The 144,179-nt window shown below is 40.6% G+C and overlaps 3 protein-coding genes and 2 long non-coding RNA genes across 13 annotated transcripts in view; 2 read left to right on the top strand and 3 right to left on the bottom strand.

Moving 5' to 3' along the window:
• LOC124137567 overlaps window positions 1-4,124 on the bottom strand; it is a 13,332-nt gene extending 9,208 nt beyond the window's left edge. Inside the window, exons 1-3 of the mRNA XM_046503918.2 lie at window positions 3,992-4,124; window positions 2,932-3,144; window positions 915-1,052 (exon numbers count right to left, since the gene is read on the bottom strand). Coding sequence (XP_046359874.2) covers window positions 915-1,052; window positions 2,932-3,144; window positions 3,992-4,088 — 448 coding nt within the window. The 5' untranslated portion in view covers window positions 4,089-4,124. The remainder of the gene's footprint in view (window positions 1-914; window positions 1,053-2,931; window positions 3,145-3,991) is intronic.
• A 43,081-nt stretch (window positions 4,125-47,205) lies between these two features.
• LOC124137569 (protein unc-93 homolog A-like) lies at window positions 47,206-74,011 on the top strand. Of its 4 annotated transcripts, none has more exons than XM_046503922.2 (5): window positions 47,206-47,337; window positions 65,499-67,377; window positions 68,041-68,176; window positions 71,687-71,818; window positions 72,536-74,011. In XM_046503922.2, exons 2-5 carry the CDS (start codon window positions 65,509-65,511, stop codon window positions 72,775-72,777), a joined length of 2,379 nt encoding a protein of 792 aa, XP_046359878.2. In that variant the 5' UTR covers window positions 47,206-47,337; window positions 65,499-65,508; the 3' UTR covers window positions 72,778-74,011. The 4 variants fall into 4 exon arrangements, 3 of the variants coding, with proteins under 3 accessions (XP_046359878.2, XP_046359879.2, XP_046359876.2); XR_006861541.2 differs by lacking the exons at window positions 47,206-47,337; window positions 72,536-74,011 and adding exons at window positions 57,123-57,423; window positions 69,015-69,251; XM_046503920.2 differs by lacking the exon at window positions 47,206-47,337 and adding an exon at window positions 57,128-57,423.
• A 9,089-nt stretch (window positions 74,012-83,100) lies between these two features.
• Window positions 83,101-102,456, bottom strand: LOC124137570 (protein unc-93 homolog A-like). Of its 2 annotated transcripts, XM_046503924.2 has the most exons (5): window positions 102,151-102,455; window positions 90,633-92,337; window positions 89,954-90,089; window positions 85,801-85,932; window positions 83,101-84,890 (listed from the first exon to the last, which is right to left on the bottom strand). In XM_046503924.2, the coding sequence occupies exons 2-5, from the start codon at window positions 92,325-92,327 to the stop codon at window positions 84,652-84,654; spliced, it is 2,202 nt and encodes a 733-aa protein (XP_046359880.2). In that variant the 5' UTR covers window positions 92,328-92,337; window positions 102,151-102,455; the 3' UTR covers window positions 83,101-84,651. The 2 variants fall into 2 exon arrangements, with proteins under 2 accessions (XP_046359880.2, XP_046359881.2); XM_046503925.2 differs by lacking the exons at window positions 83,101-84,890; window positions 85,801-85,932 and adding an exon at window positions 88,456-89,338 and having other exon boundaries at window positions 102,151-102,456.
• A 19,264-nt stretch (window positions 102,457-121,720) lies between these two features.
• On the top strand, window positions 121,721-139,266 carry LOC125381660. Of its 4 annotated transcripts, none has more exons than XR_007221954.1 (6): window positions 121,721-121,779; window positions 121,900-121,950; window positions 122,359-122,425; window positions 128,377-128,443; window positions 129,732-129,825; window positions 132,218-132,700. It is a non-coding gene; the product is annotated as an uncharacterized LOC125381660 (long non-coding RNA). The 4 variants fall into 4 exon arrangements; XR_007221952.1 differs by having other exon boundaries at window positions 129,388-129,825; XR_007221955.1 differs by lacking the exons at window positions 129,732-129,825; window positions 132,218-132,700 and adding an exon at window positions 138,894-139,266.
• Window positions 137,134-144,179, bottom strand: part of LOC124134474 — an 8,287-nt gene continuing 1,241 nt past the window's right edge. For both annotated transcript variants that reach the window (XR_006861106.2, XR_006861105.2), the window contains 3 exons: window positions 141,543-141,579; window positions 139,278-139,412; window positions 137,134-137,363 (listed from right to left, as the gene is read on the bottom strand). This is a non-coding gene — a long non-coding RNA (uncharacterized LOC124134474). The remainder of the gene's footprint in view (window positions 137,364-139,277; window positions 139,413-141,542; window positions 141,580-144,179) is intronic.

The following is a 144,179-nucleotide window of genomic DNA, read 5'->3' as shown; positions in this document are numbered from 1 at the left end:
TGCACAATACAAAGTGTTAACACACTACCCACCATTATTGTATGCACAATACAAAGTGTTAACACACTACCAACCATTATTGTATGCACAATACAAAGTGTTAACACACTACCCACCATTATTGTATGCACAATACAAAGTGTTAACACACTACCTACCATTATTGTATGCACAATACAAAGTGTTAACACACTACCAACCATTATTGTATGCACAATACAAAGTGTTAACACACTACCAACCATTATTGTATGCACAATACAAAGTGTTAACACACTACCAACCACCACTGAATGCACAATACAAAGTGTTAACACACTACCAACCACCACTGAATGCACAATACAAAGTGTTAACACACTACCAACCATTATTGTATGCACAATACAAAGTGTTAACACACTACCTACCATTATTGTATGCACAATACAAAGTGTTAACACACTACCAACCACCACTGAATGCACAATACAAAGTGTTAACACACTACCAACCATTATTGTATGCACAATACAAAGTGTTAACACACTACCTACCATTATTGTATGCACAATACAAAGTGTTAACACACTACCAACCACCACTGAATGCACAATACAAAGTGTTAACACACTACCAACCATTATTGTATGCACAATACAAAGTGTTAACACACTACCTACCATTATTGTATGCACAATACAAAGTGTTAACACACTACCCACCATTATTGTATGCACAATACAAAGTGTTAACACACTACCAACCATTATTGTATGCACAATACAAAGTGTTAACACACTACCCACCATTATTGTATGCACAATACAAAGTGTTAACACACTACCAACCATTATTGTATGCACAATACAAAGTGTTAACACACTACCCACCATTATTGTATGCACAATACAAAGAGTTAACACACTACCCACCATTACTGAATGCAGTCAGGAGGAGATTAAAACGAGGCCCATCCCTGCTTCCTCCAGGCCTGAAAGAGATGGAGAGGTCGACTCGGCGGAAGAAGCGGGGGACGTTTGTAACAGGAAACCGGGTCCTGCATCTCTCACCTGGAAGATGGAGACGACGATTTGAAGGCTTCCTTTCGCCAACAATGTACCTTCAGGGCGTGACGAACTACATAAGAAGGGATTTGACAAGACTGTAGGCGAGAGGGTCAATGATAAACTTGTTCATGATGGTCGTGTGCAGGTCGGAGGATTACATCTATAATAGATGGTTGAAAGGTATAGAGGGAAGGATATATTGAGTCATTCTGGTTGCGAGTTCACTGTATGACAGTGAGACAATGATATATTGATTCATTCTAACCACACATTCACTGGACGAGACAATAAATACTGTGTCATATGGAGACAATTATGAACTTGTTCATTCTGGTTGTGAGTTCACTATATGACAGTGAGCAATGATATATTGTTTCATCTGACTGCATGTGCACTGTATGTAAGCGAGACAATGGTGTACTTGTTCATTCTGGTTGTGGGTTCACTATATGACAGTGAGCAATGATATATTGTTTCATCTGACTGCACGTGCACTGTATGTAAGCGAGACAATGGTGTACTTGTTCATTCTGGTTGTGAGTTCACTATATGACAGTGAGCAATGATATATTGTTTCATCTGACTGCACGTGTACTGTATGTAAGCGAGACAATGGTGTACTTGTTCATTCTGGTTGTGAGTTCACTATATGACAGTGAGCAATGATATATTGTTTCATTCTAACCACACATTCACTGGACGAGACAATAAATACTGTGTCATATGGAGACAATTATGAACTTGTTCATTCTGGTTGTGAGTTCACTATATGACAGTGAGACAATGATATACTGTTTCATCTGACTGCACGTGTACTGTATGTAAGCGAGACAATGGTGTACTTGTTCATTCTGGTTGTGGGTTCACTATATGACAGTGAGCAATGATATATTGTTTCATCTGACTGCACGTGCACTGTATGTAAGCGAGACAATGGTGTACTTGTTCATTCTGGCTGTGAGTTCACTATATGACAGTGAGCAATGATATATTGTTTCATCTGACTGCACGTGCACTGTATGTAAGCGAGACAATGACAATGGTTCTCATTCTGAGTGCAAGTGAACTGTCGGGTAGAGGGACAATCATATACTGGTTCATTCTGGCTACCAATACACAATGGAAAAGAGAGTCAGTGATACACTTATAGGAGATTGGTCTTTGGACGGATTCATATTTGGCTGACACACACACTCATTTGTGTAACATTCTTTTCACACACACACACACACACACACACGCACACGCACGCACACGCACGCACGCACGCACGCACGCACACACACACACACACAAACGCACGCACGCACGCACGCACACACGCACACACACTCACCCCTTCCCAACCTTCACATACAGTTTTCCATAGCCCTCCCCCTCTCCCCACCACCCATATAATAGATTACCAGTCCCTAAATAGTGTTAAAAAATATATTTTTGTATTTGAAAAAAAAATTGCTTGCCGTAAAGGGCGAATATGCCTGTCGTAAGAGGCGACTAACGGGATCGGGTGGTCAGACTCGCTCATTTGGTTGATGCATGTCATCGTGTCCCAATTGCCTGGATCGATGTTTATGATATCAACCACTGGATTGTCTGGTCCAGACTCGGTTATTTACAGACGTCCGTCATATAGCTGGAATATTGCTGATTGTGGCGTTAAACAAGAAAACAAAACAACAACAAAACAACAAGAAAGCATGACGTTGATACCGTTCAACGCCATGTTGCCGACATTGTGTCCCGAAAGACGTTGTGTTCGTGGGTGTAGATATTGGGTTTGGCGTGTACTGCCTGTGGGACTTCCATAAAACTGCACGTGAGTGTGTTCACGGTTTGATATAGGAGGTGATATTAACTTCTGGGTAATAAATTATATTACCATTTAGCGTCACGTGACCAACAGCCTCACAGAAAGGGCCCGGAGTGAATTCGATGGAGGTGAAGGTCGCCATCAGCATCTTGCCTGAAGGTGCCAAGACGGTCAGGTCACAGTCACGTCGGAGGTCAACGGCGACGTTGTTGGTGATCTCCACGTTCTCGAGTCCCGGTACCTCCAGGTCTAGTCTGTCTCCACACATCGTTCCCATGTCATCTGAAACAAACATCCTACGTTTGATGGCGTGAGTGGATTTGTCGGAACGTAAGTTGCTTGAGGGCGTGATTTGGGTGTTTGCGGAATGGGTGTGTGAGTGGGTGGGTGGTTGGGTACTTGAGTGAGTGAGTGGTTGCTATATTCAGCAATAGTACAACCATTTCATGATGGCTAGCAGTGTGTGCTCGACAACAAGCAATCCGGTCGTCTGCTGTTGTTGTGTTGCTTTTTGTGTGTTTTATCGCCTTACTTAGCAATATTCCGGCTATATGACGGAGGTCTGTAAATAATCGAGTCTGGAACAGACAATCCAGTGATTGGCATCTTCACCATCGATCCGCGCAATTGGAATACGATGACATGCATCAACCAAGTCAGCCAGCATAACCACCCGATCCCATTAGTGTTTGATTCGGCGTGCGGGGATGGAGGTGTAATTAAATGCAACACAGTACGATCACATCGGGCAGAGTGTCGTAGGACCCGTGAAGATCCGGGGTAGAAGAGGTCTTTAGCAACCAATGCTTGCTGTAAAAGGCGACTTACGGGATCGGATGGTCAAGCTCACTGACTTGGTTGATGCATGTCATCGATCCCAATTGCGTGGATTGATGCTCATGATATCAATCACTGGATTGTCTGGTCCAGAATCGATTATTTACAGACCGTCGTAATATAGCTGGGATATTGCTGAGTGCGGCGTTAAACAACAAACAAACAAGTGAGTCGTTGTATATCATTAAGCCTGGTCCAGACCAGATTATATATGAGCCGACGTAAGATAGCTTGAACATTGTTAAGTGCAAAAAACAAGCAAACAAACAATAAATATGTGAAGATGACTTACATTTCTTCACAGTGGAGACAGCATGTACGACAACAGACAGAAAACAAATTCTGCAGAAAGCCCTGGAAGAACACACACTCGGCACATACCAACTCATTTTAAGACAGTGATCGCAGTGTTGACAAATATTTGTCTGCCCACACCGGAAGTAGTGTAGAGGACAACGGAAACATTACTCATAACACGTCACGAATTTCCGCTGTATGGAGTCGAGATGAACGCTGTTGTCGTGTTTCGAGATAGACGTTCCAGAATGTTTATATTAAGTATTTGATCTATCGGTGTATTGAACTAACAGTATTTAGGTACATGTACATTTATGTGCTAGGCTAGTGATGAGAGTGACGGAGCAGGTGACGTCACTTCCGAAACGAAACTTCGGTGGCCAAATGATCCAGGGTTTAAGCCTTATAAAATGGAGACATGATACACTGGATAAGCGAGGATGGGGTCGTAATCCCGGGATCGTTCAGCAGAAGGAGGAGAATTGAGTATGGTCCTACGTCGCTGTAGGCAATATTCTAGTAATATCACGGCACCTGGACCCCCGACATAGGCTGGATACCGAACCAGGGTCCCGAGAGAGAGAGAGAGAGGTGTGTGTGTATGTGTGTGTGTGTGTGTGTGTGCGTGTTGGGGGGGGTGGGGGGGGGGGGGGGGGGGGGGGATAGGGAGTGAGAGAGAGAGGGGATAGAGAGGGGATAGGGAGTGAGAGACAGAGGGGAGGGAGGGAGGGAGAGAGAGATAGAGAGAGAGAGGGAGAAAGAGGGGGAGAGAGAGAGAGGGAGATAGAGAGAGGGGAGAGACAGAGGGGAGGGAGGGAGGGGGGAGAGAGAGAGAGAGAGAGAGAGAGAGGGAGAGAGAGGGGGGAGATAGAGAGAGAGGGGGAGTGAGAGAGAGGGGATAGATAGAGGGAGAGAGAGAGACAGAAATATAGAGAGGGGACACACAGAGAGGGAGGAGGGAGAGAGGGGGACACAGAGAGAGGGAGGAGAGAGAGAGGGGGGGTCGTATGGTAAGTCACATGATGCCACCTGGTACGCGAAGTTAATAACCGCGAGAGAGAGAGAGAGAGAGTTAGCATGAATAGGTATCAAATTATTAAAATATTAACCCCGTTAATAAAACTTGACATATGGCATTGGAAAAGTAGCCACCATAGCGCATTATTTAATATATTGACTAAAAACCTGTAGCAAAAGCTCCGTAGTGGCAGAACCGTACGCAACCAGTTAAGGGAGCTGGCCCCGACGTATAGCGATACGCACAATTTTGCTTCCACGTCACCGTGAGGCACGCCCAACTTGGTGTAGACAGCATTAAAGGTTACTAGACAAGACTGGGACATTATACTGTTTACAAATGAGTCCAGGTTTCATCTGGACAACTCTGATGGTCGTGCAAGGTTCTACGGGCGTCCAGGAGCACGTTTAGCGTCAAATGCGTTACTCAAGGTCGTCAGTTCGAGGTCAGGTTCTGTCCTTTGTGCAAATGCCCGCCTACACGTGTTAAACAGATCTTTTGAGGCAGCATAACATTGCTGTACTGACAAGGTTGGCTGTTTCTCTAGACCTCACGCTCATAGAGTGAGTGAGTGAGTGAGTATTGTTTTACGCCGCTTTTAGCAATATTCCAGCAATATCACGGCGGGGGACACCAGAAATGGGCTTCACACATTGTACCCATGTCGGGAATCGAACCCGGGTCTTCGACGTGACGAGCGAACGCTTTAACCACTAGGCTACCCGACCGCCTCTCACGCTCATAGAACATATCTAGAATGAGATAGAACAACGCCTACGACAGGACCAGAACCAGACGATAACACGTCAGTAAGTCAAATCTTTGGTTTACGTTTGGAAAAAAAACATCCCTCAGGCTCTTTTTGGTCTTCAATACGCTGCTGCTGACTCGTCTATATCAACGCAAATGGAGGTCACACCTATTTATTGAGTTGTTACACCAACCCTCTTTTAAAGGGCAAGTTCACACGGAAATGAACCAATTTTTCTTGTACTTTTTCCACATTAAAAGTGTTAACATAGAAGTGTCATAGACAAAAATATAAAAATATCACAATTAATTAACATATTTTTCGCATTAAACGATTTATATTTTTCACATTTACCAAGTGTTCTATTTCCACAACAAAAACACCATGGCTTATGCCCCTTGCAATATGACGTCATTGGTGCCAATTGATAAACATTATGACGTCATCATGCTTTGTTAGAGCCGCTTCACGTGGTGTAGGTCCAGGTGTGTGATTCTAGCGTCTCAGATGCCAGCCAGCATAGTGTTATGCTGAGTCACCACTGCGCCGGAGTGTGTCGTAGGCCATGTTGTTTTACCGCAAACTGGTACTTGATATCTTTTGCGTTGAGAATAGACAGGGACCCAGTTGAATTGGCACCAATTACGTCATAATCTAAGGGGGATAACTCAGGCCTGTTTAGCTCGAAAAACGAAGGCCTCATAACGGCATATCATTTTCACACTATTGTGAGCTTCCTACGTTCACTGTGAAAAAATTGAGTGTATATTTTCAAACACAGATACTAATTAATTCTAAAATTGCGTTTTGTTTAGAAAAAGAAAGAAAGTGATTTTTGCGTGTACACTTCCCCTTTAAGTTGTGGCGTTCTGTCTCCTGTTTATGAATTTGTTATGTTTTGAGCAGACGAATGACCGAGTGTTATGCTGTTATTTTCAATAACATAACATTTACACAACTTTATATGTAGAAGAATTACTTTCCGTTAGTAAAAAACACATTGAACCTGTTTCAGTGATCACTGACTCAAGGAACTCGCCCTATTATGTTAAGGTTAAGAATATGTCTTGTTATCCAGCAATTGCAAGTTACGGGGTAACATATTCATCATAATGAGATCTATTCACACACATATCAGTCTGTAGATTGTGTTCTATTCACACACACACACACACACACACACACACACACACACACACACACACACACACACACACACACACTCACTCACTCACTCACTCACTCACTCACACTCACTCACTCACTCACTCACTCACTCATTCACTCACTCACACTCACTCACTCACACTCACTCACTCACTCACTCACTCACTCACTCACTCACACACTCACTCACTCACTCACTCACACACTCACTCACTCACTCACTCACTCACACACTCACTCACTCACTCACACACTCACTCACTCACACACTCACTCACTCACTCACTCACTCACACACTCACACACGCACACTCACGTTAAAAACACAAATATATAATTACATATTAAAACTATTACTGTGACAACACTAAAATTCACACAACTCATATAAATATTTTCGGACTACTCGTCAATTATTATTCAACTTATGTGGGCATCACTTGGTCAAACGTCCAAGGAAGCCTTAACCCTTATACTCAGCGCACGAACTCAAATTTTCTCATCAAGCTGATAATTGAACATGCAGTAAATGCGTGACCATTCAAGGTGTCTAGACTATATATACTGGCTAGCCCCGGGGGTACCTCACTGTCGAGAAATCCCCAATAAAGGAGCTGGCCATAGACACTTTGGTTTCTTTGAAGGTAAGTCATGCTCACCTTACTATTTCTCTAAATTTATAAGTTAAATTGTTTTATAATTTGTATTATAAGCTGTAAAGGTATTTAATCTTATGTTACTGACCATGTATAAGGGGAAATATTAAGTGGGTTATCTGTCAAATGTATGTGCGTTAGCTTTAGACAAAACTATCGTTTAAGTATTAACTCCACGGTATAGCATATTTTGAATATCAAACATGTTCTGAGTCGGAAATAAGGTTGTTAACAATCGGGTGTCATGGTAGCAAGCTGTGTCTTTTATCTGCGTGATGATAATTTAGTGTGATTCAGTTATTTTGTTCATGTGAAAACGTTGTGTAAATGCAGACGAACCACCTCACTTTGATCAGACTTTTTATATCACACGAGGTATGTACATTATCTTTTAATGTAAGGATTCTATGATGAACCATACATTGCATGTATTACTTCTTCATCAACAGACTGCTTTAAATAGTTGTTTACAAGAGTTATTTGATGGAACTAGCCTGGCAGAAAACGTTAATTTCTATAGCTAATATATGATGTATTTATGCTAATAGCAAAACTACATTTGTAAGCCAGAGCTAAAAGCAGTAATAATATTCATGTAATCATGATAGCGACGTACAAATAAGATAGGTAACTCTCTTGTACTTACATAGGTCTGAGCATAATGCATTTGTAACACAGCTTCAGCAAAACATGTCTACATTCCGAGCAATGCCTAAAATGTACATATATCCATATATACTCTTCAAAAAAAGAAACTTGACATAGATTTAAAACCACTTTTTGCCAAATATCTAAAATAATTACATTAAATGAGAACCAAATAAGTCAAACAGAAAGATGATGTGTCTATAATTCGCGAAAACACATGCAAAGCACATAAACGTAGCGTTTGGGATCAATTTTACAGCTTCATCCAAACGCAACCGCCTGTAAAAAACGTGCAGCACAGGATCCTGCATTTAGGCATGCAGGCCCCCCTGCTGAATGGGTATAAAAATCCACATCAACGGCTGTTCATACAGTCCTTATAACGGCAGTAGAGGCGGTGACAGAATGCCAAGAATGAATGCAGCTCAACGGAACAACGCCATTGGGAGATTACAAGCTGGAGCAACTCAGCAAGAAGTGGCCAGGCACTTTGGCGTATCCAGACAGACAACCTCCGCACTGTGGACCCGATACAACAACACCAACAGAGTTGACGACAGACCAAGGTCAGGAAGACCAAGGGTGACAACCCAAGCACAAGATCGATACATCCGACTGCGACACCTCCGAGACCGTACTGCCACAGCCACGTCTACAACCACACAGATCCCTGGGGTACGCAGAATATCAGATCAAACGGTACGCAACAGACTGAGGGAGGCTGGACTTTTTGCACGAAGACCTGTTCGACGTCATGTATTGACCCACGTCATCTGGCGGACCGTCTGCTTTGGTGCCAACAGAGTGTTAGATGGGCACGTGCAAGGTGGAGAAATGTACTGTTTACTGAAGAGTCCCGTTTTCTACTCACACGTGCTGATGGGCGGGCACGTGTCTACAGACGTCGGGGTGAACGTTACGCCCCCAACAGTGTGCAGCAGGTTGTCCCATTTGGCGGCGGGAGTGTCATGGTATGGGCCGGAATTCATCACGGTCTAGGACGCCTCTCGTGCATGTGGCAGGTGCATTGACAGGTGTGCGTTACAGAGACTTGATCCTACAGCCTTACGTTCTTCCTCACGTCAAAGTTCATGGCGGACAGTTCCAGCAGGACAACGCTCGACCGCATATTGCACGTGTTTGTCAGGACTTCTTACAGCACAACAACATCCAGACATTACCTTGGCCAGCCCGGTCACTAGATTTGTCCCCGTTTGAGCATCTGTGGGACGAGTTGGATCGACGCGTTCGCAGAAGGAATCCACCGCCCCAAACACTTCCGGCGCTTCTTGATGCACTTCAGCATGAATGGCAGCACATCCAACAGCGTGTTGTTGACAACTTGATTGCATCTATGGGTCGTCGGTGTCAAGCAGTGATTGATGCACGTGGTGGGCACAACCGATACTGACATTTTCTGTACCCCTGTGACATTAACTGTATCGTGTATGTGTGTCTGTCTAGGTGACACGATTAATGTTTTGAACATTGTGTACATTGATCTTCAAACAGTGTTTCAATTATGGTTTCTGTGTCCTATTTTGAAACAATCGCATTATATTAATTTGAAAGTCAAGTTTCTTTTTTTGAAGAGTATATTATACCATTCAGTAATGTGAATGGACATATTGTTAATGGGCCCGTTAACTCACTGTATGTAGATGCTAACAGATATAGTTTGTTTGCTACGGTAGCTTAGATAAGTTATAGATATGGCCCTCTGATCCAGAGCTCTCGATGTATAAGATATTCCAGCATCAAAAATGAATGATATATGCTCAGACGTTACAGCCAACGCATGTTGTTATTTATATTAAAATCTGCGTACATTTGATACCGACGTAAATAAGATTTACCGTATGGCATTGCAATTCAGAAAGGCCTAATCATAGCTAGAAGTGGCTGAAAATTAATTTTACATACGATTATGTAAGCTTTGTTCAAAGGTATCTATGTAGACTGACTTTAATAGTTTTATTCGTAGTTGGTTCTTTTATCACTCAGCTCATGATACATTTGTATATATCATAAAACGTACAATTTTATATATAATCATTGTTTAATATCACACACTATTGTGATCACTGCTTCCTTGATGAGAACTGTAAATGTTCTATATGACTTTGTACTTTATATGTAAAAATATTTCTTATTTTAAATGTGAATTAACTGTCGAGAAATCCCAATAAAGGAGCTGGTCATAGGTACTTTGTTTAGTTTCTTTGAAGATGGTGCCCGATCTCGAGCTTATTCCCCAAGGCTAATTCTAGATATTGTGACGGTTTGAATACCAAAGCGTCAAGCAATCATACAAATATGAAATTTTGGAGCTCGATAGTCACATGTTGTCGTTGTACAAAGGTATTGAAAACTGTTCATTGCCATGTCACATAAAGCTACAAGGTTGCGCTGAACTCAGTATCTCGTTTGACCGCATTCACGGCTCTGCATCTCCTCGGCACTGACGGGATAAGTGTACGATTTTTTTCCTGCAGAATTCTGTGCCATTCTGCTTTACACGCGTTGGCCATTTGTGGGAATGTCTGCGGCGCGTTCTGATGTTGACGTACATGTCGATCGAGTACATCCCAGAGGTGTTCGATTGGGTTGAGATCTGGAGCTCTCGGCGGTCAGGGCAAGACGTTGATGTTGGCATTATGAAGTTAGTCTACCGTGACACGGGCTTTGTGAGGTGGAGCGTTGCCCTGTTGAAACAGCTCCTTCTGGTGGTCAATGATTGGAAGAAGGTGAGATTGAAGAATTTGTAGCGATTTGCTGTCAAATTTCCCTGAACCACAACCAAGTTAAATCTCCTGGTGTAGGATATGGCCCCTCAAACCACGACGCTACCCCTACCGAAATTGTCGAATTCACGTACACAATGTGGGGCAAAACGCTCATTTCGACCACGATAAACACGTTGTCTTCCATCTCGCCGGTGAAGAAGAAATCGTGATTCATCGCTAAACCACACTCGTCTCCAGTTTCTCCAAGGCTGTCATTTATGGCACCAGCGCAAGCGTCGCTGTCGATGAATCTGTTGCAAAACAGGGACGATAAATGGTCTTCTGGGTGGGATTCCAGCCTCGCGAAGATGGTTCCTGACAGTCTGGTCCGACATCCTCCTCAAACCAGGGGTGCGTCCTGCAGTCTCCGTAGCTGTGGCATTACGATGAAGAAGTTGGAACAGTCGAATGTTGCGATCCTGTGCAGGTGCAGGTCGGCCGGTTCTCGGACGGTCTACAGTGGAAATGAACTGTGTGTATCGGTCACAAAGGCGGCAAATGGTGCTGTTGTGGACGTTGAAGTGGCGTGCAACAGAAGACTGCGATTCCCCTCTTTGGATACGTCCTATGGCGATGTTCCGATCGGCAGCGCCGAGTCTCGGCATTTTTTAACTTTAAAAATGTCGACAATTGAATGACAAATTATGCTTGCCTTTTAATAGCTACTACCACGAGTTACAAATGCCATAACTTGCACGTGCATTTTGCTTTATTGTTTTCCTCCATGACATTTTTGAACAAGTGTGACAACAATGCCGTTTAAGACATTGCAAATCGACAATGGCTGTGTTTTGACGCACTGTTTAACGAATATCAGGCCTCCAACATTTTCCAATAACATATATCCAATTTATATACCGTATTTTTTATGTAGTCAGGTTCAATGAACTACATACCACCTGTGCATTTCCTTTTTTGAAGAGTATTATCATAAGAGGGCACACCTTCGATGTTGAGAGCAATGGTGTATTCATAAATACAGTATTCTAATTTGAATGTCAGATGCTGAGGTTGACGTACATTTATCTGTTTTGAGATTGAGTGCACAATATCATCTGTTTGTGAGAGTAAGCATTTATTTTTTCGTTGTGCAATTTTTTATACCAGTTATGGTAGTTGTATGTGTATTTGTAGCCTATTTTATACTGTTTATGTATTAATTAAGAACTTGACCTTCAAAGAGACATTGACCTTCAAATTGACCTCTACGGTGGTTTAAGAAATCATTGATTTTAGGTAAACCTTTAATAACATCCTATATAGAATTGGTATTTGCAAAAAGTGATATGTATGTGTTCTATAAAGCTATTTTGATGGAATTAACAATTGGAATAAAAAATGGCACATTTTGACAAAATAGGGGGGGATAACATACCACCCCATTTATTTTTTTAAATACATGTAATACATTGCAATTCGTTTTTCAATAACAGGAAAATGAAAATAAAGCGAAAATGTACCATTATTTGTCTTGCTTTTACTGATAACTAAATTTCTCCGATGTTATAATTTATAAAGATATTAATAATTCTAGTCTACAATGTGTTAACTATCACATAAATGATAAAAGAGATGGCTCCATGCACACACACTTTTGAGGGGACTTTATTTGATTTTTTTTCTATTTTTACAACAGAAAAAACAGTATCTGTCAACAAAATATTTGACCACAACCATCATTTTCTAATCTTCTGGATACAAAAACATACAGAAATTCTAAGTTTGCTTTGTTCTACTATGGGGAGGGTATGTCAGTAGTTTGGGGGTTTTGTCTTCTGCGGCCGTTCATCTTCCTGAGGCAAGGGCGTCTAAACTTTGATGTCGGCTTGTTGACACTCTTACCTTTGGAAGATTGTGGTCGTTTGGCCTTTCCCTTTGAGGCCATTTTGACATCCTCCTAACATGGACGTAAATGCGTTATGGCCAAAGATAAACACACAGACTGATGGAGTGAATATGTCTTTACGCCGCTTTTAGCAATATTCTAGCAATATCACGGCGGGGGACACCAGAAATGGGCTTCACACAATGTACTCATGTCGGGAATCGAACCCGGATCTTCGGCGTGACGAGTGAACGCTTTAGGCTACCCCACCGCCCCTACACACAGCCTGACTTGTTTACAAAGACCAAAGACGTATATCGATATCTTTGCAAAGACGTATTAGTAACCCGAGCTTGTAGATTCGTTAAAGTGTTGGTTTGTTTGTTGTTTTAACAAATAAACAAAAAAACAAAAAAAACTATATTTGGACCCGGAAATGTGGTCACGGGAGCAAGGGAGATAACTCCAACACTGAGCTCATTCCTGACGAGAGAAAACAGGGAGGCTACGTGTTTCTGAGTGGAACGACACTGACATATGTAAGTATTTATTCAGTCATTTTTTAAAGTTGGCTACAGTAACGCGAGTAAGTGTTTGTCAACAGTGTGGGGGGATTTCTTCTGGACATTGTGGGAGCGTGAGACAAGAGACCATATGATAGATCTCTAGTGAGACGTAGTGCAGGCGTCCCACTCCCAGCCGTGAATTGCACATTGCCGGGGCGGGTGTATGTAATTTCGTACACAAAACAATCTTGTACACGATAAAAAATACTTTTCGTATACAATAAAAAAAATGATACTCAAGCACAATGCAAGATGTGACTTTCAATGACATTATTTCATTGATTAAAGGGGCACTAATCTTTGGCTTCTCGGCAACAATGCAGTTTACCGGGCGCAGCCCGGACTCTACCATCCGCTCAATTACCGCGCTTTAGCGCGGCCGGTGTCTCGCTATACCGTGACCGTGGCTCACGCTCCAGTGACTACTCCCGGCTTCTCGGCTGTCTGGCAGTGGCCTCTGGGGCTCACAAGCTGACCTGAGTCGATTTGCTCGCTAACGCAACTGAGCGTGACAAGAGACTGGTCTACCGTCTGTAAAGAAAGCGTAAATTAACTTGGAGGCAATATTTGTTTTACGCATTTTTCAACACTGATTGCTTTCCCGTGATCTGTGAAAAATTCAAAAAACGGCGCATGTTAATCAATTTCTTTAGCCTAAACAAACAGACAAAAAGAATGGCGGAAGCTCATCCGATGTCATCATTTGGAATAACCCTGATGGTTATAGCTTATAATAAAAATAGTATCCCTGCAGTGAAAGTCGATAATAAAATTACTACATATACTCCCTTGTTGTCATCCACGTTTTCTGGTATAACCTTACACTCAACCCAAAAAGTACGAGAATCTGTACTTTACTGAGTAAGCGTTATCCAGAACATAACATTTGTAACAAATATATAAATAACAACAAAATGGTAAATGAAATGAGTGTTCTTAAAATACTTATAAATTTTCAATTAATACATTATCAGTTAATTAACTGTTTTTTTTCTATTTCTCAGTAATTTCTCAGTTTCACTTGATAGTTCACAGTTTCACTCGATAGTTCACAGTTTCACTCAACAGTTAAGTTTTACTCGATGTCTGGTAGAGTCATGGGTTGACGTTTACGTTGGAGACACCTGAAACAACCAGCTCACTAACATCAGCGCAAAACTTCCATTGAAGCATAAAGCAACTGCTTACACCTTAAAAAAAAAGCATAATGTTTTGTACACCTAAAAAGCCAATGAGTCAACCGCAATTTATCATCTGTGCACTAAATTATTAATTCAAACTCTACACAGTCGAACGTGATGTATATTGTCTAACTTGTCTTATCTTTAGGCACATGAATGAACATATAAAAACACACAAAAGTAATATCGATTCGTTTTAGTGTTCAAATTTCTTTTGTCATAGATATTTCTTGAATGAAAGTAGAAATATTGGTTGGGGGGAGAACACATACATATATAACTAATGGAACTTTATAATAAATAAATCACCAATATTTGTTACAAATAAAATCTAACTTAAATGGTCCCAAAACGCAGAAAATAGCGTTTAAGAGCATCTAATTTAGTTTTGCTTCCATTTAAACTTAGCCAAGTTGCACCCCTCAAGATGGTGCAACGTCCGCGTGAACATGTGTTAACATGTTGAAAGTCAAATATTTTTTATTCCAGATGATCAAAGTATGTATTTCCAGTAAATAAAATTATGTACATAATTTTTTAAGGTACAATATTACATACTAAACTGTGTACAAGGTTACCAAACTTTCCGTGTACAAGGTTGTTTTGTGGACAATATTACCGCAACCTGCCTTGAACAGGATGCATGTACATCTAATAGTTACCCTTGTCGAGATAAATATGCCGACGTGCAGGTTGAACAAACAGTGATATGAACCCACGAAACAAGGACACGGTCTTACATATAAAGCCACATAAAAAATATTGTTTCTCACGACCTTTTTATCATTAGTTTATGATATATCCTGTTTACTTAGATCTAGGTCAAAGTCTTATCTGGGCAAAGTCTTATTTATTTATTTTTTCAATATCCCAAATCCAAACACCATATACTAAGGGACATGTTATTTGTTAGTTGGGGACTGTGGTGAGATTGGTCTTAGGACTGTGTCATATTTTGCTCTCTCTCTCTCTCTCTCTCTCTCTCACACACACACACACACACACCAGATGTTAATCTGGAATTCGTTATGGTCATGATTGATGGATGAAATGACAGACACCCATAACTAATCTTGATGCGCAGCAGGTACAATGAATATGATTATGTATCCCTTCGGACGCAGTATGTACGTTTTCTGCATCCAATCTCAACATTTGCGTATTCTGGACACACAATTGTGTGTCATGTAAAACCCTGACTAGTTGTTGAATGAGATGGCTTGGTCAAGTGGCATTTAGACAGACAGACAGACAGACAGACAGATTTATTCAGTAATCAGGCCCCCAGCCCATAATACATTTTGACATAATGTAGATACATGCTTATATACTATGGTGATATGTTAAGACAAATAGTTTTAGAATACGTTAGAACAGTGATGAGATACGTATATTCATAACTTTAGATAGAAATAGTCCAATGTGTTTTAAAGGTCCTGTGGAGTTTGTTGACATAAGGTTTAAAAACTGTTGAAATGTGGTAAAGTTATTTCACTTTCAGCAAAGCATTCTCTTCTTGCAGTTCGATATCTGTCACAGATTGACAATACGTGATACTCATCCTCAATTAGAGTTAAACCTTTGGAGTGGCAATACACGCACACACGTTCTTCATATGGGATTTTAGAATGTCTTCCAGTTTCAACTGCAAGTTTAAAGTTGTTACACCTGAACATACATATTAATCTTTTATAATAAGCAGAAGTAGTATAGGTAATAGGGGTTCTGGACCACTTCCACTGGAGCCAGATTTATATACCTATACTGCTACTATGATTATGCGATTCAACGATAGTCATAAGATTCAGCTAAATTGACTCCAGCTCACCACCACCTGGAGCCAATGATATAAATTTTTATAGGTAATAGGGGTTCTGGACCACTTCCACTGGAGCCAGATTTATTACCTATACTGCTACTACAGGGGGGATTTTTTATGCCAAAATGATTATGCGATTTAACGATAGTCATGAGATTAAGTTAAATTTACTCTAGCTCACCAATACCTGGGGCCAATCATTGCTTTAGATGAGTCTAAATGGTAATAAAAATATTCTTTATTATTTTTATCGATAAAGCGATATTCAGCATTTTTATTAAGTTCTTCGTTCATTTTACTAGGAGACCAGACTATATAACTACACTCTTTTTGTAAATTGATAAGAAACAATTGATAACCGTATTTGGTACATCACTGATATAATAAAAACCTTGTGGTAATTCTTTCCATTTAATAGTTTTTTCCATTATTATATATATTTATGTAAGCATTTGTCTAAATGTGATCAAACGATAGTAAGCAATCTATTTTTAATCTCCAACCAGTTCTTTGGTTTTGGCACGGAATAATTGACGCGCTTGTTGCCTCCCCTGTTCTATGAACTTTTTTTTCTCGTCTTCGCTAATACCACTGGTCTTACGAGAATTTGATCGAATCTCCTGCTTCATTTCCTTGTATTTGGTGAGTTCGGACAGCACTAAACGAAACTCATCCTCGGATATCTTACAATCGGCCATTGCTGTCGAAATATGATCCTCAATGCTGTTCAACTTTGCTTCGGCGAGTATCCGAATACTATCGTGTTTTAATGCTTTCTTTTGCAACCTACGAGAAATGAATTTTATCGCTATTCCTGCCAGTCCCGAGACTCCAGCTGTTATTTCCATGCCTAGCACGATAGGCGCGGCGATTATAGTTGATAGTAAACCGATACCCGCTACACCGAGTCCCATGCCAGATACTACAAGAGCGGTGTCAACTCCGTCCAGAGCATTCACGGCTCTGCGATACTTTTTATACAATCCAAGTCTCAACTCCCTATCCTTCTCTATTCGATGTTTTATGTCGCTTATTTGATGTAATCGAAATCCATCAACAGTTTCCATCTTTTCAAATGCTTCATCGAGCGCTGGATATAAACTCATAGTGTATATTACGTTCATATAATAGTCTTTAATTGGTCTTGCTTAAATGTTTTGAGACTATACATCAATCTTATCAAATGTATATTATAAGGCAAGAATATCTTAGAAAGAGAAATGCTGTCACTTTTAATAATTTGAACCCCCTCGAGGGTTGCAACGGGCGATGCTCCGATATGAATAATACTGCAACGTTGACGCTCGTGTTTCTTGAGCCATTTAATCGATAGACCTGGTAATATTTCGAAGGCATTTTCCGGTGCATCTCCGAATAAGACTTCAATAATAAGAGTAGAAATATTAGGTATTGCACTCAAGTTAACTTTAATATCTTCGAATTCAGTAATCAAATTTAAACTAACGGTTTTTAAGGCCGGACGACTATATAACATATGACCTGGGTTTTCTGGCAGGGGGGTAACTAACACACTTTTTCGTTTTGATGGGATATAAGCCGCGAGTACGATGCCACTATTTATTATCTTAGTTAAATTATGTCCCTTACCCATCATCACATAAGGTGGGGTAATGACGATATTCATCAGTAGCCACTCGATGTTTGCTTCGATCATAGTCCATTTATTATCGTCGTTGCGAGTAATATTGTATGAAGTGTTTTTAATGAGTCTAGTAACGTCGACATCACTTAAATCTTCTAGATTACCCGTGAATGTGACTTCTTTCCGCTTGTATACATTATCGTGTAAGTGTAAAGCGTATAACTTACCATTGTAACCGGGTTTATCAAATCCTTCTGTGTCTCCGAGATCGGAAAGCGCAATTGTATTACATTGTCTGAGCGTTCCAGGGCCTGATGCATCAACCATTATTTATAATATGGAGTGTTACACTTAAGTATCCTATATGTACAGGTTGGTGTTTTACATCAAATACAGAAATTTTGAGGTCTGAAATAATACCACGCTTCAATTTTTTATATTGTAATGACGAGAAAGATTCCGTTCTACCGCTATTATATTTTTCATTTTTCACTGGAACACATCTGAGTAGAGTTGAAGGACTTTCTTGTTGAATATTATTTGTCGTACTGATTTGATCAAGATGGATACACAACTCTTTATAGGGAACTAAATCGGACAATGTCTCTCCATCAAATGTTGCCTTGAATATTGATAAAATTCCGCGTGTAAATCCAAGTGTAGCTGATAAGTTCCCTTCAATCCGTACACCTTTTTCTCCAGTGTCGAATTTCAACATTCCATTCGACTCATTTTGTGTTAGACTAATTCCATTAGGCTTAAAGATACCAATGAAAAAGATAAGGCCTTTGCCGACGCATTAGGTAACAGATTCTATATTCCCCTAGACTTTGAATTACTAGATTCCCACATGCCCTTTTATCAAGCATCCCTAGGCGATAGGTTAGAATACGAACTCACTTTTAACGACTACGACAGAGTAATCAGAACCGGTGGTGAAGGTGCTAGCTATTCCATTGACAATATCTCGCTGGAGTACGATATGATAACGGATCCCGAATTAGCCAGACAAATTCGTAACCATTATTCGGGAAGTTTAGCCATTTTGTACGATCGCGTGCTGCGATACCAAAAGATCACGAGGGACAAAAAAGAAACGATGTGGAATATCAATCTAAACGTCCCCACGAGGTCGCTGAAGGGTATTTTAATGTTGTTCGAGGACCCCTCCGATGCGTTTAAAAGAAATACCGAGAAGTTTTACAATCCCAAGATTACAAAAGTAGAATTGACTATCGAGGGCGTTCCTAATCAACTATATAGCCAAGGAATGCTAGCGTATCACCAGTGGGATGAGATTAAAAAACTTCCTTCTATAAAACGTTCTCTGGAAGTTAACGCGGTCGTGAAAGATCTGTCTCTAGGGAGTGTATCGATGGGTGAATACCTCACCACGAAGTACGCGCTATGGCTCGACATGCGAACAACGGACGATGACCAATTACACGGCAGTGGGAGGAGAATAGAAAATGCTAGCGAGGGTGTCACCATACAGATAAGCTCCAGGAAACGGCTGGTAAATTAAACATATATTTGTACGTGATTATGGATGCACAACTTAATATACAGAATGGGAGATTCGTGCAAGCAATCTATTAATAATCTTTTACCTAAAGATCCGCACTGCGCTATCATATGCGGGCAAACGGGCTGTGGAAAAACAGCTTTTATTCTAGATATTTTAGAAAGTCATTATCGGGACGTTTTCGATCATATTATTATTCTGTGTCCGACTATAAGCGTTAATAAAACATACCTATCGAGAGATTGGGTAATGAAAGACGACGGGGTACACAGAGTCGATCCGGGCGATCGCTTACAAGACTGCCTCCGAGTATGTCACGAAAAATACAAAGGAGAATCAACCCTTTTCGTAATAGACGATTGCAGCGCGAGTAAAGAACTAACAAAAAAGAAAGATATGCTTTCCTATTTAGCATTCTCCGGTCGGCATACTCAGCATAGCGTTTGGGTACTTACTCAAAAATACAACTCTGTCCTGAAAGATCTCAGAGAGCAGACCAAATGGGTAGCGCTCTTTCATTGCAAAGACCGAGATTCATTCGAGGAATGTTTATGCATAAATGATGTCATTTATACCAAGGGCGAACGAGATAAAGTCAGAAAACTGTTAGCTTCCACTAAGCACTGTAAACTCGTATTAAAAACCGATCAACCAGCTGCTTATGCAATTGCTTAGCAAATTATAGCAAAAAATGTAGCAAATTGTAGAAAAATGTGGCAAAATTATAGCAAAATGTAGCAAATATAGCAAAATGTAGCAAATATAGCAAAAAAATATGATAAATTGAACATTAGCGGTTAATATGACATAAAATGTGGTTCGAAATCCTCATTCTTTCGCAACAGTTCATTATTACGGGTTGTATTGGTTATGTCATATTATATTATGTTAGACTTAAATATCTCCTTAGGTATTACATTATGGAATGCAACGAACTCATCGAACAAATGCTCAAAGAATCTGATGTTGATAAATCTTTAGATAAATCTTTCGATAAACATAGAGAAAGACTCGCCGCTTTGGTAGCCGGTGGAAAATGTTCCCAATATTTGGGGGAAAATTATACCATCGAAAAAATTGATAACATGACAGACGAAGAAATTTAAAGACTGTACGCACGTTACGAGTCTAGACTGGGAGCTACCATGACTAAAACGATAGGGTCGTCTATATTACAACTATACACAGCCGTAGCTAGTACGTTTCTCCCCATCCCGGCAGAACATCGCATGTATTTATGCGAATCTCTCGAGAAAGACCCATTCATCGAACACGCTATAAGCTCAGTGAGCTGTGAGTTTTATCATAGATTCGGAATGTTCTTAGCTCCGTTCAGCTTTAATAACGGCTAGGTATTGTCAATTTAAACATACGTGCCCACTTAATAATAATGGAGACACAATCACAACAGGTGACACCACAACAGATTCTGAACACACAACCACAAGTGAACGAGGAACAACAGATTGCGGAACAACGAGTGAATGAGGAACCACCACCAGCGATTGCACCACATGTGAATGAGAAAATACTAAAAGCTAGAGTGACAAAGAATCCTTTGAAAATAGCTTCAGGAAGAAAGGGTGGGCTGGCGCGCAAAGCGAAATTAATAAATAATTCAAATATTAATCTGATTAAAACATGGGCACTAGTAGGAGTTGCTGGTATAGTGGCTGTACGGTTCTTTTATAAGACCGGAGAAGAGAAAACGTCACCCCCGCCGCAACAACAAGTTCAATTAGAGGTTAGCCCGCATATAATCCTATAATAAGCATGACTACTCCAGCTACAGACGGTAAAATGTTGGTAAACGCGACGTATCATTCAGCGGTGGTCACCGGCTTGGCCATTATGGCTAAAATGATTACTAAAGCCACACCTCCCAAGCTAGATTTTAATGGATTTGATATTGGTATGGCCATTCTTGATATTGGATTAGCAATGGCAACGAAGGATATGCTCATCAAACAAGGACTTATCCCGGAAGACATAATGAAGTAATTAAACATTTGAATATTTTATATTATTAAACATTTGAATATTTTATATTATTAAACATGGCAACAATTGCGATGATGGTCGGTAGAGCTGTTGTTAATGCTCTAGCTTTTTCGGGGAGTAATTATTTATTTTCCAGTATGAGGGAATCAAACGCTAAAGAAGTTGAAGAGGAGCGTAAACGACATAACCAAGCTTTAGAACAATACCAAGCAGCCCAGTTACAATATACACAGCAGAGAATGAAGAGATTAGACTTTATTCATGAAAAACTGCTTAAGGAAGGACATTCAATTCAAACGTTTAAGGATGTTGAATCTGCCATGCACGAATACTACCTCGTTTTTGGGAAAAAACTCGACCTAATACCGATGCCAACAATGAGTCAGTTTTATACACCGTCAGAGGCTCAGAAAGACCGAGAGGTCACATTTATTATTATTGGGTTATCTGCTCTATTGATTTTCAGCTATACCATGAATACGCAGTGACAGCTGTGGCTATGCATAAACCATGATCTATAAATAGCCTAATCAATATCTCGCCTAGTGTAGATGTGATTTGCATTTAGACAAATGATATGATAGATGTATATACCATGAATAACTGCAAGTTTACACTCATGGGTAAGACTACTCTATGTAATAGACGCTGTGTTGAAATTTACTGCGGTATACACAATTATTACATCAGGCGCGGACACATAAACTATAAGTGTTCTGAATGCGGGATAGGGGTCAAAGGTCGTTATTGTTTATGCAAGAAACACGGTGCTGATAGGGTCAGGAACCAGATTATTTATGCTAGGAAGAGAGATTACATCAATGAGAGGAATAGGTTGGGGAGAATACGTATTTAGATATATGAAAACAACCAATTATTTTGCATATACCATTCAACCACAATGGTTTTTGTCAGAGAATTAAAAGCTATGGCAAAGCAAAGTGGACTGCGTGGATATTCTCGTATGAGAAAAGCTGAATTGATTACCTTACTCGGTTTGGAATACAACAAACCCCAGACTGTTAGAGAACTCAAAGTTCGAGCGAGAAACAGTGGGCTGAGAGGTTATTCTCGAATGAGAAGAGCTGAATTGATCGCTTTACTAGATAATAATCAACATAATGATAATGATGATGATAAACAACAAGAATTAATATTTGTACCCACATTCGCCGGCGTTGGTAAATATCTAAGAGGTTGGAAGATGGATATTAATTCCAACATGGATGTTAACGATATTAAGCCCATCATATCGAGTAAAATTAACGAGGAATTAGATGATTTACATAGTATAAAATACCAGCTGACGATTAAAATGACATTGAGTAAAAGTAACACAGACGATAGCACCGAATATACCGAACCATATTTCCGAAGCAATCAAGAAGTTATAACCGAATCTGATACTATAAACTCATCATTAGATACATCAATTCAGAGAATACAGGAAACTTTAGAACGCTGGACTAATAGAGGTTCGGGTTGGGGTGTGGATAAAATCGATAGTTTATATTTAGATATAGCAAATTATATGCCCTTCAAAGGTGGATCTTATATAGATTTACCCCCGTATTATAAGAAGAAAAAAGCCATAATTAATGTAAAAAATAAATCCGATGACTGTTTAAGAATGATGATAAGATCTGCATTGTTCCCCGTAGACAAGCATCCGGATAGACCTTCTAGCTATCCCAAAAAACGATGGACTCAACTTCGATGGTATAGACGAACCTACACCAATATCACAAATTGATAAGGTGGAAAAGCAAAATAATTTAGCTATAAATGTTTTCAGGCATTTTAAAGGAATTGTTGTACACAGGATAAGCTCCGCTCCGGAACATATTCCCAGAATCAATTCATTTCTGATCGAAAAAGACGGTAAATATCATTATACGTGGATAAAGAGTTTAAACAGACTATTATACGATCAAACTAAATATAAGGGAGAGAAATATTTCTGTGAAAGATGCCTACATGGGTACAGCAGACAAGATCTATTAGAAGCGCATAAAGAAGACTGTAGAGGTGTTGGACAGAATGCTATCAGGATCGATATGCCAAAAGAGGGAAAAAATATATTAAAATTTGAACATTATTGTAATCAAATGCCAGTACCGTACGTAATTTACGCCGACTTCAAAGCGCTTATCAAACCCATAGAAAATACCAACCATAATAATACTGATAGTAGTTTTACCTACAAAACTCAAGAACATATTCCTTGTGGGTTTGGATATATAGTTGTAAGGTATGATGGGAAAACAAACCCGCCCGTGATTTACAGAGGTCCCGATGCAGCAGGAAAGTTCCTAGAATATCTACAAAATGAAGAGAGAATAATCAGGGAAAAATTATCGTGTAAGAAACCCATGCGTATGACGAGGGATGATTGGAGGGCCCATAAGAAGTCAACGAGTTGTCATGTTTTAATAAACCCCTGGATGGGGATTCCGTAAGAGATCATTGTCACGTCACGGGTAATTATCGGGGAGCGGTTTAACGTGCATTCCTAACAATATGGAAAAATACATATCGTTCTCGTTGACTAAACCTATACATTAAAGGGACAAGGATGGGAAATCTAGAATAAAGCAAAGTAATGGGCTTAGATTCATAGACTCCGTATAGTTTCTGTTATCTTCCCCAGACAATTTAGCTAATGCGAACAATCCCGATGACTTCGCGATAAATAAATATACCGATAAGATAACTCGTCATTTGTTGCTGAGAAAAGGTGTATATCCTTACGAATATATGGATGATTGGTCTAGATTCGAAGAAACTGAATTACCACCCCTCGAACCATTCTATAGTAACTTAACGGAATCTAGAATAACAGATGCCGATTATGAACACGCTCTGACGGTCTGGGATAAATTAGGTTGTAAGAATTTAGGCGATTATCACAATCTGTACTTAAAAACCGATGTACTGTTACTCGCCGATATATTCGAGATATTTAGAAAGACATGTTTAAAACAATACGGCTTGGACCCGGCATGGTACTATTCCAGTCCCGGACTATCGTGGGATGCATTGTTGAAGAAGACCGGCGTAGAACTAAAACTACTCACAGATTACGATATGCACTTGTTTATTGAGAAAGGATTAAGAGGTGGTATATCGATGGCAGCGAAAAGGTATTCTAAGGCTAATAATAAATTGGTGGAAGGATACGATCCGAGTAAACCCGACACGCACATATTATATCTCGATGCTAACAATTTGTACGGATGGGCTATGAGTCAACCTTTACCCACGGGTGGTTTTGAATGGGTCGATGATATCCATAATAATGATGCGAATAAAGGGTACATACTAGAAGTTGACTTGGAATATCCAAGTTCGTTACATAAAGATCATAACAGTTATCCGCTAGCTCCCGAAAGATTAATGGTTAATAAAGATTGGATGTCGGAATATCAACGCTCCTTGATGGGTAATAGTAGGTTAGCTAACGTAGAAAAACTCGTACCAAATTTGATGGATAAGACAAAATATATAGTTCACTACAGAAATCTCCAGTTGTATCTATCGTTAGGTATGAAACTTAAGAAAATACACAGAGTTCTAAAGTTTGATCAAAGCCCTTGGATGGAGCCCTATATAAGGTTGAACACAGATTTAAGAAAGATAGCTACCAGCGATTTCAAAAAGAATCTGTATAAGCTCATGAATAACTCAGTATTTGGTAAAACTATGGAGAATCTAAGGAAGCGTGTTGATGTTAAATTAGTCAGATCTAATGAGGAAGAAAGACTCAGGAAACTTATAGCCAGTCCGGCTTTTAACAGAAGCAAGATATTCGATAACGACTTAGCCGCGTTGCATATGCAGAAGAGTAATATAAAATTCAACAGACCAGTGTACGTCGGTATGAGTAGTCTCGACTTGTCAAAACACTTAATGTATGACTTTTATTACAACGAACTTAAGAAGCAATACGGCGATAGATGCGAGGTGTTATATACCAACACAGATTCTTTGTTGATGGAAATACAAACCGAGGATGTGTATAAAGATATGGCAGAAAAAAATAGATATGTACGACACGAGCGATTACCCAAAAGATAATCCACTGCACAGCGTTGTAAATAAAAAGGTGTTAGGTAAGATGAAGGATGAATGTGCTGGGACCCCTATAGCGGAGTATGTGGGATTAAGACCTAAGATGTATTCTATAAAAAAGTCCGATAATGGAGAGATAAGAAAAGCTAAGGGTGTTAAGAAGTATGTTGTAAAAAAGCATATCAAACACGAACAGTATAAAGAATCATTATTTAACGGTAGAACGTTCAAACACGAGATGAACTCTTTAAGAAGTTACAATCATAGGATATATGGATTAAGAATGAACAAGACATCATTATCCCCCTTAGATACAAAGAGATGGATTGATAATGATGGTGTAACTACTTATGCTTATGGTTATGGTGGTAATACCGTACCGTCGGGAACTATGACCAACTCTTCTCGTACAAATGCCCTACCCGGTCCATCTTGAAGATAATAAAGAATAGGCTCTCCTTCTTTCGTAACCAATCGACTAATGTTATACGTCTTAAGGGACCATATGGGATCGGTTGCGCGACGTAGGCCTCCTTCGAGTTCACCTGCCTGGTATAAATATCTTACCCTTACTCTATCCGGAAGTTTTCGTTCTTTGCCTCTCCTCGGTGCTGAAGATTCGGAAGTCACTGATTTCATTTTAATAGCATCGGATGGTTTCTTCCCTATTAATTTCGTTACTTCATTATTCAGCGCTGATACAACGGCTGATAATCGTGTCACCCATTCGGTTGATCTCAATCGCTCGGATTTCATTTCGATCCCATACTGATAGCCAAACAAACGTTCCGCTAATGTCCGGTTAAATCTTTCGACGATAGCTTGACTGCGGTGGGCCTCTCTTTCACCACGGACGATTTCGACATCGTTCTTTGTTAACAGTTTAGTTACCGATCCCATAAACTCGCGACCGGGATCTACTTGAAATAGCTTAGGCCATTTTAGCGGTCCACATTTATATATGCGGCTCAGTGCATTAGCTACCTCTGTTGATTCTTTCGATGTTAATGGCTCAGCCTCTTTGTATCGACTAGCCACATCCACTACTGTTAAAGGGTATTTATACGTTTTGCGTTTTACCTTATCGTGGGGAAGAAACAAGAGGTCAGCCTGATGAACTTCATTCGTCGTAAAAATATCAAATTTCTTCCTCGGTATATAACGCGGTGCCGGTAAGTATATTTGCCACATCGCTTGTTTCTTTAACCAATCCTTGGCCACATCTTTAGATACCTTAGCCGTGGTGGCTAATTTTTTTATTGCTCCTACACCTTTCCAATATCCTCGTGGGCTATAGTAAATTTTATCCATTATTAATTAATATTGATGTTTCGTTTAATACATCTCATGACTATCGTTGAATCGCATAATCATTTTGGCATAAAAAATTCCATCTGTAGTAGCAGTATAGGTATATAAATCTGGCTCCAGTGGAAGTGGTCCAGAACCCCTATTACCTATACTACTGCAGAGATTTCAAATGATAATAAGTATTTTTCTACATTAAGGAGATATTTGTACTGAGTAATATTTGCATTTAGATGAGAGCTCTATGGAGAGATGCCAGTTTTGAGAAAGACAGTCATACAGCCTCTGTTTAAATTTCATCATCAATAATTTTCTATCACCGCATTCCTGATTTATCCAAATAAAACCAAATCCATGTTGAAACAGGATATCCCTGATGTGTGATGCCCATGTGGTTTTACCAGAGTCATCAAGTGACTTGAGCATACAATAGGACTGATATGGTAATCTTTGAGGCTCCATACGGATCACTCTGCACCAGTAACTCACTGCTCTGGACATACATGTATAATGATATTGAAGGGGCACTCTCCCACATTCTCCTAGAGCCATGTTGTTATTACTATATTTATTAAGTTTCAAATATCTTTTGCAAAATCTGTGATGCACCTGCTCAATAGTGTTACAGTAGTTAATTCCCCATACTTCAGATCCATAGCATAAAATGGGAGTTATCTCATTGAGGCAAAAAATTTAAAACTTCTCCAACAGGAATATATCCAAACTTTTGTTGAAATTGTTGCAGTGAGAATAAAGCTTCAGTGGCTTGAGCAGCTAGACATATCTGTGTTTTAGTCCATGAAAGTTTCGTTGTGAAGAGAGTTCCCAGATATTTATAACAACTCACTGTTTCTATTTGTTCACCTTTAAAATACCATTTCTCATATTTTCTCAGTGGGCCACCATTCCTAAACACCATAATTTTAGTCTTATTGAGATTTATCTTCATGCCTGTTGAATTACAAAATTCTTCTAGTACATTAATTTTCTGTTGAAGTTGATTTGTTGAGTCTGAAACAGCTGACACATCATCTGCATACATCAATGCGAATATATCTTGAATATCACTAGTTATAAAAATTCCTCTTCCACTCTTTTCCTCCAATTTTATCACAAGTTGGTTAATGAAAATCACAAAGATTTGAGGATTCATTATACAGCCTAGACGGGTACCAGTGCTGCATTTGAAATAATCCGACAAACCAGAATCTGTCCCCACACAAGCAGAAAGTTTGATGTAATCAAATTTAAGAAGTTTCCTCTGAGCCCTACATCATGAAGACTTTGAAAAAGAACATCATGATTTATACAGTCAAACGCTTTACTAAAATCTATGAAGATGCAGCAAAATCTCCCCCCTTTCTTCAAAAGATATTTTGTCATCATTGCTTGCAGAGTGAAAATATGGTCTGCTGTTGAATATGTAGATCTAAAGCCGGCTTGCGTTTCTGATAGTATGTTGTGACAGTCACACCAGTCTTTGAGTCTATTGTTTAAGGATGCTATTAATACCTTACAAAAGGAGTCAATGAGAGATCTGCCTCTATAGTTTCCAGGCTCCAGCACCGATCCACTTTTATGAAGCAGACATATAATGCTCTGACCCCAAAGATCTGGGAATGTGTTAGTAAAAAACATCTGATTAAAGAGTTTTGTAAGTAGTGGAGTGATATAGTCTCTGGTTGACTTCACAAATTCATTTGCAATCCCATCTGGTCCAGGAGTTTTATTATTTTTCAGACTTCTAATGCAGTGATAAACTTCTTCTTCTGAAATAGGTTTGTGGCATTTATTTCACAGATAACAGGGACACTAAAGAGGGAGAAGCTTCATGTTTAGTTTTGCATTATTGATTTGAATGCAGTGTTACATTACCACTTTAGCTTCAAGAATATCCAATTTTGAACAAAATAATGATTTTATTTTCCCAACTTGCCACCAAAAGTAGTTAGTTTAAATCCGAGATAATCCCTGGTAGACGCTCGTCAAAACTGACATCACTTGGGACTAGTGTTATAACGATAAATCAGCGTGTTCCACCAATTCTGTGTCACCTAAACATGTGACTAGAAAAAGGGTATGATGGCTAAAGCAAAAAACTGTGCCATTCTCAGGTACAGTGACACACAGACTGTCCCAACTCTGATGGACCCGTGAAGATTCCGGGTTAGAACAGGTCTTCAGCAACCCATGCTTGCCGTAAAAGGCGACTTTGCTTGTCGTAAAAGGCGACGAACGGGATCGGGTGGTCAGGCTCACTGACTTGGTTGATGCATGTCATCGATTCCAATTGCGTGGATCACTGGATTGTCTGGTCCAGACTCGATTATTGACAGACTGCCGTCATATAGCTGGAATATTGCTGAGTGCGGGGTTAAACAACAAACCAACCAACTGACCAACCCAACTCTGATGTATTAAGATATGTTTAATATGGACAGTGCTGAGTCATCTCAATATCACTATATCTACTCAGTGTCATTATTGAAGTGTCACGCAGACTATAAGAGAGAAAATATTACAACATCATAAGCATTTTCAGCTTCCAAGAGTGCAGTTTCTCAGGAAAGAACCATTTTATACCCACATTGACTGTTACTTGTCATGTATTGCATGTGCATGGGCTAAACCAATGGTTGCTTTCATGTGTGTGTTTTGGGTAGCTTTTTCCATCACACTTCATTGTTTTTAGTTGTCCATTTTTCCAGTTACATAAAAGCACCCAATCAGTGCAACACAGGCACAAACAACATGTTCTTCACTTGTTACTGTCAGAGTCAACATACTAAGATCTATTGACACTTGTACGTATATATTCATGTTTGACACCCTACATACTTCGGTGAACCTATAATGATGCGACTGCCTCCGTGGTCTAGTGGTAGAGCGTCTGCCTGGAGAATGGAAGGTCCAGGGTTCGATCCCCAGCCGCGTCATACCAAAAGACATTAAAAGATAGTACTTGTTTTTACCCTGTGTGGCGCTCAGCATTAAGGGGTGAAAACAAGGACTGGTCAGCTCAGAGTCAGTATACTGTAAGCTGCAGTAAACACATGTAAATGTATCAGTAAGCAGTAGTAAACAAATGTAAACAGCTGTAAATGCAGCAGTAAACATGTAAATGTATCAGTAAGCTGCAGTAAACACATGTAAATGTATCAGTAAGAAGCAGTAAACACATATAAATGTATCAGTAAGCAGTAGTAAACACATGTAAACAGCAGTAAATACAGATGTAAATGTATCAGTAAGCAGTAGTAAACAAATGTAAACAGCTGTAAATGCAGCAGTTAACATGTAAATGTATCAGTAAGCTGCAGTAAACACATGTAAATGTATCTGTAAGAAGCAGTAAACACATATAAATGTATCAGTAAGCAGTAGTAAACACATGTAAACAGCAGTAAATACAGATGTAAATGTATCAGTAAGCAGTAGTAAACAAATGTAAACAGCTGTAAATGCAGCAGTAAACATGTAAATGTATCAGTAAGCTGCAGTAAACACATGTAAATGTATCTGTAAGAAGCAGTAAACACATATAAATGTATCAGTAAGCAGTAGTAAACACATGTAAACAGCAGTAAATACAGATGTAAATGTATCAGTAAGCAGCAGTAAACACGTGTAAATGTATCCGTAAGCAGTAGTAAACAAATGTAAACAGCTGTAAATGCAGCAGTAAACATGTAAATGTATCAGTAAGCTGCAGTAAACACATATAAATGTATCAGTAAGCAGTAGTAAACACATGTAAACAGCAGTAAATACAGATGTAAATGTATCAGTAAGCTGCAGTAAACACATATAAATGTATCAGTAAGCAGTAGTAAACACATGTAAACAGCAGTAAATACAGATGTAAATGTATCAGTAAGCTGCAGTAAACACATATAAATGTATCAGTAAGCAGCAGTAAACACGTGTAAATGTATCCGTAAGCAGTAGTAAACAAATGTAAACAGCTGTAAATGCAGCAGTAAACATGTAAATGTATCAGTAAGCTGCAGTAAACACATATAAATGTATCAGTAAGCAGTAGTAAACACATGTAAACAGCAGTAAATACAGATGTAAATGTATCAGTAAGCAGCAGTAAACACGTGTAAATGTATCCGTAAGCAGCAGTAAACACGTGTAAACAGCTGTAAGTGCAGTTGTTATGAGAGACACAGTAGTTAAGGAGCAGTAAATTGTGTCTTTATTTTGTCCCAATGAGTATAACATCATTGTTTTCAGCTTGAGACATGGCAGATCCTGTCTCCCCTTTGAGCATGACCCTCCCCCTGACCCTTACTCTCCCCGACGGTGGAGACGTCGTTATTGACCAGCTGACCGATGCCCACATGACCGAGATGTATGAGATGATTGTGGATGCTGCCCAGCATGGCGAGGGCTATGGCATGGATGAATATTTAAATGAGGAAGGATTCCGATCTGAATTGGGGACCGGCCAGAAACTGGCTATCATGAGACGAGACACAGGTGAGCTGATAGCAGGGGTGGGAAACAGCATCGGACATACATGCCGGACTCAGGTGGTCGTGGAAGCCTTCCTCGTCGTAAAACGCTCTGAACGAGGTCGAAAACTTGGATACCTCATCCTCCATTTATCAATTCTACTGGCACGCGACTATGGTTATTTGGACTTTTGTTGAATATAGTCAGAAATAACACAGTCATGCAGAAACTGTCTGATTATTTTGGTTTTACGCGAGTCGGAGAGCTGCCTGTGAGCTGTCTCCTGCCCAGTGGTCAGTTCGAGGGAGGACTGTTGTACTACCTTGATGTTCGCAAGCTGGATGCTTTGAAGAACCTTATTCAGAAAAAGGATGGAAAATATGTATTTGTCATTTCATGATCATATTTTAGTGATTACTGGATCAAAGGATATAAACGATGAAGAAGTATTGGTGACTATTTTCCCGAGTGTAAATATAAATGTTAAGTTTGCAGAAATTTTTTAACAATGGTGTGTAAATTATCAAATGTGATTAATTTGTTTGAAAACACACCTTTTTCATCCGGCTGTCCACTTCTCAATGGGGACAAATACTCTCAAAAACTATTTAAGTCAGAAAATGAAATTTTACACACTGATGTTACTGTTCACGATCTCAAATGAGTTTAAAAATTGGACTTGTACATATAGTCTTTACTGAGTTATGTCCCTTGCTTCATGCTTTTTCAGAACTTCTGAAGTTAATTGAATGAAACTCAGCTTATCCAAGAGATACTTATTAAACAGATGCATATCAAGACTGAGTTTAAAAATTGGTGTTATGAATTATTTTTTTCCCAGAGTTATGTTGCTTGCTACATGCTTTCAGATTCAGTTACGGCCCTTGATCCATGTTATTTTACATTGTGCATAGTGTCTGTGATGTATACAAGTTTTCTTAACAACTACTGTAGTTACATGAATGAAACTTTGCAAGCATATGTAAAGGGCCTATACTTATCAAGACTGAATTTGAAAATTGATGCCATTAATTATTTTTTCGAGAGAAGGGGCCTTTTGGAATTTCATATTTAATCAGATTTTCTCATGACATAAAGTCACCTATGCCTATCTCTTCTTAAGGCTTTATAGGACTCTTTTTTACAGTTAACGTTAACTTCCATATTATTCTCTACCATAGGAACAAACAAACTTCTAATGTGCCCCCATGGCGGGGGAGTTGGCATTGGTAGCCCAGTTGTCTGAGTGCAGAGTTGCATCCTTGAGCTGTACAGAAACGTATGTTTGTGGGGTCGAATCCCAGTTGGCTCCGATTATATTTCTAGGTTTGTCAGCACCATACCTGTGCTCACAGGTTTCAACAAAGTGGTAAACATCTAAGACAGGCATCACTTTCAGCTTTCCTCCCTCATTAAGCTGACACACCATGATATAACTGGAATACTGTTCAAAATGGAGTTACTCACTCACTCTCTTATGGCGGGGGATAGTGATAACGCTGTTTGACCTCTGACATTTTAGTGCATAAGAATGGCTATTATGAGCAAAAAACAGGATTTTTCCATCTTCAAGAAAAAATCTAACAATGAGTCCATGAACATGGTGAATTAAGATGAATTTTGTACATGTTTTACCATATGTTTGGAAACTCCTTTGAAAATCACCTTGGGTCAAAGACTTTGTTCAAATATTTAAATATTTATAAATTGCTGCTCGAAAAGTTCTAATATCAGCTTCCTCGACACATTTTAGGTTAATGTAAACATTTAGTGTCCAAGTCCAAAACATGCATGTGTTGAAATGAACAGGTCTAATTCTCATTCATATAGGTTCGGTCTTCAGCAACCCATGCTTACCGTAAAAGGCGACAATGCTTGTCGTAAGAGGCGACTAACGGGATCAGGTGGTCAGGATCGCTGACTTGGTTAATGCATGTCATCGATCCCAATTGTGTGGATCGATGCTCATGACATCAATCACTTGATTATTTACAGACCCCCGTCATATAGCTGGAATATTGCTGTTTGCAGCTTTAAACAACAAACAAACAAAAACATTTATAAAGGTACATAATGAGGTATATAATGATTTATAAATTATTTGCTTATTTCTTACATTTTGCCTTTGTTAGTGAACCTTTAACTCAAAGTTATTATCAAAATACATAATTCATCATTACATTTTTCTGAAAAGCTGTAAATGACATCATGTTCATGAGTTTTAATGTGTGTACTATTTTGAGGTATTGATCTGATTTAGAAGGTGTTAGCATTTCTGTAGCGAAGATCCGGGTTAGAATAGGTCTTCAGCAACCCATGCTTACCGTAAAAGACGACTATGCTTGTCGTAAGAGGCGACTAACGGGATCAGGTGGTCAGGATCGCTGACTTGGTTAATGCATGTCATCGATCCCATTTGTGTGGATCAATGCTCATGATGTCAATCACTGGATTGTCTGGTCCAGACTCGATTATTTACAGACCGCCATCATATAGCTGGAATTTTGCTGAGTGCGGCGTTAAACAACAAACAAACAACCAACATATGAGCAGGGCCGTTTCGTCCTCTGTTGTACATTTTAGAGGTCATGCAATGATACTACACTGTCCAATATTGAAACCATTTTAGGTATTTTAATTCTTTTTGGAATGGAATACTAATGTATACATAACTTACATCAGTTTTACTCATTGTAAGGTGCTTCTCAAATAAATATATATACAATCTTATATTTGTTTCCATTTTATTATATAGAAGGTCGGTGGTTCTATCCCCAACTGATGGTAAAAGATGGTACTTGTTGTTACCCTGCCTGGCGCTCGGCTTTAAGGGGCTGAAACGAGGATGGTCAGCTTGAAGTCGGGATACTGTGTCTGAGTGGGGTATTCATGTTAAACTTGGCATGGTATCTCAGTGGGCTAGCACGATATATCGGCATCAGTCCGGACTTGTACAAGCAGCCATACACACATATATCACAGTCTGCACACCTGCCTGGCTAGTCAACTTAATGGCTATATCACAGTCTGCACACCTGGATGGCTAGTCAACCTTGTGGCTATATTACAGTCTGCACACCTGGATGGCTAGTCAACCTTGTGGCTATATCACTGTCTGCACACCTGGCTGACTAGTCAACCTTGTGGCTATATCACAGTCTGCACACCTGGCTGACTAGTCAACCTTGTGGCTATATCACAGTCTGCACACCTGGCTGACTAGTCAACCTTGTTGGTACATCACAGTCTGCACACCTGGCTGACTAGTCAACCTTGTGGCTATATCACGCTCTGCACACCTGGCTGGCTAGTCAACCTTGTGGCTATATCACAGTCTGCACACCTGGCTGGCTAGTCAACCTTGTGGCTATATCACAGTCTGCACACCTGGCTGACTAGTCAACCTTGTGGCTATATCACAGTCTGCACACCTGGATGGCTAGTCAACCTTGTGGCTATATCACAGTCTGCACACCTGGCTGGCTAGTCAACCTTGAGGCTTTATCACAGTCTGCACACCTGGCTTGCTACTCAACCTTGTGGCTATATCACAGTCTGCACACCTGGATGGCTAGTCAACCTTGTGGCTATACCACAGTCTGCACACCTGCCTGGCTAGTCAACCTTGTGGCTATATCACAGTCTGCACACCTGGCTGGCTACTCAACCTTGTGGCTATATCACAGTCTGCGCACCTTGATGGCTAGTCAACCTTGTGGCTATACCACAGTCTGCACACCTGCCTGGCTAGTCAACCTTGTGGCTATACATCAGTCTGCACACCTGGATGGCTAGTCAACCTTGTGGCTATATCACAGTCTGCACACCTGGCTGGCTAGTCAACCTTGTGGCTATATCACAGGCTGCACACCTGGCTGGCTAGTCAACCTTGTGGCTATATCACGCTCTGCACACCTGGCTGGCTAGTCAACCTTGTGGCTATATCACAGGCTGCACACCTGGATGGCTAGTCAACCTTGTGGCTATATCACAGTCTGCACACCTGGATGGCTAGTCAACCTTGTGGCTATACCACAGTCTGCACACCTGCCTGGCTAGTCAACCTTGTGGCTATATCACACTCTGCACACCTGGATGGCTAGTCAACCTTGTGGCTATATCACAGTCTGCACACCTGGCTGGCTAGTCAACCTTGTGGCTATATCACAGTCTGCACACCTGGCTGACTACTCAACCTTGTGGCTATATCACAGTCTGCACACCTGGCTGACTACTCAACCTTGTGGCTATATCACAGTCTGCACACCTGGATTGCTAGTCAACCTTGTGGCTATACCACAGTCTGCACACCTGCCTGGCTAGTCAACCTTGTGGCTATATCACAGGCTGCACACCTTGATGGCTAGTCAACCTTGTGGCTATACCACAGTCTGCACACCTGGCTGGCTAGTCAACCTTGTGGCTATACATCAGTCTGCACACCTGGCTGGCTAGTCACTCTTGGGGCTATATCACAGGCTGCACACCTGGATGGCTAGTCAACCTTGTGGCTATATCACAGGCTGCACACCTGGCTGGCTAGTCAACCTTGTGGCTATATCACGCTCTGCACACCTGGCTGGCTAGTCAACCTTGTGGCTATATCACAGGCTGCACACCTGGATGGCAAGTCAACCTTGTGGCTATATCACAGTCTGCACACCTGGATGGCTACTCAACCTTGTGGCTATATCACAGTCTGCACACCTGGGTGGCTAGTCAACCTTGTGGCTATATCACAGTCTGCACACCTGGCTGGCTAGTCAACCTTGTGGCTATATCACAGGCTGCACACCTGGCTGGCTAGTCAACCTTGTGGCTATATCACGCTCTGCACACCTGGCTGGCTAGTCAACCTTGTGGCTATATCACAGGCTGCACACCTGGATGGCTAGTCAACCTTGTGGCTATATCACAGTCTGCACACCTGGATGGCTAGTCAACCTTGTGGCTATACCACAGTCTGCACACCTGCCTGGCTAGTCAACCTTGTGGCTATATCACAGGCTGCACACCTGGATGGCTAGTCAACCTTGTGGCTATATCACAGTCTGCACACCTGGCTGGCTAGTCAACCTTGTGGCTATATCACAGTCTGCACACCTGGCTGACTACTCAACCTTGTGGCTATATCACAGTCTGCACACCTGGCTGACTACTCAACCTTGTGGCTATATCACAGTCTGCACACCTGGATTGCTAGTCAACCTTGTGGCTATACCACAGTCTGCACACCTGCCTGGCTAGTCAACCTTGTGGCTATATCACAGTCTGCACACCTGGCTGGCTAGTCAACCTTGTGGCTTTATCGTGGTCTGCTCAACTGGCTGACTAGTCAACCTTGTGGCTATATCACGCTCTGCACACCTGGCTGGCTAGTCAACCTTGTGGCTATATCACGCTCTGCACACCTGGCTGGCTAGTCAACCTTGTGGCTATATCACAGTCTGCACACCTCGCTGGCTAGTCAACTAAATGGCTATATCACAGCCCCCACACCTGGCTGACTAGTCAACCTTGTGGCTATATCACAGTCTGCACACCTCGCTGGCTAGTCAACTAAATGGCTATATCACAGCCCCCACACCTGGCTGGCTAGTCAACCTTGTGGCTATATCGCATTCTCCCCACCTGCCTGGCTAGTCAACCTTGTGGCTATATCACAGTCTGCACACCTGGCTGGCTACTCAACCTTTTGGCTATATCACAGTCTCCACACCTGGCTGGCTAGTCGACTTTGTGGCTATATCACAGCCTCCACACCTGGCTGGCTAGTCGACTTTGTGGCTACATCACCATCTCCACACCTGGCTGGCTAGTCGACCTTGTGGTTATATCACACTCTGCACACCTGACTGGCTAGTCAACCTTGTGGCTATATCACAGTCTGCACACCTGGCTGGCTAGTCAACCTTGTGGTTATATCACACTGCACACCTGGCTGGCTAGTCAACCTTGTGGCTATATCACAGTCTGCACACCTGGCTGGCTAGTCAACCTTGTGGCTATATCACAGCCTCCACACCTGGCTGGCTAGTCAACCTTGTGGCTATATCACAGTCTGCACACCAGACTGGCTAGTCAACCTTGTGGCTATATCACCGTCTCCACACCTGGCTGGCTAGTCGACCTTGTGGTTATATCAAACTCTGCCCACCTGACTGGCTAGTCAACCTTGTGGCTATATCATGGTCTCCACACCTGGCTGGCTAGTCGACCTTGTGGTTATATCACAGTCTGCACACCTGACTGGCTAGTCAACCTTGTGGCTATATCGCCGTCTCCACCCCTGGCTGGCTAGTCAACCTTGTGGCTATATCATGGTCTGCTTACCTCGCTGGCTAGTCAACCTTGTGGCTATATCACAGTCCCAACACCTGGCTGGCTAGTCAACCTTGTGGTTATATCACACTCTGCACACCTGGGTGGCTAGTCAACCTTCTGGCTATATCATGGTCTGCTTACCTCGCTGGCTAGTCAACCTTGTGGCTATATCATGGTCTGCTTACCTCGCTGGCTAGTCAACCTTGTGGCTATATCACAGTCCCAACACCTGGCTGGCTAGTCAACCGTGTGGTTATATCATGGTTTGCACACCTGACTCGTGTCTTATGGGTTCGGGTGGTCAGGCTCGCTGACTTGTTTGATGCATGTCATTGTATCCCAATTGCGTGGATCAATGCTCATGATATTTGGTAGTGGATAATTATCAAAGTACGACCGACCCCAGCTCCACTCACATCACAAACATTTGGGGGTGGGGGGAGGATGGGGGATGGGGGGGAGGATGGGGGATGGGGTGGGGGGGGTGGGGGGGTTTGACGGTCTGCGTCTACGTCGACAGAACATCATCACTACGGTAGCTATCCCGCAATTTGTTCCTTATCCGTCATACATTTTGTCACTAAACTGCAAATGAATATCGATGCTCATGATATCAATCACTGAATTGTCTGTTCCAGACTCGATTATTTACAGACCGCCGACATAGTGCGGCGGTAAACAACAAACAAACAAACAATCCATGTCAGACCTCGATGACAATTACGTCTGGTGGTGGTATCATGTGAAAGTGCAAACTTTACACTGATTTCCCCTAGATGGGGAAGAATGAACCAACTAAACGCAGCCTTGAACCCATTCATGCATCTTCCCAAGGCAAGAGAGTTAACTGACTATAAAAGTCCAGTTTCCACCCTTGCCGAACTAGGCTGGTATTATGGAGTTACAGTTTGGCTGGACTAACGAGTCCAATGTGCATAGTCCAATCAAAATCGCGCACCGAAATCGAAATCCGGTTCGCAAAATGTCGTGCAGATTTCTGTCGATTGCAGGATTTGCAAAGCATGTGCACCGCCAATTCGTTGTCAACGGATATTTTCCAAGTCTTTTCATGTTTTTAATCAAGGTGCTCACGTGATTTGATGCACTTGGCTATGTGAGACCCGTTTTATCACAATATAGATCTTGATTGTCGATCAGATCGTTTTGACTGGGCGCCGCCATTTGGTTTGAAGCAAATGCAAGCGATACGAGAGGTGGAATCTGATTAGTCCATATGAGAGGCTTAGAAGGGACATAACTCGTACTAACCACTGGTGGCACTACGGTCGAGCCCGGGAATTCCAACCTAGTTCGGCAAGGGTGGAAAATGGACTTTTAAAGTCAGTTAACTCCCTTGCCGCGGGAAGATGCCATTCATGTAGCTGATCAGTACACTGCTAATGTGGTCAACGTTTTTTCATGAAAAAATACATGCCGCACGACTATCATGAATGTTACAAGTCATTGGTTGGCCGAATACATTATCCTGTGTGGGGTCGGAACGGTAATGGATGGAGAGGCACGTGACATTTGAGTTGGGGAGAAAGTGGATAATTGTCCAAGTACGACCGACTTCAGTCACGGCGCAAACAGAAAGGGAGAGTTGACGGTCTGCGTGTCCATCGCCAGAACATCACTACGGTCCTACAATTTGTTCCTAATCCCTCATACATTGTGTCACTAAACTGCAAATGAACATGTCGTCTTCACAGGTATTGTGAGATCACGACTCATTCAGTGGTGTACGGTGCTGCAGTTGCGTGTCTCAGCCCTGTCACCTTCCCTGGACCTGGGACCCGTTCCACAAAGCGATCCTAGCGCTACGACTGTCGTAAGTTAGTGTTAAAGAATGGGAGTTACGACCGACTTAGCGCTAAGATCGCTTTGTGGAACGGGGCCCTGGGCCGTAGCTTCCATTTGTAGACTTGATTCGACTGTCTCTCTGGCTTGATCTATATGACGGCGGTCTGTGTAAATTACCTGACAAACCAGTGATTGACATCATGAGCATCAATCTACTTGGATTCCATGACATGCATCAACCAAGTCAAACCTGACCACCCGATCTCGGGTCGCCTCTTACGATACGTTCCTGAAGACAGATTCTAACCCGGCTCTTCACAGGGATCAACATTATGATTGAACGTTGAACTCATGTTTGTGTTGGACATCTCTGTTAGAAGATGAACATTCTCAGAAATCCACACGAACATGTTTCTACTACATAATCCAGCATGCTACTTCTCGGTAAGCTATTATTGTAAAAGCGTTGGACATCGATTCCATTGAAATTGACATTAAAGAATGCTTTATTCTTATTAGCATTTCACACCGCTTAATTGTCTTGCATGTAAACAAATCGATAGCCTACATGACTTGGTTGATGCATGTCTTCGCTACCAATTGCGTGGATCGATGCTCATGATGTCAATCACAGGATTGTCTGGTCCAGACTCGATTATTTACAGACTGACGTCATATAGCTGAAATATTGCTGAATGCGGCGTTAAACAACAAAAATACAACAAAACATATCGAACCCTAAAAAATATTTGCCGACAACAGAACTGTATAAGTTGGATTTCGAAACATTATGGGATGTTGTAGCGACGATTTTGACGTCCTTGACCTTCCTGATAATGAGGTATCAACACTAAGCGAATGCATACCGTTCACATACAAATGATAACGTTTATAAAACTTTTGAGGACATGTTCGGTTTTTTTCTCACTGAAGCAAACGATAATAAAAGTAAACATTAGAAATTTGTAAAAAGACTCTTTATTCATGACAAAGCCCTCAGGTCCATATTAAAAATTACAGGTATCGAATCAAAAGTGGGACGACCGTAAAATGAAACACTCTAGGTTTGTCTCCAAATTGGTCAGATTTTATGCTAACGGGGAAATGTAAATGTGCTTCATATAAAGTGGTGTAAATGTTATGTTACTGAAAATAACGATATGACATTTGGTCATTCGTCTTATCAATGTTCATCAGGGGGCACGGTCGGCCCAGTCGTTTAAGGCGCCGCGATTCGCTGTGCAGAGTTGCGTCCCTTGGGCACGCCAGAAACCTATGATTGTGGGTTCGAATCCCGGTTCGCCCCGATTATGTTTCTAGGTTTGTCAGCGTCATACCCGTGCTCGTGGGTTTCACCGAAGTGGTAAACGTCTAAGACCTGCATCACTTCGGGCTTCCCTCCCACATTATGCTGACACGCCGTGATATAACTGGAATACTGTTAAAAGCGGCGTTAAACCCAACTCACTCACTCAGTGTTCATCATAGCAAATTCATTGATAAAAAGCATACCTGGTAACAGAAGACTGAGCGACACGCCATAAAAGAGGGGTGGCGTAACAACTCAAATGACAATGTCAGTATCGGGTGTGACCACCATGTGCGTTGATACAGGCGAAGCAGCTGCGGCGCTACCGGCTGGTTTTGATCCTGTCGTAGGCGCAGTTCCTTCTCATCCCATAAATGTTCTATTGGGAAGAGGTCAGGAGAAACAGCACCAGACACACAGACCCAATATCTCTGTTGGAGATATAGTTCTGCTGTTAGATGAGTCTTCACCAAGAAAGATGCGGCCATTGGGTCATGTGATCACATTTCCAGGAAGAGATGGGCTTGTGAGGACTGTAGAAGTAAAATCTAGAGGATTAACGTTCATTAGACCAATTCATAAACTCTGTTTACTGGAATCAGTGTCGGACTAGTGTTAAATGTTCGTTCAAGAACAAGAACTAACATTTAGTTACATGTTAGTGACAGTTTATGGTTTTTTCCCGGATCAGATCCGAATATTAATACAGGCAGGGTTAAAAGCCGGACAAGCCGGAGTCTGCAGTTATGTCAGCTGAGGTTGACAAAATTCACAGTATTTGTGGCAATAGGGGCCAAGAAATTTTGTGAGTATGTACACAATATGTGTCATTAAATTGTCTTTCCGTTGTTAGGGATAGGTTTGTATGGTTAGGACTTTTTCTTGCTAAATTTATTGTTTATTTGATATAACTGTAGAGCTCGTGCGTTTGTGTCACTTATTTTCGTGACATGCTGGTAAATACGTTATACACAGTAGTACTTTAGTACTTTGATAACATTAATATTTAATTAAATATCAGTAAATGTGTCATTGAATAGACAGTTTGAGATATTGAGAAAACTATCTTAAGGTTGTTTTATTTTGTGGACAAGAAAAAATAAACGAGTGCAAGATAAACCCCCTTTTGTCAACCTTACAACAATAATCTTAGTACTGAGCAATATCAGGTGTGACAGGGTCTTATGATCGTGATTTTGAGTTACAGATTCCCCTTTTTATGATACCGTGCTTGGAACTTTGTGCTTTCCTCTAACATTGGGAGCTGACACATTCATTTCTATTCAATGTTTGTCGTGTCCTGTTATGTATGCATTCTAACAAGTACATTAGAGTCACGGTGAATCTAAATTCAACTCCCTCTTCAAGGAATCTCTTCAAGATGTAACTGCAACAAGAGGCACAGGAAACAAACTTGGGACATATAGGACAGTTAAAAATGAAATAAAATTAGAACCCTATCTCAGTCACTGTAAAGTAAAAAAATATCGAGTGCACTTTTCTAAACTAAGATTAAGTAACCATAAACTAAATATTGAACTTGGAAGACATACAAAGCCACCAACCCCACTACATCAGAGGCTATGCTCCACATGTTCAACCACTGATGACGAAAGACACTACTTACTTCACTGTATTAAACACACTCAAGAAAGAAATATACTCCTTAAAAAATTATCCAGACAAAATGTAAATGTAAATGTCCACAGTCATGAAGATAATTATTTCACTACATCCTGTCAAATAATGAAGCAGTCAATATCAACTGCATTTGTTTCCATATCTATAATTTCAAACAATAAATACCCCTTCATAATCAACCGTTGACATTTTATGTATAATAATATCATCAAATATGTAATATTGATTGTTTTTGTATGTGTCTACAGGAATGTAAATTATGTATGTCTGTATATATGTATATATGAATCATAATGTCTTGTCTTTTAAAATTGCATCTGTCCCGTAATGGAACGTTTCTGCAATAAATCTTATCTTATCTTATCTTATCTTATCTTATCTTATCTTATCTTATCTTATCTTATCTTATCTTATCTTATCTTATCTTATCTTATCTTATCTTATCTTATCTTATCTTATCTTATCTTATCTTTATAACACAACTTTCAAGTGATGTCTGAGTCCAATCCAACATCACCGACGATAACGTTTCCCCTTGGCGCCGGAGGCACGGGTGGCCCAGTCGTCTAAGGCGCCGCGATTCGCTGTGCAGAGTTGCGTCCCTTGGCTACGCCAGAAACATATGTTTGTGGGTTCGAATCCCGGTTCGCCCCGATTATGATTCTAGGTTTGTCAGCACCATACCCGTGCTCGTTGGTTTCACCGAAGTGGAAAACGTCTAAGACCTGTATCACTTCGGGCTTTCCTCCCACATTAAGCGGACACGCCGTGATATAACTGGAATACTGTTAAAAGCGGCGTTAAACCCAACTGACTCACTCACTCCCCTTGGCGCCATACTTCCAAATGGGAAACGGTACACCATTGACAAAATGACAGACACGGAAACAGCCGAGATGTTTCGCATGATTGAATCGGCAGCAGAGAAGGGGGGCGGGTTTGGAATGGATGAATACGGAGGGTGGGGTGAGTTCCAACGCGAAGTGAAAGATGCAGACAAATTTGTCTTCAAAGAGAAATGTACGAACAAACCTGTTGCCTACTTATGCATTATCCCTTGCGTGTATTGTAGATGTAGGAGCAAAAGGGATGTCGTTCTAGGATTAAAAGTAAAAGGATTTCTTACTTCGTCGGGACTTTTGGTATAGACTACTGCCTCAGACGAGGCTTCGATGGTATCCTTACTGATACCTTCACCATCAACACTGCCGCCATTAAAAGTTTGAAGAGACTCGGTTTCAAGAGGATCGGCCATCTTGAAATAAGTGGAAGGGTCAAAGGTCATGGTTATGTGGGGTCGTTTGGGTCTTTTTCCTTTACCTACGGGGCAAAGATAGGTTACAGCGTCTACCTTTAAGAAAGGATGGTTTATACGCTCCGTTATCTGTGAACTCAAAGTTATGACTGTATCATTTATCATTTGTTGTTTGCAATGTTTGGCTCGATAAACGCTTCTGTTCTCTTTCATTATTTTCATATTTTGAGCGGAAGTGAAGAAACTCAAACGCACGCGTACCATTCATAAAAAATATAAGCTGCGTCATTGAAAAACTTGGTTTGAAAAATGGCGGTAGTGGAGTCGTTGTAGATGAACTACCTTAATCATAAAACCGATGTTATTGTTTCTTTCACTGGTCCACATGAGTGAGTGAGTGAGTATGGTTTTACGCAGCTTTTGGCAATATTCAAGCAATATCACGGCGGGGGACACCAGAAACGGGCTTCACACATTGTACCCATGTCGGGAATCGAACCCGGGTCTTTGGCGTGACGAGCGAACGCTTTAACCACTAGACTACCCGACCGCCCCCAACATGAAATAAGTGGAAGGATCAAAGGTCATGGTTATGTGGGGTCATATTTCCTTTCCTTGACCTACGGGGCAAAGATCGCTCACAGAGTTTACCGCAAAATGGGTTTCACACATTGTACCATTGTGGGGAATCGAACCTGGTCTTCGGCTTGACAATCCAACGCTTTAATTACTCGCACTTGATTTTATTTACACTTCGCCGACATATCAAACGTCGACACAAGGAAAAGGGTAAGGGAGGTAATTCGTGTTGCCTAGAAACCAAATCCACCGCCATGTTTATTGACATGAAGGCATCCTTTCCATCAAAAAGATTTTTGATGGCTTTCTTTAGAGAGTCAGTCAGTTTTTCGATGTTGAATTTATTACAAACTCGATCATAATCAATGGGTCTGGCCACCATGTTGGTGATCTTGCCAACCCATCATTGAATCTAGTTTGTGACTCGCATTCTGATTGGTACGTTAGACCAAGTAGCGTAGCCAATCAAATTTGCAAATGGAATTCAAGGGCGGATAATTTTCGATACGTGAACAACGGGAATGGATCTAGGGGTTTGTGTAGGCTTACCAAAATGCAGCCCTTGAGATGTAGCGGATGCGCTAACACCTGTCCAGAGATCATATTGACGGGTGGCCCAGTCGTCTAAGGCGTCGCGATTCGCTGTGCAGAGTTGCGTCCCTTAGGCACGCCAGAAACCTATGATTGTGGGTTCGAATCCCGGTTCGCCCCGATTATGTTTCTAGGTTTGTCAGCACCGTGCTCGTGGGTTTCACTGAAGTGGTAAACGTCTGAGACCTGCATCACTTCGGGCTTTCCTCCCACATTAAGCTGACACGCCGTGATATAACTGGAAAACTGTTAAAAGCGGCGTTCAACCCAACTCACTCACTCACTCACTCACTCACTCATATTGACTGTTGGCCACGGTTAACTACAGTCGCCAACATGATCCCTAGATGGATAGAATTTCACAGAAGCGTATATGAACCTGTTTAGTAGCTGCCATAAATTATTGAACGATCTGGTGTGTTTCATATAGCTGCTGAGTTAAACAACAAACACACAGTCATGTTCGAAGTCAAGTCAATTTATCGATGTCAATAACATCATCCAAAATGTAGATAATTTATTTTTATAATTTTATAATTAATTATTTATGTATTGTATATTGTATATTACAAAGTGAGCATGCTGTGTTAACACGCACTGTTATGCAGATGCACTTCTGTTTCTCTTGTATCATAGGTGTACTCAGTGGTGTCTGCTTTACAGACGATGCACACGTTATGTATGCATGGTCCATAGCGACATTGCAGATTGATCGCACACATCCAGGGGAGACTACTCCGTCAGTCATAGATGCGTCAAAACATGGCGGACATCGCTCAGCTCTTTGCACTCGAGATTAAAATAAGATGAAAACACTGAACAATATGATCAGTGAATATCAGCATTTCGTAACACCTAGTTTTTTTTCCACAATATTCATTCCAGGGTCAGTTCCGTTATAGATTACTCCGATGTTTGGTTACATATCAAGGTAAAGAACACCAAAAGGTATGTTTGTTTGGTTGTTTAACGCCGAACTCAACAATATTCCAGCTGTATGGCGGCGGTCGGTAAATAATAGAGTCTGGACCGGACAATCCAGTGATTAATGTCATGAGCATCAATCCACGCACTTGGGATCGATGACATGCATCAAACAAGTCAGCGAGCCTGACCACCCAATCCCGTTAGTCGCCTTTTACGACAAGCATGGTCGCCTTTTACGGCAAGCATGGGTTGCTGAAGACCTATTCTACCCCGGAATCTTCACGGGTCGGCACCAAAAGGACAACAGCTGTCAAAATACACTCGACAACACCAAGATGTGTTTTGCCTGCCTCGCTGCCAGTCCTCAGACTCCGATTTCACACAACCAGTTTACAAGTAACAAATACGTGTACTGGCACAGGTGTAACATTTATTCTCTGAAGTGGCCGTATTTCACAGAAAATACAGATTTTGAATTATTTTTAAAATACAGTTCTTGAATAATTTTAAAAAAAACTATATTTAAAAGGAGTCCAGAGACATTCTTCGCTTTCACATGAAACTGCAGTAATATAGACTTGTAAACTAGCATAGACTTGCATGGGCTGTAGTGGATATATTTATTTGTTACAGCACCTTTATGACAGATTATGGGCATACGTACGCGGACCCGTTAAAGGCGGGGGTTGCAGGGCTGCGCACGCCACGTTTTTAGGCATACTGTTCATGTTAACGTATAAAAAATATATGAATCATTTGGTTGCATGTTTTCAAAAAAAATAAATCACCTGGACTTACGCTTAGCCTCTGAAAATATATAATTTTGATAGAAACAAGCAACTACATATAGATTGAAAAGGAGCCCCAGTGAGATGGAAGTTATCTGTGAAAAATCTAGACTTGCTTCATTTAGACCTTTAAATTACAGTTAGGGCCGTGTAGAAGAGAAAATAAAACGTTTAGGGACGTGGACGGACTGGTATATCTCCGTATATACATAAGCCACCGTGCCACGTGTACCAGACAGCCTTTTGTACACTGTAATAAATGAATATTATCCTAACCGCCTTTTTAATTCATTCTTTAATATAACAATGCACAAAACGTTACCACCAAAAATATCATAACGCGCTGGCCCAGTTATGTCAGTGAGTCACGCCATAAAACATAACAATAACTGTAATTTCTCATAATATTTTTATAATGATCAAAAGAATGTAATATGTGATGACATCACATTTCAACACTTTCACCGCTCCAGCACGAAAACATGCCAAAGAAATCTAGCTAAAACCAGCTACAACTGGATATGTGTTTTCAATTAAAACAACAATAACATCGGTCATATCTTGTTTCTACCGGTGGATGGTTATATTAGTGAAAAGATATTTCTGGAGCTGGTCCAACTGATCAAATATTTGATTGGTTTGATCTTTTGTCTCAGTCACGAAAACTTTGCTTGAAACCCTATGCATTATAGGTCGGTGGTGTGTCGGACGTTCAGGGTTGGTTCATCATAGGACTGTGTAAGTAATATTCTTCTATACAAACAAACTCACTGACGAGAACGAGCTTTCTAGTATTATATATATATAATTCTAACCGTTGTGACCTATTTTATGTATAATTTAAATTAAGTGAAACAAGTATCTTTTATAAGTAAAAATGTAGCACTATAAGTTTGTGCAATGTATAAGACTCGAGCTGTAATGCTTTAGTTCGTTTATTCGTTGAAAAACACAGAAGAACACGACACGTAGTCCTGCACCATGACCGTGGAATATATTTATTTTATGAAAAATTTCTAGAAATGCATACAAAAGCAAGTCTAGCCAGCTGAAGCTAGTTCTATTCCACAACATCACTGAAATCAGCATAGGGATTTTTTGGTTATTTTTAGAGTCAAGAAGGATATTGTGTAATTTAAGATTTCAGTGACTATATGTTAGTCTACACGACACGCAGCAGTCACAGGACCGTCTCCGTGGTCTAGTAGTCGAGCATCCGCCTAGAGAGCGGAAGGCCCGGGGTTCAATCCCCGACCGCGTCATACCAAAAGACGTTAAAAGATGGTACTTGTTGTTACCCTGTCTTGTGCTCGGCATTAAGGGGCTAAAACAAGGACTGGTCGGCTCGGAGTCAGTATACTGTGTCTGAGTGGGGTATTCATGTTAAACTGTGGCATGATATCTCAGTGAATCGGCATCAGTCCGGACTAGTACAAGCAGCCACACAGGACGCATGTACATGCACGTCACTATATTAGTTCAATAATCTTGGACGCGACGTTAAACCCCATTTCACCTCACCTCACCACATATACGAAACGTAGAACATGAAACAGCTGCATGAGGAATATCTTGTTATCACAGTGTCCTTGGCACACTTAGTAACACATGTCCTACATGATGTAGATCTTATAATAGCTGCATTGGAAATATCCGGTTTTAGCAGTAACAAATTAGGGGTAACAAATCAGGGGTATTGCAATACATGCGCCGACCCAGTATACTGTGTCTGAGTGGCGTATTCATGTTAAACTGCGGCATGGTATCTCAGTGAGCTAGCACTATAAATCGGCATTAGTCCGGGCTAGTATAAGCAGCCACACCAACACACGCACACACACACACACACACACACACACACACACACACACACAAACACACACACACACACACACGTGCATGCACGTCGCTATATAAGTGCAATAATCTTGGACGCGACGTTAAACCCCATATCACCTCACCCCACCGCAGCAGTCACACATCTTTTTCAAACCTCATGAGTCAGTTTGTTTTAGCCTAGGTGTCAATCATTTTGTGAAACAGGGTTAGTGCTGTACGTGAATGCACTGAAGCGCTTATCCATGGCGGTGTTTGAACGACTTTGGACGCAAACACACTACACCGGAAAGTGAAGAATGCTGGACTTGTACCCTGATCTACACATTACAGAGGACCAAATTATCAAAATCAGTATACCGATGCCTATATAAGGCATTCAGGTCAGTTACTCGTGTTTCCAATGCGGTCAGCCACCACTTAGGGTCAGTTTCCCATCGGTCATTTGACCTAGAAGTTTCTTTTATAAATAGGTCACAACGGTTAAAATTATATATATAATTCTACTGAGAGGACTTTACTGTGCCTCTTCTATTTATACCTATGGCCATATCACTGGATTGTCTTGTCCAGACTCGATTATTTACAGACCGCCGTCATATAGCTGGAATATTGCTGAGTGCGGCGTTAAACAAACAAACAAACAAACAAACATACACAAACCACTGGACCGTGTGTGTCCAAGCTAGGCTGACCAGAAGAGAGCAGCTAATGTCCACGTTTCACGCATGTCATTAATTGTAACGGCTGTACATGTACACTGACAGTAGTCAACAAGAACTTTCAACTCACGGCTGATGATGTTATGACAAAAGATGGAGTGAGTGAGTGAGTGTAATGCTGCTTTGAAAAGTACAGGTATTTGAGTTCTATGGTGATGACAAAACATACATAGTCATGCCGAATCAAGGATTCGAACCAACTGCCTTATTTCATCAATACACTCAATATTTTCAAGCTTTTCTATAGAATTTTGCACTCGAGTGATACCTAAACATTTAACATGCGATTCAGACATACAAAATATGAATCCTACAATAAAACGTATTTTGAAATATATCATTCTCACTTTTAATTGTTCTTGTGGTATGACGACTACATAATAAACCATAAATACATATTGGGTACCATACAGCAGTTTGTGCATAATTTTATGTCTTGTACTGTCTTATACGAGAGTAAAACTTAAGAAAAAATGTGAGTTTGTATTAATGTTTTTTTTGCTGCAGAATGTACTGCCCTTTTATTCGCTATATCCGACTAGTCATGTTGTCCTTCTATTCGTTATAGCCGACTATTCATGCTGTCCTTCTATTCGCTATATCCGACTATTCATATTGTCCTTCTATTCGCTATATCCGACTAATCATACTGTCCTCCTATTCGCTATATCCAACTATTCATATTATCCTTCTATTCGTTATAGCCGACTATTCATGCTGTCCTTCTATTCGCTATATCCGACTATTAATGCTGTCCTCCTATTCGCTATTTCCGACTATTCATATTGTCCTTCTATTCGCTATATCTAACTATTCATACTGTCCTCCTATTCGTTATAGCCGACTATTCATGCTGTCCTTCTATTCGCTACAGCCGACTATACATGCTGTCCTCCTATTCGCTATTTCCGACTATTCATATTGTCCTATTCGTTATAGCCGACTATTCATGCTTTGCTTTTTCTATTCGCTACATCCGACTGTTCATGTTGTCCTTCTATTTGCTATATCCGACTATTCATACTGTCCTTCTATTCGCTATATCCGACTTTTCATATTGTCTTTCTATTCGCTGTAGCCAACTATTGTCCTCATATTTGTTATACCCTACTGTATTCGCTATATCCGGCTATTCACGTTGTCCTATTCATTGTATTCTCATGAATTCGCAATATCTTGTCCTTCCATTCATTGTATCCTGCTACAGTCGCTACATCCGACTATGCACGCTGTCCTATTTGCTGTATTCTCCTATTCATGGTGTCCTTCTATTCCTTACATCCTACTATGTTCGCTATATCCGACTAATCGTTTTATCAGACTGGTATTCCATGCTTACCGGTATCGTGTTTAAGGTGGATGTTTGAGTTGATAGTCCATAGTCAAACTGTACCCTAAGAAGGGAAATAAGCCTTACAAGGGAAAATAAGGTATCCATTTAACATCATGAAAACAGATAAAGCATCAAAACGCAAGACTTTAATGGGAACACACCTTGGGCTATGGGCCCCGATACATAAAGCGACCTTTGGACTTTGGACTATGCCTATGTCAGATTATTGAGAGTTATGAAAGCATAGCGCCAAGTTCACTTTGTGGAACGGCGGCCTACTTCCCTATAGTAATAAGACCAAACCTTTCAAAAGACTGCAAGGTTGGGAGGAAAATGCATTGACGGAAATTAGAGATAGCAAATATTTTGTATAGAAAGGAAATCACGTGGTCTATTTTCCTGTAAACAGCGACCAGCGTTAGAGCAATGTTCGACAAGGTCAGCTGAACACCCCCGGGTTGTTGCTAGGATACCTCAAGCAATTTACCTTACTGTGAGCTCTTAATTTTAATATATAGCAATCGACAAGACCGTATGGTATTGATACTCGCGTCTCTGTCCTAATTAAAAAAGTTGAGGTGAAATGGGGTTTAACGTTGAGTTCAAGATTATTGCATTGACATAGCGACCAGCTATGTGTGTGTGTATGTGTGTGTGTGTGTATGTGCGTGCGTGCGTGCGTGCGTGTGTGTGTGTGTGTGTGCATATGTTTATGTGTGTGCTGAGGCTCAAGTGTGCGTGATGAGTGTGTGTGGCATGTGTGTGTCTATAAACGATGTGTGTGTGTTGTGTGCGTTTAGCTATGTTTGCGGTGTATGTGTTGAGTATGCATGAAATATAGCATATGTTGTGCTTGTGGTGTATATTTGTATGTGATTAAGGTTCGCATGATTTGTATGACTCGTGCAGTGGTGAATGTGTATTAGTGTGTGATGTTTGTATGCATCAGTGTAGTGTGAGGGGTGTGCGGTATATCTTACCTTTGTGTGTGTGTGTGTGTGTATGTGTGAGTGACTGTGTGTGATACGTATGTGCATAGGTGGTATGTGTGCATGTATGTTAGGTGGTTGTGTATGCGTGTACGTGCGTATGCGTATGTGTTTGTATTTACGCATCAACGTTCATATAAGAGAACAAAAGTGAACATTATGGACCACGACGCATCGCTTGTACTAGTCCGGACTAATGTCGGTTTTATCGTCCTAGCCCAGTGATATACCATGAACAGTTTAACATGAATACCCACTCATACACAGTATACTGACTATACGACCGACCAGTCCTTGTTTTATCTTCGTAATGCCGAGCGCCAAATAAGGTGAAAAAGATTATCTACGAACGGGTTTTATTAATGACACGGAGGGTACTGGTCGAACCACCGACCTTCCGCTCTCCAGACAGACGCTCTCCCATCTTGAATGTCTTGTTTGTGTACAGTGATGACACCTTGTATTTGCGACACAGATGAAGGTGACCTAGCTTTCCGATACACCCTTCTTCAGGAAAGGAGAGAGTTACCGAACATTTTGATCTCGCATACTCAAAGACAGTCCTCGTCCAGAAAATTATTTTTCTCAAGTAAGCGAGGATAGTGAGTGAGTGGGTATGGTTTTATGCGGCTTTAAGCAATATTCCAGCAATATCACGACGGGGGACACCAGAAATTGGCGTCACACATTGTACCCATGTCGGGAATGGAACCCGGGTCTTCGGCGTGACGAGCGAACGCTTTACCCACTAGGCTACCCGACCGCCCGTTAGCGAGGATAATCCCATTTGGACCATACCCCTGTGTTTCATCCTCTGGAGCAGATATACTGAACAACAAAAGTTCCTGTGACATTGAATAAGATTTAATGCAAAGTTACGGGTTTTTTACCAAATCTGAAACAATTTCGGTTTGCAACAGATAAAAGACTCCTGTGTGTGTTCAAATGGTTTAATTTGCCATACTGACTTCAGAAAATGCATGATTTAATAAAAAAAATATAAAAAAAAACATGAACATGCCAAAATGTCAATTTACAAATAAACAGCGTGTGTGTCCACCTCTGCTTGCGATGCAAGCAACACATCTTCGTCTCATGGAATGGACTAGGCGTCGCACAAAGTCCTGTAGGATATCTGTCCATATCTGCTGGAGAATGTTTAGAAGTTCCTGGAGTGTCTGTGGAACACGTGGTTGACGTCGAAGGCGCCGATCCATCTCATCCCACATGTGCTCGATTTGTGAGAGACCAGGGGAACGAGCCGGCCAGGGGATGACATTCACGTTGTTTTGTTTAAGAGACTCCTGAACAAGTCGAGCAGTCATGTTGAAAGGTTATGCCTGGGCCATGACGACGCAAAAACGGTAGAACAATAGGGCCGATGATCTCGTCGCGGTAGCGCTGTCCATTGAGATTTCCCTCTACCACTATCAAACGGGTCCTCTGTCTTGCAGTAATCCCACCCCATAACGCTGCCGCACCCGAACCGATCTTCTTCCATGACACAATGATTGATGTAACGTTCACCTCGACGTCGGTACACTCGAATCCGTCCATCGCTGTGGCTGAGGTGAAAACGAGACACGTCAGTGAATAGAACTTGACCCTACTGCATGGCCGTCCAGCGTAGACACTGTCTGCACCACTGTAGACGTGCTTGATGGTGGTTTCCTGTCAAAATGGGACGTCTGGCGGGTCTTCTGGCGACAATCCCTGCACATCTGAGGCGACGCACGGTTTGTGAAGGTATTCGTCGAAGGCCAGGGATGCTTCTTGCAGTCACTGTTGCTGGCTGGAATCGATTTCGTAGGTATGGTGTTCGAATCCAGTTGTCTTGTCGATTATTGGTTACTCGTGGATGGTCTCTGACTGCATTCGTTTGTTGCCAACGTTGCCATAAACACCAAATGGCATACCATTGGCATACCAATGGCTCGCATACACTCATTTTCGGACAGGCGTGGCATTTCGTAATATTGAATAATTGCGTTATTTTGTTGTGGTTTTTCTGACTGGTTGTTGTCAGCACGATGCCAAACAATGCATATGGAATCCCGTTAACGCACATGTTTTATACCCATTCTTGGGGAGTGAAATGCATGGGGCGTGCATAAAAGTCAATTATTGAATGGAATGCATGCTTTTCTGTAGCAGTTGCGATTTTGTGATTTGATTCCATACATGTACTACAATATTGAAAACCAAACTTTACTTGTTTGAAAAATACACTAAAATATTGGTGTCACAGGAACTTTTGTTGTTGAGTATATATTAGTCCTAGCAATTTTGACATCTTTCACATTTTCTCCAGCGATGTGAATCGTCAATATCCATAGCAAAATGACGTCTTGAGAATTGAGTTTGGCTGATTGCCATGGCAACAACAGCACGCCCTGCTTCTCAGGAAAATTCATGTAGCTACAACCAACAATATCTGGGTACCTTAGGTCAGAGCCCGTCGCCGACCAAGGAACCAGGCACGATATAGTCCTGCACCATGACCGTGGAATATATTTATTTTATGAAAAAATAATAATCTAGAAATGCATACAAAAGCAAGTCTAGCCAGCTCAAGCTAGCTCTATTCTGAAATCAGCATAGGGAATTTTTTTATTTTTAGAGTCAAGAAGGATATTGTGTAATATAAGATTTCAGAGACTAAATGTAAGTCTAGGCACGATAGCCTCACTCACACCCCCCCCCCCCCCCCCCCCCCCCCCCCCAAACCATCCCACCCCCACGACCACCACACCCACCCTTAAATGCAAAAGGAATACTGTTTGGGCATTTTCGCTTTATCAGCAGTCTCCGTGCGGTGCATATTGTCCTCAGAGTCCTACTTGAACTAAGATTTATATTTAGATTGACATATATATCAAATGCTTCTTGAGAAGCTTGTGGATCACATGACATCTTGACATTGACTCATGCTTGCACTTTGTGCCTTCACTAAATATTTTTATGGTTGGTTAAAAATAGGTACTACTAGTATGTCATGCACTGGCCAGGATGTATGTTTGATTACGTCATTTCCTTTAATTGATATGCTCACATGACTAAGAACAAAGGGCAGATGTGTTCACGGCTATGTATGATTAATAATTCTGACTCATATTCAAATTGTTTACCGCGTACTACAAAAAAATTGCCTTAATGCATCTTCTATCGGTGCGCCTGTGCCCAGCCACCCATATTATTCAGATGCATGTGTGTACCCGGCTCAATATTTGTTACTGCGACACCCAACGACTAGGACGGAATCCTCCCTCTCTCTCTCTCTCTCTCTCTCTCTCTCTCTCTCTCTCTCTCTCTCTCTCTCTCTCTCTCTCAATTAGACTGGAATTTCACATGTAATACATGACCGAGCGTGTTCATATAATCCTAGAGCTACATATGCTATTGATTTGATTTGGGAAAAATATATTTCAACATTGAAATATTGGCATCCGCGAACGAGATGGCATCCAGAGTACTGCACTATGGCATCCGGAATACAACTTAACAGGGTTAGGCTTCCGGCGTACCAAAACGGGATGGCACCCCCATAGACCGTGCAAGAAACATCTAGCTTTACAACTGCTATGGCAAACAAACAAACATGTTTTAAATCTTTGAAAGCAGGGCAGGGAAATATTATATCTAAAACATACATATATATGCTAACGTAGTAATTAAAAAAAGCCTCGTTAATAGGGGTTATGTTAGAATATGAGCGTTATGTTTGCCAGCAACAAACTAGCAGCAGATGTTGAAGCCCACCCCTGTTGCCACCAGGTGGAATACGAGCAGTGTGTAACTGCACGCGAAGTCAGTTCACTAGACTTGCACAGGTCTATTAGGCAAATATTATTAGTTAAAATCATATTTTCTAGATTATATAGATATTAAGAACAAGTTGTCCCTATAAGAGACTGGTATACTGACCGCTTATCTAGACTTGCCTGTTATAAGGATAGAATTACTGTACACCCATGTACTTATTCAGTACAGCCTTGGAGCAAGGCTATCAGTTCACCCGTGTCGCCTAGTACACACTTATCTGGCGTGTTCTCTTAAACCCGCCTTGTCGCAGGTGTCTTGTCTGTTGCGAAATATGATTACATATTAACATATCTAAAACGGCATCTTCTCTTAGAAAGAGATCAATTCAATGAAAGCATTTTTAACATCATATTTTCAAGAAGATTTGTCGGATAGAATTTTTTTGTGGCAACAGTCTAACACTATGTCAGGTTAAACATATTTCTGTAAAGCCCACGAACCTCTTGAAGATTCAAGTGATAAGCCGAGAACCAACCATACTGATCAATATTGATTACTGACACTATTGATCTATCGATAACTGGATTGTGGATTGTCTTCGTTTAGCTCGATACGGTTTTCACAGCAATATTCAAATAATAAATTAAAGTGTTTTTAAGACCTCGTTTGGGGCGGTTTTTTCCACAGAAAGCTGACAGGCGTTGATATAACTGAAATGCATTTCTAAACGGCGGTAAACGGCCAAACTCACTCTCACTCTCTCATTAGAACCTCTAACATTCCTGCACTCTAAAGGACAAAATGTCATGGCGATGCACTGCACACCCGAGTTTGCCATCAACACCGTCCGCCCCGTGGCTCCACTGCTGTCGCAATGGAGTCGTCTCATTCTCCAACATGGCTGTACAGAGCTGCGATTTAGAGGCAGACGCGAGTCGCAAAAACGAAGATATATATCGATTGACGCTCTAGGTAGGTCATGAGCTGACGTGAGTTGTACATTGAGCGATTGTATACATTATTACATTCCTCACAGTCAGACAATCGATATACGGGGGGTGGGGTGGGGGGGGGGGGGGGATATTTTTGGTATCACGAAACCTCGTTTGTCCGGACTGCACCGCAATCAGGGATCATGCTTTGAATAACAAATATCCGGATTAACGAGTATGGTGTATGGTGTGTTGTTCTCAGTATACATGTTCACGTCTCCAACAAGATCGCCCAGAAAGTGAGTTTCCGGAGCAGGGCCGTTTCACAGATGCTATAATTGTATCTCCTTGTCATCCACTATTTATTCTAACGCAACGCCCTTGTAAACTCTAGATCTAAATATATTGCATCAGTTATTATGAATGGCTAGCTTGTATACATACAGTAAACTCTGTTCACTGAAAAAATGTCATAATTTATTTCAATTGTACATCGTACCGTTAAATCTAAATGTAAAACGTAGCCGCCATTGTGATCATGTTAATTGTTGTTTTGTAATTGTTAAAAACAACTGCCCATGTACCACCGTCGGTGGCGATTTGAGAATTAAGAAATTGAAAACTTGATAACCGCATTGAACCAAACCTCTACAATGGGTCGGGATGGGCGAGAATCCTGTTTGAGAAAGAAACTCTACACCGACCGATGTTGGGTTTCAAATTCAATTTGGATTACTTTTAAAAAAATACTATTGCCGTGTTTCACACTCGAACCGGGTAAACTCTAATCGTCCTTTCCCATGGTTAATACACTGCCGTTATGAAAACACGCTCTTAGAATTTCTGAACCGCGGGAAGGGACGATGACGCGGAAGCGTATGATCATGTGACTATCGCAGGCGCAGATTAGTGGAACAGTTTATTTTCATTGAAGGGGTGTCTGGTTCTCCGACATTATGTCGGTGTGAGAACAAAGTCGCATTACGATGATGAAAATCACATTATTTGATTAAAGATCTGCACAAACAGGAAGAATTATATCCTAAAGTTCCCCGACGAGATGTTTTACTGCTGTTACGACATTTGTTGATAAATATTCCGACTTTTCCTCCACTTCGATGCGATCGGCCACAGAAGCCTTGTATAAAAGGACCATTGAATCGCCTGTCTGCGTTACCACAGACGCCGCGTCACACTGGGAGAAATATAACAGATCTCAAAGCTACTACGTTCTTTCATTCCATCACAAGGTAAGATTCATTTAAACTCAAACACAATATATATTAGGTGATATATTCAATTCATCTCCTACTGCATATTTAAAATACACATCGTTTTCTCGCATTTCGGCCATGCCGGTATGGTCGGCGTTTGAGCAGACGATCGATTGCTCGCCTCTGCAGTTCTCACAGGTTTAGGCCCGCGAGAACTGGACTGAACCAGATCCTCTTGCTTTCATTGTGTCAAAGTTCTTTGTTAATTGTTTTAATTATAATCATAAAAGATAGAATCGTATTTTTTCAAATTGTACAAATTATGACGATATTTATGTATGCTGAAAGGCTGACCAGGACACGTGGAATAAAAGAAATATTTGTCATTATTGGAGATATATATATTTATATTAAAAAGACATTCACGTCATGTCATGAGTCAATGAAACGTAAAATGAAAACCATTGGCTTCGTTCCTTGGTACCACTAGGATATGTACTGGGGTCTCGTTGCAATCTCATCGAAGGTCTTGTCTTATGTTATTGTTAACGATGTCCATGCCTTTGTGGATCTTGTACACAGACAGTATAACAAAATGGCTCCTATATACAACTATATGTCAAAATATCACTATGTCCAACCATATCCACAAATCATAATGTCTAGTTTGAGATCGTTTGGTTTACTAACTCTCTGAAGACGGTCATGAACTGATTGACATCATATATATGTTATATATTTGATTTGAAACAGCTATATGATTGAAACTTGACGAATGTATGCTTCCTTGGTGCGCTACATAACATCATTTTTCAAAACAGCTAGGTTATGATATAAATCTTGAAAAGACGTCCTATATTTCGCCGGTGTCAGCCACCTTGTTTACAAAAAGTTGGAGACGCTTGTCTGCAATTAATACAACTAAAACGGCTGTCTAAACCTAAACGTTAAATGATATGATGAGCATAATTGTAGAGAACCACAAGGGAAATATGCTGGTTAGGTTACTAACTGTCATAGACAAGGGTGTTTTTCTTGCTCATATGACCTCAAGGACAATGGAAGCAATGCTGGGAAGTCGCCATGTTGAATCGCTTCAGTGAAAACCCCCATCCAGTGAAAGTCTTCCGTGAACGTTTCACAAGCATATTAAATCTCGTGATAGAAACGGGAAATGATTCCTTGATGTGTGCTTGTCAATTTAAAATATCACTGACAAGCAATGTGCTTCTTCTCAAAATAGACTACAACAGACCCGTAGGAGCAGGGGCTTTTAACACCTTTGTTTCACAAGGAGAATCCTGCTCAACCAGCCACCTCCAGTTCTACATGCATACAGTGCTTTATTTTTCATAACATTTTATATACATTTGTTTAGAGTAAATAATGTGCTTTTTAGTTAATGTCCTTTGACTTGCCGCTCGTGAAGATTCTGAATCAGTACCATTGCTTCCCCCACGTTCCCTCTCAGAAACGCTCCTTCGGGTCGTCTGTACTAGGACCCACGTGATTGAAAGTAGAATAGTGTCTTAAATATCGAAAGCGCCTTGCTTTGCTTGTACTGTTCCAGGACTGCGGATTCTCTCCATTAAATTAAAATATTCAGCCAAGCAGTTAACAAATAGACATGTCCAGTTAATATAAACAAATTAAAACACGCCTACTTGTTCGAATACGTCTGATGCTCTCTATTTCTGATTTCATTATTTTTCGTTGAAGTATATCCAAGAATACGAAAATATTGAACAGGTTCATTAAGTAAACATCTTGCTACATATGCACATAAAATGTCGATAACCCTTGGAGCGGAATACTGGCAAGACGTTACGTAAACACCACCATGCTAAACCAATGCATCGATAAACTAAGCCGGTCAAAGATCGTCAAGGGTACATGTATAGTAGCTTAACTCTTTTTCATCCAGACGAGGAGGCGAGCATGGCAGTTTCAGAAATCGTTTCTGTTTAAGCTTTAAACTGTATGTAACAGGGTCGATAGAGTCATTACAGAACCTGGCTTCGTCTTAAGCTTAACATAGATATTACATGTTAGCTTCTTAACCTTTTGGCTGGCTGGTCAAGTACCTATTATATATTAGTAAATGTTACGACCTTGCATAATGAGATCAATAGATTTTTGCAGTCTTGCAATAATATTAAGCTTGCTTGATGGGTCAAGCGGGAAATCTCTTTGGCCACGAGTCATGGCCAAGAAGTTCGGAGTGTCAAAATAGTGATCAATCCTTTATGAATTGATCACTGAAAATCAGTGATGACACAGGTGCTCGCGAAAAGGGTAAGCATTACCTGCACTAGCAGTAACATCATAGACTTCAAAAGAGTAAGGATATGTCCATGTATAGGTCATATATAGCATGGGTTAGCACACGCATCATGGGGATAAGAGAGGTGTCATATTTAGTTTCTTCTGAACGTCTTCCATACAGCTTCTGAAACCTTTGAGTACCATGACCCGCAAGACTTGCGAGTTGTCCACCAAGAACCCTGAAACCAAACCTTTGACCTCAGAAACTACCTTATGTATAAATATTCTGGATATTAGGTTTTGTTTTCCTTTCCAAGTTGATGTCTTGTCACGATATGCCTGAAATATTGACAATATGACGTGAAATTGTATCCGACTCACCCCATGTATATGTACGCTTCAAATAGGATGGATTTGGGCTATGCCAATCAATTATATGAAAACTAAAACGTAGCTAAACGGTATTTAACCATACAGCAGTATATACCAGTTGGACAAAGGCTATAGCCCCTGGATTAACACACAGTCTATGGCATATTATTGTTACACAAGACGTTACTCACTTCTATGTTATTTATTTTCTAATGCTGATTTGTGGAATACAGCCAGCTGAGTTTTTATCAACTTAAATGCAGATAATCCACAGTCAATGTGCAGGACTACACAGCAACTGACGCGAACATGTATTGACTGTCGCCATGAGAGCGCACGGGACACCCTCTCAAGCAGCTGCCTGTTCAAAGAGCGAGCGATTCTAAAGGGAAAAGCCCTTAGACAAAGCCGACGTCTCCGTACATATATAGTCATGATTTGCAAGCAGTAGAGCGGTGAGGTGAGGTGAAATAGGCTTTGTCGCGTCCAAGATCACGGCACTTATATAGCGATAATTATGCATGTGTGTCTGCTTGTACTGGTCTGACAAATGCCGGTGTGCTGGCCTTCTGAGATACCATGCCGCAGTTTAACACGGGTACCAGTCCTAGTTTTAACCCCTTAATGTCGAGGGTAAGAACAAGTACCATCTTCTTGTTAATGTCTTTTGATATGCACGAGCGAGGATCGAACCACCGACCTTCCGCTTTCCGTGCTGACGCTGTATCCATTAGTCCACAGAGAAGGTCACTCTTTGGTTGATCAGTAGTCACTGGATTGACGGGAACCGACACGACTATATATTTACAGACCGCCATCGTGTAGCTGAAATATTGTTGCGTGTGGCGTCAAACAATAAACTAACCAAACCAAATTAAACATGTAAACTGTAGTCTATACATCATGACTTGACGACGAAACAGGCATTTAAAGTCGCCACTGTAGGATAGGTCTAATTGTAGTTTAAGCACGTGTAACCGTTTCAGAAAATAGTCCACTGGATTAAAGTTGCAGGTGCACGTCACTTCATGTGTTATTAACGGAATAAACGAGGTTGGTTTCATTTTCAATGTTTCTTGTGAATTGACGTTAAAGAAACAAACGTTTCAAAATGACAAATCTTAGGGATAATATTAGTTGTCATAAACTCTGATACAGTTTATTGCCTGCCGTGACAACTGATGCGTCACCTCGGGGGTATTGTCATGACAACGTGGTGTTGTTTTGTAGAATTTGACATTGATGGGTGAGGTGTCGACAGAAAAACATGTACAACCCTATACTAACATCTAGTCTCCGAAATGAACATATCGTACAGATAAAAAAAGTTGTTAAATTATCTTAATAAAAATATAATAAAAAGGAGCTCAGAGACTCTCTTCATTTTCAGATACTGCAGAAATCTAGACTTGCCAAACATTATAGACTTGCATGGGCTGTATTTGATCTGTTTGTATCAGGGTCTGTAAGACAGACTAGTACAACCCTATAATATTATTTTGCTTAAAGCGCCCCCTGTTATACACGCATTGCTTTAGCGTTCATGTCAACACACAAACAAGAATTGTTTTTCTTTCTGTATTCGTTGGGATCTCCGCTTCATTCCCCACCTATTATGACAAGTACATATTTCCAAGGGGTTATGGCAATATTTATATATTGATGACTGATGAGTAATTGTTCTTTAGGAAATGAAACATAACTTTTGACGAAACAAAAAGTGACGAACATATGCTCACTTTGTGGACGCCCAACCTAAGTGTCAACTAAAACAATGGGATTATTACATAATATCTAATACATTATATATTATAATAACCTGCCCTCGGTATATTTGCACAGTAATGACCTTCAAACATGGTGCCTAGTTATATCGGACGGCGATCATTGTCCTGTAAACAACGGTGTGATGTAAGCTAGTCTTGACCTGTCAGTGAATATTCTTCAAAATATCCTGAGCTTAAATCGATGTTGGTTCGTTGGTTTGTTGTTTAACGCCGCACTCAGCAATATTGCAGCTATCTGACGGCAGTCTGTAAAACATCGAGTCCAGACAATCCAGTGATTGATATCATGAGCATCGATCCACGCAATTGGGAGCGATGACATTCATCACCCAAGTCAGCGAACCTGACTACCCGATCCCGTTAGTCGCCTCTCACGACAAGCGTAGTCGCCTTTAAATCGATGTATTAATGTTACCATCGTTACTGATAACGATTCTGGGGTAAAGGATGGCGTTTTAGATGTTGTGATGCAAGGTGCTGATTTGGCAATATTTATGCCATGAAACTATAAATTAACCACGAAGCGATACAATCCCCCGTATATGTATTCTCAGATCGTGTATCCTTGGTGATGAACCTTTTCTATTTGAACATGGATCGGAACAAAACACACATGTGGCACCAATGTTTCATATCTTGTGATACCATGCCGTTCAAATGCCGACCACAAGCAGCTATACCACTGTACCACATATACATACAACATGTGAAGAGCCACCACGTTAGAATTAGTCTTCAGCCCCCATGTTTGCCAATCAAATGGAGGATCGGGTGGTCAGGCTCGGTGACTTCGTCGATGCATGTCATCGTTTCCCAGTTGCGGGGGTCGATGCTTATGATGTCAATCACTGGAATGTCTGGTCCAGACTCGTTTATTTACTGACCGTCGTCATATAGCTGGAATATTGCTTAGTGCGACGTTAAACAACAAACAAACATGGACTTACAATCATTCCTCCGTGGGACGTTCCCCAAACACATTTATTTCCATTTGATGCTGTGTTTGCCATACGCTGCAAAATTGCTGATGCTGTGAAATTGCAATTTTCTAATTCATGTGTCTGGCTGGGGCTCGCATCAGAAACCTTTAGCCTACACTGTGACTTGAGGAGTCGCATTTCGATCATTCCACCATACACGCGCTGTTTGAAGTCCTGCTCCAGACTAATTCCACCACGGCTGCTAATGGCGTTCAGGCTTTGAGTGATTATTGCCAGTACTTTGTTGACTTGCGCAGTAATCCCGCGCAAAGACTTCTGTTCTCATCAGATCTCTCCTGGCTCGAACGGTATATGTTCGTCTTCACTTTCTGGTAATCACGGATCATGCTGTACGCTGTAGTCGTCACCTTCACCGTTGTCGTAACTGAGGCTCGACTTGGTCCCGTCTATTAATGAAATCCTTCATTACAGTTGATGACCACTATTTATCGTTGGTCGACAAAACCTGAATATGCCTTTTTGGGGAAAATACAAAATGAGGCGAAGTGCGGTAAAATGGAGTTTAACATTACGTTCAAGAATATTACACGTGTAGGCAATGACGACAATACGACATGTATGCATGACAAGTTTGTTCAATTATTTCGTTCTTTACCGCAGAGATCTAATTGAATCCTGAAATTTGACGCAACTTCTATGGGATCACTGTTACATTGACACATTCCTCGTCTCGTGTAGGGCAATACAGTAATCTGGTTATGTTAATGTCAGCAACAATACCCGCACTGTGTGCTGCGGACTAGATGCGTATTGATTTCGGCAGCTGTTAACCAGCAGCTGTTTCCATGACATCAACTCGAGCTATTATCACCGAATCAATATCACCGTCATATAGCGCGCATAATTGCTTTGTCATATGTTCTCCGGTATTGGACCAGTTGTAGGGACCTGGCATGTCGACTTTGCTCTTCTCTGGTATCTATTTTCAATTATATTATAAAGGCTGATGTCTATTAAATGTCATTACCTCATGCTGCATAAATAACACATGTATACCTAGGCGTCACTGGGTTCAGTCGTGCAGTGTGCAAATAAGTTTCTTTCTGTTTCCTTATTTCACAATAACATATATTGCATCATAATATATCTAGAACTGAACATGTAAAAGTGGGACCATTTCGCTCACTGCTTTGATTCGCATATGTAAATGGCGACTTTTTATAGCCAATATTTCATGTTACATAAACCAGATCGGACAGTTGCCACGCTATTCAGTATAGCAGTTTCCTTGATTCGCAAATGACATGCATTGCATCATATTATTTCTAGAACTGACTATGTAAATATATGGGCCCTTTTCACTCAATATTTTTACGAAAAATATTTAATAGGTTATTGTTACTTAATTCATGCGTGAATATTAACCTCCAGTTGTTGATCGTTTACTTGCGACGTGCATTTCATGTCTGAACGATAGAAGTGCAGTGTGAGTTAGAGGTTGACGGCGACACGAACAAAGAAACAGTGTGGTGCAGGGCACGGCGGATCTGTTTCGACCGAGGGAAGCCATTTACTGTGTTCTGATTGGATGGTTATTTATATCAGCCTCCGCGTGACCACTAGCTTTATGTTTATACTGACTGGATGTAGGTCAGGTCGCAGCGCAGTTGATTCTGAGGTCAACGGTCGGGGAAGGTGTTGGGTGGAGAGTCACGCGACTGGCGCGGTGTAAGCTAAATGAAAATTGGGTTCAACGTCTCCTTCAAGACTATTGCACTTTTATAACCACGTATGTGTGAGTGAGTAATGCCTGTTATATCAGACTCCGAGCCGCGACCAGTCCTTGTTTCATTCCCCCTGTTTCAAACCTGATTTGCTTCTACACTGTGTATCTCTGGTAAATACCCAGGCAGGGTAACAAAAATACCATCTTTTAACATCTTTTGGTATGACACGTCCAGGGATCGAAACAACGACCTTCCGCTCTCCGGGTGGACACTCTATCAATTAGCCCACGGAGGCAGTCCAACTACGGTGAAGATATTAAACGCGACATTGATAGGTCCGACAAAATCACATAATGTATTGGGTTCGAAATAAACAATTACTTGCAAATAATATTTACATTATGTATTGCGACAACAGATGTATTAAACTATAGGTACCGAATTATCACCTTTTAATCTGTTTTTATCAACTTTCTTTCTTCCGGATTATGTACAAGTCAAGGCATATTAAATTGAAACTACCATTTTGTCATATAATGGACATGAAGGTATAAAATGGTAAGTTAACCTTCTACGCTTTATGATTGCTATCTAAATAGTTGGTTGGTTGGTTGGTTTGTTGTTTAACGCCGCTCTCAACAATATTCCAATAATCGAGTATGGGCCAGACAATCCAGTGATCGACATCATGAGCATCGATCCACGCAATTGGGATGGATGACATGTATAAACCAAGTCAGCGAGCCTGACCACCCGAATACGCAATTGGGATCGATGACATCAACTAAGTCAGCGAGCCTGACCACCCGACCCCGTTAGTCGCCTTTTACGACTAGCATAGTCACTTTTTACAGCAAGCTTGGTATACGTCTATTGCGTATATGGAGTTAAACACTTGGCCAAATCAATATCAACTTTAGTAGAGTTAATTATAACGGGAAATAGTGTGAGGATAACAACAAAGTTAGTCATATATCATGTCCATTCAACAGATTCAAAGATTGTGTCCTTTGTTTCAGACTTTACAGCATGGTTGCTGAACAGCCTTGTGAAGTTCACAGTCAGTCTTCACATCTTGGAATCGGTCTCCTTGACAACGGCAAATTACTCGGAGATCCACCTCCTGATGCGGGAAATATAAGTCAACCCGTGCTCGAAACTTGCATGGACGTGAACAACTACCCCATTACAGCTATTCCCTTTGATCAACTGGCCATGTACTCTTCCCACCAAGAAGTTCCCATCTCCACCACTGACAATGACTATCCAATTGTGTCTATAGCTTGCGTAACAGGACAGAACAACATAAGCGAAGAAGGTGATAATTCTGTGTTCAGTGGAGACATAATTTGTGAATATAATTCAGGGAACACTTTCTCAGCACCCACTAGTGAACTTCGGTCAGACTCTGTGTCGTCATGCAGCGATACCTACAGTAATAGCGACTATACGGACTCGTTGTGTAGCACGGACAGCACCAAATTCCTGCTGCCACCAAAGTATGAGGTGAACGAAACCAGTGAACACATATCCCCAAGCCATGAGCAGTCGACGTCAGATCAAACAATGTCATTGTTAGGCGTAACAGAGATTTTGGAAAGCGAAGCTGTGATAGATATGCCTGAATGTTTCGAGAACAAAAATTACACAAACACTGTATCGTCTCAAACCTCCAGTAACCAGCCACTGCTAGACAGAACTGAGAGCATGTGGAGCTTCGCAAAAGAAGTGGATGCACCAATCATTGGACGTATTGAACATCCCGGTTACTTCTCCTCTCAGCGAGACCTTTCCAGTACCAGTAATCTTAGCTTCGCGTGTCAAAAGGCTCTTCAGTACCTCCAGGACGAGCGAGTGGCGAGTTCCCTCCTTCTGCCAGGAAGTTACAAGGACGTGTCAAAGTTGCCTCCAAGTGGTAAGAAGGATCTTGATGACGTCGTCGACCACAACATCGTACCCAGCGGTCGCCACACGCGCAATCTCCTCGCTCTTAGTGTGTGCAACACTATGGTGTTTATTGCTTGCGGTTCCCTGAGGAACCTACAGAGCAGCATCAACCATGAAGGCGGCGTTGGAATCACGTCTCTCGCTGTCAACTGCTTAGGATTCATGCTTGGAAGCATTTTCAGCCCGTTCATTGTGCAGAACTTTGATCCGTACAAATCCCTCCTGGCGTCTCTCTTCCCCCACGTCTTGTATATTGCTGCTAACTTCTACCCAGTCATGTGGCTGATGTGCCCTGTCTCATTCTTGCAAGGAATCAGCACCGCCATCATGTGGAACGCGATGAGCACGTACGTTACATTCCTGGCAAAGGGCTACTCGGAGAAAAGGAAAGAGGATTATGAGGGTGTTCTCAATCGATTCTTCGGCATATTTTGTTTGTTGTTCCAAGTATACATGGTCTTCGGCAACCTCATCGCATCTCTTGTCCTCACATATGCAAACCCAGCTGATGTTTCCAATGTGACAACATCAAACGAAAGTGTTCTCACTCCTACACTGAACCTATCAGAGTACATGTACTCTATATCCAGTGACCCTTTGCTGAACTCCACAACACTCAGTGATATCAACACCCCCAACGTCTCAATATGCGGAGCCAACTACTGCCACCACTACACCATCAGCAACTCCGGAACTACAGTCAGCGACTTCGCCAAATACCTGCTTTTCGGTATCTACCTGGGATGCATGGTTTTAGCCCTCCTCATCGTGCTCTTCCTTCTGGAGCCCCTCAACAGTCGCCTCTTTTCCTCCGTCATGACATGCGGCATGATTAAAACACAGATGGTCTCCCTTGGAAAGTTCATCGTGAACCGGAAGTTTATGCTCCTCTGTCCACTCCTGCTCTTCGGCGCCATGGAACAAGGATTCGCTACTGCTGAGATTACAAAGGTACGTATTTACAAAATTAAATACCATTCGCAGTTTCATTACTATTTATTTATTAATGCCAGGCGAAAATGGTTGCAGCGTGATTCATTGGAGAGTTTTGTTCAATAACCAGCTGTAATAGACATTGTTTCACAAAGCCAAGGAGGACGTGTCTCAGACTCCCCCCCCAAAAAAAAATAACCTCAATTTATGAGTAATATAGGCCCCAATTTTCTTATTCCTGACCCACGAAATTATCACCTGGTCCCCTGATCTATCTCAAGCAGTGGGCACTATAACCCTTGTCATATTCCTGTCACAAGCGCCGTTGTATTTAATGATATCGTCGCTTAGCAACCGACCAAATATTCTCCGAGAAATGAATTTAAAAAATAATTATAATTCAAACTGTTGAAATAAAGAAATTGTTTGCCACAAGAAATACGTTGTTGCAAGATGTTTTTATTTGCCCAAAAGATATTCTGTAGCTTTAATCAAATAGTTATCTGGTCTCCATACCAAGTTATCGTCTTCCCCCATCTCGATACAAAATCATCATTTGCTTCCTAACTACCCAAATATCAAATTGTCGGTCCCTTATCTTCTATTCCTTAAAACAAGAGAGTTCTTGTCGAGCTCACGGATGGACAATATTATTAACGATATTAATTATTATTATTTCAGGCCTTCGTGACGTGTCCCATCGGCGTCCACATGGTCGGCTACATGATGATCTGCATGGGCGTGTCGGCGAGTATCAGCGCCTACCTCAGCGGATGGTTGTGCAGATACGTCGGAAGAATTGTGCTGATCGCAATAGGTGTGTTTCTTATACTGATGCTGCCTTTCTAACTTGTCATTGTATCATGTAAAAAGTAGAGTTTTAAAATAAATGCTGTACCTTTTATCTAAATATCATTCTCAATACGTAACAGTAATTAGTATGTAGATTTAACTGTTGGCTTACAGTAATCATTTTAATGAGAATGATATAGTTTATGCTAAATAGACCAATGCTACTAATTATGGCCATCTTTATACTCAGACGCATATATGTAGGGATGACAATAATTATTTGCATGGGTCTGTATAGTGTGTCAGTGTTAATGTAGATTAAACATATCTTAATTATAAGCTTTTATTCCCGTCTGTTGATGCTAGAGAGGGGGAATACTGTAGGGAACAATTGAAACCTGTCCAGATTTCGACCATGTGTAACAAAACGGACAGGCTTCAAATTCCGTTACCCAAAATAATGGATGATTATGTTATTAATTGAACCCTAACAAACATCTAAGTAGTATCACTATCTTGTCTTGAGCACCAATCAGGATTAACTGTTGAATCTATTTTTTCTAGTAAAAAAAGGCATATATAAATCGACGAACCAAGGATGTCATCTACACATAACCAAGACAATGAAATGTTGCAGCAACTATCCCGTCGGTGGAAATTCGATAGTAAACCCTTTGTTGGTTAAATTGTTCCTCCCTCTCTGCATCACAGTTATAACAGCCTTGCTGAACCTTGTCGGTGATGATTCTTAATGGCCGCCAACATGGCCGAACATCACCAGATTGAGTCCACTTGCTTGGGCTGGCGGACTCGCGATCTATATTTCCTTTTTCTGAACATCCATTTGCCTCATTCCTTTTCAGTACCATGAGTTTTAACTTTGGTTATACATCACAAGTGGCAGACCAAAGACGCCACCATAGTAAGAATGCAGTCTCCCAAGACTTCGACTTGCCAGCTAGGCAAATAGTCAGTTCCATCCAGCATTGTTGATCTGATATGACGTTATAGAAAGCTACCCATACGATGACATTGCTGACCAAAGACCATAGACGTCTTTCTGAGGGGATGACATTCCGATGTAACGGTGTTGGTGATTGGTAAGTAATGGGCATGTGCAGACATGCCCAGGAGAAGAGACGGTAAGGCACCAGGTAGTCACGTGCTTGCTTTTGAAGTGTGTTCTGACAAGTCACCCTGATCGCACATCCCAATGTTTCTGTGGATTTGGGCGAAGAGGCATTTCATTGTGTTAGTTTGTATAGGCTGGTCATTCCCCAATTTCTGGGAATGTAGATACATCCATTTTGGCGAGTATCAAAATTCAAGCAATGGAGGAATAACAAGTTCTGCTTTTCTACCCGAAATCAGTCTCGGCACGAGCATGGGCGTATCCTTCCACTGTACTTCCCGCATCGAACCCTCACGCCTCTGCTAGGCAACAGAAGATTCTACTAAATTACTTTCTTGTCCTGGTCTAACTTATTTTTTAAATTCCAAATGTCCCAATCAAAAAACATTTTTTATGTAGCTTATTCCGGAAATTTGATATAGAAATGTTTCAAAGTCCTTGATAGATAAATCTGGAAATGGAAGACTAAGTCGTGTTGGTTAGTTTGGGAACTGAATCTTCTGCCGCCTAGTTCGATGCGTTGCGTGTGGTACGTCCCCGTCACTTCATACGATCCGCCTTAAATACTATAGTCCATTTCAGCAACTTGTAGATATTCTCTGAAGCAGTGTGTACCTGCGCCGTAATATGTATTCCTCTCTCCATCTGGATTAAAGTAACGAGTACTATATTTAAAATTGTATACTATTTTCCATTTTCGGCTTTCAAAACTGTATATTCATTTATTGATATAACAAGCATTTAAGTAATCAATTAAAATATAAAATCTACATATACAATCTACAACTTCTTGAAATTGACTATACCAACAGGCGCGATCATGGTCAGAACAATATGTATTTTTACATACTTAATGATTCTTGCAAACTGGAAACCTAAAGTTATACTTGTTGATGAAGTAATATATTACGACAATATCCATCAACTTGGATGTAATTGGCATTGAAGCTAGGCATGCATTTACAGTGTATTTCGAATGGAAGAATACAAGGACAACTAATTAAACATTAAAGCTATCGATGATGATGCCCGTGATGATGTGAGGTAAGTATTTAAATAATTGATAAATGAAGTAAACACACTCATTTAGTGATACATTTCATCCCAACTTAACTTCATTTTGGCCATCTAACCCTTATCTCTTTAGGATTTTCAGTCTGCAAGAATGTGTATTTTTCCATCATCATGAGATGTGTCATGCAAGAACGAGAAACTCTTTAGAATCATTTATAATTGTTTCCTGGCAACAAAGCATCCGAATTTTGAAATTCAATGGCATTATACATTTCATGAATATTTGGTGCAAAAGATGTCCAGTTAAAAAATCCGGACTTTCGATACTATTTCAATAAATTAAATCTACCTGGTGTAAATGTTATATCTGAAAGTTATCCAAACGTTCAAACATTAAGTCTTTTGCGCCAAATAAATGCATATTTCAGGGAAAGGAAACACAGTCTTGGTATCTTTCTTTCGATCAAATTAATTATTTTCGGGCATGTTGTCCTAGTTTTGGCTCACCTAAAGATTTTTAAACTTCAACTTGTAATAACACATATCAGAACGTTCACTCTCTCTCTATTGGCAAGTCTGTCTTAAACCAAAACTGTGTTTGTGATGTCACATGACTGTCATGTGACCAAGGTAAGCGAAGCTGATGCCGCAATGTGCACGTGCAAATGGACTCTCTTCAATGTTTTGTGAAGAAGGGTACGCAAACGCAAAAGAGCATTGCAAACGTTTTGAATATCTTTGTTTTGTACATATTAGGATCAGACTCACATTTGATGAGATTCTAATTAAATGCAAATAGAGACAATTCAAATAAGGGAATGTTTTAGTTGTCTAGTTATGAGATGCACAAAAATATGTGATTGGTTTCCATCAAAATTAATTCAAATCGACATTTTGGGTACAAAATCTCTTTTTATGAAACCGTTTTGATTAAAATTGTGTTAATCGAAAATTCGAAAATTTGTTTTCGGTTCCATCCCTAAATAACACTTTTATTTAGTAAACCCAAGGAAACCAAAAGCAAAACCGTGCACTTTATCGAAAACGGAAGTCGCGTGGAAGTATATTTGTAACACGAATATGATAAAGAGTGATTGTTATATGCTCCTTTTTCTCAAAGCAAGAGTAGTATGTATTAAGTCGCCCATGCTCTTTAAACTCGTTTTTGATTGGCTTTTGCCGCTCCTCGAAAGAAAAGCGGGATAACTCCATTGCACATAGGTTCCGTGGTTGCATACCACTAGTAAGATTAGCATAGTCTGACAGTGGGTATTTTGCCTGCGAAAATCTCCCGCCTCTTTCCCCATGTCTACATTGGAATAAGGGATGTGTGAGGGGTTGGCTGCAGTTTTGAACCGTGTCATTCAATCATAAATCTTCGCTTTTCAGCCGTTGTGTGTAACCTTGGTCTTCTGACGTTCATGTCACTATGGTCGCCAACACCCGACTCTCTCATCATACTGTTTGTCCTGTTTGGCTTCTGGGGCTTCGCAGACGGCATCTGGTTGGCTCAGAGCCAGAGTAAGTTCTATAATTGTATAATATCAATTATTGACCATTCTTGGGGACAATATGTTTTATGGACCCAAGAAACTCATGACTTTGTCATTTTCATTACACCACCTACTTTTTCAGATATATGCATAATAGTTCAATACATATGTATGTCCAGTGAAGACAGGTCACGGTGGCCTACTTTCATTATGTAGCATATACTAAATTTTCGTTGTTTTCTTGAATTCCACCTGGGGACATCAATTTTCGTATGACAACTGATATTGAAGATCATTGGTTGAGTGTCTAGGTATTTAAACAGGAAGTGAATTTATCTTTTCTCAATGTGGCTACAGACATAGGTCTCTTTTAAAATTGTCTTCCATTGGGCATATGTTGTCCTGAACCGGAAGTGATGTCATTAAACCGAAAGTGCGTATTTTATGGTAACTTGAGGCCCAATGCAAAGTTGTACTGCTTTTGACAGCATTAGTTTTCAAATATGACTATAGATAAATATATGGCGAGATCATGAGATGAACTGTCACCTTATTTTGTAAAGTCAAAATGGTTCGTGATACAGGTTTCTGGTGGGAAACGGGGCATTCGTGGAAAATGCTGGTAATAGGCATGCTTCTGTTTTTGCATGTAATGAGGACTTTTCTAGTTGTTAAAAAATCAAACTATACTTACTTACTCACTCACACATTCGCATCAACAATCTCACATATTGTTTCCATTTAGGTCTGATGGGCGTGTTGTTTTCTGACGAATTCGAGAACGCCTTCACCGGCCTAAGAATCATGCAGGGCATGGGATCCACCCTTGCCTTCGCCTACGCTCAAAGTTTCTGTATGGCCAGCAAGATTTACATCATGGGAAGCGTCTGCATTGTCGGCATGGCGTGCTACATCCTGTCCGAGCACCTGCTCAAGAAAGAGCAGCGACAAGCAAAAGCTGTGATCTTTGTCTCCGAGGTTGTGTAATCGTTGTTATTATACCACCTGTGTAAACAGTCGTAACTACTCGTGTCATTCCGAGTCAACCGAATCGTTACGGAAAGGGGCGAATGGTGACGAGTGGTGTGTATAAAAATGACGTTCCAAAACGAATCAGATAATGGACGAATTGTTACGGAAATGGCAAGATGTGACTTATGATGTGTATAAACATGAGGTTGACGTACGCGAAGGGATCAAATGTGCCAAAGTAGAGCGAATATATGTTAATGAATGGTTCGTTAAAGGAAGGATGACTGATCGTTGATACGGCTATGTGTGTAAATGAATATTAATGTAAATTGTTGCTGAATTTCCATGAGGTAGCATACGTGACCGGTGTGTCCAACAGATCTGTATATATACATTTACAGTATATGTGAATCTCAGCGCATCTTCGTCATCATATATTTTATCGTGCTATACCGCGGAAATCGTATTTACAGACAAACATTGGCTATCGGCCAAACAGGGTACAACTATTAGTTGTTACTAAATTTATTCGTTGATATGTTACCAACGGATATGGGGAACAATTGTTTTGTTTCTATTATTTGATCAACTCATGACGCTAACATGACAGTTAGTGTAGTGCTACTTCTTGCTGACAAACCCACAATATTCATTGTTAACATTCTGTTCGTATTTTCACTATGAGCAAAATCATATGCTAGCTGTTAAAGAAGAATATCATTGGTTTATTTGTTATTATATTATCCTATGGTTGAATAAAGATAATTCGTCAGTTACTGCTAATGTTAAACATTAATCCTTGTATCTTTTTATGATTTATTCTGTCAAAATATATTTCCTAGAATATTGGCCAATGTGTTTCGGTCTGAATTATAATTGGTATGCTGCTAGTACAACCTTTTGGAAAACCTTTTATGTTTTTGTCTATATAATTTCTATTTCTATTTTCGAAAGTTTCTGCTGAAGTAAATCGTGGGTAATTTCTTATTAAGTTTACAAATAGATAACTCCATCTAGAGAAGTTATCATTTTGTGCTACCATGTGCACAAGTTGTGTTGCTAATATTTAGCTTCTGTCCATGTACATAGAATGTGGCTATTCATATTAAGCTAAACAGTGCCAAAATGTGGATATGTTTCACACCCCCTCATTCAAATACCTCATAATCATCATCATCCCAACCCTCGGAAACGAGTCATTGTTGCTTGTGTACAGCTGAACCCGTTCATAAATAAATATTTATATCTATATGGTTTTTGTCTTATATTTGTCATATAAATTTCCTTTCGATAAACTCAATCATGTTTTCAGTGGAGGAAAACGTTTGTTAATTATCCCTCGCGCGAACGAGATTTTGCGGGGGATATACAGATGGTTTCCGTCCGTCCGTTACGTTTCATTTTCATACGTCGTTGTGGGATTTCCAGCAACTATGCTTGCATGAGGAAACTAATTGGATTCGGTGGCCTGACTCGGTGACTTGGTTGATTGTGTGACTTCATACCCTGACAGACTGGGGCGTTGCTCATAAAATCAATCACTCGATTGTCTGGTCCAGACTCGTCAGCCCGCTGGAATATATTCTATTTCAGATTTCACATTTTCATTCCTTTTATTAAAAGGCGACTAACGGGATCGGGTGGTCAGACTCACTGACTTGGTTGATACATGTTATCGATCCCAATTGCGTGGATCGATGCTCATGATGTCAATCACTGGATTGTCAGGTCCAGACTCGAACATTTTACAGACCGCCGTTATATAGCTGGAATAGTGCTGAGTGCGGCGTTAAACAACAAACAAACCAACATTCCTTTTATTTCATTAGTGCCACTAAATAACAGTCAAATCCCGAACTATTATGTTATGTTAGTGAGGATGTGATTGAGTGCAAGGCCAAAACTGGTTCCAGTGTTGGTAGGCTATGCAAGCTCAGGTAACCTGTTCATTGACAATAGGGTTAAGTGGGCTGACGATGATTATGGTCGAATTGATTTTCGTTCGCAGTTCGTGATGTTTTGTTGGGCTTCAAAAATCAAGCTTTTAACACCCGGTTGGAAGTAGAGCATCTGTGTCTCCATCCAAAGCACAGCCGATGCACTCGACTTCTTTTAGTCGGAAGTATTTTTTAGAAACGCCTCTGCTTACATTAATCTTAACGAGAGCAATTTTAGTTTCACAAACAAAATTCATAAAGGACGCCATTTGTTTACACTTCATACAGAGAACCAATGACAGTTTTATGTTTAGTGTCACCCAATCACAGCCTACGAGAAATCAGCCGCCGGCTGTCTATTGAAATGGGTAGACAGGAGCCTAGACTGGTTCCCGGATCCTCCGCTTGGTGTCGTGGCTCTCGCTCTGCCTTCCATGGCAGGCACGAACGGAAACCAGTCTAACAGGAGCCCAGTCTAGGCCAAAACGTTTTATAGCTGTGACGTCATAGTATAGCAAAGTTTCCGCGAGATGTTTCTTTCAGCTGTGACGTCATAAGTGTACTTCACATCTCTAGATAGGCGGTATTTCAGAACAATTCAAATATTGACCAATTTACAAAGAAGGGCATTTCGTTCAACTTTACGTTATGAATTTCAAAACACATGTAAGTGCAATACATAGGTAGTGAATTCTCACAGATATCGCACCGCTGCTTCAAATATCTCGGCCGCAAAAGTTAAAGCCGAATTAAGCAGTGTATTTTTAATGATTCTTTGCGATATGACGCGATGGTCAAGATGGTCGAAAATGTCAACGTGAACATCATGTTAATGTATGGCCGGCCCATTTCTGGTGTCCCCCGCCATGATATTGCTGGAATATTGCTAAAAGCGGCGTAAAACCAAACTCACTCACTCTCACTCACTGTTAATGTATGTTTTTGTACTCAGTTATTAAGAAAGATATTGGGTAATAAATAAAATCTTGCCCTCGTAACTTTAGATAATTGTTTTATTTTATTATTTGAACACTTAAAAATTGTCGAGCAAGCCTCGGAACTTTTCTACTTTTCGATTTGTGTTCATGTATAATTACATATTTCATGTAAAAAGACACTCGGTGAGATTTTCTATGTACAACAGTAAGTGAGACCTATAAGCATGAATATTGTACTGATAAACCAATGAATACAATTTTCGCGAAACTTGGTCGTGAATCTCTCTCTCTCTCTCTCTCTCTCTCTCTCTCTCTCTCTCTCTCTCTCTTTGTAAATGCCAGGGAGAGGGCATTCTAAGTTGAAAGAACTTGTCCCCCAATCCCGTTCACTCCTTGTGAATAAATATGTTTAAATCAAATCAAAAGCACACATGCTCACCGGAAGCGTGTGGTGTAGAATACGTGAGATCTACCGATGAACCACATCATCTATCATCGAATATTTTACTGCTGCTTCAATGGGATTGCGTTTTACTCGTACACATTCGATATATAATAAGGAGAAATTGATCTTCGACTATCAGTAACGATATTAAAACAAAAGATCAAGGCATAGACAAATCAATCTAGTACACCGTAGCATATATAAGTGTAGAGGGTGTCGTCAACTTTCGCCTCCAGTGCAGTTCGCTTATCTTATGCAACAGTGATGTATGCTATATCATAGTAGAGGTTACACACAACCAAATGTTTTCCCATAGACTGCTTTAGTAACGTTATATCTTTTTAAAAAATAACTAGGCATTCAACAGCCATTACATTTACATATATGCACAGTCTGGCCTTAAAGCTGCAATAAAAACACAGATTTTGGCCAGGTCAGCCAGCTCCTTTTCCGAGTACAGGAAGCTGAACACACCACCCCCAGTTCCGCACCAAATGTCGCCTACTTGAAAATATCTCTGCTCACATAAAGCACAAGTCATCTTGTTAAAAAAAAAAGTCAGCACCAAATATTGGAAAATATGGGCAGTTTTAATTACTGGATGAATGTACATTTAAAGACATAAAAATCTTACACAATATCATCCAATCACAGCCTGCAGATATCTCTTGATCCGCACTGTCACAACCAGTTCTGATTTAGTGTAGTAGAACCTAGACACAGGCAACCGATTTCAATGATGAAGTAATAAAGTAAAAGATTTATTTGAATATGAAAACTATACACGTGTCTTAAAGCCCCAAGCACTGATTCAATCCAGTATGATCAAATGTTCTGCTGCATGAAGGAACTCTAGGGGTCCTCTAGTCCCGAATCCGCTTGTAAAGAAACAATCTTTATCATCCAAAACTGGCTCCAACAGGAGATATCGCTTGGGTGAGATCAAGTGATATCTACGTTGTACACCTCGTGCCAGATGTTTATTATTTAGTCTATAGTAAACTCATTTAGAAGGAATGGTCGCCCACTTCTTTGGGATAATATTTATTTCCTTTGATATACTTTCGAAAAAGTCATTTGATCTTTGTGTTAAAAGATTAAATTGTTTGTTATTGTTAATCCTAGTGTTCGGTAGGATTACTGGTCTTGTTGTACTGCTGAAGCAACTATGGGAGTCTTCTCAGGAGACAGTGTAGGTTCTTTTATCAACCTCTTATAAGTACAGTAAACTACGTTTATAACGAACACGCTTATAACGAACTGACGGATATAACGAACTTATTTTTTACTCCCGGCCATTTGATGTATTTATGCTGTATATATGCTTATAACGAACTACGGTTATTACGAACTAAAATTAGTGGTCCCTTTGAGTTCGTTATAACCGTAGTTTACTGTATTTGTTGTTTTAGATCAATTACAATCACTAAAAACGTTATAATAACTAACTATGTCTTGCTTATCTCCTACACATTGTTATGTAAACAATAACTAGCACTGTATATACCGCGACCTAAACACCTGGCTAGTGTTGGGACTGATCGATTACGAACTAAAGTATATCATTACACGAATTCATGCGAACTACCACACCATTTAACCATTTCTTCATGTAAAATGGCAGTTGGCGAAAGTAGACCTAACAGTGTGAGATACACGATTTAAATCACATAGCCATTGTGTATGTAGACACATGTTCATTCATACCAAGATCTTATAGAAACACACGTGAACAAACCCTTCCGCCTTGATCAAAAACCCACGTTCCCACAGACACACACATCCTGCCATGCCGGTCAACAACCCATGTATCCATAGACACACTTCCTGCCATACCGTCAACAACCCATGTATCCATAGACACACACATCCTGCCATACCGTCAACAACCCATGTATCCATAGACACACACATCCTGCCATACCGTCAACAACCCATGTATCCATAGACACACACATCCTGCCATACTGTCAACAACCCATGAATCAATAGACACACACATCCTGCCATACCGGTCAACAACCCATGTATCAATAGACACACACATCCTGCCATACCGTCAACAACCCATGAATCCATAGACACACACACACATCTCGCCATACCGGTCAACAACCCATGTATCTATAGACACACACATCCTGCCATGCCGGTCAACAACCCATGTATCAATAGACACACGCATCTCGCCATACCGGTCAACAACCCATGTATCCATAGACACACACATCCTGCCATACCGTCAACAACCCATGTATCCATAGACACACACATCCTGCCATACCGTCAACAACTCATGTATCCATAGACACACACACATCCTCCCATACCGGTCAACAACGCATTGATCCATAGACACACACATCCTGCCATACAGGTCAACAACTCATGGATCCATAGACACACACATCCAGCCATACCATCAACAACGCATGGATCCATAGACACACACATCCTCCCATACCGGTCAACAACTCATGGATCCATAGACACACACATCCGGCCATACCGTCAACAACGCATGGATCCATAGACACACACATCCTGCCATACCGTCAACAACGCATGGATCCATAGACACACACATCCTGCCATACCGTCAACAACCCATGTATCCATAGACACACACATCCTGCCATTCTGATCAACAACTCATGGATCCATAGACACACACATCCGGCCATACCATCAACAACGCATGGATCCATAGACACACACATCCTGCCATTCTGGTCAACAACTCATGGATCCATAGACACACACATCCTGCCATTCTGATCAACAACTCATGTGTCCATAGACACTCACATCCTGACATGCTGGTCAACAACCCATGTATCCATAGACACACACATCCTGCCATACCGGTCAACAACTCATGTATCCATAGACACACACATCCTGCCATACCGGTCAACAACTCATGTATCCATAGACACGCACATTCTGCCATACCGGTCAACAACTCATGGATCAATAGACACACACATCCTGCCATACCGTTAACAACCCATGTATCCATAGACACACACATCCTGCCATGCAGGTCAACAACCCATGTATCCATAGACACACACATCCCGCCATACCATCAACAACGCATGGATCCATAGACACACACATCCTGCCATACCGTCAACAACCTATGTATCCATAGACACACACATCCCGCCATGCAGGTCAACAACCTATGTATCCATAGACACACACATCCTGCATGCAGGTCAACAGCTCATGGATCAATAGACACACACATCCTGCATGCAGTTCAACAGCTCATGGATCAATAGACACACACATCCTGCCATACCGGTCAACAACTCATGGATCAATAGACACACACGTCCTGCCATATCGGTCAACAACACATGGATCAATAGACACACACATTCTGCCATACCGTCAACAACCCATGTATTCATAGACACACACATCCTGCCATACCGTCAACAACCTATGTATCAATAGACACACACATCCTGCCAAACCGGTCAACAACCCATGTATCCATAGACACACACACATCCTGCCATGCTGGTCAACAACCTATGTATCCATAGACACACATCCTGCCATACTAGTCAACAACTCATGGATCCTTGGACACACACATCCGGCCATACCATCAACAACGCATTGATCCAAAGACACACACATCCGGCCATACCGACAACAACGCATGGATCCATAGACACACACATCCTGCCATACCGGTCAACAACTCATGGATCCATAGACACACACACCCTCCCATACCGGTCAACAACCCATGTATCCATAGACACACACATCCTGCCATTCTGGTCAACAACTCATGGATCCATAGACACACACATCCTGCCATACCGTCAACAACCCGTGTATCCATAGACACACACATCCTGACATACAAGCCAACAACCCATGTATCCATAGACACACACATCCTGCCATGCCGGTCAACAACCCATGTATCCAGAGAGCAACGCACACATTTCCACGCAGGTCAATAACTCGTATATCTGTAAGTAAACACACACTCGTCCATACTGGCGACCTCAAAAGCTGCTGACCCAACACAACGGCCAACTGCTCCATAGTTAAGGCCCCGTCACCACAGACCCACGTCCATATAGACAAAGACCCATCACAACAGACCACTCGTCCATAAATACAGACCTATCTCAACAGACCACTCGTCCATAACTACAGGCCTATCATTCAGTATCACCTAAAAACACACTGACTTCGCCCGACACCTCGCCTTAATTTCTCAGCAGCTGTTTACTCGCCTCACCTTCAAGGCCGAGCGGTTGTATAGAGACCATTATGCTCAGGAAATACGAGGCTTTCGTCTCAACGAGCGAGCGCTGAAATGCGAGATCCTAAAACGACTCGCGATAGGCCAAGTGCCTTCAAACCGGACCCAGATGATATACGCTGAAAATAAAACAAGGAAATACACTTATATCTGCATTGTCATTGTCTCTGAGGAGCTCAACTCGAGTATTTCCATTCTAGTTTGATACACAGCTTTGACCAATTCGATCTTCGTCTAGATCCCGACCCTTGTCATTGTCCCATCCTCGAGTATCCAGGGTATAATATCTCAATTCTATTTTGATACACGCCCTGGAACCCAATTCGAGCTTCGTCTAGATCCCGACCCTGATAACATGAAGCTTTAAATAACCGCCGTCAAATTTCACACGAGTGAGGTAAATACTCTGCTAAGTAAGCAATAGAGATCGAGATGGTGACGTCACTTCCGGAACGAAGTATTGGTGATGCATGGTTCCAGGGTGTTTTTCATAATTGAATGGAGCTACGATGAGGGACGTTCTTATAAAGAGGATGAATATCTGACCCAAGGTATGCCCCAAACTATGTGGCGACTTCTTCCAAACGTGTTTGTGATTGTACTGGTTGTTCATAGGGCTAGGCAACTTAGATACCATGCCGCAATGGATACCTCACTCCAGGGCCCACTTGCACAAAGCGATCTTAGCGCTACGACTATTGTAAGCCTATGTTAAAGTATGGGAGTTAAGATCATCTTAGCGCTAAGATCGCTTTGTGCAAGTGGGCCCAGACTTCCGAGCCAACTATCCACGTAATGCCGAGCGCCAGGCATAATAACAAGGACCATCTTTTAACGTCCTTTGGTATAAGGTGACCAGGGAATCAAACTACCGACTTTCCGCTCTACAGGCAGACGCTCCATCCACTCGACCATGGAGGCGGCCGGAGAGCAGAGTGAGTGAGTTTAGTTTAACGCCGCTTTTAACAGTATTCCAGTTATATCGCGACGTGTTAGCTTAATGTGGGAGGAAAGCCCGAAGCGATGCATGTCTCAGACGTTTACCGCTTCGGTAAAACCCACGAGCACGGGTATGGTGCTGACAAACCTAGAAACATAATCGGGGCACACCGGGATTCGAACCCACAATCATAGGTTTCTGGCGTGCCCAAGGGACGCAACTCTGCACAGCGAACCGGAATGTAGAACCACCGACCTTCTGCTCTCCGGGGAGACGCTCTATTCAGTAGACCACGCGGGCGGCCGGAGAGTAGAACCATCGACCTTCTGCTCTCCAGGCAGACGCTCCATCCACTAGACCACGGAGGCGGCCGGGAATCGAACTACCGACCTTCTGTTCTCAAGGCAGACGCTCCATCCACTAGACCACGGAGGCGGCCGGGAATCGAACTACCGACCTTCTGCTCTCAAGGCAGACGCTCAATCCACTAGACCACGAAGGTGGCGGGGAATCGAACTACCGACCTTCTGCTCTCAAGGCAGACGCTCCATCCACTATACCACGGAGGCGGCCGGGGATCGAACTACCGACCTTCTGCTCTCAAGGCAGACGCTCCATCCACTAGACCACGAAGGTAGCGGGAATCGAACTACCGACCTTCTGCTCTCAAGGCAGACGCTCCATCCACTAGACCACGGAGGCGGCCGGGAATCGAACTACCGACCTTCTGCTCTCAAGGCAGACGCTCAATCCACTAGACCACGGAGGCGGCCGGGGATCGAACTACCTACCTTCTGCTCTCCTGGCAAACGCACTATCCACTAGACCACGGAGGTGGCGGGGAATCGAACTTCCGACCTTCTGCTCTCAAGGCAGACGCTCCATCCACTAGACCACGGAGGCGGCCGGGAACCGAACTTCCGACCCCCTGCTCTCAAGGCAGACGTTCCATCCACTAGACCACGAAGGTGGCGGGGAATCGAACTTCCGACCTGCTCTCAAGGCAGACGTTCCATCCACTAGACCACGGAGGCGGCGGGGAATCGAACTTCCGACCTGCTCTCAAGGCAGACGTTCCATCCACTAGACCACGGAGGCGGCGGGGAATCGAACTTCCGACCTGCTCTCAAGGCAGACGTTCCATCCACTAGACCACGGAGGCGGCGGGGAATCGAACTTCCGACCTGCTCTCAAGGCAGACGTTCCATCCACTAGACCACGGAGGCGGCCGGGAACCGAACTTCCGACCCCCTGCTCCCAAGGCAGACGCTCCATCCACTAGACCACGGAGGCGGCGGGGAATCGAACTTCCGACCTGCTCTCAAGGCAGACGTTCCATCCACTAGACCACGGAGGCGGCCGGGAACCGAACTACCGACCTTCTGCTCTCAAGGCAGACGTTCCATCCACTAGACCACGGAGGCGGCCAGGAATTGAACTATCGACCTTCTGCTCTCAAGGCAGACGTTCCATCCACTATACCACGGAGGCGGCCGGGGATCGAACTACCGACCTTCTGCTCTCCTAGCAGACGCACTATCCACTAGACCACGGAGGTGGCGGGGAATCGAACTTCCGACCTTCTGCTCTCAAGGCAGACGCACTATCCACTAGACCACGGAGGAGGCGGGGAATTGAACTTCCGACCTTCTGCTCTCAAGGCAGACGTTCCATCCACTAGACCACGGAGGCGGCCGGGAATCGAACTTCCGACCTTCTGCTCTCCAGGCAGACGTTCCATCCACTAGACCACGGAACAAAAATACAAAGCAAAGTCAATCAATTTAATTTTTTATTTGAACACATGGCAGTGAATACAGCATGCGGTCTAAACTCGAGGACGAGACAGCAGCCGCACAAAATGGAGACTAAGAACACGTGACCAAACACGTGACTATAGCCCCAATTTCGTACATATCGCTTTTGGCACAGATTAGCTATGCCGTATTTATAGTCAGCATTTGCAAGGGATGTACAGGCACCTGGTGATTAAATCGTAGTGTTAAATTAGCCTATATTATGTTGAGGTGCATATCACCCACAAATGATTTTATGAAAATCAATATATCAGCAATATGAAGTATAGGATATACGTAAATGCATGGTATATAACTCTATAATAAATAAGCAACGTTGATATAAAAAATAACATAGATATAACTGGTTTGCCCCAACCAATATAATCGGCAAAAATGGATCAGATGAAATTACAAGAAAAGTGACAAAAACTTGGAAGTTGAAAGTTGATTGATTGAAACTTATTTTTAAGAATTCTGTCTTGAACAGATGCACATTTGATATCACAGATGCAAGGAATGTGTGCAGTCACATTTGATGAATGAAAATATATCTGCATTGATATATCCCCTACCATGAAAAAACTATGTACCCATGTACTTCAACGATGATAGCACGCTTACGTTTCTAAGAAACTTTTAAACAACGTAAACAAACTCTTTCTATAAACTCAACAACAGTGATCTACATATATCATAAACATAGAGCTACATAATAAAACATAAACAACAATACAAAATAAACAGATCAAACACTGCTTGTGATAAAAGCGTCATAGTATCCTCGGAAAACAAGCAGAATATGCTCTTCCGACAGGAAAAAATGTTTTGCAAAAGTACATTAAAAGAGCACTGAAAAAATACGACCCTTAGTTAACAATATACCAGAGGGTAGCATCATGTCAATCAGCACTAAGCTTTATCCTAGAATTACTGTATGGCAAGCTGCCACCACTTGGTAAATTATTGTACTTACAAGTTGAACACATTATTTTTGTATTGCAAAGCTTTTGTCAAGCTGTTAATCGTACTTTAACCATAGTGTCGTCCTTGGTAGTATTTCTAAATGACACAAGTACTTCCCATCAGGTACTGAAAATAGTGGACGTGTCCACCTCGACATCAGCAAGATGGCGAAGTTTGTTGTTACCACCCACAAAATGCGGATCTGCATTCTTTTGCGATCGTCTGGTCCCGAATCAGGAGATCCAAAACCTTTCTGTACAATCGTCCATACAAACAATTTGTATTGTCCATTCACTCCTTGGAGGAACTGTCAAATTATCAATTTGTATTGTCCATACACTCACTGGGGGAACTGTCAAATTATCAATTTGTATTGTCCATACACTCACTGGAGGAACTGTCAAATTATCAATTTGTATTGTCCATACACTCACTGGAGGAACTGTCAAATTATCAATTGGTATTGTCCATACATTCCCTTGAGTAACTGTCAAATTATCAATTTGTATTGTCCATACATTCCCTTGAGGAACTTGCTGATTTCTTCATAAAACGAAGATTTCGAGTTCATGTTGATCTTTCACCAACAGTCAGATTCGCCACCTTGCGTTCCTTCCTCACGATGTGGTCTGCTATTAGATATCCAACCAGGGCCAGCACACAGATCCCCGCCATGATATAGATCTTCGTGGCCATACAGAAGAACTGGGCGTAGGCAAAGGCGATGGTTGGTCCTAGACCCTGCATCACCCTCATCCCAGTGAAGGCCTCCTCGAACTGGTCTGGAAACAACACGCCCATGAGACCTGGGAAAAGAGATCGTTAGAAAATAACTGCAACGAAAATATAACTTGTAGTTATAAAGTCGATGATGGCTGAAAGTGTGAGAGCGAGTGGTTTTGATGGTGAGGTGGGGTGAAATGGGGTTTAACGTCGCCTCCAAGATTATTGTACTTATATAGCGACGTGCATGCACGTGTGTGTGTGGCTGCTTGTTCTAGTCCGGACTGATGCCGATTTATAGTGCCAGCTCACTGAGATACCATGCCGCATGAAGACCCCACTCAGACACAGTATACTGACTCCGAGCCGACCAGTCCTTGTTTTAGCCCCTTAATGCCGAGCGCCAGACAGGGTAACAACAAGTGTATGTTGACGCGGTCGGGGATCGAATTTCGGACCTTCCGCTCTCCGGGCGGACGCTCTACCACTAGACCACGGAGGCGGTAAGTGGTTTTGGTAATATTCTAGCATTGTCACGACGGGGGACACCACAAATGACTTATGTGTTGAACCTAACGCTTTTCATCAAAAGAGCAACGCCACCACCACGGGCTGAATATGATCCCAATAAAATAAATTATGATTATTTTTATTCATGACCCTTCATTGAGTGAGTGAGTAAGTGAGAATTGAGTTACGCCGCCTTTAGATATATTCCCGCAATATCATGTCAGGGGACACTGAAAATGGTCTTTACCCATGTGGGGAATCGAACCAAGGCTTATGGCGTCAACGCATTAACCTCGAAGCTACCCCATCGAACTTTCTCCGAACCAGTTATGTGTTTGAGACCTTCTGCCTTTTTCAAAGAACAGCCCCTTTCATAAGCTAATACTATTTTGTGAAACGATAGTAATTGAATACCTTTATTGACGTCTTAACTCGTACACACACTATTGTATCGCTAGCAGATATCCCCTTGTTAAAACTCACTGTTGCTTTGGGCCATCCAGATTCCGTCGCCAACTCCCCACAGGCCAATCAGAATAAAGATAACAATAAGCGAATCGGGAGTAGGCTTCCATATTGCCATAAGGGCCAACAGGCCAAGATCGACAGCGACCGCTAAAAAGAGAACAAAATATCCCTATTGAAAGACATGGCACACATGCACAGCCGACCCTTCACACAACCGTAGTTCCAAATGAACATTGGAGAAAGAGACAGGAGATTTTGGAGGGTAAATTTCCCATTCTATGTCTTTAATAAATTCACTAGTGGTATGAAAACCGCATTCTGTGTACATTGGAGTTATCCCGCTTTTCTTTGACGCAAGGCAATCGCCAGTGATGTAAGCACCTTTCAAGCATTGTAATTCAAGTCTGTACGCCATTATTCACAGTTAACAGTGAATGCGTTGTGTCCGCTCAAACGAACAGTGCTTTCCATTGAACTTCATTGTAATAATAGCAATACACATGTGTGATTCGGTTTTCTATATACATTTCTACACCATAAGGCGACAATTGATGACTAAGCGTCAGACTTTTGCGAGTCCTTTAGAGTCATCATCAATGTATTAGACACACAGTGAAAACGCATCATTAGTTCGCAATGAACGACAAGAAAAGGATTCAGCAGTGAATATTTACTACCATGAGCATAAAATGGGATTCGAACCCGATCAACGACATTGCTATACTTGATTATATCATGCTTAAATACACAACATTATTGGATTTTTGTGGCAATTTTGCCAAATATTACACAAATTCAAATATGCGTTCTTAAAGTGTGTCAGTATATATCTTTTAAGTTGAAGTCTACACCTCCAATCACATATGTGTATTGCTTGGTTGAAACACGTGAATATATAAACATCTAATACATAATCTTTCTCGCTCTCTCATACCAGAAATATTCTGATACAAACCACGCATTCTTAAACTAATAACAGTTAACTATAAACAAACAGCTCAACCTAAGGAAAGGGCTAGTCGCGAGCAGGCTCAGTCATCTACGGGCGGCAGTGGCGAAGAGTAACGCAATCGATAACTACAGGGCAACGAGATCGATAACTAACCAATCAATAATGACAGAAGTAAGGTCTGACCCCTCGTTGACAGAAGATGCACTTGGCCGGACGTGTCCACTCAGCACGAGACAATTACCAGTCGGACTCGTGGTGTTCTGATCACTGCCCTAGGAAATGTGCATCCTTTGTCAGCGGTCACGTGGGCGTCACGTGATAGGTCAACAGTACTGGCGCACATAAAGCTGACTCACCCTCTGAGTCATCGATTTCGCTTGCTGAGTTCTATTTCAGAAATCTTATTTCATCATGGGAACGAGCTAATGATTTGAGACCAATAACACCATGGATATATTGAGGCGGCCAACGGTGAAACGGGTCTGACACAGGTAAACCAGGTGTCGAGCACCCGTCAGGGGACAATTACAGCAATACCAAAAAATTATTTATTTTCCATTGTGAGCTTCATTCAACAATTGAGATCGTGGCTGTAGTATTTGCAAAGTTTAGCATTATTCAGACCGTGTCACGATAGAAGACAACGGGCTTCACTCATAGTCCGGCAGAATCGAACCAAATCTTCGTGACGAATTATCGCTTCCACTACCTGATCTCTATTCAAATATTAATAATATCAGCAAGCCAGTACTGCTTATATCAATACACCATTTGATGCACTGGATGATGCTAGTATAGATCTTATTAAAATCTTTCTTTTAATGTTTTCACGTTTATACGCCCAATCGCATAAATTGAAAAAACATGTAACAGGTTTTTGTCAGTATAGATATTTCAATAGTATCGAGTGCACCAAATATACACGGTCACGTAAGTACAAATTACAGTACTGAATTTAAAACAAAACAAAATAACAATATGGCTGTAACTACCCACAATGCAACATAACCTTGCGGTGCCAACAAAGTCTTTCTCGCCGCCTACAAATCTAACGATGGATTCACAGACGCGCCAGTTCAGAGAGTTTGGCGTTGCGAAACTTATTGAGGATTACTTACATTTATCACTCATACTTACCTGGCCGATACTCCAACAGGATAAATCCTGTGAATGATAAACTGAATATTAACTAAAAGCCTGGTGTATATAAGCTAATATTGAAAAAGTCTAAGTAAAAGGCATCATCTATCTTATCCAAAGAATTATGTTGGAACCAATCGTAACTCACTTTACAAGAAGTTGAATTAATAATTCATAATTAGTATGGTAATAGTGTTTTTATATTGTTTATATTTTTTCTTGTAGAATTAATCGGAAGAATGTTTTTATTCTTATTATCTTCAAAGATTTCCGTGTTGAAAATTGATCTTAGATGAAGCCTTTCGTTAATTCTATATGTAAGTAAATATACAAATTGACCTCACTGCCAATACATAAGTGAGTGTCTGTGTTTCTGATTAAAGCTGTGTTGTTTGCACGAATCGTTTATAAGTATACATTGTGTCACAATTCACTGCACACCTCGAGATAATTTCAACAATTCATGGTTTTTTTCAAATTCATGATCCAATCGAAATGATACTATATTCATAGATATATATTCTCAGCACGTCAGTAATGAAAACTATTATCATTTCCCGTAAAGAATGTTTTCACTCTTGATCATTGTCAGGAAGTATCGACAAACATATGATAATTAATTATAGGTTTTTTTGTGGTAATGAGCCCGTTTTTTCATAATTTGTTGAAACAATCTATATGATACAGATTTAATCCTTTCACTCTGATGTGATGCAAATAGAAATAAAATAAATTATGACTTGCAGCAGCTGATTCCGATCAGTTCATTGTGACCTGGTACTTACATCGTTAAGACGAAGTGTACAAAAAGTTTAAACCCTCAAAAAACATACATGTATTTTAACGACTAAACACACACATGCAAACGCGCACGCAAACGTTTACGCGAACGAACGCATGTTAAACACACACGCATTTATTGATCGTCCACAACGTAGCACATGTATGCTTTTTAGTCAACGCAGAATAGAATCTGCTGCTGCAAGTCAGATCGGTGACAATACATAGCCAAAGTTTAATGGAAGCAGCTTTGACCCCAAAAAACATTTTCACAGAAAAGCGGGACTTGTTTCTCCAATGCTAAAACTAATCACAAAACAAATACAACCTACATTCCCTGAGTCAGGAACAAAAAATAAATTCCTCTTTGTCCAAATTCACAGAAACATTCGGTTGTGCGATTCGGGACTGACGTTTGGTCTCCCAGAGGAGACCCAGTGTTCATTGTCAACAAGCAAGCACGCTAGCACCTGTCGCCTTACCGTGGTCCTAGGCATGACTGCGCATGCCCATTACTCACCAATCGGAAAACGTTCCCCTTTTGACGTCACTGACGGGGGACTTTTCCGTTAACGAGAGACATGATGGAGGGAAGACTTAATTTGAGAGTCGCACTCAGCATGGAGAATGGATTCTTACAATGCTGCCTTGTGGTGATATACCAAACCTAAATTCAAGAGACTGAAACAGGAACATAGCATATGCATTGTCTGACAGATGGGAGGGCGGATAACTAGCCCGCCAGCCCAAACAAGGGCTGGCACAGGTGATGCTAATGGCGGCCATTTTGACGGCCATATTGAATCACCACTACGAAGATGTAGCAAGCCAGCTATCCTTGGCGATGCAATATGAAGGACGTGGAATGATATGATGGATGTCATTTTAAAATATTATTCTGAAATCGAGTTCTGATTTTTATTATGGAGTTTCATTCATGATGAGAGAATGTTTTTTGTCGTGATGTACAGAGAGGAAATGCTTAGCAACCACAAGTTTCATTGTCTTCATAAACTTCTCACGGTGATTCTGTGGAATTAATATTTCTTTATTTCTGAAATTGAATTAATGACAATTCAACCATTCAACTTGTGATGGCACGATCCGGGAAGAAAATGATGGTGATTAAACAAATAGGACATTCAAGTTACAGTTTAAACACAATGATAGATGAATAATAAAGATTCTGCTGATGCAGCTCCATGTTTACCAAATGAAGCATATATCAAAGAATTATGGAGCGAAATATAATTAACCCTTCTTAATGAAACTGACGAAAGATAACAAGGGACGTACCTGCGCCGATCATGACCGTCCGGCCCAAGTATCTACAGAGCCACCCGCTGAGGTAGGCACTGACGCTACCCGACACACCCATGCAGATCAGGGTATACCCAACCATATGAACTCCAATTGGGCACGTCACAAACGCCTGAAGAAATAGATGCAAGGAACGTTAAATAACTAGAATTTACACAAAAAAACCTGAAGACATAAATATGTTTAACGTTCATGTAAATAAACTGCAAGCGCAGTTATTCAATTATATTTTTTTATTTTATTATTTTATTATTTAACACCAGTCCAGAAATACCGTACAATAAGAACCGTCCGCCGTATTTACCGTTATTTAATACGTTTTTTGGTTTGTTTGTTTGTTGTTTAACGCCGCACTCAGCAATATTCAAGCTATATGACGGCGGTCTGTAAATAATCGAGTCTGTACCAGACAATCCAGTGATTAACATCATGAGCATCGAGCCACGCAATTGGCATACGATGACATGCATCAACCAAGTCAGCGAGCCTGACCATCCGATCCCGTTAGTCGCCTCTTACGACAAGCATACTCGCCTTTCACGGCAAGCATGGGTTGCTGAAGAACTATTCTACCCCGGATCTTCACGGCTCTTGGGAAATTGATAATGGTTTGTTTCTTTATCAGCAAATAAAGGAGAGTGACAGCATTTCTCACCTTTGCAATTTCACCGCTGGCGAAAGCTGCCTGCATCTGGCTGAACAGGAGAAGGGGGCAAAGCAAGAGGAACTTCCGGTTTAAGGCGAACCTGCCAAGGGAGACAATCTGCGACTTGACAACGCTGCATGAGATAGTGGCACTGAAAAGACGACTGTTGAGAGGTTCCAAGAGGAAGAAGGCGATAATAACCGCAAAGAACATCACTCCCGCGTAGACGCCATACAGCACATACTTGGCGAATGAATTGTCAGTCGATCCTGCATTGCTGATGGTGTAATGGTGACAGTAGCTTGCTCCGCACAGCGCATAGTCGGATGACGGTGATGAGGAGTTTAGTATCACAGACTCATTGGGGAAGGAAAACCTGGATTGGTTCATAAATGTAAGTGTTTGATTCATGACAGTATCGTTTGACGTTGTACTGGAAGCGGTAGTTCCAGCGGGGGTCGCGTATGTGAGAACGAGAGAAGCAATGAGGTTGCCAAAGATCATATACAGTTGCCACACAAGATAGAAGATGCCGAAAAATCGACTGAGGACAATTTCGTAATCTTGTTTCTTCTTCTCGGAGTAGCCTTTGGCCAGGAAGGTGATATAGGTGCTCATAGCGTTCCACATTAATGCAAAACTGACCCCCCATAGTAAGGAGACGGGGGTCATTAGCCAAATTACTGGGTAGAAGTTTGCGGCTATGTAAAGAAGGTAAGGAAGCATGGAAACCAGAAGAGCGCGGTAGGGGTGGAAGTTCTGGACGAGGAAGGGGCTGAATACGCTACCAATCATAAACCCCATGAAGGTCATAGCCAACGATATTACGCCCACCCCTCCTTCGTGATTGAGGCTGGTCTGAAGGTTACGGAGCGTTCCACTGGCGATGAAAGCCATTGTTATGCTAACACTGAGAGCAATGAGGTTGCGCGTGTGGCGCCCGCTGGGGACGATGTTATGGTCAACATCATAAGGACCCTTCCCGTCTTCGGGGGGCAGCTTGGACACGTCTTTAGTACTCCCGGGTAGAAGGAGAGAGCTGGCCACCCGTTCATCCTGAAGGTACTTCAAGGCTTTCTGACAGGCGAAGGTTATGTTGCTCGTGCTTGAGAGATCTCTCTGTGAGGACATGAACCCAGGATGGTCGATAAGACCAAGGACTGGGGTCTCCACTTCCTTCACAAAGTTACGGAGGTTGTCCGTTGTGTTGAGAAGGGGCTGACTAGCGGAGAAGTGAGACGTCACGGAATCCGTGTAGTTTCTGTTTTCGTAACAGTCTATCACAACATCGTTGATGGAGATCTTGGGGGAGAGCGACACGTCGTGGTTTGATTGAGCACAGCCGTCAACGATGACGTCATTGTCTTTGTCTTTCAGTGGCAGCAGGAACTTTGAACTGTCCGCACTGCCGACTGAGTCGGTGTAGTCGCTGTTGAAGGGATCTGCGTGGACGTTGTCCTGCCTCTTGTCTGACGAGTGTACAGGACCATCTGAAGACGCCATGTCGCGATGCTGGTTCTCATCCTCTGTTCTAGAAACAGCGTAACAATCGTCACTTCTGTTGATAGCCATGTCTGGCATTTCAACTCGCGATGACCTTTGGTTATTGACGTCTGTTTCTGGTGCCAATCTGCCGTTGTCATTGGCAACGGTCCCCGGCTGTGACGTCAGACTCTGACCATCACACGTCTTTCCCGCCACCATATTGCTGAATCTGAAACATAGTTATAGCAGGCCTCGTTATCAGGGAGCAGACGTTATCCCTTTGTCTGTAGATAGATACATGCGCCATGACGTTGTTAGACTCGGTGGCACTTCATGTCACAAAAAAACAAGGCACTTAATATGATTGACATTAAAACCTAAATAATGGCGGACCGCTATCATCCCATTTTGGTCTCACAAATCGTACGTCTCTCTCAACGTGACAAGAGATATCATATAATATTATCATATTGGGATACTTTCAAGGTCATGGGCAAAGTTTGTCTGACGGTCACGGCAACAAGGTCCGCTGCAGCTGTGTGAGTGAGTAAGTTGGGTTTTACCCCCCTATAACAGTATTCCAGTTATATCACGGCGTGTCAGCTTAATGTGGGAGGAAAGCCCGAAGTGATGCAGGTCTCAGACGTTTACCACTTCGGTGAAACCCACAAGCACGGGTATGATGCTGACAAACCTAGAAACATAATCGGTGCGAACCGGGATTCGAACCCACAATCATAGGTTTCTGGCGTGCCCAAGGGACGCAACTCTGCACAGCGAATCGCGGCGCCTTAGACGACTGGGCCACCCGTGCCTCCTGCAAATTGTGTCTACTTTGTCATCCGTCAACTTCTAAGAAATGCCTATCACATTTGTTTCTATCAAAATTATATATTTTAAGAGACTAAGCGTTAGTCTAGGCCGGCCACTAAGTGGCTCAATACAAAGCGATGTTTCACATGCTTGTTTCAAGCTGCCAGTGAGGTTGACCCGTACGTGACCTCGGCTTCTGTTAATGTTGTTTCTGAAATCAGTTCACTCATGACCTTACACGCGAGAAACCGCCCCGAGATCAGACATGAGTTATATAGCGAGGGTGGTGCAGACAGTCTGGTCAATACCATAAGTAAACGAATCGGCTGGAACCCATGAATGTTCTTGATGAGTGGTCAATAGTCCTGACAGCTGACCACATCTTCCTTCAATGACATCGTGTCCAGAACAAGGTCAAATAATCTGCATTAATGTCTTCATTGGTATTTGGAGCCACGGCTGGCCCAGTTGCCTGAGGCGCCGCAATTCGTCGTGCAGAGATGCGTCCCGGGCGTGCCAAAAAATATGAGGGCTGGTGGGGTAGCCTTGTGGTTAACGCGTTCGTTCGTCACGCTGAAGACCCGGGTTCAATTCTTCAAACGGGCACAATGTGTGTCATTTCTGTTGTCCCTCGCTGCGATATTGCTGGAAAATTGCCAAATGCGGCGTATAACTATATTCACTCACACTCAAAAACTTTTGATTGTTAGTTCGAATTCCAGATAGTTGGTTCGTCTTCGCCATACCGATGCTTGTGACATTCACCAAAGGTGCGAATGCCTACGACGTGAAGAACTTAGGGCTTTCTTTCCCGAGAAGTTGATACGCCAGCACCGAAATACTGTTCAAAGCGGCATTGAAGCAAACTCCCCTACTAATCTGTATTTTAATGGCGTGATGTAAATAAAATCCTGCCGTTGGACACGCTCATTCGTCCATCTTCCCGGGGCAAGGGAGTTAACTGACTGCAAACGGAAACTGGACTTTTAGAGTTAACTCCCTTGCCTCAGGGAGATGTCATATTCGTCAGTATTATCAACACACTCAGTACTTTTGACGATAATCCCACATGATCAACACGTAATACCAGGATCACCGAGGAAGGTATTCGTATATGTGTGTTACTGAACAAACACGCTGGCCGAACGCCTTTATCACTGGGCTGTCTTACCGTCCAAAAGGGACACTCCCCAGTTATAGTATTCAAGTAACGCCACGGCGTGTCAGTTTCTTGTGAGGGGAATCATAATCGAAGCGAACCGGGATTCGAACCCACGATCATAGGTTTCTGGCGTGTCCAAGGGACACAACTCTGCAAGCTAATTACGGCGCCTTAGTGAGTGAGTGAGTGGGTGAGTTGGGGCTAACGCCTCTTTTAACAGTATTCCAGTTATATCATGGCGTGCCAGCTTAATGTGGGAGGAAAGCCCCAAGTGATGCATGTCTCAGACGTCTACCACTTCGGTGAAAACCACGAGCACGGGTATGGTGCTGACAAACCTAGAAACATAATCGGGGCGAACCGGGATTCGAACCCACAATCATAGGTTTCTGGCGTGCCCAAAGGACGCAACTCGGCGCCTTAGAAGACTGGGAGACCAGAAATGAGCTTGATCTTTTGCAGCGATTGTTGGATTTGAACCCTAAGATGAATCAACTGACATTTCAATTGCATGCCTGACCCATCGCGCCAGTCGGAACTCGTAAAGCAATTACTGCTGCAATATATGCCGTCATTCTCATGCTACACGTATGATGTGAATACAATACATGGCCTACATACACCTGGCTGCCATAATCTTTCAGCAATAAAAAGGTCTTGCTTATGTCACAATACATACCTTTTGAATTAGCTATTTAGCCAGCTGTTTGTGCTGGTTGGCTGAGCGTGATCACGTCAAGGCGTGTGTGCATTTCACACCAGTATGTTTGTGGCAAGTCGTTATTGCCTTGTATGTTACGTAAAACGACGGATGCTTTTTATGGTTCTCTTTACAGCGTCCAGTCATAGTCATGCAAGCATGTTCACTATCGACATGGCTGTCATTTGCTGCAGCATGTACAAGCTTGTTGGTGTCATTCGAGATCACGGGTGTTAGGTTTCACATAAAAGGTTAAGGTAGGATCCACTACTTCATATATATTTGTTTCTTATTTATTTTTTTACAAAAATATATATATATTTTATTTTTATTTTTTATTATTACTTTCACTTTTTTCTTTCTTTCTTTTTTTTTTTGGGGGGGGGGGGCTGCGAAGGTTGGAGTATTTGGGATTTTTGTTATAGGCGTGATATATATCGAGTGAGTAGTGTTTTATGCCGCTTTTAGCAATATCACGCAATATATAAAATTAAATCGCTTGTTACGACATCACGGGGAAATTCAATGCGTCATTACACATTAGATTTTAGATTTTAGATTTTACATTGTAGATTTTAGACGTAGATGTGAAAGAAGGGCATTGGAATGGGTATGTGTAAAAACTGCCAATTAGGGGAGACAGAGGATGAATTTCATGTTATATTTGTATGACTTGCGATAAATATGAACATCTTAGAGAAAAGTATGTTCCGATGTTTAACAATAGGCATAAAAAGAAGATGTTAATGATCAGTCTTATAAAATCCAACAACTCTGCTGTTATACGTTCATTAGCCATATTGTTGAAACAAAATTTTCTGTCAGATAGTTTTTATATATCATGTATATCACGTGAATAAACAAATGAAACTGAAAATGTTAACTTACAATGGACCAATGTGGCCTTAAATGCCGAATATAATACATCGATCTATCATATATATCAAGCATATTAATAAATAAAACAAAGACTATTATATTTATATGTTCGCAATTAATCTGCAGTTAGATGAAGTCCAGACATATTTAATTAAAATACAATGCTGAAATAATTGTATGTTTATTGCAAAATCAATATATGTATATTGTAAGTCAGTGATATATATACATCTGATTGACAGCTGTGTTTGCGCTATATCACATGAATAAGTCCGTCTATGTCTATATAATCAATACTGCGAGCGTCACGATGACGCTCTCACGACTGCCTCGTCGATTTGTTAGCGGCTAGCACCCTACTGAGAATCTATATGGATCGATATCCCTTTGGCGTTGCTGGGAGAATGGAGAAATGCGTATATGGAATGGTGTGAGAGGGCTCAAGTCCAAGGTTATTGCACTGATATAGCGACTTGCATACACGTATGTGTGTATGTACCAGTCCGGACTAATGCCGATTTTATAGTGCTAGCCCGCTGAGATACCATGCCGCAGTTTAACATGAATACCCCACTCAGACATACTATTCTGACCGACCAGTCCTTGTTTTAGTCCTCTAATGCAAAGCGGCAGGCAGGGTAACAACAAGTTCCATCTTTTAACGCCGGACCATCGCTCTCTGGGCGGACGCTCTACCACCAGAACACGGAGGCGGTCGGGACGGCACGAAATGTTATCATATAACAAAATATTTTCATTCAACATACAGATGTCGGATTATATAATAAGAATCAATGTGACCGAGGTTATTATCAATGCTCCTATACAAGTATTTCCACGTAGTGACATATTTGTAACAGAGCAATATAAATACTTATACTAATACTACTACTACTATAACGCTAGAGTGTACTATACGATCGATTTATCGAGAATTCTTTGATATACCAAATAAACAGATCAAAACAAACAAAATATGAAAATTGAAAATATTATCAAAGGAGTTATCAAATTACACACGTGCTTAACCCAAATAAGTCTATCAACATCCGGAAAAAAAGAGTGTACTGTCGCCGGAGAACCATGAAAATGTCACTCGCTGTCAAAACATGACCGTATCGTCGCGATCGACAACAGGTTGCCATGACAACATCTAAATTTGGCCGCATCAGCTGTCATAAGGAAGTATGGGTGACTGTTTTCATTGTCATATTTCCCTCAGGGTAATGTCAACCTTCCACACCCAATAGACTAACGCATAGTCTCTAAATACATAATTTTGATAGAAACAAACAACTCCATCTAAATTGAACAGTGAGAATAGAGACTCGGACTCTGTGTAAAATATAGACTTGCTTCATTTTGGGCTATAGCATTACAGCAAAGGGCTGGGCTCGGGGAGGGGGAAATAATATATGGTAGGCAGACTACACACCTTTATATACCTGTGTCTGCGTTCGTTCGTGTGTGTATGTCCGTGCGTGTGTCCTCGCGCCCCTTTTTCACCTAAATGTCATCATTTATCGAAACTGTTCAGTTTCACGTAACAGCTTGTGCTCGGTCAGGGCCCTGTGCGACAGGGAGGCTTGAATACGGAAGCCTTTTAGGGCCATTTGTTGTTGTTTTTGTTTTTTTCGATACTTTCTTGAAATTTCAGATACTAAGTTGAAATTTCAAGATACTAAGTTAAAACTTCAAGATACTAAGTTGAAATTTCAAGATACAAAGTTGAAGATACCAAGTTAGTATCTTGAAATTTCAAGAAGAAAAATGGCCCTAAAAGGCTTCCGTACTTTAATACCCTTGTTTTGATTACACTCCCGCGGGTCAACATTCGCAGCTGAAAACGATGACATCGACCCAGTAGCGTGCACATATGCAAACATTACGTACCATGTGGGTTCTTACTCGATCAACAGCACCAAGTGAACCTGACTTACATCGGACAATAAACAGATCTCCTTGACCCGTAAAATAAAGGGTCGAAGTCCGGCGTTGGCAGTAAATACTATTACAATACGCTAGGACAAAACCCTCGAGACCTGTTTCTGTTTCACCTACATTGTATACTGCGAAAGCAGGTTGTGTATGGGTGGCTGAGCACTGATCAACACAGGGCATTAAACTTTCTAACCAGTCAGCCAAGACTCAGATCTACTGTTAACAACTTTCGTCATTATGTCCCTCTTTTGGAGTATGTCTACAATTTTTTTTACCTAATTGAGTTTTAGTATGCTTCTCAGATGACATGAATGAAAAAGAAGTTAAGTTTGTCACACTGACAATGAGTAGTTTTTATTTGTTGCGACCTGAAGCGATAAGAGCAATCTTAGTTGGATTACAGATTCCAATTCAACCAATTCATCAACTGTAATGGAACGACACTCCCAATCACCACATATATATATATATATATATATATATATATATATATATATATATATATATATATCCTGCACTCAGCTGTGTTCTGTATTTGCACAGTCAGCGCTTTTAAATTTGCAGTTAGATAATGTAGGCGTGGGGCCATAAGATCTGCAGCTGGTGATGCTAGATAACGACCCGCAGGCGATTTACATTATCTCTGTACAGTAAACTACGCTTATAACCAACCGACTGGTATGAGGAACTAATTTCTTTGTACAGCCCTTATGCTGTATATATGCTTATAACGAACTACGGTCATTACGAACTAAAATTAGTGGTCTCTTTGAGTTCGTAATAACCGTAGTTTACTGTACATCATTTATCCCGCAGAAACACACAGATAGAATTTGTCACAGCTGGTTCGACATACTATGTTTTGCTGCCGTCACTTAACGGACGAGAAGTGAACATAGACCACATGGCCACCCCACCAACACTGACTTAGGCTATGAGTGAGTGAGTGAGTTGGGTTTAACGCCGCTTTGAACAGTATTCCAGATATACCACGGCGTGTCAGTTGAATGTGGGAGGAAAGCCCGAAGTGATGCAGGTCTCAGACGTTTACCACTTGATGAAGTCCAAGAACACTGGCGATGTGCTTACAAAACTAGAAATATAAACCCGACGAACTTGTATTCGAAACTACAATCATCGGTCTGAGCCAATCAGCGAATAAGCGGAACTAATTACTGCGCAGGACCGGTGACTTGGTACTGCCCAAATGTCATCACATGTTTTAAGGAAAACGTGCAGTCCATGAGTATGGAGCCTGATCCTTTGAGTTTAAAATGTTAATTCTTTTTACTGCCAACATTTAAAGATCTATTCTCTCGGCCTTCCGAACAACGTGGAGTCCTTGTCTAGGTATTCGTGTTGGTCTTCTCTTGACTGTTGAACCGCCTCACACCGCCTCACACCGCCTCACACTCACTCTCAGGGGCTACGGTGTTCCCTTGGATTAATCATCCATCACTCGCGTTTTTCCGTACTAATGAAAGACGCATTCGGCTTATTCCGGAATGGCACGAGTGTCAACGAATGTTGTGAGTCAAATTCGAGAAGTCAACGATGCCTTTTGCGTCCGAGAGTACAAGTAAAAGAATAGACAATCCTTTCGTAAAAAAAACAGGTTGGAAAATGGGTGAAAGTTTCGCAGCGATTCAAACTATTTCCGTCATTTTAAGCGAGTGTTGTTTTACGACGTATACAGCAATATTCAAACTTCATCACGACGGCCTGTAAATGTCGATCCTGGACCAGACAAACCAGTGACTGAACACATGAGCATCGACCTACGACATCGGGGCACGTAATAAGCCAGGACGCAGATCCTGTCTGCCAGAGCCTGTTCAATCTGCTCATTACACAGCCATGGGATGCTAGGTCCTCCTCGTCCAAACAATCCCTCATGGGTAACGTCAGCTCGACAACCCACATTTAAGAAAAATCTTAAAAGATTAAATCCAGTTCCCTTTCGTGCTGTTCAAACGCTTAAGAAGCCAATACCTATCGGTGGACAATGAAAACGCTATTCCATCTATGTAACTAGCGGACTAAAACATGTTCAAAGGGTACTTAAAGCCTTTTGTATGTTCAATATGACTATGCACCGAGCCACATCTTGATTACAAACGAACTTATTCATCGAAATATGGAAGTATTTGTCCATGAACTTCTCAGTGGAATATGTTTAAAGTGTTTCGATTCAGTGAAGGAGAAAATAGTATGACGTTTGTCCTCCAACGGCACGTGATCAATGCGAGAAACCAACTGTTTGCATGTACACGAAAATAAACGGGTACAATCCGGTACAGGCTGGAAATATTGACGTGAAGTCTTGTTCGACTGGTTCGTGGACTGCCATTGCAATCACTCCGATCCTCTCGGCTAATTCCGCCACCCACATCACACCTCGGGCAGAACCGGAGTATTGATGCAACATTGTATTCGCGGTAAAACGGATCCTGACAGATCCTGCAGCATTGAGTAGGTACAGCTGGGCGACAATAATGTATGCTGTAATAAGTATTTAGTTGTACATCCTGACCCGGCGTTAAAAATAACAAAATAAGCCCATTTCAATATTTCAATATATATACGGCGAAAGATCTTGCGTGGATAAAGGAGTTTTGACAAGCACGAAAATCTGATGAATAAGGGAACACAAAGTTTTAGACACAGAACGAGGATATGCTATAATGGGTTCCCGGGCTTGTCAAGATACACGTTGGAATCAATGCACACAAACTCATCTCAACATTTGATTCTAACATATGTTTAATTTGTATGGCGCTATTTCGAATGTGCTGACACAAAATCTTATTTCCCTATATTTATCATTGTTCCCTTTTCGTTTCCATGAGTATATATATAACTGTCATGGCTGCTGTGGTCGGAATCAGTTGTGTCATGTGACGGTCACGTGATGAAACTGATTCCATTATGGATCGCCCCGAGCGCTGACCGAGAAGTCCTACGTATACGAACACGAGTGCGCGATCATAAAAACAAGCAATGTGTAAACATAAACAGTCCGATTATAGCTGCAAGTGGCCCTCGCGTGATGCGTAAAAGTCATCTTGCAAAATGTCAGCTCAGATACATCCATATGGGAAATATACATCTGTAAAAAAATAAAATTATACTTTCCATTCAGTAAACCTTAGACTGTGTGGTGTGGTTTTTTTTAAATAAAATTGTTGTTTAACGCCGCAATCAGCAATATTCCAGCTATAACACAGCAGTCTGTAAATAAATAATCAAGTCTTGACCAGACAACCGAGTGTTTCACACCATGCGCATCGATCTACTGGGACACGATGGCATGCAACAACTAGATCAGGGAGGCCCTTACCTCTATATTCTAATCCGGATCTTTGAGAACTAGTCTGACTAGAATCGTGCATGGTTATATCTCCTTTCTGTGGTGATAAATACCATTGACAGCTCGTTTTAGGGTCAAAATCGAAATTCTAAATATAGCCGTCCAATCACATAACACACACGAGCGAGAGAAAATCTGAGGTCGGCTAATGATAAGAAAGTTGAAGATAGTGACGTCACTTCCTATCCGGTGAGGTCCGTTTCGTCGGGTGAACGGAACTTTGATAGCGAATGTCTCCATTGGATGTATAATAAAAAACACTGGGTAATCGAGGATTTACTTAAACCTGATTTCGTGGCACGTCATCAGATGTTCCTTTAAAGGTCAGTTCTACACACATTGGATATCACAAGTTCATTTTTTTACTCCTAAATCATTCTTTGTAAGGGTTTGGTTTAATTTTGATCTATGACTCTGTTAATCGTGTGCTTCAGCGTGAACTCCGCGAATCCTCAAAACACGGTGGCGTGAATTGAAGTGACTCGCCCAAGCAACTAAAACGAACTCAATATTCAACTATTAACCTGATTTTTACAATTAGCTAATTTTCGGACGATTGTCAGAGAATGTATGGCTGTTATAAATCAAAACTGTAAACATTCAAAAAAGAGAAACGTATACTTTGAGCCGGTTTGCGGGATTGTATCTGTAAACGACTCACGGCGGCTTCACAAAGAGCTTCCAGTTGATACTCCCAACAGATTTCTCTATGACAACCATGAACGCAACACTGTCGTGTAATGCTACTTCCAAGAAAATATATCACGTCCGTATTACAGAAAATTAAAAACAGTATATTCGTTTAAAAGAACGCTATTGAAAAAACTTCAACAAACTAACTCTTCTTTTTACACATTACTGGTGAGAGTTGAAAAAATATCGTCACTAAAAATGTTGTAGATGCTAATGAGAAAACATGTGTTCAAGGTTTTGTTAAGGTGGTTCAAATATTTCCTTTTGAAAACAAGGAAATCCCACGTTTACAAATATGTCAAATCTGGTTCTGTCCAGTTCACGCGAGCCTCGGCCTGTGCGAACAACAGCGTGTGCTGCATGCTATTGATTGACAGCCAAAGCGATGAAATCCACATTTGTCATCCTCGGTTAAACAACATAGGTAAGAATTAACATGAATGAAAAATATAAAAGTGAACAAATATATTTGATTTGCTCTTACCTTAACCCGTGAAAGGATATGCGCAGATGTCTATTCGGAATATTCTACACAGTTCGTTCAGTGTTCAGCGTCGGTGGTTACACACTGAACACACACAACAGCTGATCAGCACAGCGAGGCTTCTATGGCCGATCGTGGTATACACTGCCAACTGCCACGATTTTCTTTGAGACAAAGGAACCTTTGACCGTAAGCGATAAGAGTGTCTTTCGTCTCATCAGGGCACAGGGAGGAAAATGAACAAATTCAGCTTGCACAACGAACTGGCATGATGCGTCAGGCCCGACATGTCACATGACCAAATAATACAATAATGGTCCTGACGCGCGGCTCTGTGTGTGCGTGCGAAAGACTCAGCTGGCTGGTCAGAGCAAGGCTGCGCATTACACGTGCGTGAGGACGATGGCATATGCGTACACGAGATCTATCCATGATCGCACTTACTACTTTCAAAACAGGGGAGAGGGTTTTAATTACAATCTTTGCTTTCGATGATAAACTTAGTAACGTGTTGTTTATGACTTGACTGTGTATTTCATACTTTTTATGGTGTGTATAAACTAGGTAATTGTTTTATTTTTAGAGCGTCGCTTTATTGTTTGTTTTGTTTTTATTGCAGGGTGTACAGTTGAGCCAACAATGATGCAGTTTAGTAAACAACTGAGAATATCTTTGTATATACGTAGCATCTCAGTTAAATATTTCACCGGTCCTACAAACGAAGATGGTGGTTGGATGACCTGGTGTTAAAGTATACGCTCCTCACGCCGAAAGCCCGCGGTTCGATTCCTCAAATAGGTACAAAGTGTGAACACGACTATTTCTAGGTGTTCCCCGTCGTAATATTGCTGGACTATTGCTAAAAGCGGCGTAAAACCACACTCGCTCACTCACTCACTCACTCCGTAAGAGGCGACTAACGGGATTGGGTGGCCAGGCTGGCTGATTTGGTCGATGTATGTCAACGTATACCTTTTACGTAGATCGATGCTCATTAGGTCATTCACTCGATTGTCTGGTCCAGACTTGATAATTTACAGACCGCTGTCATATAGCTGGAATATAGCTGAGTGTGGCGTTAAAGAAGAAACATTAAATCTAATTAAATCTATAAGGTCAACTGTCATGGGTTGTTTGGGACATAATTGTTTCAGGGACTGTATGACAAATGAGCAGTATATATCACATGACACATAAATTATATTATATTATCATAATTGTATATCGCATCATACCAACTAACTTGCCTTTCATTGTCATATGGTAAATAACATTAGTCTATGATTAGCTTTGTTTATTTATTGATTATGTTTACTAATGGCAGAGCACACATGCGTATGTCCAACAGGACAATTATGTTGATATCGCTTGAAACGTTCACTGTTGGTGGCGGAGAGTAGGTGGATGGGTGACTGGATGCAAGCTAACTCCTAAAAGTTTCTCGGGCTTCGGTCCTGATCTACATTGAAACAGGGGGCACGGGTGGCCCAGTCGTCTAAGGCGCCGCGATTCGCTGTGCAGAGTTGCGTCCCTTAGGCACGCCAGAAACCTATGATTGTGGGTTCGAATCCCGGTTCGCCCCGATTATGTTTCTAGGTTTGTCAGCACCATACCCGTACTCGTGGGTTTCACCGAAGTGGTAAACGTCTGACACCTGCATCACTTCGGGCTTTCCCCCCACATTAAGCTGACACGCCGCGATATAACTGGAATACTGTTAAAAGCGGCGTTAAACCAAACTCACTCACTCACTCACTCACTCACACTCACACTGAAACACATATTACATTTAGTGTCTCCTTAGTCAAGTTACTTTCTTTGAGTGAGTATGGTTAAACGCCGCTTTTAGCAATATTCTAGCAATGTCACGGCGGGGGTACTTTCTTTTGAAATATGAATATGTTCACCTCGCAGGAGGATGTGATGTCAGTGTGGCTGTTAACCTTCTAGCGCCTCATAGGCTGCTGGTGTTGGATATTTTTTTATGGTGATCGAGCGGTCGTTCCCAGCTCACGTTTATCAACCCCCTTTTATGACACACCGGTAAACAACACAGTTCGCTTGATGATAAAATGTTATCCTAATTGCAATTCACTTGAATAATCATGTTAATTTTCACTTTTTGGAACATTAGAATTGGGTTCGATACAACAAATACTCCTCTTAAGTCGAACCCTTTTTATTCGCATTTCGACCTACACTACTACTCACTGTTGCGGATTGGTCAATTATGTGGTTGCTTTGTTAGCAGTCGCTCGTTTAATGTCCCACGCGGGTGCAATATGTGAAAGGAAAGTGGCCTAGTGGTTAAAGTGTTCGCTCATCTCGCCGAAGGCCCGGGTTCGATTCCACACATGGATACATTGTGTGAAGCTCATTTCTGGTGTCCCCAGACGTCATATTGCTAAAAGCGGCGTAAAACCAGACTCACTCACGCACAATGTGTCCAGCCCATTCTTCACGCCCTCCGACGTGACATATCTGAAATATTACTAAACGTCGCGTTAAATCATACTCGTTGAAAATAACATTCAACTTACTAATTTTTGCAAATTTCACTATTTTAATATATTTAATATTTTAATAATAACTATCAAGTACAAGATATGTTCACGTATATACGTGGACATGTCCCGTTCTGCGGACTTCTTTTACAAACTAGTTTCCGGAATAGTTTATCTTTCGACCCAAAGCACACGAAGTTCACTAAATGTAACAATTTTACATTCGTTTCATTTACACCTTCCCAAACCTATTCAGATAATTCGGTCTCTGCGTATTAAAACACTATCAACAGGCCCCAGCCTAGATTTTATACCCGCGTAATGTGTATATAGGAAACCGGAATTAAAGTGCACTCACTGACCCGGATGAGCAATTGCGATATATGGATATAAGTTGTGAAACCCTTTCAAAGGTCACGTGGATAGTTTTCTCCCGATTTCAAGTACGAGGTTAATTCTTTGAAAGCAAGTACAAGAATATATACGTTGATATGGTTACCCGTTCATGGTTTTTCCTATAAGAAATAACACCTCGTCCAAAAACTCGCTACGATGAATAATTTCATAACGAGAGGCTGTCTTCACCAAACACAACTCTTTCGTCGTAAGTGAGTTGTAATTGGTTGACTGGTATAGTGTATGTGAGTTGTGATTGGTTGATTGGTATAGTGTATGTGAGTTGTGATTGTTGATTGATATGGTGTATGTGAGTTGTGATTCGTTGACTGCTATAATGTATGTGAGCTGTGATTGGTTGACTGGTATAGTGTATGTGAGTGGTGAATGGTTGACTGATATAGTGTATGTGAGTTGTGATTGGTTGATTGGTATAGTGTATGTGAGTTGTGATTGTTGATTGATGTGGTGTATGTGAGTTGTGATTAGTTGACTGCCATAATGTATTTGAGTTGTGATTGGTTGACTGATATAGTGTATGTGAGTTGGGATTGGTTGACTGGTATAGTGTATATGAGTGGTGATTGGTTGACTGATATATTGTATGTGAGTTGTGATTAGTTGACTGGTATCGTGTATGTGAGTTGGGATTGGTTGATTGGGGTAAGGTATGTGTGTTGTGATTGGTACAAGGTATTTGAGTTGTGATTGGTTGACTGCTATAATGTATGTGAGTTGTGATTGGTTGACTGGTATAATGTATGTGAGTTGTGATTGGTTGACTGTTATAGGGTATGTGAGTTGTGATTGATTGAGTGCCATAGTGTATGTAAGTTGTGATTGGTTGACTGCTTAGTGTATGTGAGTTGTGATTGGTTGATTGTTATAGTGTATGTGAGTTATGCTGGACCAACTAAAGTAACGCATGTAGGTTGTGATTGGTTGACACGTGAGTTACACTGAATCTGGGTGCAGGATGTAAATTATTACGTACATGTATTTACGTCAGGTAAAGAAGTCATTGTGTTCTTCAATAAATATAGGATTGGAGGTGACGAGAAACTATATACATCGCGTCTCATGAGAACCAGTCCACATTTGACCAAAAATGACTTTTTGGCATTTTCTTTTCAAATGAGTGTTTTTATAACATTGTTGTAAAATTCATGAAGCCGTTGTTGCTGGAAACTGGTTTTGCAGAGATTCTTTGCACGATAACTCACATCTTACTTTAAACCAGAATGTTCTTTTCCATGTCAATGCCCAAGTGTCCAATCAAATTCTTTGCACAGATCTTGTGACAAGGAGATAGGACCGCATAGTTCCAAATCATTTGGAGATAGAACCATTCGGTTATTTTTAGAACCGTAGAATGTGAACATTGGGAGTGAATTTTGTGATCTATCAGCTGAAAATACTTAACAAAAGATGATGGCTTCATATAAATGCCGTCATATAGCTGGAATATTGCTGAGTGCGGCGTTAAACAACAAACAAACAAACACATTACAATAATCTGTCTCAAGAATGTGATCCTCCTTTGGATGAAAACTTTGGTCAAGAATAATCAGAATACGGCAATTGAATTTACTAATGGAGATAGAACAGGACGGATCTGAAAAAAGATGTCCTGATATATTGGATACTCTTACATTAAAATAACATGTATCTGTAAATGAGAAGATGGATAATTACTTTTGCTTCAAAAACAAATAAATTATTCTGTATTTGTTTAAATAAATGCAGATTGTTTTGCATGTTAATATTATACAGCACTTTAAATTTTAAGATATCATTTAATCAAAACTTGTAACAGTGGAAACAGGAAATTATGGTTCTTAGGCGACGATTGATTAAACTTCATTTGGTCAATGGTTCTTCAAATGATTTTGAGTTTTTCTATTTTATATTTTATATTTTTCTTACACAGAAAAGGTAGAGCTTTCGAGCAAATTAAAATAGGGTAATTATTTCCCTTTCTATTTTCACTCATGTATGGCTCTGGTAATATAATTTTTAATATGTAATTTTTTTACTTGGGATTTGGCGACCACCATTACTGAAAAGACCACTTGTTGATGGACACAACGTTTGAATCTGGTAATTCTAATTTCTCTATGTCTACCCAAGGGTGGAATTCTTTGGCATTGCAAATATATGTGAGTTGTGATTGGATGACTGGGTTACATGTCAAAGCTCCACCCTGGGTAGTCTAGTGGTAGTGGTCGAAGCTCGTCACTACGAAGACACGGGTTCGATTCCCTATATGAGTTCAATGTGGGAAGCCCTTTTCTGGTGTCCGCAGACGTGGTGTTCAAGAATAGAGCTAAACGCGTCGTAAAAAACGTATTCACTCACTCTACCCTCTTAATATCTCATAGTGACTCTACAACTCCTTCTTTTGGGGATGTCCTTTAGTAAGCTGTTTCCGCCAGCCATGTCACGGCAGGATGGGAATATTTGAACCTGTACCAGATAAACCAATGGGTGATAGTATGAGCAACGATGTTGGTGAAACCCGCGATAATAATAATTAATAGCAATATTAAGAGCGAATTTGGAATTTGGAACAAAGCGAATTGTGGTGTTTTGAACGACTGAAAGATACGCTTGGAACAAACTTACATTTTGTCACACATCCCGGTTTGGTTGGTTGTTGGTTGGTTTGTTGTTAAACGCCGCACTGCAATATCCCAGCTATATGACGGCGGTCTGTAAATAATCGAGTCTGGACCAGACAATTCAGTGATTAATATCATGATCATCGATCCACACAACTGGAATCGATGACATGCATCAACCAAGTCATCGAGCCTGACCACCCGATCCCGTTTGTCGCCTTTTACGACAAGCATAGTCAGCTTTTAGGGCAAGCATGGGTTGCTGAAGACCTATTCTACCCCGGAGATGAACGTTGAGGGATGAAGAAGTCTGAGGTGTTTAGACAGTAGACAGCATGCAGAAACACACTTATCACGTGTGGTGGCAGACCGATGATATTGACTGGGCTCCCGTCTACCTAAACGAGTAGACAGGCAGTGGTCGATTTCTCGTTGACTGCGATCGGACGATACTTAATATAGCATCCATTGGCACTCGGTATCGACTGAAAACAAATAGCCTCTACGTGAAGTTCGTCTGTGAGGTAAAATTTCTGTCGCCAACTTTAACATCTGCAGAGCAGTTCGTTATAATTGTTATTGCCCAGAACAAACTTTTGAGTCGTAAACAGATTTCCATATTTATTTGCATTATTAATTTAGTATTATGAGGGAAACACTTTCTCTTCATGGATTAAAAATGGTTTTTTTTTTATGGGCTATAACCTCAACTGGTTTGATTTGTGTTCAGCGCTAACTGGCATCTGGTGCTTACGTGGGCTAATTAAATCGCCAGAGAGACGACCGAGATTTAAAGTAGTCCTGAAAGACGCATGCGGAACAAAAACCGGATGTGGGACAGATGGGTACCATATTTATGGACCGCCGCGAAGAGTGCTGCGCAGAACCAACACTGAACCAGTTTAATCTCGTGCCAGTGGGTCGCTTAAAGGACATCCGGGACGTTATAAATGTTAATATTGCTCCGCAATTACACATAATTTTCTGCTGTCCGCTTGTTGACGAGGAGGCGTCTTCACTCTGAAATTAATGAATCCGTCTTCCTGAAAGTAAGATTCGCTTCACCGAGACATTTCTCAGTGTCTGTGTAATGCGGGCAACCATTACCTAGTAGACGCACGCACGCACGCACGCACGCACGCACGCACGCACGCCCACGCGCACACACGTATATATATATATATATATATATATATATATATATACGTCATTCCAACAGAGCAAGCAACTGTCCAAAGCCTAATCCCTTGAGTGAGTGAGTGAGTTTGGTTTTACGCCGCTTTTAGCAATATTGCAGCAATATCACAGCGGGGGGCACCAGAAATGGGCTTCACACATTGTACCCATGTCGGGATTCGAAACCGGGTCTCCGGCGTGACGAGCGAACGCTTTATCCACTAGGCTACCCGACCGCCCCTAATCCCTTGAAATCACATCCTCTGCTTTATCGATGTGGGTTCCTGTGATATCCACCGGGTAGCTAATGGTCCGGAGAGTGTAAACCTCTTGAACAAAACCACTGTGATCAAGTACTGTCTCAGTGATACACTACCTGGCTTCTTGGTACTATCAGACTGTACACAACCGTTCAAAACAAACTTCCCCTCTATCGCGAATGGCTTCGAGCCACTTTCGCGGTTCTAGTTCAATCCATATGAATTATACTACTCAACGTTTTACTGGGATAATCTTATATATTATTGCATTACATCTGTATGTAAGATGTATTCATGGCAATTCGGTGTTTAGGGTTTGGCCCCTTTGTTGTGCCAGGATCCGAAGGCAATCACATATTTACCTTCAAGGCCATACCCGTTGTCTTAGTACTATGTAGAATATTTTGGCTTAGTGCTATGTAGAGTATTTTGGCTTAGTGCTATGTAGAGTATTTTGGCTTAGTGCTATGTAGAGTATTTTGGCTTAGTGCTATGTAGAGTATTTTGGCTTAGTGCTATGTAGAGTATTTTGGCTTAGTGCTATGTAGAGTATTTTGGCTTAGTGCTATGTAGAGTATTTTGGCTTAGTGCTATGTAGAGTATTTTGGCTTAGTGCTATGTAGAGTATTTTGGCTTAGTGCTATGTAGAGTATTTTGGCAGACAGCTTCATATCATGAAATTTGTTTGTGAAATTAACACTGCTCCCATTTCCTCTTTGTTTCTTGGTCGCTATATGTTGCTAAAAGCACCAAGCTTGCTGGGCGATCCAATAGTGGAACCAGTGAAAGTTACGACTAGGGTAGCTTCACATCATCATAACTCACACAAGTTATTTACTGGGTACCCGACAGGAACGTTGATACATAATGATACATAATATAGTAACACCTCAACGGACGGAGCCTTCGTGTATCTTAAGCTTTGCATGTAGGTTTTGAAATACTGCAATCTCATTAAAATCAGATCTTAGTTCTCGCAACAAAGATCTGAGGACATCCCATTACGGGTCACGTCAGACCGACCTTTCGCGAACTTTGACCGACCAATGGAATGACCAATCAGAAGGCAGCTTTCTCGTGCTTTACGGCACTAATTTCAAATTGGCGACTTCGATTCGAAACATATTTTGACAAATTCCGATTAAAAATTTGAAACCTGAACAAAAAACATTCTGGAATGGCTAATAGATGGTCTAGATTGTCGTTAAACCCGTAACTATCGTTCGGTATACCCCATGTTAAAGTTTTCGAGGTTGTATGATTAGAAATCACATTCCGACTTTCACTTTCATAATCTGGTAAGCGACGCACTGATTGGTCGGATGAAAGGTCGGTCTGACGTGACCACTAATGGGATGTCTTCAGATCTTTGTTTAGCGGTAGCGAGAACTAAGGTCAGATTTTAATGAGATTGGAAATCCTGTAAACCGTGCAATGTCGGTTATCAGCGTTATTACTAATAGAAAACTCCACCAGCTGGCTCGTGCGGCCCCATTTACAGGTGATACAATATGTCAGACGCACTCTGGAGCTAGTTTCCCACTGATAACATCCACGTCCTGGCATGTGTCGGCAACAGCACCAGCCTGGGCCGTCAGCTGACCTGCAGTGATTAAGATAATTGGAACTGGTCACCGTGTTCTGTGCCAGATTGTGGCGTTGATATACATAGGCCTATTCCTTTGTCTGCCTGTGCTCTGGGAGCTGCCAATACGTATGTGATGTGCAAGTGTGCGTTTGTGTGATTCAGAATGTGTATGTTGGATGGAGTCAAACCTCTGTGGGGGCGGCGGGTAGCCTAGTGGTAAAAGCGTTCGCTCGACACGCCGAAGACCCGGGTTCGATTCCAGACATGGGTACAATGCCGTGATATTGCTAGAATATTGCTAAAAGCGTCGTAAAACCATACTCACTCACTCACTCACACCTCTGTGCGTGTGTTATATAGTATGCACGTGTGGTTCATGACATATTGATGTGTGGAACCTAGCCCCATGTGTGTTATATAGTATGCACGTGTGGTTCATGACATATTGATTTGTGGAACCTAGCCCCTGTGTGTTATATAGTATGCACATGTGGTTCATGACATATTGATGTGTGGAACCTAGCCCCTGTGTGTTATATAGTATGCACGTGTTGTTCATGACATATTGATGTGTGGAACCTAGCCCCTGTGTGTTATATAGTATGCACGTGTGGTTCATGACATATTGATGTATGGAACCTAGCCCCTGTGTGTTATGTGTGGAACCTAGCCCCTGTGTGTTATATAGTATGCACGTGTGGTTCATGACATATTGATGTGTGGAACCTAGCCCCTGTGTGTTATATAGTATTCACGTGTGGTTCATGACATATTGATGTGTGGAACCTAGCCCCTGTGTGTTATATAGTATGCACGTGTGGTTCATGACATATTGATGTGTGGAACCTAGCCCCTGTGTGTTATATAGTATGCACGTGTGGTTCAAGACATATTGATGTGTGGAACCTAGCCCCTGTGTGTTATATAGTATGCACGTGTTGTTCATGACATATTGATGTGTGGAACCTAGCCCCATGTGGGTTATATAGTATGCACGTGTGGTTCATGACATATTGATGTGTGGAACCTAGCCCCTGTGTATTATATAGTATGCACGTGTGGTTCATGACATATTGATGTGTGGAACCTAGCCCCTGCGTGTTTTATTGTGTGCATGCATGAGTATTTAATTGGCACTTTTGTTTGAACCATACCACTATAAATTATCCATGTGTCTGATAGTGTGTATGTGTGTGTGCGTGCGTGCGTGTGTGTGTGTTTGGTATTGTCTTTTGTCTAGGTATGACGCACAAGACAGAACTCATACCTACACACAACACACGTACAGGACAGAACTCATACCTAGACAAAACACACACAAGACACAACACATACCTGGACACAACACACACAATTCATACCTATACACATCACACACAACACACAACTCATACCTGGACACAACACACACAACTCATACCTAGACACAACACACACAACTCATACCTAGACACAACACACACCTTGACACAACACACACAACACATACCTAGACACAACACACACACTAGACACAAGACATACCTAGACACAACACGCACACACACACACACAAGACATACCAAGACACAACACACACAAAGACATATCTAGACAATACACACACGCACAAGACACAACAAATCTAGACACAACACACACACAAGACATGCCTTGACATAACACACACACACAAGACATACCTAGACACAATGTGTTGTGTCTAGATATGTGTTGCGTGTCTTGTGCGTATGTTGGGATAGTTCGTGTGAGGTATTATGTGTCTTGTGCATGTGATGTGTGTAGTGTATAGTTCGTGTGCTATGTGTGTTGTGCATGTGATGTGTGTAGTGTCTAGTTCGTGTGTTGTGTGTCTTGTGCGTGTGAGGTATTATGTGTCTTGTGCATGTGATGAGTGTTGTGTCTAGTTCGTGTGTTGTGTGTCTTGTGCATGTGATGTGTGTTGTGTCTAGTTCGTGTGTTATGTGTGTTATGCATGTGATGTGTGTTGTGCCTAGTTCGTGTGTTATGTGTCTTGTGCATGTGATGTGTGTAGTGTCTAGTTCGTGTGTTATGCATGTGATGAGTGTTGTGTCTAGTTCGTGTGTTATGTGTCTTGTGCATGTGATGTGTGTTGTGTCTAGTTCGTGTGTTATGTGTCTTGTGCATGTGATGTGTGTTGTGTCTAGTTCGTGTGTTATGTGTCTTGTGCATGTGATGTGTGTTGTGTCTAGTTCGTGTGTTGTATGTCTTGTGCATGTGATGTGTGTTGTGTCTAGTTCGTGTGTTGTGTGTCTTGTGCATGTGATGTGTGTTGTGTCTAGTTCGTGTGTTATGTGTCTTGTGCATGTGATGTGTGTTGTGTCTAGTTCGTGTGTTATGTGTCTTGTGCATGTGATGCGTGTTGTGTCTAGTTCGTGTGGTATGTGTCTTGTGTATGTGATGTGTGATGTGTCTAGTTCGTGTGTTATGTGTCTTGTGCATGTGATGTGTGTAGTGTCTAGTTCGTGTGTTATGTGTGTTATGCATGTGATGTGTGTTGTGTCTAGTTCGTGTGTTATGTGTCTTGTGCATGTGATGTGTGTTGTGTCTAGTTCGTGTGTTATGTGTTATGCATGTGATGTGTGTTGTGTCTAGTTCGTGTGGTATGTGTCTTGTGTATGTGATGTGTGATGTGTCTAGTTCGTGTGTTATGTGTCTTGTGCATGTGATGTGTGTAGTGTCTAGTTCGTGTGTTATGTGTGTTATGCATGTGATGTGTGTTGTGTCTAGTTCGTGTGTTATGTGTCTTGTGCATGTGATGTGTGTTGTGTCTAGTTCGTGTGTTATGTGTCTTGTGCATGTGATGCGTGTTGTGTCTAGTTCGTGTGTTATGTGTCTTGTGCATGTGATGCGTGTTGTGTCTAGTTCGTGTGTTATGTGTCTTGTGCATGTGATGTGTGTTGTGTCTAGTTCGTGTGTTATGTGTTATGCATGTGATGTGTGTTGTGTCTAGTTCGTGTGGTATGTGTCTTGTGTATGTGATGTGTGATGTGTCTAGTTCGTGTGTTATGTGTCTTGTGCATGTGATGTGTGTAGTGTCTAGTTCGTGTGTTATGTGTCTTGTGCATGTGATGTGTGTTGTGCCTAGTTCGTGTGTTATGTGTCTTGTGCATGTGATGTGTGTTGTGTCTAGTTCGTGTGTTATGTGTCTTGTGCATGTGATGTGTGTTGTGCCTAGTTCGTGTGTTGTGTGTCTTGTGCATGTGATGTGTGTAGTGTCTAGTTCGTGTGTTATGTGTCTTGTGCATGTGATGCGTGTTGTGTCTAGTTCGTGTGTTATGTGTCTTGTGCATGTGATGTGTGTTGTGCCTAGTTCGTGTGTTGTGTGTCTTGTGCATGTGATGAGTGTAGTGTCTAGTTCGTGTGTTATGTGTCTTGTGCATGTGATGCGTGTTGTGTCTAGTTCGTGTGGTATGTGTCTTGTGTATGTGATGTGTGATGTGTCTAGTTCGTGTGTTATGTGTCTTGTGCATGTGATGTGTGTAGTGTCTAGTTCGTGTGTTATGTGTGTTATGCATGTGATGTGTGTTGTGTCTAGTTCGTGTGTTATGTGTCTTGTGCATGTGATGCGTGTTGTGTCTAGTTCGTGTGTTATGTGTCTTGTGCATGTGATGCGTGTTGTGTCTAGTTCGTGTGTTATGTGTCTTGTGCATGTGATGTGTGTAGTGTCTAGTTCGTGTGTTATGTGTGTTATGCATGTGATGTGTGTTGTGTCTTGTGTATGTGATGTGTGTTGTGTCTAGTTCGTGTGTTATGTGTCTTGTGCATGTGATGTGTGTTGTGTCTAGTTCGTGTGTTATGTTTCTTGTGCATGTGATGAGTGTTGTGTCTAGTTCGTGTGTTATGTGTCTTGTGCATGTGATGTGTGTTGTGCCTAGTTCGTGTGTTATGTGTCATGTGCATGTGATGTGTGTAGTGTCTAGTTCGTGTGTTATGCATGTGATGTGTGTTGTGTCTAGTTCGCGTGTTATGTGTCTTGTGCATGTGATGTGTGTAATGTCTAGTTCGTGTGTTATGTGTCTTGTGTATGTGATGTGTGTAGTGTCTAGTTCGTGTGTTATGCATGTGATGTGTGTTGTGTCTAGTTCGCGTGTTATGTGTCTTGTGCATGTGATGTGTGTAATGTCTAGTTCGTGTGTTATGTGTCTTGTGCATGTGATGCGTGTTGTGTCTAGTTCGTGTGTTATGTGTCTTGTGCATGTGATGTGTGTTGTGCCTAGTTCGTGTGTTATGTGTCTTGTGCATGTGATGAGTGATGTGTCTAGTTCGTGTGTTATGTGTCTTGTGCATGTGATGAGTGATGTGTCTAGTTCGTGTGTTATGTGTCTAGTTCGTGTGTGTAGTGTCTAGTTCGTGTGTTATGTGTCTTGTGCATGTGATGAGTGTTGTGTATAGTTCGTGTGTTATGTGTCTTGTGCATGTGATGTGTTGCACCAAGTGCGTGTGAAACAAAAACATACTTTCCTTAAAACTTCATTTCCCATTTAAAAATGCAGACCAATTTAATGAAAGTAAACACTCAGTAACATCTGCGTCTGTACCCGCGTTGAACTAGATCTTCCTGCAAAGAAGATGACGTCACCCTTAACAATCTCACTCGTTATGTGCTTTGCAGTTAGTTTCCATGTGAGCAGACCTTTGCATAAGTAAATAGTTTGAAGGACCCAAATCACGTTCCCTCCACAGTATGCAGACACATCGTGATATAACAGAAATAGTAATTCTACCATGACATTGAAAAATACTTGATTCTCACTGGTCAAACATAGGATTAAAATCAGGCTACCTCTAAATTAACCAGCACTTTTAACACACAAAACGCATCGATCAGTTAGAAATATAGATATGTAGTGAGGCGTTAAACTAATCCACCCATGCTTACGTGTGCGGCGTAAAACAAATTTAATCCAGTAGAATATTTGATAAATGAGTATCATCTCGACGATTATACAACGCCACACTTTAAACACTCCGCCACACCGACGGCTACAAAGTAGCGACACTTGTACATTATGGGCATTGAGCAGACCACCCAATCTAACTCATAGGCTCTAAACGCTTAGTTCTGAAAATATATGATATAGATAGAAACCCACAACTCCATTTAAATTTAAAAAGGAGCCCCAGTGAGATGGGGGATTCAGAACCTTTGGGGAATCTTGACTTGCTACAATTAGATCCATAGGATCACAGGGATGGGCGAAAGGAAAAATAGCATTGTTCAGGGACTGTGACTGAACAATCCCAGTGAACAGCATAGCACGAAAGTTCATCCCAGAAGTGCACACAGGGCGGGGCAATGTTAGCCTTGGTTCAGTACAGCAGAGTACAGAGGAAGTACTGCAAGTTGCCTGTTCTGCCTGCACTAACTCACTCGCCAGATCCCACCACCGCTGCTGGCGTAGGTTCAAAGCACTGGTACCGGATTTCCTTCATCTTTTTTTTTCAAATCGTGGCAGCGAATGGTCACGTTGGTTGTTTAACGCCGCACTCAGCAATATTCCAGCTATATGACGGCGGTCTGTAAAATAATCGAGTCTGGACGAGACAATCCAGTGACTGACATCATGAGCATCGATCCACGCAATTGGGATCGATGACATGCATCAATCAAGTCAGCGAGCCTGACCACCCGATCCCGTTAGTCTTACGACAAGCACAGTCGCCTTTTACGGCAAGAATGGGTTGCTGACGACCTATTCTACCCCGGATTATCATGGGTCTGAATTGTCACGTGACCATTCTAATGGCCAACACCTATATTTAATTCCCGTCTATCTCTTCATTCATCCATTCGTTAATTTGCGAATTTGTATATTGACCCCAATTTATTCTCATTTCATAATTTATTCATGAACAGATGTTGCATATTTGCAATCCATTCACGTTGATGTCCAAGTGGCCCCAGTTCGCTGTGCAGGATCGCGTCTCTTATGCTTACAAAAACCTGTGATCGTGGGTTCGAATCCCAAATTCACCCTGTATCTAAGTCGTAAACGTCTGAGACCTGCTACACTTCGGGCCTACCTCCCACATCAAGCTGACACGCCGTGATATAACTGGAATACTGTTAAACATTGCGTTAAACCAAATGTCCTCTACTCACTCACTCACTCACTCACGCACTTTAAAAAGACAACTATTGATATCCATCATTGCACCGGAGTCGTCTCTACATAGATAAACATTGCGATACAAACATGGAAATATTCATAAGTAAGGCTTAGATATAAGGGGGGAGGTCGGGTAGCTTTGTGGTTAAAGCGCTTGCTCGTCACGCCGAAGACCCGGGTTCGATTCCCGACATGGGTACAATGTGTGAAACCCATTTGTGGTGTCCCCCGCCGTGATATTGCTGTAATATTGCTAAAAACGGCGTAAAACCTCACTCACCCACTAAGATATATGGCTAAGTTCATCATTACAATAATGTAAGTGTAGGTTCTAACATCGTTATCAAGCTAAGTGACGTTTCGGTGTAGGTTCTAACGTCGTTATCAAGCTAAGTGACGTTTCGGTGTAGGTTCTAACGTCGTTATCAAGCTAAGTGACGTTTCGGTGTAGGTTCTAACGTCGTTATCAAGCTAAGTGACGTTTCGGTGTAGGTTCTAATATAACAGCGTTATCAAGTTAAGTGACGTTTCGGTGTAGGTTCTAACAACGTTATCAAGCTAAGTGACGTTTCGGTGTAGGTTCTAACAACGTTATCAAGCTAAGTGACGTTTCGGTGTAGGTTCTAACAACGTTATCAAGCTAAGTGACAACGGTGTTAGAACCTACACCGAAACGTCTCTCCTGATTGTTATATAAAGAACTTATTCTTTCATATATCATATCATTACTTAGTACTCCAACTTCTAAATGCCCCTCAAAAGGTTATCGTATTCATATGTCTAAATCGGACAACAAACGATGTTTGCTGGTATATTTCTGTCTTTACTGCTCAACGTTAAGTGTCGTGAAATGGGAGAACATTACAAATGACTAGTACGTAATTTTATCCTTCTCGGCTATCTACAGTGACATGACAGCCCACAAAAACGTATACCCCCATCACACCAAACTAGTTCTCAATACGTTCGTGAAAATGTTGTTGAACGGGCTCCAACTGTGTATGAACGCAGTAGCAACTATTGACAGTCTTTTTACGAACTTCATGGACGGGCTCGGACGGGGAGGGTTCTCAAAATTTTATCCCGTCCATCCCGTTTCGCAATTGGTCGGATTGACAACGTACTTAAAACGAGAAAGACGTATTACGAACGGAATTGCCGTACTTCGAACCTACTAGGAACGTGTTACGACGTGGTGCAGTCCGACATAAATTTCAGAACGTGTGCACACCGACCGGGTCGACTTGAACTTGAATGAAGACTGGCTACAACGCGCTCGGTATCCACAGGAGTCGGGCCAGGACGGGCCAGGACGGGCCAGGACGCGAATACACACGCACTTGGGACGAGATGAAGACGTACTGCGAACGAGTTGGTCGGGTTAAGAATAAGTTAGAACTGGCTTGGACGTATTGGGAACGAGGTAGAACGAGGTTGAACTGGTTAAGAACGGGTTGAGAACGGCTACGGACGTGCTCGAACTGCTTCGAAACGTTGTCGGGATAAGGTGAACGGGCACTTTTTACACGATCTGAACTGGATACAAACGGACTGCAGACTGGCTAAGAACGAGATAAGAACGAGATAGACGTATTGTGGACTGCTTCTGAACGAACTAGCATCGTATTTTACGCCAAACTACGCGTTCTACCGGGATAGAACTACTTTGGTGTGATGGTAGCATTAGGTCGATCATAGGCTGTTCTGTTGTATGGTGATTTCACCTGCCACATTTCACTTGCCAAGCACAATATCAGCCTGGGTCCCGTTCCACAAAGCTACAGCAGCGCTACGACAGTCGTATGTCTATGTTAAAGTATGGGAGTTACGATCGTCTGAGCGCTACGACAGTCGTATGTCTATGTTAAAGTATGGGAGTTACGATCGTCTGAGCGCTACGACAGTCGTATGTCTATGTTAAAGTATGGGAGTTACGATCGTCTTAGCGCTACGATCGCTTTGTGAACGGGGCCCTGGACGCGCCATCTCGATCGCAGTAACCACTGGCAACATATCACCGGAAGTATCGAAACAGACCCATCAGCCTTGAACTTGGGGTCAAATCATGGAAGCTGAACTCAGTAATGGAGAACATCAGTGGGTGTAACTGTGGTCGGATGTCGGATCTGGGGCGGGTAAACACATCTCCACACCCAGGTAGGGATTAAATCAACAGGATCTAGGACCACGTGACTTGTCGGCTGCCCGCGATTGACACGGCTTGTTTACACGAGTTGTATAACTGATGTATACTTATGCAGATGTCATCGGGTGGATTTCTGGATGAATACATTCAAGTACATCATGCTTGTCGTGCTAGCCCATTCGTGACCAACCCGTGTTATTCCGGGAAAAGCATAATAGCGACTCGTGCCCCTCTCATGGTATTCGTGACCAACTCGTGTTATTTCGGGACAAGCCGAATACCGACTCAAGGCCATTTTTGCGACCGGGTTTCGTCTTAGCGCAAACGGGCATACCTAAAACAATTGTCAACTCGTTGCGTGATGGTTCACATATATTGACCCATATATTATACATACTTTAGATGCAATTTAAAGCACATCTGGACATGCGAAATTATACAGTATGATTGAACACATTTAACTGTGTCTTGGGTATATTTTTATGTGCAAGACATATGTAAAATCAAAAATTATTTCTGAGGGATTCTTTGACGAAGAACTTTAAATCATACGCGCATTCAGATTGGTTTGTCGTATTTTCGCACATAACATTCATCGATAGGGGGACGAGTCTTCTTGCAGGTTACGGAAAGGGGCGAGTGGTGACGAATGGTGCTGGCCTACTTAAACGGGGTCAAAGAGTCACAATGGCCGATCAGTATGAACTGATGTTTATTGTTTAACGCCGCACTCAGCAATATTCTAGCTATATGACGGCGGCCTGTAAATAATCGAGTCTGGACCAGACAGTCCAGTGATTGACATCATGAGCATCGATCCACGCAATTGGGATCGATGACATGTATCAACCAAGTCAGCGAGCCGCCTGACCACCAGATACCGTTAGTCGCCTTTTACGACAAGCAAAGTCGCATTTTACGGCAAGAATTGGTTGCTGAAGACCAATATATGAACTGATGAGTGGACACAGATGAGTAGCCTGGTGGTTGAAACGTTCGCTCATCACGCCAAAGGCCCGGGTTCTATTCCCCCACATGGGTATAATGTGTAAAGCCAATTTCTTGGCCGTGACATTGCTGGAATATTGCTAAAAGCGGCGTAAAACCATACTCACTCACTCATGCACTCACGCTCTCGACCACCGGTTTGTCCAGCACGACTACCCACAGGTTGTGAAATATACCACACAACGTTTGACGGCAATGTTCCTTCAATGTTATTCAAGCTACACCAAAATAATATAAAAAAACCTACTCACTCTACAGTTGCATAAGTAACTAGTTTGAAGGACCTCGATCACTTTCCTTCCACATTAAGCTGACACACCGTGATATAACAGAAATACTTATTTTACCATGACATTGAAGATAACTTGATTCTGATTGGTCAAAATAGGATTAAAATCAGGCATCAAATTCCATTTGATACCTCCAAATTAACTAGCATTTTCACATACAAAAAGCATTGATCAGTTCGAAATACAAATATGCAAATCGATGTTAAACTTATCCACTCATGCATATGTGTGCGGCGTTAAAACCAATTTAACCAAATAGAATATTTGATAAATGAGTATCATCTCGGAGACTATACAACGCCACGCAGTAAACACTCAGCCACATCGACGGCTACAAAGTAGTGACACTTGTACATTATTTCTATCACCCTTTTAACACAAACACAAATGCTCAACTCTAAATAAACCTAACTCTAACTCGCTCTTTAATAGTAAAAGGTTGTTATTTTATTAGTGGTATGCAAGAAGGGCTACAAGAGTTATCCCCCTTTTCCATCACAGTGTAGAATGTATTATCATGTATCCTTAGTTACGGTATGTATAAATGTTCTTCTTGGTTGTGGTGGCATGTGCATGTGTTTTAATTTTGTCCTGGTAATGCCAGTTAGGCTGAAGGGTCAGTTGTGACTGAGGATTTAGTAAAGATACCATGTTTTGAACTACAGTCATCGTTGTTGTCATCATTGACTATTGATTTAAGACGAGATGTAACAGTGTGTTGCATTCACATTTCTGCGCCTCTTCGTTCGGGTGAAGAGTTCTAAAAATAGAGATTATGGCCGTAAAATAAAAAAATATGGGCATTGTTCATGACGTCAGCTGTGTAGTTGATGCTGATTGCCTTCTAGGTCTGTGACTAAGACGAGTTTAGCTACGGACGGTATGTATGCTGTATCACCCGATCCAGGAAATATTACCTACTACTAGCACAGAGTTGTTAGCAACTATGACCTGCTACTAGTAGGTACAAAGACGGTCTCTACGTCTCTGGAGACTAACATTTACTGCTACTACTAGCTAACAGTAACAATTAAATAGCATAACCATATTAGGATGTATGTTCACAGGGGCGCATTTCACGCCATATTGGAATATGCAGTGTCCAACACAGCATTCAGCAGATGGTAGGATGTCTGTCATCATTTTGTTGGGGTTTTTTTTATCTCCGGTCTAGACAGGCTAGACTTAGATTTAGTATCTTCATACGGTATATGTATTTTATACATCACCTAATTACAATTTTAACAACCAATAGATAGATCTATAGATAGCCTATATGTATAGTAATCCGGTCTTAAATAGAAGATCGTTACGGTTTTCATTCATACATGCCATTGTATGTGTATTTGTTTAATAGAACTACACATATTTATAAGAACTGATCGTTACAAAATGTATTGGCAAACAAGGTTAAAATTTGTCTTTGGAAACATCGTCCCGACGTGGTCAGAAAGAGTTATCCCCCTTGGCCGGCATAGCGATCGGTTTTCGATCAAACATTTATCGGTTAGATCTTGCTTTTTGTTTATCTGTTCTTACTTGTTCGTTGGTCATAATGTTATCTAGTCGTTGTGCAAACATAATTTACAGTCTACAACCATTCACTATGGTACTTTTTATTTTCAGATACTGAGATGGAGAACGTCAACGTGCCTGCTGACCCTGCACATGACGCATGTTTGTATTCTATGTCTGTAGGCCCAGAATGAGTGTTGGACTAACATTGATATATCATCGGGGAAGCATCAAATCTCATCTAGATTATTAGTGTTAATTAACTTGTTTTGCTGAAAAGTCTGTGTTCTGGGTTCAAAGTGAGGTCCATTTCTGGCGTTCGCTCCATTGTGAGATAAGGCCCACGCTCTAATTCGCTAGTCTACATGCCCATTTTTTTGTTTGTTGTTGTTGTTGTTGTTATGATGAAGACTGAGGGAATATGTAGACATATGAGATTAATAAAGGATCATAAAGATTATTGTGCATTGGTCAAATTTATAGTAAACTATACATGTATCATTGATTACCTCCCTTTGCAACCAATATGTCAAGATATCAGTACCAATTTACACATTTTTTTATTCCCAGGGTATCCAAGTGGGCTGTGTCCTGCCACATTCAGGAAATTTGAGGTGCAACCCTTGTAGGAAATCAGGTATGTTGTATTCTACCCCTATACATGTTGGGAATTACATTAATTTATATTGTTATACTAAGGCTAATTTACTGTTGTATAGATTTAGCACAAGCTAAGCACAGGTGCTGTGAACATTTATCTGTATGCAGTGCCACCATGATAAAGTCAGGGATAACAATAGAGGAATCATCATACATCAAATTAAATCATGGATGTCATGATATGAAATACCACATTTGTAGTATTATCGGTACCTCATTATATCAGTCTTTCCTCACTGGATCATCAGCTGACACACTGTGATATTACTGAAACACTGTTCTAAGTTGCATTAGCCAACTCAACCATTCACTATGCAAACTCCCTGACCTGATTATATTGTGAAAGTATTACTTTCCCTCAGACCTTAGGCCATTTATTAAGTTATGAGGTGTGAGTTGGTATACTGTAATCAAACTACAGGCTATCATGAATACAGGAATATCCAATTTGAAGTCAAATGAGCTTATGTCATGGTGCATTATCTGTCATCTGTCCATAACTAACTTGTACACTTTCAAAACCTCCTCTGAATCTACAAGGCCTATGAAACTGAAATCTCAGCAATGATATTCTAAAACATGAGGCCATTTACAAAATATAACTTTTGCATATTACACAGCCATTTCAGATGTGGCATTATGAAACTTGATATGTGTTATGGGGTTTACATTGGTGTATTTTTTGCTTGATCTGGGAGGAACATCTTAGATATTTACCACTTGATGAGACCAACCAGCGTGGAAATGGTGCCGACAAACCAAGGAAAATAATCATGGTAATTATGGGATTTGAACCCATTGTCATAGATTTCTGGCATATGAAAGGGATGCTGCTTAGTCTCTGAAAATGTAAAATATTGATAGAAACATTTTATATTCATTTTAGTTTAAAGTAGACCCTGTGAGATGGGCTGGGCGGAAGGGAAAATAATATGGTTCAAGGACTGTGAGACAGACAGGGATGCAACTCTGCCCAGCAAATTGAGGTGGCTTCTTGGATGACTGTATTACCTGTGCCTTCTGTGGCCTTAAACTTTCACATACCTTATGAAGTTTGTTTGTGTTTTCAATATCTTCTCTGAAAATCATATTTTCAATAAGCTGAGATTTTGTGTATTTGATCCCACTAACATGATGCCAATACAACTTCAAGCTGTCAAGACATGGCAACCATATTGAACATATACTTTTCACCCTTTAGAAAGCCACTTCTGCATTTACATTATGAAATTTGATATACAGTAATTATTTGGTAAACCCAACCACAGTGTCATATTTTGCAAGTTTTTCTTATATTTGGAACTGCAACATTTTGTCTTCATGTGCTGCTGCAGCAGTCATGATGAATGTGTTCTTTTGACTCGTTTCATTACCAATTATTATCCCCCACAACATGTTTTGCGGGGGTATTAAAATGGACATGGTCAGTCCTTGCATTCATACTTCTGTGTAAGATTTTGAAAAAACGTTTACTATTTTCTTCACCAATCATGGTACATGGATAGGCCTAGTGGTGACCTGGTGCCTGTTGATAGTTTTGGATTTTTGTAAAATTTATCTTTTTAGTTTCCATGGCAACAACTTTGACTGAAATAGGAGGGTAGTGATCGTTCTTGGAACATACCTTAAAAATCTACAATATTTCTTCACCAAACTTGACACACAGATCGGTCTAGTGGTGAACTGGTGCCTTTTAATAGTTTAGGACTTTTTTTAAATTAATATTTTGAGATGCCACAACTTTGACTCATACTGAAAATGAGGGTAGTGCTCCTTTCTATGCAGATTAATTTTTTTTTACAATATTTCCTTAACAAGCATGGCACATAGATAGGTCTAGTGTTGAACTGGTGCCTTTTGATAATTTGGGATATTTAGTTTCCATAGCAAGTATTTAATATTTAGGGGATAATGGTGAATTTGTCTTCTTGCATATACTGTCATCCTTTTAATTGGTCAAGATGCTGTGAGAAAGTCTGTTCTGTAGATAAATAGTTTTGTTTCTTTTGCTTATTTATTATACCCTTGTATTGCCTTTTTGTTGTAATAATATATTCCATGAAAAAGTACAGGGAAGCTACAGAGCCATTTTAACACCTATACCCAGGGAAGTTTGTTCGAACAGTATTTCTGTCAGTCATGTGAGGGGACAGCCAAAAGGTAATGAAGGGAAAAATTATTACATCAGAGCTACAGATAAGCAGCGTATTTGTGTAAAATACCCCCCAATTACTTTCCATTAACTTGTGTACAGAAACGCATGCATTAAATGAAAAACTCAAATTATTAAAACAGCTCGCGTAAATGCCCAATGAAGCTTTTTCAGCATGCATACAAAGGAGCTAATTTCTGAAACACAATAAAAAGCTAATTTACTTTCTCAGTCAAACCTATGTATTTAGAACATTATTTCATTTTTTTGAAATCTTAAAATGTTCACTAATTTTGGGAAAGACCCAAGAGAGTGATGAAACGATGAGTGAAAAAATATTGGTTACCCAATGAAAAATGTAATAACCCAATTAAAATAGAAACCCTAAAGTAAAAACTGAATTGCTCAAAAAGTTATCTGGAGCAGAGACCATATAATAGAGGGACGGCCCTCTAGCCTATGCGCGAAACCATCAGTGCTACGGCTTGTACTGCGCAGCCTGTCCGGAAGCGAGCAGAAACGCGTTAACTGCAGTCATCGCTGTCGCCTTTTTTTCCCATGCAAAAGATATATTTTACTAAACAAAATTACACTCATGTATTTCTTAACATTGTTAACATTACAACTGAGATTTGTTGGTGCCCTAAAGCATGTCGTTGTCACTGTATTTGATGACTGTGATCACGCTTTGTCTTTGTCCGAGAGAACAAAATGGCGCACATGTAAAATCGGCAAAAGTGCAGATTTTGATTTTCAATAACGGCCTCTAATTCGCAATGAAAGTCCTTGGTTACCAAGGTGTATAAAAAGGATATATGTTAAAAACTGGCTTAGTGCCATTTACAAATTTAGGGCGGATGCGATATTTCAGATTTTGACTCCAGAAATGGGACTAAATCTGACTTTTCCCGAAATAATTACACCACAACTCTTAATTTCCGCATGCTTTCAGACGAATGTGTTCCTATCATCGGTCCTGAATTAAATAGTTTTACATTCATCACGATTTCCCCTTTGGCTTGGTACCAAAGTTATTTAGGTACGATCGGTAGTTTTTTTGGTATGATTTTTGGCGCAAGGCCATATTTTACGTCACATATTTTAAATTAAATTACCATATAGCAGACGAAATAACATGCATTTTGTCTGTGATTATCATCCGCATATATCTTTTGAAACATTATACAAAGTGACTTATATTGTATGATATTGTTTTTGTATGATATTGTTTTTGTAAGACGCGTATTTTTTTTACCTTTGCTTTCGCCATTTTTTCGTAAGTTTAACTTTGTTTCAGTTAGGCTTCTATCACATATCGCGCGTATACTACATACTACAATACTACATATTTGTTATCTTCTGAAGATTTTGTCTGTATTAATCATGACTACATTTAATCAATTATTTATTTTATGCCGTGTAAATATTGATTATGAGCAAAATGATCTTGGCCTAAACCCAATCATAATAATGTAAATATGATGAAGGTACTACTTACTTTGTGTATTTACACAACAATGAAAACATCATACAAAAATATAAATCCGTTACATGAAATATTTGTATTATAAAATTATCATTTGCTTTGTAAATGCCAAGAAAAAAAGAAGGATTATATCGGCAGTCGTCGGGAGAGAAGTTCCAGACAACAAGGTCGAAGGTGTCAAACTTATCTCGCTCCGGCAAACCCTATTATCACTGCTAGCCCCAAACTGGCATTAACCAATAACATTTGATTCTTTCGAAGCCCATTGTCAAACACATCGAAAATTCATTTAACAACGCTCGTAGTTTAATATGTATTTTTAATTCATTGGAACTATTAGCATTATAAAATAGTAGCGAATTTACATGAAATAAAAACATTAATATGGCGTCATTTTTTTTCTGGCTAATAGTAAAGCATTTACACCAGTCGGTGATCATGCATTTTTGCAAGTAAATCTAGTCTGGACTTAATATAAGATATGAAGTTAATCTGGAGATATATTTTGTGAACATCGGGAATAGGGTGATATGTTACAAGTGTCTTCCCTGCTTCTGAATGAGTTTTATTTACACTTCCTGAGTTCCTGTGCAATTTACCGGATCGTAGTTTTCTGTGGCGTTCGTAGTAGATTTGGTATATTTGTTTATTTATAATAGTTAACAATTGCAGCATAAAATGAGATATGTAAATTGAAATAAATGTCCCGGAAGACACACATGTTCAGCAAATAGTTTGCAGCCAACTGACATGTGCTAATGAGAGATATCATACAAAAATCTTTGTAATCCGCTAAGGGACGTCCTTTTATTGGATTGTCGCTGGTCGTAGTCGGAGAAATCTCGGCTAAGGGAATTAACTCTTACCCCGGATATTATGTAATATTGTTTACGTGGTTACCAGAATGGTCAGTCGTGAATGTCTGCGCATCTATTGCGCATCTGCAGCGGTACAGAGAGGTTAACAGCAGGGTGTCGGGGTGTATCAGTTACATGCCAGACCGTAGCGCTGATGGTTCATGATAAACTGTTGGTGAGGGCCGTCCCTCTATTATATGGTCTCTGTCTGGAGCTCTGTTACATGAGTCAGTTTAATGGCACCAATACAATGGGCACATCTGGCCTCCATTAGGTTGAATCTGGTAAACTGTGTCTGTGATTTTTTGGGGTGACGACATTGCAGCCATATTGAATGTTATTTTGTCCAGGTACTCATGTATCATGGTGTTATTCATTTAACAGGCTGTAATACTATATTTCAATCTCCAATGTGCTATGTTTCAGTGATCATATGTTGCATTTGGTCATGCCATCATCTTTCACCTTTTTGTGTCCTAATAATGGAATGTACCAGTAAGTGTAATAACCTTGTACCTGCAATATTTCCTATGAATCTTTTTGGAAGTGAAGCTATGATTGGTTATATATGTGTGTTATCATGCACTCCAACAATGGTATAAAATAGATCTACTGTTCTTTTCAGATTTCAGATTCAGATTATCATGCCATGGTCATACCCTTTGCATGCACCCTTGTATCTAGATTACAGGTATACTTACACTGTTTGGATTGTTACGGACATGATCCAAGTAATTCAGTCTCACAAACGTAGTCACAGAATTTGATTCTTAACATTCCCAAAGGGCAACTATATGGAATGTCAGTTTTGTGTGACGTGGCTGATTTGGTGACATTACACCCCAATTACATGGATAGTTGTTAGTGCTATCAACCTCTTGCCTGCCTGGACCAAGCACCATTATTTTAAGTGGTCATAAACAATTCACTCGTTTTTCCTCATTTGTCAATCATTATTAAATATTCATATCATTTGGTGTATCTGACCATTTGTTACTTATTTCTGCATAATCTTGTTAATCTATTTATGATGACCTTTACCAGTATTTAATTCCCTAAAAATAAATTCTGATCAGTTTCAGGCCCATTCAAATGGTTCGTAATGAGGCATATTTTTGTTTATCCTAGATAACCTTAGCAATGTTGTCATGAAGAGGTTGATGGATGTTTATTACACTTTTTTAACCTTCATTTGCAAAGGTATTTTTGTAGCTTCCAATTCTGATTTGTTCAACTTTAAGAACTTTCTTCTCAGAAACCAAGGAAACTAAAACTTAATGACACCTGGCATGTGTAGCACCACAATGGGACTCGGATTAAGTTATGTGGTTGTCCCAGTGTTTTATTTTACAATTTGTTCATTCAGTTCTGTGGTGTCATGTGTTGTGTTTATTCTTATGAAGATTTTCATTCTTCGTATACCATGTTCACAGGTTTCACTGTCCAGTTACAAGAAGCCTGGTGCAAATAGCTTGTTTGGTCCAGTTGCACCCAACAAAGGTAACATTGATCGCCTCGAAACATAGGATTCATGTCTGCATGTCGTTAAACAAACTGGTTGTAATATAGCATAGACTATTTTTCCAGATAAGACAAATATACAAAATAAAGCAAAATACTTTTTGAATACAAACAACATGGCCTGCTTGTCTGGTGTTTGTCATCCTGACACAACTATTAGCTCACCAAGGTGAGCTTATGCCATACCGTGGGGTCCGTCGTCCGTATGTCAACGATTTTTTCAAAAAACTTCTTCTTTTGACCACAAATTGACAATTAACGAAATTTGACTGGAAGCATCCCTAGGTGGTGAGGATTCAAAATTGTACAAATGGTGGGGCTGACCCCCCAAAGGGCTGGGTGGCGGGGCCAAATGGGGGTAATTTGGCTATATTGCTTTAAATGACTTCTTTATTGGAACTGAGAGATAGATATCAACCATATTTGGTTGGAAGCATTCTCCAATGCTGGGGATTAAAAATTGTACAAATGGAGAGGGCTGACCCCCCAAGGATCAGGGCCAAATAGGAGTAATTTGGCTATATTGCTTTAAACGACTTCCTCTCTGGAACTAAGAGATAGATATCAACCATATTTGGTTGGAATCAATTCTCCAATGGTGGGGATTCAAATTGGAGAAATGGAGGGGCTGAAATTGCTTCTTGAAAAACAATTAAGAATGAAAATAAAAAAAGAGAAACTACACTCTCCAGGAAGCTGAAACTTAACTTTGTAGAAATGATGATGATCACTTGTAGCTTACACAAAGCGAAGGTTCAAATAAGCTTATGTCATGGCTGTGTTCATCTATACTAATGGAAAAAAGTAACTGCTGTGTATTAAGTAGTGTAAATGTTATGTTATTGTAAATTACAACATAATATTTGGTCTTTTGTCTCATCAATGTTTTATCATAACAAATTCTTTGACAAAATCCATTCCAGGTAATTGGAGACGGAGAGACACGCCCCCAAAGAGGGGTGCAACTTGTAGGCGGGCACTATCCTGCTGCAACATGACGTTACGTCCCTGCATGTGCACAAAGGCAAGAACATGATCTCAAACAATGTCCTCATAACAATGATGAGTTGTGTTTTCCCATGAGTTGTGATGCCACCCCATACCATTACACTTCCACCCCAAAACTGATGATGATAAGTAATGCAAGAGTTGCTAAAACATTCTCCAGTATGCATGTAGACCTTTGCATGATCATCAGAGCAGTTCAGATGAAACCCTCATTCATTTGTGAACAGTGTACTGTCCCTGTTTTTCTTCTGAACCTCAGATGCTGTCTACACCAAGTGTGACTGATAGTCCTGTGTAAGCAAAATTAGGCATATTGCTGAATGTTGGGACCGGATGTTGTGCTCTCTCAACCGGTAATGTACAGTTCTGCCACTAATTCGTCTTAACCCAAGAATTGTCCGATTATTAATGTGGCAGATGATATTTGTGATTCGATGAACATTAAAAATGTTTGGCAACTTCGTTTTGCGCATTTCGTGTTTGCAACATGTCATCAAGCCGTGACAGCATTATTAATTACAGTTGAACAAAAAGAAAAAAGATTTTATTAGACCCAGAGAGCTAAACAATCATTGTGTGCTGTTTACATTATGAAAACGTGTGTAAATACCTTGCTCCCAACAAACATGCAAACACACAAATTATGCGCAGTCCATAAACATTTGCATGCAAATTGTGAATCACGACCTTAAAACTGAGGAGATGTCTTCATCAATATGCATATTGAAAGATGCATTATTTAATTTCAGATTAAACTTAGTTTTGTTCAATCTCATTAAAATCTGATCTTAGTTCTCGCTACCGCTAACCAAAGATCTGAGGACATCCCATTACGGGTCATGTCGGAACGACCTTTCGCGATCATTGATCGACCAATGAAATGACTGAAATCGACATTTGCCAATCAGAAGGCAGCTATCTCGAGCTTTACTGCACTAGTTTCAAACTGGCGACTACGCCTCGAAACATATTTTGACGTATTCTCGATTAAATAAATTTATAACTGACCAAAACAACATTCTGGAATGACTTATAGATGGCCTAAATTGTATGGATATAATCATAAAACCCGTAACTGTCGTTCGGAATACCCTCTGTTAAATATTTCGAGGTTGCATGATTAGAAAACACATTTTGACTGTCACTTTCAGGATCTGGTAAGTGATGCTCTGATTGGGTGGATGAAAGGTCATGCTGACGTGACCCATAATGGGATGTCCTCAGATCATTTTTTAGCGGTAGCGAGAACTAAGATCTGATTTTAATGAGATTGAGTTTTGTTGGACTTTTTATTAAGAAAAGTTACCTTTTTCTGCTGGTATGTATGTCGTTAACGATTAAACTTTCAACATCTCCTCTAGAGCTACAAAGCCTATGAAGCTGAAACTTGGCTTGAATCATCCCAGCAATGATATCAAGATTGTGATTTGATGTTAAGCGTGTCGCTATGTAACAGCAGCGTATAAAATTCCCGGAAAGGCAACTTTGCAAATATTCCTGTCCAGATAAAATGCTTCCCATCCAGAATTTTCTACACTAATGAACAAAAGTAACAAAATGGTGAACATAAGAAAAGTACTTTTGATTGTTAGTTCTCAGAAAATAACAATAAACTGATGGATTGTCAACTTAGTTACTTTAACTCATTGAAATTCATCAAATTCCAAGTCTGATTGACTGCCTCTATGGTGTACTGGTAGAGTGTCTGCTCGGAGAGCGGAAGGTCAGAAATTCGATCCCTTGAAGCATCATTCCAAAAGACGTTAAAAGATGGTACTTGTTGTTACCCTGTCTTGCTCTCGGTAGTAAGGGCTAAAAGAAGGAATGGTCCACTCGGAGTCAGTATACTGTGTATAAAATTTGTATGCATGTTTTTGTTGAAGTATATATTTTTTCGAAATTGATGTCTAACTGTATCAGTCATCTCCCTCACAAAATGTTAGAAATTTGGTTGTATTTTAAGAACCTTACACTTACATACTTTGAAAATAACAAAATCAGATCAAATTATCATCTGTTATCACATTTTCCTTCACACGAATATCCAGATACAAATTATTAGTCTGTGTCCAGAAGCCAGAAATCTTTTACCAAAAAATAAATGTATATCAGTTTCTGGATGTGAATTACAAAAAGTACACAAATTATCATCAGATATTTTCATTTTTGTTCAAGAAAATATTTGTGGTAATAACACCATCTTAATTTTGTATCCTGGACACATTTAACTGGCTTGAGAAAAATTCCTTGCCAGTTGAGATAACTGCAAATTATAACTTCCCATTAAGTTTTGAATTTAAGTGAGACAACATGATATTAAACTATAATATCTTTACAGGCATTTTTAATGGAACATAACTTGATGTTGCCATGAACCTAAAATAAATGTATGCTATACCCACAAACGGTCAACTGTTTCCTGATTGGCTGATAATAGAATGGGAAACGCTTGTTTTTCATTATACATGTATTGGGTTTAACAATGTCACTGATTTTCTATTGTTGTCTTCCTGTTTTTTTATGTAAGTAATTAAAGAAGGAGTCTATGAAGTTGTTGATATTGACATATTTATTTAAAAGAATTGACTCCAATATACTTTTAAATTAATGTGGGTATAAATGTAAAAATAAGGTGTACTACGTGGATTTATTTATATTGAAGTTAAATCATAAGTTATTTTTCCATGGAAAATGTTCAATCAATGGTGATGACATCACTTATGTGAATATTTTCAACCTTTTCAGTGCAACTACCATGCTGTAATGAAACTTGATGGTATCAGTTTACACCAACGCTAAACTACATATACAGCTCCCAATACAGTGTGCTTTGAGAAGGGAGAGCAACTATGCCCTGTACGTTTCTGGAAAGAAGAAGTGTTGAGAAGAAGAGTGTTGAAGTCAGCATTGGCATCCTCAGTAGTGAAAAGATCAGCAGGGAGTAGCATCAGTTCGCTACTGTGTGGAGGGACAGTGTTTCTCCCTATACTCATGGACAGTACTGTGCATCTAAACATATGATTCATATTATATATTGTTTCATAATGTGAGGTGGTTTTTTTTCATTCATAATATCAATTATCATATATGGTGAATTTAGCATCTTACAAATATACTGTGCATGGAATTTCTTCACTTACACTGTTTTGAGCATTTTGAGGCAAAACTCTTTTCATGTGTTACATTTATGTTTATTGTTTCCTCAACAATAAAGAACTAGCAAAATGATGAATTTTGTTTGTAGTTGATTGATTATGACAAGGATAAACAGTATTATGTAGGCATGAATGTGTTCATGTATTCATCACCGAACGACATAATGTCAAATGGCTGATTGTGTTAATGTGCCAAATGTCATGGGTTTTGCTGATCTTGTCAGCCACTGATTTGCCTTGTCCACAATACATTTACCAGCCACCATGCTATAGCTTAAATTACAATCCTGGCAATCCATGCTACAGATTATGATTTTACATCCAAACAGATGGTAAGTTAGACAGTACCAAAATAATGATGTCACCATATTATCTCAACAGAAACATGAATCGCGAGGTGCTTTGGTAATGGTTACTACCCGATATAGGTCCGACAGTGACATAAAGCTGCGTTATTCTTGAATCAGATGCTAATGTTGCTAAACATCAACAGAAACATGAATCACATGGTTCTAGGGTTAGGGTTTCTGCCCAATATATGCCCGACAGTGATGTAAAACTGGGTTATTCCTGATACAGACGCTGATGTTATCGTATTTCATGAATCATGAGGTTCTAGGGTTAGAGTTTCCACCCCATATGTGTCCAACAGTGATGTAAAACTGGATTATTCTTGAATCAGACGCAGATATCACGAAATCTCTACAGAAACACGAATGATAAGGTTCTAGGGTTAGGGTTTCTACTCAATATATGTCCGACAGTGATGTAAAACTGGGTTATTCCTGATACAGACGCTGATGTTATCGTATCTCTACAGAAACATGAATGATAAGGTGCTAGGGTTAGGGTTTCTACTCAATATATGTCCGACAGTGATGTTAAACTGGGTTATTCCTGATACAGACGCTGATGTTATCGTATCTCTACAGAAACATGAATGATAAGGTGCTAGGGTTAAGGTTTCTACTCAATATATGTCCGACAGTGATGTAAAACTGGGTTATTCCTGATACAGACGCTGATGTTATCGTATCTCAACAGAAACATGAATGATAAGGTGCTAGGGTTAGGGTTTCTACTCAATATATGTCCGACAGTGATGTAAAACTGGGTTATTCCTGATACAGACGCTGATGTTATCGTATCTCTACAGAAACATGAATCATGAGGTGCTAGGGTTAGGGTTTCTACTCAATATATGTCCGACAGTGATGTAAAACTGCGTTATTCGTGAATCAGACGCAGATATCACGAAATCTCAACAGAAACATGAATGATAAGGTGCTAGGGTTAGGGTTTCTACTCAATATATGTCCGACAGTGATGTAAAACTGGGTTATTCCTGATACAGACGCTGATGTTATCGTATCTCTACAGAAACATGAATCATGAGGTGCTAGGGTTAGGGTTTCTACTCAATATATGTCCGACAGTGATGTAAAACTGCGTTATTCGTGAATCAGACGCAGATATCACGAAATCTCAACAGAAACATGAATGATAAGGTGCTAGGGTTAGGGTTTCTACTCAATATATGTCCGACAGTGATGTAAAACTGGATTATTCTTGATACAGACGCTGATGTTATCGTATCTCTACAGAAACATGAATCATGAGGTGCTAGGGTTAGGGTTTCTACTCAATATATGTCCGACAGTGATGTAAAACTGGATTATTCTTGATACAGACGCTGATGTTATCGTATCTCTACAGAAACATGTATGATAAGGTGCTAGGGTTAGGGTTTCTACCTAATATATGTCTAATTGTGATGTAAAACTGGATTATTCTTGATACAGATGCTGATGTTATCGTATCTCAACAGAAACATGAATGATAAGGTGCTAGGGTTAGGGTTTCTACTCAATATATGTCCGACAGTGATGTAAAACTGCGTTATTCGTGAATCAGACGCAGATGTCACGAAATCTCAACAGAAACATGAATGATAAGGGGCTAGGGTTACGGTTTCTACCTAATATATGTCTAATTGTGATGTAAAACTGGGTTATTTCTGATACAGACGCTGATGTTATCGTATCTCTACAGAAACATGAATGATTAGGTGCTAGGGTTAGGGTTTCTACCCAATATATGTCCGACAGTGATGTAAAACTGGGTTATTCCTGATACAGACGCTGATGTTATCGTATCTCTACAGAAACATGAATCATGAGGTGCTAGGGTTAGGGTTTCTACTCAATATATGTCCGACAGTGATGTAAAACTGCGTTATTCGTGAATCAGACGCAGATATCACGAAATCTCAACAGAAACATGAATGATAAGGTGCTAGGGTTAGGGTTTCTACTCAATATATGTCCGACAGTGATGTAAAACTGGATTATTCTTGATACAGACGCTGATGTTATCGTATCTCTACAGAAACATGAATCATGAGGTGCTAGGGTTAGGGTTTCTACTCAATATATGTCCGACAGTGATGTAAAACTGGATTATTCTTGATACAGACGCTGATGTTATCGTATCTCTACAGAAACATGTATGATAAGGTGCTAGGGTTAGGGTTTCTACCTAATATATGTCTAATTGTGATGTAAAACTGGATTATTCTTGATACAGACGCTGATGTTATCGTATCTCTACAGAAACATGAATCATGAGGTGCTAGGGTTAGGGTTTCTACTCAATATATGTCCGACAGTGATGTAAAACTGGATTATTCTTGATACAGACGCTGATGTTATCGTATCTCTACAGAAACATGTATGATAAGGTGCTAGGGTTAGGGTTTCTACCTAATATATGTCTAATTGTGATGTAAAACTGGATTATTCTTGATACAGACGCTGATGTTATCGTATCTCTACAGAAACATGAATCATGAGGTGCTAGGGTTAGGGTTTCTACTCAATATATGTCCGACAGTGATGTAAAACTGGATTATTCTTGATACAGACGCTGAAGTTATCGTATCTCTACAGAAACATGAATCATGAGGTGCTAGGGTTAGGGTTTCTACTCAATATATGTCCGACAGTGATGTAAAACTGGATTATTCTTGATACAGACGCTGATGTTATCGTATCTCTACAGAAACATGAATCATGAGGTGCTAGGGTTAGGGTTTCTACTCAATATATGTCCGACAGTGATGTAAAACTGCGTTATTCGTGATACAGACGCTGATGTTATCGTATCTCAACAGAAACATGAATGATAAGGTGCTAGGGTTAGGGTTTCTACTCAATATATGTCCGACAGTGATGTAAAACTGCGTTATTCGTGATACAGATGCTGATGTTATCGTATCTCTACAGAAACATGAATGATAAGGTGCTAGGGTTAGGGTTTCTACTCAATATATGTCCGACAGTGATGTAAAACTGCGTTATTCGTGATACAGATGCTGATGTTATCGTATCTCAACAGAAACATGAATCGTGAGGTGCTTGGGTTTGGGCTTCTTCCCAACGTATGTCCGACAGTGATGTAAAACTGGATTATTCTTGAATCAGACGCAGCTGTTATGGAATCTCAAAAGAACAAGAATCGTAAGGTTCTAGGGGTAGTGTTCCTACCCAATATATGTCTAATTGTGATATAAAACTGGGCCGAAAAGTGACAAGAAACTGCTTTATTAGTCACACTGACCCTACTTATTAATTTCTGCCTTTATGGTACTGCAATTTTGCTGAAGTAGAGTGAGAGAAACTTGGGTGCACAGGTGTCCCAATTGTCATGGTTGATGGAACTTGATGAACTGGTCATGGGTTCAAATCCAGAATATGATCCTTCGTTTCAGCACCACAATACCTCATGTGGTTGCATAAATTTGTGTCTCACTTTCAAATCACACTGCCACATGTCCATCTGTTCAGCTTAAGGTCACTATTCTCCAAACCAGTGATCAGAATGGATCTTCACATAACCAATCGACACAACTCTGCAGTGTTGAAGCATTTTAGACCATTAGGCCAACTTTTCTCTCAAACAGCATAAAACATCCACACTATGGTGACGACAATCTCATTAAAATCAGACCTTAGTTCTTGCTACAGCTAAACAAAGATCTGAGGACATCCCAGTACGGGTCACGTCAGACCGACCTTGTGCGAACTTTGACCGACCAATAGAATGACCAATCAGAAGGCAGCTTTCTCATACTTTATGGCACTAATTTCAAATTGGCGACTACGCTTCTAAACATATTTGGACAAATTCTCGATTACAAATTTGAAAAATAAACAAAAGAACATTCTGGAGTGGCTAATAGATGGTCTAGATTGTATGGATTCATTCGTTAAACCTGTAACTATCTTTTGGAATACCCTGTGTTAAAAGTTTTCGAGGTTGTATGATTAGAAATCACATTCTGACTGTCACTTTCATGATCTGGTAAGCGACGCTCTGATTGGTCGAATGAAAGGTCGTTCTGACGTGACTCCTAATGGGATGTCTTCAGGTCTTTGTTTAGTGGTAGCGAGAACTAAGGTCTGATTTTAATGAGATTGTGGTGACGGAAACACAACTAGTATCACATGTATTCCAATACTTTATTCTATTACAGAAATCCATTTTTTTATACTATATATACATCAGTAGTGAAAACAAAAAACTTCTGAATACCATATTTGTGAAACTTATACTTAAAGATGGTGTCAGTTATCTTCAACTTGCTGAATATGAACTTTAACATTTGGTCATGACAATATTAGTGTTGGAATCAAGAGTGCAGCGTCCAGTTCATGACATCACCATAAAGCAGATATCTGAAACCACAAAAAAACTGAATCAAAAATCTTATCTGGAGCTCTGTTAAAATACTGTAAAATTTGCATTTTATCTCAAACCTCAAATAAAATATTTCAAATATTTCAAATTCACACATTTCTCAGCCCATTTATACACTTTATTAACAACAATTAGTGAAAGCACACTTTCAAGATTTATTTTCTGGCATATTTCTCAGCAATGGTGCCCCAAAACTGCTACCCTTTTGATAATTCCAACCCAATAAGTACATAGAAAGTTGCATGATCAAAAACATAAGAACAAAGAGTTGAAGGCAAGTGTTTTAAGAAGCACATAGTATTTCAAATAAAAAATATGACTTAACTTAATCAAATAGATTGCAAACATATGTCCTAAGTCTAGATGATACAATGGACACTTCTCAAGAGCATCTGTGCATCCTTACAACAGGACTAACTTGCATAATTTCAGAGCAGATTTGTTGATATGCTATTTCCGATGACCTAAAAATGCGTTTGTGGGGGAAGTATTTAAATGTATGGGACCCATGTATTTTACCTGAAGTTTAACCCAATCTGTGGTATTTCATGAAGGGTGTTTTAGCAAGGGATGACTGTATTTATGTTTATGTTGCAACATTACAAAAAGAACCAACATCAGATATTTCAAATCCTTATCTTGAACAAATATACAGTTTGGAATCCCAATAAAATTCACATTTCTAGAACTGATTTGCCGCTCTGATAAAGGGTACTTATATATTTTATTATGTGGCTGTTTTCTCAATATCATTTTCATTTTAACACTTAGATCAATTCATAACATTTAATACACTCCTGTGTCACCATTTACTGTGTTGATATTTTCCATTCATCACTCCAATTTACCGGTATATGCATAAAACCAAAAGGGCTAAACGAAAATGCAGTAATTGTAGATAAGGGGGCACATGTGAAGTATGTGCAGTTAAAGTAACAGCAGTTAAAAAAATAATACTATGCCCCAAAGTACAATGTAATATAATTTAGCATTGATGACAAATTCAATATGGTTGACATGGTGGCCATATTTAGAATCTAGATATTATCACTGTCATCTTGTTACAATAACAAGCAACTAACCAAGTCACTGAACCTGACCACCCAATCACTTAACTCGTCCCTTATAACAAGGATAGGTTGCAGTGGGCCTATTCTAACACAGAATCACCACGATGGACTGATTTTTGTGATTCTGGGATTTCTGGGATTGTCATTAAAGTAAAAGTTTTAAACAACTGAAGGTTGATGCAAGCTAACATTAGCTGACTTCAACACTTGGTACCTGAACACATAACACATCTACAGACTGAATTTGTTTAAAATATATCAACATTGGTCTATGTTTTGTGTCGTTATATTCGCAGCCATGTTATTTTCGACCACCTTAAAGGAAGATAAATTTGAAAGTGACTATTCAACATAACATGTCTTTACACACATGACCATTCTATTTTATGTTGTAATTTAAATTTCATGTCCATTATTCATGTGTTCAATCATTTTCAGATGACTTTTGGACCCCACAGCCCCTCAATACCTGAAAAGTTCATGGTGAATCTCAAACCTGAACTGTGTTCAGATAACAGCAGTTACGTGGGTGATTTCTGACCTGCTGACAGATTATTGTTCAGATCAATATTTGCTTCAACTCAGACACCCACCTCAATGCAGTTATGTTTGCGATTTTGGACCTTCTTGATTTTGACTGATTTTAGTGACTTTTTGCCTAGTTTTACATTTAATGTATATTTTATAAAAATAAAAGTCCAAACAAAGGAAACAGTGGATAAATAACACATAACAAGCCATGAGGAATTTATCATCCTTTAATTTTCAAACCCCTGATGAAATTTGGAAGTTTAATCTTACCCAAAATGTTGAAAAACTTACTTTTCCACATAATTTTTTTAACCAGATGTTATTCTTCCACCTTATTTGATTTGCAGATTTCCATGTCAGACAAAGATCAAGTGGTGTCATAGGATTCCTTTTCACTTGATCAGGAGGGATGCTGTTGTGTTCCAACTGAAATAAAAAATATGACGATGATAATCAATGCTACTCCATAGTCATACAGTCATCGGGGCCTTGGTCTATAATTCAGGGTACGATTTCATTCTGTCTTACCACCTGTACCAGGTGCAACAAAGTGAACTAAGCAGGTTGCACCACCAAAATCTTCTGTTATTTTGAATTTTAAATAAATTCAAAGAAAAAAACCCTTGAGAATGTGCTCCAGAATTTATTTTGAGGTGAATCTGTACATGCCTTTTCGAGTAAACAACCTTAAACAGAAGTCTCAAAGTGTCTGTTGTGATTGTAACCTTATGAGTGACTGTTCTATTGGTAAATGTGAAGAATGAGTCCTGCAAGTTCAATGTATTCAGACCACCTGTGTATTTCACTACTTTCATGAACTTTTGTTTCCTGGATTCGAAAAGACTTGCAGCCAGTTCTAAAGCATTCAGTTTTCCACTTATGGTTGGAAATGTTACCTGCACTGCGTGCAACCTAACCTCACCTAAAAGTTACCGACACCTGGGCCTACTTGCACAGAACAATCTTAGTTACAATCGATCTTAGGCGGCTACAATCAATTTTACAATCACCATACAATTGTCCTATTCCACTTGCACAAACCCATCTTAGTGTAATTGTAAGACGGCTCATCTAAGATTGAAATCTTCAACGGTGGAGGTACAAATATCTTAAACTCGACTCCTGTCTACAGTTGTCTCCAAACGCGCATAGCTTGCTGCGTATACAATAAGTGGAACTGTTCACGACACAACATGTACCTCCCTCCATGGCACCTTGCACAGTTTCAAGAAAGGTGCCAATTATTTGAAGGAAACGATTACTAGAATGATGGCATATATTTTTGTCGGCATTAATAGTGTCATGATTTAGGAATTGTTATCTGTTGTAACTTGAGAAATACCTACTCATGTTTTTTTATCAAAAGTATTGAAATACGAATAAATATATTATTTAGTGACACAATCATTATGAAAATTAAAATAAATAATACTAAAAATATTTCCTAATAACATAACACGGGGGAGCTTTTCGGAAAATCCTAAATATATCCTTCATGCTTTCATTTCGTTGCTGTGACAAAGGATGTTATGTGTACCTTTTCAAAACACAGAAAGACGCAGGATTTCAAGAATGCATGGGAAATAATAATAATGAATAATGTTTCGAGAAAGCAGTTGTTTAATATATATTCACTTGGTATTAATTATATTGATAATTATTTTTAAAAGGTGTAAATTTTACTTTTGCTATTTATGGGATATTTTACACAAATTTCAAATGTCTCATCATGTGTATTTGCTTGTTTAATAAATACTTTTCATTTCTTTTTAATTCAGATTTTAAAATCCCTCGTCCCCTGCCAACTCGATTTTATATTTAAACATGTCTGAATTCATCTAATATTTATTTGTAGATTAATTTAATGATGAACTAAAGACAAAATAACTGACACGAATGGGACCGAAAAGAATAACAGGGGGAGCTCAGCGATTCTACAACATTAATACACTGGGAAAGGTAGATTCTACGCTACATGCTTACACAAAGGGAAACCACTCTCATCTAGAGTATAAACTATGATTAGCTGCCCTTGAGTTATCGAAAAGGTCACGGACGTTACTAATCGCTTGCAGACAACTTTTTATCTTTGCCTTGATTAGTGAAAAGGTATGTTGTTTCACACTTCTTTCAGCATTGAGTCCGGTGGGTATAGTACTTTTACTTTTAGCTATCGATTCGATAGTTAAGTGGTTCACTATTGCAATTAACAATATTTCTGACTTTAAATCTTAAATTAAAGTGTTGATTTGAATCATAAAGTTAACAAAATAACGAGGCAATATTTGAACATAAGGCAGAATATTTATGTGAATTAGATGAGGTCCTGCACGCCATTTTGTCAAGTTTATTCAGGGACCACAACGATCTTAGCTACTTAAGATTTGTTTGGACCAATTGTAAATTTCGCTTGTAGCTTACAATGATCATAGCCTACAATCCCTTTGATCAATTGGACAGCGATTGTAGCCGAAGCCTAAGATCGTGATCTTAAGGATTTACAATAATTGAAGTGCTAAGATTGTTCTGTGCAAGTGGACCCAGCAATGTTTTTACCTGCACTGGTGGGGCTTGTATGTAGAGAAATCGATCCCTGTAATTGAATGTGATTATGGCTATTAATGTAGTGTTTAAGTAATAGTATAGACAAATACTACAATGACAATGACAGAATTTGCTGCGTATATTTCTTATTTATCAATAAGTCATTAAAGCCATAATCATGTTAATGATATTTAACATAACCCTAAGGTAATGATTGTTCTCTTCCTGTCAACATTAACAGATTTCTACATTCAACTGTTTATTACTCAAAATTGTGTATCTTGTGTAAGTGAATAGGCAATATAATCAGAAACCTATTATCAGGATGAGTTGGTTTTCAAACACAGATCCATGAAAAACGTTTGACAGTGACCATCATACGTAAGGGCAATGTGTTGAACTGGAACCCCTTTGATCACATGTGTCTAATGGTACGCTCTCTGATTGGGTGCTGCCTAGCTTCCTTCTTTCTTACATGTCATTCACTGGATACACTAGATCATATTTGAAGATATTGATGAATTTCAAAACAATTGTCATACACACTGGTATACCATAATGACATTATAGATGGAAATAAATACCTTCTACAGCAATTTAATATCATCTAACAGTTCTGGAATAGCTAAATATGCAAACAAAAGAATCAACATGTTTTTACACTACAGATGACTTACTGTACAATAACTTACATGTCTGAGAAGTGGAAGAAAACAACATTTTAAACATATGTACCATGTTGGTCATGCTCAAACTCAGATAAAATTTTTGAATACATTTCTGGTGACTTTATTCCTGGAACCACACAAAAAATGACAGCTTCATAACAATTGTAGGTTATTAAAGAAATGTAAAAATAAAGCATCACTGGATTCAAGGATTACATTAAGGTTAAAGTTCATAAATGTGCAAATTATTGAAATACACACAACAGAACCTCGTGCAACATTGTCACCATATATTGAATTACATGAGCAGTCTGTGCCCCGAAATGATGGGTCAACTAGCCCGAACAGGATTTTAGTGTTGTCATTTTGACTATTATTAATTGGACTTACTACATCGAGCACAATATTACTAGACTTGCGTTTCAAACTTGGGGGCTTTTCAAGAAGGATTGCTCAAGCAAAACATGTTATGTGTTTACAGTATAAAGAATTAGTACATGCATTATAGTATACTTTAAAGTACCAGACAACAGGCTACCGCTTGCTACTTGAATTCCGAAATGAAAAGATGTTGATCCTTCATTGTGTTCAGTAGTATACAGTGCAGGGTCTGGTGAGTCCAGTAAAGAGTCAGAATATAATATAGCAGTTGCCTTATTAGTCTATAGCAATTTGTTATCTGCAAATATATTAAAAAATATTGGACATTACTATTTAATTGGATTAGGAATTCCACAGAGATTAGATAAGTACGTAAAACATAATTTTAACAGTATGATTAGAGAATCAAGATGATATTTTTAAGATTAGAAATTGAATTTGTCCCCAGTTTTAAGAGGCTTGGGTAAACCCTGTAGTGACCAGGCTCCATGGTCCAGTGCACAACATTTACAATGTAGGTCTAAACTAAACAGGGGGCCCTAGCACTTGACCTTACATCTTCCACAAACAGCCTGTCAGCTGAAAAGAAACATAGCAGTTTTCTTATAATGTTCAATTTTCAAGGTGCAAAGAGTTTTAATATTTATAATATTAATAAAAAACCATATACTTTATGCTGACATCCCTAGCACCGGTTAAAATGATGGTGACTCGCTTGTATTACTTTTCCCATTTCTATTAGATTGGAGACACTTATTTCAGAATATGATGAGCAAACTTGACTCTTGTCAGGTAATATTATCAATACACCAGGTAGGCACCTTGCACAAACATAACTTGAGAAAGACAGAGACGAGTTCAACAAAAAATACCACAACAAGGTAGTGCACATTAGCTCTGTTGTGAGGAAGATACTGATTTTACAACTAAAGTGGACACTTTCTAGCACATTTTACAAACATACATAACCTGAAGATACCATATTAATTGTGTTACGACAAAGCATGTGCAGATAGTTGTGGGAACCTTGGTTTGTGTCTCTTACAAACTGATACAAACAGTCTGTATTCATAATAATCAATAAAAATAGCACATTATAATACTAGAGTATAAGATTATTTAAAAAATTGAACTGTATAACTTTGTTTGTTTGTTGTTTAATGCTGTACTAAGCAATATTCGTCCTTTGACAGCTGCCTGTAAATAATCAAATCTGGACCTGACAATCCAGTAATTGACATCATGAGCATCAATCCATGCAAAAGGGATACGATGACATACATCAACATGGTCTCTGAGCCTGACCCCTCAATCACGTTAGTCGCCTCTTATGACAAGGATAGTCGCCTCTTAAAGCAAGCATGGTTTGCTGAAGACCTATTCTGACCCTGATCTTCACTGGTCAATGTGTATAACTAAACATGCTGAAGTAGTGCCCATGATCATGTCGCACTTGCTGCCAAGACAATGACAAGAACTACAGTAACAATATTCCCTCTATTTGGGTACAACACAAATTGTCTAAAACACTGAGAAATAGGCACATTTGCTCTTAGTCCTTATTAAAGTGTGCTGGTACTGTACAGACAAATCTTATTTT

Source organism: Haliotis rufescens, unplaced genomic scaffold (assembly GCF_023055435.1).
Source record: "Haliotis rufescens isolate VD_foot unplaced genomic scaffold, xgHalRufe1.0.p SCAF_19, whole genome shotgun sequence".
Classification (NCBI taxonomy): domain Eukaryota; kingdom Metazoa; phylum Mollusca; class Gastropoda; order Lepetellida; family Haliotidae; genus Haliotis; species Haliotis rufescens.
This window is presented reverse-complemented; position numbering and strand designations above follow the sequence as displayed.

What these genes read in the sequence shown, in the direction of transcription:
- LOC124137570 (XM_046503924.2), bottom strand. Translation starts at nt 92,327, where the DNA reads ATGGTGGCGGGAAAGACGTGTGATGGTCAGAGTCTGACGTCACAGCCG. An exon ending in CCAGCGGTGAAATTGCAAAG is followed by an intron (nt 90,090 to 90,632) that starts GTGAGAAATGCT and finishes CTATTTCTTCAG; the next exon opens with GCGTTTGTGACGTGCCCAAT. An exon ending in CTGGATGGCCCAAAGCAACA is followed by an intron (nt 84,891 to 85,800) that starts GTGAGTTTTAAC and finishes CTCTTTTCCCAG; the next exon opens with GTCTCATGGGCGTGTTGTTT.
- LOC124137569 (XM_046503922.2), top strand. Translation starts at nt 65,509, where the DNA reads ATGGTTGCTGAACAGCCTTGTGAAGTTCACAGTCAGTCTTCACATCTT. An exon ending in AATTGTGCTGATCGCAATAG is followed by an intron (nt 68,177 to 71,686) that starts GTGTGTTTCTTA and finishes TTCGCTTTTCAG; the next exon opens with CCGTTGTGTGTAACCTTGGT. An exon ending in CTGGTTGGCTCAGAGCCAGA is followed by an intron (nt 71,819 to 72,535) that starts GTAAGTTCTATA and finishes GTTTCCATTTAG; the next exon opens with GTCTGATGGGCGTGTTGTTT.